Source organism: Calypte anna, chromosome 3 (genome assembly GCF_003957555.1).
Source record: "Calypte anna isolate BGI_N300 chromosome 3, bCalAnn1_v1.p, whole genome shotgun sequence".
Classification (NCBI taxonomy): Eukaryota; Metazoa; Chordata; class Aves; order Apodiformes; family Trochilidae; genus Calypte; species Calypte anna.
In genome coordinates this window covers 49,626,289-49,745,514 of record NC_044246.1, presented here as the reverse complement: position 1 = coordinate 49,745,514, position 119,226 = coordinate 49,626,289, and the positions used below count along the sequence as shown (strand labels likewise).

Genomic DNA, 119,226 nt, shown 5'->3' with positions numbered 1-119,226 from the left:
GTTCTCCAAAGAATTTCTTTATGGAGAGGGTGATCAGGCATTGGAATGGGCTGCCCAGGGAAGTAGTGGATTCTCCGTCCCTGGAGATATTTAAAAAGAGACTGGATGTGGCACTCAGTGCCATGGTCTGGTAACTGCAGCAGTAGTGGATCAAGGGTTGGACTTGATGATCTCTGAGGTCCCTTCCAACCCAGCCAATTCTATGATTCTATGATTCTGACCACCTAGCTGCTCACCATATAATGGGTGCTAGGAACACCGAAGAAAAGCTGTCAGTTCTGATTCTGACTGCTTTGCAGAACCCAGTGAAAGCTGATGTAAAGCTTCTTTAAAGGCATCTTTAAAGACTCATACAAAGTGGGCCAAGTTACCAGAGAGGAACAACCCAGAATGGCTAAACTTCCACTCACAAAAAGAGATATAGATCCAGAGCCTGTAAGGATCTTTGGGCCCTGCATTAAGGGTTTCACTACAACAGGATATTAGTGGACAGACAACTAACCTGCAGAAAAAAAAGTTAATGGGATCTCATCTAAGCAGCTATTGGCCATGTCATTAGGTTGACAAATATCCAGGCTATTCGGAGAACACTCAGAAATCCTTTTAACAGGACAGGCCCAAGCTGATTTTTGACCACGATAAAATACACATAACCATCCTTCTGTGTTCACACAGCTAAGTACAAAGCAAAAGCTGCTCAGGAAATGTTTCCCTCGGTCCTCGTTCTCCAAGCAACCACCGAGGCTCACATAAGCTACCCCTTGAGGGGTTTTGCCATGTGTTCACTCATCTTCTTTCAGAGGGTTATTTCTTCAGGATAGGAGGAATGTCTCATCTGACTATGAAGATTTATGGTGTTCCATCAACATATAATAATACAGGGATGACGAACTGCAACAGGTCAGGTAGAATTCACTGGACAGGTAGCTTGGTCTTACGAGCTAACTTCTAGGTATTTCAAAATTTTGACAGGTTTGAATGGCACTGTTTGTACTGTATGTTATTTACAGCTTTATAGCCACAAATGAGAACAGCCTTGTAAATAAATGAGATCTCTCTGAGTTGGTGATAGGTGCATGTTCAGTATCAACACAGGATTCAAATGATGAGCTATTTTTGTAATGCTTAGGACTATTCTGATTACTGAACTGTGTATTTTCATCCCAAAGCACTTGGGCATTTTTTTCCTGCATTTAGTCACTCTACAGAGCCTTTTAGGAAGGGCCAGAATAGTTATCTGGAATAGTTTGCACGGAGTTGTTCTCAACAGGAAGTTAGGTTGAAGTCAGAGATTATGAGAGAAACAGGGCTATTTCTGAACACTTTACTGAAACTATGAGTTAACATTAGTCATCATAGGTTGTTCTGCATGCTGCCAAACTCAGCCATGCTCCTAGCTTTTGGTATGGCATTGCCATGTGTCATGTATTTGGAGAGCAGTGAGCTGCTTTACTTCAGACTAGAATCATCCCCAAGTGAGCAAGTTTTCTTTCACTGCCCTGAGAGACAATCCTAGTTCTGGCTTCCTGGCATCTCATTGTTCCAACATGCATCAAGGTGCAGGAAGGAGAGAGAAAGCTGCAGGGTTTTTTTGAGTGCTTATGTGGCAAACAGACAATCTCATAAGCTCCACTCACTTGCCTGAAAGTGATTTGCAGATAGTCTTTAACAATTTACATCTAGCAGTCAGTCTATGAAGAAAGCAGAATCACTGCTACCTCTGGATGCAGACTGACCCTTTTTCTGTTTTCCCATGGCTATCCAATACCTGAGGTGAGTCAAGGACTGCATAACCAGACCTCTAGTATCTACATATGTGCCTGCATACCTGGTGGCAGACCACCCTGACTGACACAGACCTGACTGAAGTTAAAAGGGAGACACCAGCAGTTAAGACAAGCCGCTGGAACGCTTATCAGATGGTCCAGAAATCCAGGCTAAGACCTTCATTTGATCCCAAGGAAATTATTAAACTCCTATCTGTAAAACAGGGCTAATGGCATTATTCTGCTCTGTTGTGTTCTTGAAGACCAGTACCTAAAGAAGTGCTTGAAAAGCCTCAATGGAAGGACAGCAGAGTAGCTTTGTAGCTGTGAACAGAGAAAAGAGCTTCCCTTAAGAACAGTGGTCCCAAAAAACAGCAGTGCAGGTTCACTCTTCCATCAGCTCTCACCTACTTCCAAGACTTCTAGCCTAGAGGAACCTACAATGAGACCACAAAGATGTCCCTTTCTTACACTGATCCCACTACACACAGTGTCTAACCCTGGACAGCAACCATGTATTGCACCATCCACTCTGTGGACTTCAACAGCTGGTGCTTCAGTTTAACTGGTGGCCTGTTTTCAAAGCATAGGAAACACAGTTCCTTTCCTGGAAGATGTGTATTCTCACTGTTCTTCTCTGTAGCAGCACTTCTGAGAGCAATAAAAAACATGCACACACACACAATGGTAGCAAAAAAGGTGCCCCAACCCTTTACATGCTAAATGCCTTTGGTATTGCTCTATGTCCCCTGCTAGTCCTCTTTTTCCCATCCTGTTTAGTCTTTGAAGTTACAGCTGCACTGTTGTAACAAGCCTAGTTAGAAAAGCCAGCACCCCATTCCTCTATCCTCAGGCTAACTCATGGCTCAAGGATCTTTTCTTTTTTCTAGCCTTGTGTTCTTCCCTACACTGACCACCCAGAGTTCAGAACCTCAACAGACAAATGCATTGGTACTGTTCCTATTTCCTGGTAGTTTTCTGCACAAAAGAATTTGTGTTGGCAGCATGATGAGTTGTCTGAAATCATTAGCATGTTTGCCATTTCAGTTCTTATCTTGCCCACCCAAATCACATAGGGACAGAAAACAGGTAATTTTTTCCCTTATTAAAGAAATTCAAACAGTTTTCATGCCTTTTGAAAAACACACATAATCTGTGAGACTTAGCTTTTAGCACAAAACTTGAAGAACAAAAAAAGCACAAATTTTATTTCTTCCTGGAATATCACAAAGGCCATATTTGGTAGGGCCTTACAGAAAGGGCACACATCTTTTCTGGCATGATGAAAGGATAATACATTCCTGTTGGAGTAATTCTGTTAATGCTACTGTGGCATTTTATTGCTAAAAACTATCTGTTGGTACATCAAAGCTGTGCGCAAGCAGCTTTAAAAATAATCTGAATACCTACTTTGAGCTCCAATGATCCTGCTTGCCTTACACCAGTTTTGAAGGAAGACTTGGTTTCTTTCATAAGAAGATGCAGCTCTGCCAAGTCAAGAAGAATTCTAGTTGCTTACATTTAGCTTTGTAAAGATTGAAGATCATAGAATCATAGAATCATAGAATTAGCCGGGTTGGAAGGGACCTCAGAGATCATCTAGTCCAACCCTTGGCATGGTGTAAGTTAAAAGGTTCTATCAGTTTCCACACTTGCTGTTATACCCCTTACATTGTTCCTAATCTGCTTAAATCCAAGTTAGTGGTGAAGTTACATTTTATAATGGAGTGAGCAAGGTCTTCTTGAAAACATATAAAGGAGAAAAGAGGTCTAGTACTTTTCCTGCTCTGCCCCCTTCTGCTTCTACAGGTCCTGCCAGGCTTTCCACCATCTATTTCTGCACAGACCTAAACCTGGCCTTGGGAGCTATCACTTAGTTCAGGCTGCATTTGACTGGACTCCAACAGTTCCCAATTTAGGCAAACTTCCATTCCAATTACTTGGCCTTGTACCTGAGACAGGTTTCTGTATCAAGGAGTTTAGATGACCCCACTTCAAAGTGTCTATTTATTTATATCTTTTTAATACTGAGCCATAAGTAACACTGAGCACTGACACCTCCCCATTTGGGCTCCTGGGCACCTGTCAGAGATGTTGCATAAAGAATAGTTCACATGCAGTTAACTCCTTGAGTGCTCAGGGCAAATAGCAAATCTCTTTCACTTTGGAGTAAAGCTGCAGCAAAGGGAAGATTTAAAAGATGATAGTGATCTGTGTGATCATGCTTAATGCCCTGATCTGACGTGGACAGGTCTTATTAACCAAACTTAATCCCAGCATTTGTTCTGGATGCAACACTGTGTTAGGTGGCACAACAATAGCATGATAGGAGAACTTCTGATAGATAACATATTTGTCTTGAAACCTAGCCAGCCCCTGATCCTTCTGAGGACACAGACAACATGATCTAACTAGACTCCAGATTACGCAGTGCCAAGAACTGGAATGACAGCAACATGCTTTTCTCTTCTCTCCCTGCCCCGCTTTCCTCCCCCCTGATTAGCAAGACCTACTGGGTAAGAACAAACAGGAGACTGCAGATGAAAGGAACAACAAAGCAGCAAGTATAATTGCTCCTTTGCTTCTTGAAGATGCTCAGAAGAAACTCTGCAATGTCTGTAGAAGGCCCTGACATGCTTGGGATCTGTATGACTGAAACTAGGGCTGAATGTTTAAAAAAAAAAAAAAAAAAAAAAGTGTGACCCAAACAAAAGGTTTTGCAATGGAACAGCAGCACCTCACTCAGAGCTGCAGTGCTGAACATGGTATTACATTGAAACAACTGGTACTTCTCCACATAAACTTAATGCCCTGCCATGGCTACCACAGAGCATCTCTAATGCAGAGGGAGACCAGGGACTTAGGGAAACAGTAAAGAAAAATTAGCATCTATTCCGTTTAAACTAAAATGCAGTTTGAGTTACAAGGAAGAGGAAGGAAAACACTCTCTGATTAACTGGCAGAATCTTGGAAGACAAGTACAATGCAGAGAAATTTACTGCTTTGGGAGTAGAAGGGAGACCTTTAAATCCTTATTTTTTTTTTGCAAAGACAGTTGGCTATGAACTATTCTTCACAGAGTCCTGTCAGCAAATGCCATTAATTCAATAAGAGATAGTCCATCTAACTTAATCCAATTATTCCATGAAGGAGACTTCACTAGCAAGTGGTGCAAACAAGGCATGCGAGAGAAGACCAGTGCTTCTTTTCCTGGCTTTGGTATATGTGTGCTTTGACCTTGCTGTATCTGCTAGCCCACCCTGGCCCAGCTTCAGCAGTGTTTATCAAGTTGATGGTGAGACATCTCATAATGTAAATATGTGCTTTTCCCTCTAAGAACTAGAATTAGACAAGATGCCCATGACAGACCTTTATGAGGGACTTCCCTTAAAAGCCTGAAGCTAGGTTTTATGAACAAGATCCAGTACGAGCTGCTGTGGAAGCACTGCATGGTTCTTCAAGGAGCCTTGCATTTCTTCAACTTTCTTTAAGGCTGTGCTGTCTTGTGCACTCTCAGTGGGCAGAATGCATCCCTAGCTTTTAATACACAGTCAACAGTTGAAAAAAAACCTCAAAGCAATCAAAACCAAAAGCAACAAAAAAGTGGCAAGAGGAAACACAGTAATAAACACTGAAGCAATTGTGAGGTCAGAAGGTGACAATGCCTAATTGGTTCAATTGCACATGCTCCTAAAAAAGGCACTAAATGCTATAATGGAGCTGCGTATCTCCCACCAATTAAAAGCTTGGATTTGCATTATTCAGGCTTACCCATATGCTTGTTTGTAGACTTCAGTCTTACATGTTAAGAAGTCCAAACCCTTAAAAGTTATGTATATCCAAGCCACATTTGAGACTAGATGCAACAAGACAATCATTTTGGAATGGACAGGACTGGGTGTGACACAGATCATGTATGAAAATGCCAACACATGGCACCTCCTGTGGGACTTCGGGCTGTTGAATGACACCTGGATCAAGGCAGGCATCAGCCCAGCCTACACGACAGCTCTGCTTTCTCATGGATGCACATCAGTGGGAGTATTAGGATTTCTTCCAGTGAAAGAGACTGCAGTTCAGCAGAGCATGCAGCAAGCTGAAAACAGTGAATGAACATAGTAGACAAATGGTTTGCTTATTCAAGTTGCCAGGTCACAGAGTCATCTCATTTGGAAGCCAATGAGGAGTAACGTACCACCACTCTCCATTTTCACATCTTAGGCCACATTGCACAACGTGAACAAAACTTTATGCACAAGCAAAAGTGTCCAGTAAGATGAGAAATCACTAAATATTATTTTAAAACTTGTGCGTATATACACACAAACACACACAGTGATTATATATATATATACATATGAACTTTTACACAACTAAAACCACTCCAGTATATACATTATATGCTCATCACTCACCAGGATAATACATTTTGTTGAACTGACAGAATCTATTGCTTTGTTACCTTTTAAATTACAGTTTTTGTAAGTTATGCAGAATTGCTCAGTAGAAGGTCAGTCTTTGGCAAGCACAACTCTGCAGAAAACCACCAATGCCAGTGGTGGTCCTTCAATATTTGAAGGTACCCACCTCCGTTTCCTTCAAATAGAAACTCTGCTTTCATAGAAATTAGTTGTTCCTAAGAACATGCTGCAACCCCCATAAGCCAAGCAGAATTTTTGTTCTCGTACATTAAAATATTTCATATCCTGTCAACTCCATGCAATGCAAAACATAGTACCATGTTTGTAAGTGATTGTGTTCTGACTTGGCCCCGTAACTGTTTTACTTGAAAAAAACCCAAACAAATGCAAAGTAATAAAGAAAAAGAAAAAACAACTCTTGCATAAACATCAGAAATCAGCAGAGATCTAGTGATTCATGTTTCCAAAGGAAATACCTTTTAATAATAACTGTCTGCATCTAAGTCCCAACATTGCAAATGTTAGAAATGAGGACAGAAACCTAAACAAAGAGCAAGAAGTACTTATTTGCTAAAATTGAGACATACACAACTTGTGAAAACCATTATCTGCTTTTTTAAATTTTGTTTGAATCACCTGTGTGATGTCCTTCTTCAATATCAGATTAGCTTGCAAGTCTATTGGAAAAAGCACTACCTTAAAAGTATATAGTTCAAAGCTTTAGCTGTAAAGTATTTTCAGAGATTTTCTGCATCTCTAGATGACATCACATTATTCACAAAGCCTTGCATAATGTTACATTTTGATCAGCTGCCAAAAAACAACAGCCTTTTTGCATAATAGACAAGTGAAGAGAAAAAAAAACATAGAACTTGGCTATTTCTAAAAAACTGACTCTTGGAGTAAAAATAAAATTATTTTGAAAGGTGTAGAAAACAGTAAGGTTCAATCAGACCTGTACTTTTTACTGGCAAAAAGCACTGTGATTTGTTTTATTAATGGACTCACTTGAGGCTGTATTAATACTCCTAGCATTAATGATGCCTTATGTAGAGTAATGTATCAGCAGACTGAAGTTTGCGCTCTCATATTTTGATACAGATGATGACAGAATATTCCTAAAAAACAGTCCTTTTGACAGTAAATAGCTATTTTAAAATTTGTAATAAAAATTAATCTTTAAACAGTACCAAAAACTAGGTAAACCAAGTCTCAATCAGTATAAGAGGACCTCTTCATAAAAGGAAGGTAAATCCTCCTTCGGAGTTGTTACAACAATGCACAGAAAGGAGACCAGAAATACACCTAGGAAGTTATAGGTCAACTGATTTACTGGAGCCGTGCAGTAATTTCCACCTTATGGTACTTTGAAGATTGTGGTACAGACTCCAAAAAAGATTTCCAAAAGGATAAAATACTGGAAGGACACAGGGAAAAGTATCTGTTTTCCCATGCTGAGGATCTCACGTGCCTAAACAGGCAGCTCTGCCTTCATCAGCTGTCAGCTGCAGTGGTGGATGCGGCTCAGAACCAGAACCCTGAAGTTTGTATGTCTCATCACTGACATCCTCTGAGGTCCATTATGGCTCACTAACTAAGGTCAGAATAAATCAGCATTTGTGGCAACTTCAACAGGAGTTTTCCGCACAGAGGCCTCACTCCTCTAATGGTCACAAGCAGGTGTAATGCACTGCTCTGTTCTGTGCATGCTGACTGCAATGCTTTTCTAAGCAAGTATGACTTCCTCGCACCTCGTGTTTGCACAACACTTCAGAAACGTGAAGTGTCAGCAGTTCTAGAATACAGTTAAACCTGTCTGACATTCCAAAGCTAAAACACCTGAGCTTTTGGACCCTTCACCTCTACAGTGTCACATGCTAATAAAGGTTGCTGTGCTCAAAATAGCCAGTGTGCACAACAAATAACAATCCTGACGTTGGCAACGAGCCAGGCATCTCACCAGAGTCCTGAGAGTCCCAAGAAAAATCTCAGTTCAATATGTTACTATTAGATTTACACTAAAAAGTAATATCAGAGAGTTAGTGTTTTCCTTACAAATATATGGCACTAAGTGTAGAACTTTATGAATTATTCCAAACAGTGCACCATACTTCACAGCAAAGTTTTGAAACAAATCTCTAACACCCACTTCTAAATATACAGCTGGTGGGACGCCAGCGTGTCCATGAACGGTCGCACAATGTTGTCTGTTGAAAAGTAGAAGATCAAACCAAAGGTGATGGAGATGGGAAGGGCAGGCAGTGCTTTCTTAAAAACAGCCAGTAATAAAAGAGTTAAGCATAAACCCTGTCAGAGACAAGAGAATAAAGAACACAAGAATATACAGTAAGAAGCCCAGAAACTTAACTGCCATTAATGAACTAGTATAGAAATAATAAGCAGTATATGCAATTGAAGCCCACCTAAGCTACCAAGGGCATAAAAGGTAAGTTTTGCCCACACTTAAGTCTTTCACTTAAGTTGCCCAGGTACCTTCTTAAGGAAACCTGAGCACAGCCCTTTGCTGAGAAAGTGCTATAAACAGCTAGTGCTGACATACAGCTCATCCTGAGAGGTTAATTTATTTACATATTATTTTACATTTTGTTCTACGCCATTATATATGAAGTACTGATCCAGCAGATAAAAGCAGTTAAATCCTGGTGATCAGCACAGATAAGGAGTTTAACTGAAGGACTAGTAGTGGCATGTACTTCTAATATCTTCCCAGTTTTCAAGGTCTTTTCAGTTAAAAAAACAAAACAAAAACCAATATCCACTGCTATTCTTTCAACTGAAGTGCTTACTATGACAGGTGAATTTTGGTTTTCTCAAGATAGCAGGCCAAGATCTGATTTTTTGGGGCACATGTGAAAGCTTTTGCAAATTTTGAGTAGACAGTATGGCTAAGTGTATTTAGGTATAGATTTCTTCTCTCATCTGAGCCCTTAGTAATTCCTCCGGAATTACAAAAGGCTCCAAAACATTTAACAGCACCATAAAATAAACAGAATCGGGCATTTAGCTTCACAGAGAGACAAGATAGGACATTCCCCCCAGCAAAGAAATCCTGTGCTGGACCCCATATCCTGGGGGTGTGGGGCTAGATTATCCTATGGGTTTCTCTGACCTGTGAGGTAGGAAACCTACACCCAACACACTCTATTTAAATTATCTAATTTTTAGTTCTCATGCTTTTTGACTATGATCTTCACAAGTGAGAGTAACTGTCTTTCACTATTCTTGGGATTTATTTGTGGAAATCGAGGCCCAAGATGGATGGGATAGTTTTCTTCTCCCTTCTAAAAATTTCTTCTAAAACTGCCATTTTAGTTTCCATGATGCTGGTGTGAACAGCAAGTTCCTAGTAATTATTATCTACCTAGGTGAAAATTCTACAGTGTGTGGTCACTAGACCTGTCAGGACCAAGTCCTTTAGCAGGTGCAGTACGATTATCATCTGTTTTTACTGATAATTTCAACTGATTTTTAATCTCCTTCCTTCCTGTTTTTTTCCCGGGTGAATACAAGAACAACACTCATCCTCTTATCTAGCCATTTTTGTTAGCAAAAGGGAGATAACCTTTTAAAAGACACTTGCAAATCAATGTGGAGTTCATAATACTGACTCTTGTGGCTGACAGAAGTCCCCGGTCTTTAACACTAAAGCAAACACACTAACAGTTCATCTGTTTTCCCTAGGGCTGTTTCACCCCCACCATCCCTACTCCCATTTGCCTTTGCTCTAAAGAATCCTCCCATATAATTTATCTTCTCCCAGCTGCTATTTAAAGCCTGTCTTTACAGACAGAGCACTTGGGCTGGGAAATCCACTGGTGGTTTTTCCTAAACACCCAGAATGTTACTTGCAGAGAATAAGCAGTGCTCAGCTGCTGAAGTTCTGGCAACACCGCTGTGCTCAATGGGGTAACAGAGGTTTTAAAACCTTGCTCACTTACTATGAGAATGGCTACAAAGCAGGCCAGTGTAGTATTCCAGTCCCCACTAGCTGTGGCCGCTGCTTTTCCAACAAGCACACTGTAAAATATGAAGTCTCCAAGGCCCAATTTCACACCCCCTGAAAGAAGAAAACAAGTGTTACTTCCACTCCTTCTGTTCTGCTTCTCCTGAACACATTCTTGTCCCCTGGGGACCAGGTGAAGGTTCCTGCTTAAATTGTCCACATAGAGAAGAAATGTCACTGGAATCCCAATTCCAGAACAGATACTGCAGCATAAAGAAGTTACAGAGTCAGAGTCAAGATCTTTAATGCTAAACAAGTCACAGCTCTTCAAATTAACTGCAATCAGGCCAAACTAGGTAACAAAGCATTAATCACAATAAGCAAAAACATCAGGCATTGACTACACTGAATACAAGGTATGAAACCTCCCTTACTTTCCTCCTCCTTGAGCTCCTCAAAAGAAGTGATGGGGCCGGTTGGAACAGGATTCCTCATCTCTGATACATGAGAGTCTGCATGCGAAGGGCTCCAGTGGTTCTCTCTCCCATCCTCAGCTTAGTTCCACAAAAATAGGCCATAAAGTGAACAAAAAAAAGAGAAACACAGGAGGTAGCTACATGTATAACTTGTTTGAATGTCTGAAATCCACACTTCCGTGAAGCTTCTCTGGAATGGGTAAGCCCTTTGATTCTTGGGAGGTGTAACATCAGGACTAATTCAAGCAGACATTTAGTGGCTTTGATGAAAATACATGTGTTATTATTTGAAATAGTCAGAAGTGTGCATGTTTGCAGAATCTTTGGGAGAACCCAGGAGTTCAATGGCTTTAACAAGTGAGTACATACACAAAACTAAACATTGCTCTGCATAGGCTACAATGAGAAGTAAACCCACATAAACTTAATATGCAAGCCCACATTGTATCTTTGGGGTGCAGGTGCCTAGGTATTCATTAACTGGTAGTGTAACAAAAATTAATAACTAAGAAAACTGACATTATGAGAAAAATTGTGCCCTGAATCACACATCATGGGTGAGTGTTCACATGTATTAAGTGCACACATACCACTGCTCACAGATCTAGATTTTATTTTCTCCTGTTCAACACATCTAACAGAGCACTTTTTGGTAGCACTTTTGGAAGAAGTTCTCTGTGATATATTACTGTATATGACAGCTTCTGTTTTCCAGAAGAGCTCATACATACTTTCCAGTTCACATAAGTCTGACAGGATGCTGCTGGAGCAGTTGCAAGCAGAGTGTGACACACAGAGCTTCCACAGAGGCATTGAGTGTGTCTCACCACATACTTTTCTCCTGTGTTCTGTGCCCAGTTTCAAAGAAAGATTGTGTCCCAGTGGTTTGTTAGTATGTCAGCTGTTTTATCCTGAAATAAGCAGCCTGTTCAGTTATCAAGCCTTAGCATTCATTTATCAGCTATTGTTTTGTAACTGCCTAAACATAAGCCTTTACTCAAGGATAAATGTAAAGACATTGATTTTTTTTGACAGGGTAAGCCACTTTGCACTTACAGTTAGGTAAAAGCATGTCTGCTTCATGTCACTATAATGAACTGAAGTTCACTAGCTCCTTGGCATTACATTTATGAGCCAATGTTGTAATTTACCATCCCTATTTAGTAAAAATAAAACCTCCCATATGTCCACTTTCAGCTTTGACTTTGGATTGTACATTCAAACAGCAGGTTTCAGATCATCACTAATTTCTGCAGGCAGTATAACACCACTGAAAAACCTGCATCCATCAGGACACAGGGCTTTGTATATACTTGTAGTCTCAAAAATGCACATTATTTCCATGGGACAGTGTTCTGTATAGAAGAGTGATATGCAAGCAAACCTGCATCCTGAATCTGCTGACTTGGTCCTCTTGCTGCTGTGTCTGGCTTTACCATTCCAACTGTCCACATCATAGCAGCTAAGAGACAGAAAGGTATAAAGTCCTTAAAACATTAGTCACTGTAGCTCAGAAGAGCTAAGATTTATCTGTTCCTAAAAATAAAACCCCTTACCTCTGTAAATGCTTTTAAACCATTCACTCTGGTTGGTTTCCCTAGGTACTTAGAAGGTAAGATGGGAGAAAATAAAGACAGTGCATCCATTCAGCTTTTTTAAAAGTCTCAGAACACAAATAGCAAAGAGTCAGTACAGTCTTCTCTACAGGCTGGAAAAAGCAAAAAAACCTAAAAATAGGGTCCTCATCTAATTTGTTTTCTTCCTATCTTCTGACTCTTCTTTTCAAATAAAACAACTGCTTAGGGAATGATGGTAGTACGGATGGTAACCAGAGGTTAACTTACACAGCTTTACTCCTCCTGTTCTGCTAAAGGTAAAGCACACAAGGGAGGGATATAGCAAGAGTCCTCAGAGTGCTAGTTTTCTCTCTTGCCTGTTTGGTTTGGTTCTTACCAGTCAAAATACTGGCTATTTCTATTTTGGTTCCAAGAATGACTAGAGGATGTTTGGGGATTTATCTTGAGATGGACTGCTAAATTAAAAAGGAATACAAACCATTCTGACATCAGTGGAAGGGAACTCAAATCAGCTGTTTGCTTAACTCTTTATCAGTCTTGTTTTTAAAGAAGCTAAACTAAAAATCAGCCAAGACAAACACAGTGCCTGCTTTTCCACTACAAGCTCAGCCAGAGTAATGTTTTTGCATCTAGAAGGGTCCAAAGAATGTGGTCTTGCAGTGAAGAAACTGATGTTCCGCACAACAACTTTTTGTTCAGCATTCTCCTTCAGAGAAATTCTTGTTTGTTAACTAAAACATCCAATATTCTTCATCTAGATTGTCTCAGGTCAGCATTACAGAGTTGCCAATAAAATGGAGGTCAGCTGACAAAAACAGAATCTCTCCTTGTAAATTATAAATAAATTTTTATAACAATAAATGCTTAAAAAAAAGATCAATCAGACTGAAGGCATCCTCAGCTTGGCACCTAACATTTGGAAATCTGACAAACAATGTAATGAAAACGTCACTGAGGTTCATGAAACACTCGAGTCCAGGTCCCATATATGTTAAATTGACTGGCTTCCAACCATCTTAAGGGCACTGGACACCACCATAGTTAAACAGCCCAAGAAAGCCAGGGAAGAGACAACTGATTTTGCTTGCAGCACCGTACTTAAATAGAGCCCTTTACAAAGCCAGCAGCTGCACAATGCATAGTGATGCAAATACTTTCTAAGCACTGTCATCAATAAAGTTCACAGAACAAGAGGGGGCTACAAGAATGGAACCTCATTACACATTTAAGGTTTGTTTATAAAGCATATGCACAAGGAGTAAGTATATTGAGTGAGCATCATCTAGTCACAGAACTTTTCAAAAACTACAATCCATCTAAAACAGGTTTTTGTGTGCAGAACAAAGAGGGACATTCTTCACTGTAGTCATGAAATAATAAATCTACTTTTGAACATTTAATTTTCACAAGGCAAATATAATGAGAGTTAACAGCCTTTTAACTGATAACAAGGTCTTCTGGAAATGGCCTGCTAAAGAGTACAAATGCACACCAATCTGGAGGCAAAGAAGTAACTACATTAGTGCTCTTTGGTTTGATACATAAACATGTCATGTAGTTTTAATGTGGTTAAAAATAATAACATTCTAATCTTACTCACAGGAATATATTAATGCAGGAAAAATGGGTTCATTTCTCTCCTGTGCAGTTTCTACCAGCAATCTCAGTGGCCCCTTGGGACAAAGAACAGCCATCAGATCTGCAAAGAGAAAAGGCCAATCTCATCTCAAACTACCATGCACACTTCACATTCTGTATTTTCAAAAAGCTATTTTCCCCTCAAAATTACATGTATTAATATTAACTGGACGATTTCCTAAACAAGACATTCTGCTACTTTGCATAACTCTAGCTGTTCACTTAAAATACCAACCCCTTAATTTAACAATAGGCTTAATGTAATAATAGGAGTTTTCATCAGACTAATTCTGTAAAAAGCCTCCTGAGAATACGACATCCTTTCTTTTGAAGTACATGACAGCACATGCAGGTGTTAAATTTAATCAGAGGATGGCTGGGGGTACTTTGTTCATGTTCCACAATCCATTGCTATCTATGCTGATTCTTTGTTTCACATTAGGGCAAACCCCTGATCCAGTTCTGCTTTGTCTACCCTGCCTTACCCTCATCAACCTGAATGTTACCTCCCAGCTACCTCTTGTTCTGCAGGTTCTTTTGAAACTTTTAAATCATAGAAAAATCTATGATTTCTCAATAACCCTACAAAAAACACGCAAGACTATCAGGTTGCTACTACTACTTGGATAAAAATCCAACCACCGTGTCACAGTTAGATCTGTTTCAGTCCTTTCCTGACTTGGTATTCCACTTCAAAAGACACGGTAACAAGTACATAAAGTACAAGAAGTATAAAACCTACATAAAGAAGTTAGCAAGAGACAAACCAGGGAGTCAAGGTAATTGCTGCTCTGCCTCTTTCTACAGCTGTTAGCACCATAAAATTGTTTTCTGAGTAACATACACAGTCCTGAGATTGCATCAGAGCAACCCCTCCGTAAGCCACACTTTAAGAGTCACAAGCTAGACTTACCATAGATGGAGACTGCACCTAGAATCACCCATGCTGACCACTCAGGTAGATATTTAATAAAAACCAGTGCCATTAGAGCACTGATCATAATGAGATATGCTTGTTGGAGCTTCAAGGGACCTTTCCAGTGTATGCAAATCATTCCAACAGCTCCAAAATTCCAGATGATTAAGAACAGAGTTGGGTAATCCATGGCCACGTTGTATGTCTTCAGTACTTCACTGGAATATAACAAGAACATTTAGCTAAGCACTAAAAGCAACCAGTATGCAAAGCATCCTACTAGCTGTAGTTAAACTAATAAGGAAGCAGGACTGAAGCAGCTCTCATCATGAAAAGGGAACCTGCTTTCAGCCAAATCCTACATTTAGCTCTCTGTTCCTCCTGCAGATGGACATACTCTGTGTGCAGGCGAACACCACACTGCCTTAGTGCCGAGGTCAACAGTGATTTCAAAGGTTTGATCAGTCAAGATTTCAAGTCTTAACATAAGCCTGCAGCTAGATAATCATCTGAGCCAAAAAGATCATGTAGAAATCATCCCACTAGATGCCAAATACTCGCAGTTAAAGATTAAAAGTTTTAAGTGTCACCTGCAAGTTAAAAACTTGGTTCTACCTGAACCAGGAGCTAAGGGAATAAGCTTGGAATAGTATTGTCTGAGAAAAAGACAAGACAAATCAGAGAACCAACTCAGCACAAAAAATTCCTTTCAACTGGCTTCTCAACATGTAATTTGGGGCCTCTGTACTACAAGGTTCAGCCTGTTCATTTCACGCTCACGGTGTCACTTCCCAGTGATTTTTGTTCAGTAGGCACTGTAAAATAAGGCATTACCTATTAACGACCTCATTTCACATTTTTTAAAAAAGAAAGCTATCTCATTCTAACAATTCTGAAACCTCCATTCGAAGAATGGGAGACATTCCTCTCCTTGTTCAAGTTGGGGATGTTCTGCAAAGAGATGAAGGAGCCCTGAACTGCTACATTACCTGCACCATTCCCACTTACCCAAGATATATGTAGGTAAAGAGGAAGAGCAGCATCAAAGAGGACAGGATCAGCCAGCCATGGATGAACTAAAGGCAAGAAGAGATGGTGACTGAAGGCACCATTACCTTGCACAGGTTGCTGTGCTCTACATGCACTAACTGATCTAGTTTCCTACTGTCCTCCTGCACTCCTCCTACAGTTTCCAAAGCCCCTGCCTTCCCTACCACCGGTGAGGAAGGACAGGCAATTGCTTCCAGTTTTCTCAAACTCCTTCATATTATAGTCTACCCCTTGGTGTTTTTTGTTTGCTTGTTCTTTTGCTTCAGCCTCCTTCCTATCCATTTCCATTGGTATGCATACTGGCTTCTAGCTTAGACAGATAAGCACATTCTCTCTGCTTAGTGGAGAGGAAGGGTTTGCTCAAAGCTGTAAATGAATCCATCTCAGGGCCAAGTTTAAAAAGCAGCAATGGCCAGTGCCCAAATTCTAGGCTGGTACCAGAGAGCTCCCTGGGCACCACAAAACCAGAATGGGCCTTTCCCTTCAAGACTTGCCACCGTCCACCAGAGCATCCACAGACAGGAAGAATATCATTTGCCACAAAGCTTGTCTGAAACTTCGTAAGGCATTCACAGTAAATGCTACAACTTAGTCCTTAAGTACAAACTGCAAAACTTTTTGATCAGATGAAGATTCAGACCTGACTAAGACAAAGTAGCAGGCCCCATTTTTAATACCCTACAACTAATGACTGTCCTGCTTTCAGCTGGGAGAGTTAATTTTCTTCCAGGCAGCTAGTAGTGCTGCATTTTAGATTTAGTATGAGAATAAAATCGATAAAATACTGATGTTTTAGTTGTTGCTAAGTAGTGCTTATGCTAAGTCAAGGACTTTTCAGCTTCCCATGCTCTGCCACTGAGATACACAAGGACCAGTGCAGAAGCATAGGCAGGACAGCTGACACCAACTGATTAAAGGGATATTCTATACTAAAGGGAATGGTCTTATTCTCAGCATATATAGCTGGGGGAAGAAGGAAGAGTGGGATGTTTGGAGCTCTGACATTTTGAAAGTAATAATTTCATTTGATGAGCCCTCATGTCCTAGGGATGGCTGAACACCTGCCTACTGATGCAAAGTAGGAAATTAATTCCTTGTTTTGCTTTGCTTGTGTGCATAGCTTCTACTTTAGTTATTAAACTGTCTATCTTAATCCAGAAGTTTGCTCACTTTACCCTTGTGATTCTCTCACCAATACCAAGGGGGGAAACGAGCAAGCAGCTGTACAGTGCTTAGCAGCCCCCTGGACTTAAATCACGACAGTCCTTAAGTAAAAGCAAAGCCTGTCTGGGGACACAGCTCTACCATTGCTGGCAAAGGCTTCTGTATAACACGTGTCTTGTTCTGACTAAGATGCTGACTTGCCAGTACAGTACCTTTATTTCTCACTGACAAGAAGCCCCATTTGAACTCAAGTCCACAGCATATAGGTACAAAAGGCTCTGGCATAAACACTTTACCTTGTAGCAGCGATATTTATAGAGCACCACTAGAAACAAAGTCATTACAATGATGACGCTGATCATTATGATGGTGTTCAACACTGAGTTCAAGAGACGCTGGCCCACAGATGGGGTATCCTCACTGAAAGGGGTGTAGATCCTGTAGTATAAAGCAAAAGCCATACAAAGTAAATATATTGTCTTCTAACAGCCCCATGACAAAACCAGACCTCTGTGTTTTTAGGAAAGAAAGGAAGACAAGTACAGCAAAACATGAGACGTAGTCACTAAAGGAGCTGGGCTCCAAAATATAATCAAGTATTAGTGGTCTTTATCAAAAGCATATTCCTACAGAGAAGTTAGCTGGCAGAGCTCTAAACAAGAAGACCTAGAGTATAAATGACTAAGTTTCTATGTTTCTTCTCTGCAGGCCACACATTTTTATTGTATGCTCCAGAACCTCTCCATTTAAGTATAAAGCTAGACCCCAGATGGTGTCTTGAAAGGGAGGAACCCTTTCTTTGCACATTAGGAAAGAGGAGAGGTAGGAGACTCTTGGACTCTTTTATCCCTTCACATCACCTTCACACCCCCAATTTTTTTATTTTGGCTCAGTTTAAGGGATCAGAGTTCCCATTTCTCCAACCTCCAGTGAAGTGAAGTCTTAGGAACAGTAAGCAAAAGTTGGACAGAATTACATATGAACATCACGAGTCTTCAGGAAGCATAAATGTAACCACGAAATGAGACATTAATACAAATGAACATCCCTGATGGCTACCAGCTAGTGAGTGAGCAGATACAGGAGTTCACTCTGGGCCTTTTATGCTGCAGCATGAAGCAACTTCATTATTATGCAGCTCATAGGCTTTGAGTAGGGTGCCCTAGTGACAGTGTTACTGAATCAGTAGAATGCAGGTATGGATAAATTTAACACAGGTGAATGTAGTATACTTTAAGACCTTTATAAGATCTTTCTGTGTTTACACAGCCACCTTTAGCTTTAGTTTCCCCAACCTGCCAGGGAAGCACTGTGTACACAGATGTGTATCCATGGAAAGTAAATGTAAAGCTAAGGATCCCACGTACTCAGAGGCTGGTTTGAAGACCCCACTTACAGCTGCCCGTTTTTCTCCGTATAGAAGTGCACTGACTTTATGGTGGCGACGACAACAATCATACAAAGGGTGACAGGCACAAAAAGCATGATTACATGCTTTGCTCCATATTTCAGAGTCAATTCCTCTTCTTCATCATCCAAAGTGCTTTGTCCTACTGGAAAACGCGCTTCAGACACATCCTCATCAGCAACATTGTTAGGACTGCGGCTGCCACCTGTTCGCCTCTTCTGAAAATAAATATTAGCAGATTTGTAAGATCTTCTTTTACTTGTGTTCATAGCTGTATTCCATTATATTTCAACTTGTTTCTAGTAGGAAGGTACCAACTGAACAATAAAATTAGAAAATTCATTACAAATAGGCTGCAACAGTCTTTAAACAAAAAACATAAGTACTTGATATTTACAGCCCTCTCCAAGTTCAAATGTACACATGGACACATGTGCAGGAAGGGCAAGATGCACAGAAGTGAGGCAGACAAAATGTCATATAAGGTGACATTAGCTGTATCAGTTCCTCCTCCCATAGTAATGCAGTGTTTGCTTTATCCCACTGCTTTGCTGGCAGCAGGACCAAATTCTGTTCCAAGATTTGCTGCATTTGACCAGAGTAGATAAAGGGCTTCTGGCAAAACAAGAGGTCTGAAAAGGATATCCTGCAAAAGTCATATGTGCATCAGGTCCTGATTACAAGTCTGTATCTTTACCAAAAGGAAGGAAAAAGTTTAAATAGATAATATAAATAATACAATAACATAAAGTCACAGTGGAGGAAATAGGAACAAGTACTGCTGGTGCTGGCTGTGAGAATAATACCAGAGGAACAACAGTGGCCAAAGCCAATCCCAGAAGCCAGTCTGTGAGGAAGGGATGGAGGAGTAGCAGGACTACATCTATCATTGTACCCCAGTTCTTCATTCCCCAGGAAGGATGCATACATACCCTATGTGCCTGAAATTTCCCTGCTTCTGAGGCTTGCAGGCGATCCTGGTAGGAGGGCACCGGAGGGCTCTCTGCAGACATCAGGGATGTTCTTTCATTGCAGGGCTCCTCCTCGCTGTCCGAGTTGTTCATGATTGTAATCATTATCACTTTCCTAGGCAGCACTCAGGAGAAGCAGGGCTGGGCACTGCTCAAGGCTGAGGGAATAAGCAAAGCAGAAAGGATGAGAAACTGTGAACACTGCAGTGCAAGCAACTGGAAGTCCAAAGAGAAGACACAATTTCAGCTGGGAAGCTACAGCCTGCTGTTACCTCAGGCACATTAATTCATTCAGCTAAATTCACAGTGACTTTTGCTGTCAGGGAAAACAGCAAAATGCAGCACGGAAGCAAATTAATACTTTTTTGCCACAGCTTTCATAGTTGCTACCTCTGCTTTGCCTCTGCCATTAGAGCAGAGTGACTTTCACAGAGGAAGTTTCTTGGTGCTTACTGCTTGCTTTACACAGGCAAAACAAAGCTTCACCTCAAATCCCTGATAGAAGACTGGGAGCTCAGCCCTTACACAATACTCCAGCAAGCACCAGGTAGCAGAAGTTTCTTAGTAACCCAGAGCCTTGGCTTTATGGAAACCACTAACCAGGATTTACATTCTTTCTCCCCTGTTATGACTGTTTACTAACCAGATGAATTTCATAAGCAGTTCTTCTCTTTGCCCATGAAAAAGGAGAGGTTTGTGTAGAAAGGGAAGGACCTGTCCCATTAGGCACTTTTTTATGGATAACAACCAGCTAAAAAAGTATAAACTATAAAAGAGGAGGCTAGAAGTATTTGGCAAAAAAGTGGCACAGTGCAGAGAAGAAAGGAACATTTCTTTCTAGACACAACAGAGCAGAGGTGCACTGCCCTGGATACTGCAAAACAGCCTTTAAGCCCAGGTTTCAGGAAGCTGCAAAGGAAAGTGGAAGGAAAATTCATTTTAGCCTTTATTAAGTCATCTTAACAAAGCAAATGGAGGAAAATAACGATAATTCAGTCATCTTTTGATGCACAGCCACCTGTCAAAAAACAAAATTAGACCTTTAATGCACTACAAAGCTGTAAAGTCTACAGGAATACCTCCTCTCCTCTACAATGTTTTATCCAAGTATCTGTGAGAAAAAGCCTGTGTGTCTCAGGGAATATATCCAACTTTGAAGAGGAAGTTGAAGAAGTCCTGTGACTTCAGCATCACTGAAATGTCAGTCATGCATTCACAGTCCAACCAGTATGTGATGCTGTCTACCAGACACCTTGGGTTAAGAGTGGATACTCTGAAGATCTGCAAGACATTCTTCCTTCTCACTAATGAAACTGAAACTCACTTTGGAGGAAGAAAAGAGGGAGGGGTGAAATAATCCCCTTTCTTTCACAACCTCTTCAACTCATCTAGTAACTTCAAGAAATTTTATAATGTCAACTCAGCCTGCCTAACTGAAATGTTTTTTCAGATATCTGCTCCTCCTCTGCCTTCTCTTCAAGGCTTTTATTATTTTTTTCCTCTTTTAAAGGAGTATAAATAAATGAATAGCGCTCCAGCCAGGCTTGTCAGCTTCACAGTAATACTGTGTTCTTATTGAGATGCCTAACACTTGCGTTTGTATTCTAATTTCTTAGAGATCCTGAAATCTCCACTCCAGGTACTTAACATGTTCTTCTGACTGAATACATGGGGGCTCATGATTTACAGTTGAGAACCTAGATCCTGGCTCAAGTTACAGGATTTAGGCCTTCTTTAAAGAAACTAGGTACCAAAAATCCTTGAATCATGATGTATTTCTGGATTTGTGAACAAGTTACGTTATGCATGCTATGGGATTAATGACCCATGGAATTTAAATAACTTAAAACCTTCTACCCATGTCAGAGACCAAGGAAGAAAGTAAGAACTACTCTCTGATAGTTTGAAACAAATATCGTCTTAAAAACAAACAAAATTCGAGAACTTTTTCTCCTAATATTTAAGAAACTGCAACATAATTTTTGCTATATGAACAGCACAATTCTGCAGAGGACTTAAAAAGGACAGCAAATTGGCTTTCAGCTTCCTAGTTGTGCCCACTGAAGGAGCTAAACCACTGTACTAATTACTTACTAACCTCCATGATTACATGGAAAAATAATATTATGTTATAATACAGCTGCTTTTAAGCTGGACATTTTCTGTTATTTTCCATCAAGGTTATAGACAAATGTAAGGATGCAACAATACTTCTGGTCAGCAGGCCTGAACACAGCTGCACTGTTCCTTGTGTTCAAGGCTCTGATTTAAGTGAAAGATGACAAAAACTGGGCCCAACACATTCAGGATTTTACCAGAATTCCCTTGACAATTGCTCTCAACAAATCCTCAGACACTATACTCACAGTTGCCTTAAACTGACCTTGAGTACGTGGTCCTGACAAAGAAGCTGTCCCATCACCCTCAGGTGTCAACACCAGACACTCATCAGCTGTCTGGCTTTTTTGAAAAGACAATGGGCACTTGTTTTCCTGGACTTTCACAGAGCCAGGTTACAGCAGGACTGGCTTCCAGGCTTGCTATCAGAGCAGCCTCAGTGCCAAATGTCCGCAAGAGGAAAAGGGAGTGCTGGGCCATTCCCCTTAAGTATGGCTGAGCCTTATGGTGTCAAGCCCTCCATTCTCACCCAGACAAGCAGCCCAACCTCACCTCAGGTTTGGCACACCTATGGCAGTGTGGCTTTTAGGCAAGAAGATCATTGACACAAAGTTTGCAGATCCAGGAACACCGGCTCTCCTGCTCTGCCCCACCATGGGCATTTGTCTAATGCTGCACTTTGAAATGGCACCAAGGCTGTGCCGGCTGCTGGAGAGAGCCTTGGTTTAAGCAGTCTGTCCTTCAGGGGAGGAAGGACCAGCCTGATCACCCTCACATCCACCAAACACTTTGGAGGCTTTGGATTAAGCAGAGTCAAAGAGGAGCAGAGCTATGGCCTGGAGGCTTGCTTGCCAAACAGAACTCACAGAGCACCAGGCAATCAAGAAAGGGGTGGTATAAAGCCATACGGTTTTCTGGTATCATTTCACCACTTAAACCAAGGTGAAGGACCTTGCAGAGAGGATTTCTGCCTCCAAAGGACACTGGATACCCCATAACAGAAAGCACAGGGATCTTCTTTCCTATTCATGCACATAACACCAAATACACCAGAACATACTGACTGTGTTTTCCTGGGCTGAGATGAAAAGGGGGAAGAGCAGTTACAGTAAAAAAAGCATGGAGGGCTGAGACAAGCATGCTTCCTTTCTGGCTATAGCAACAAAAGGAGCTTTTGACGTGGGGGATGCAAACTGCATCTATATTCATAGAAAAGCATAGAACATATTCTACCAAATACAGTAAACAAAGGATATGAATAACACATGCCAGACCATCATCAAACTGACCAAGGAAGTTGCAGGGTATTGGGCAAGGCTTTCCTCTCTGGATGGATTTAATTAAGTCCTGTTCACAAATCATACTATGTTTAAAAGTCAAAAGACCAAACTCTAAAAACCATACAATAAAAATGAAAGGGACCAAAAACTAGGTCAGTAGTAAGTACTTCTTACAGTGGAGTATATAAGGTGGGAAATGAACTATGCCTGCTTTATACAAATCTTAGGAAACTCACAGAACAGCAGGAACCACGGTTTCTCTTTTTCCATTTGATAAATCAGCTATATGGAATTTGAGGAAACTGTGCCAATTCACATGAACATCATCATCTAGCCTCTGTTTGCCTTTTAATTTCATCCTGCAACATCACTATGCTGCAAACAAACCTAAACCCTTTGCTTTGCATTTCATCTATCACAAATACCAGTACAAAGTACAGCACAGAACAGCTACTACAGGCTAGCAAAATACTTAATTATCAACTTGAGAACCGAAATTCTTGCTTATACATATTGTTCTCTTTGACGATAATAAGACAAAAAGAATCAATCAGTCTTCTTTTGCTATGTTTAGACAAAGAAAAAGCTTCGGGCTGACACTGGCAGTGTTATATTTTCCTAAATTTCAGCTGTAACAACCACTGCTCTTGGTAAACATGAAGAGAAGGAAAAGAAATTTTCAGTGATGGGGACAAAACAATTTCTAGGTTCTTGCCAAGAAAGTCAAAATGTGCATGCTCCTAAAATGATAGGAGACTTGGAACACACCTTCTAAACAATAAAAAAAAATTTGCAAATGCCATTCACTTTCAGCCCCAGATAGCAAAAAATAACAAAGCACAAGCTGCTAGGGGAAGCTGAATAAATCTGTAGCCCCTTCCACACTTTAGGGCACACCATCTCCACTGAATTAACACTGCTTTCTTTTTCCCCAAAAGAAAGGCACCTCACCTAGCCCCAAAGGGTTGTTTTGCTGGCAGAGCTGGAATTAGACCCTCCCCAAGATGGGTTACTTTGCCCAAATACCCAGCCAGTCAACTTTCTTGTCACAGCATCAAGGTGCTACAGCCCTTCTAGACCCACTTACACCACTAAACCTCAAAGCTTTGGTGAGACTTCACGCGTTGGCCCTAACACAACTGGGGGGAGAAAAAGAAAGCAAACAAAAAACCAGAAAAACACCCAAAACCAAACAACCACACAACAAAACAAAACAAAAAAAAAACCCAACCCCACCAGTAAGAGGTTTCGTAGGACGCTACAAGACCTTGCGCCCTAGCGGGCATTCTCCCCAGCTGCCCTTTCTAATGCTCAAAAATTGAGTTTCCATTGAAGGTGCCCCGGCAGCGTCTTCCAGCGAAATCCTGGACTGCAGAAAGGAATGCCACTACCCAAAAGAAACGCATATATACGTGTATTTTACATACCTTTATATATGTGTTTGTATATATTTATGCGTATTTAATATGTACATATATAAAGTCTATTATTACAACATACACACAGATATATATATCTATATATAATTTTCATAAAAAGGAGCCAGCAGCACTACCTCTATCCCCCGCTGAACCGCAGCACTGACCCCCCTCCCGCCCCTCAGCCACTGCTCTTTACCTGCTCCGGGTACCGCACGCGTCCTCCCCCTCCCTCATTGGTTCCGGCCCATTCTGGCTCCAGCGCCAGCCGCGGGAAGAGCGCGCCCACCCATTCGCCACTGCTGCTGTCGCTCGGAGCACCGACACCGCTGCCCTCCAATGGAAGGCAGGGGAGGAAAGGCACTTCCCGCTCCCTCCTTCCGATGGCGAACCAGCCCGTCAGGAGATGGAGCGGCCGCCATTGTGGGGCGGTTGAGGGCGGTTCCGGAGCTGTCGGGTTACTGTCGGTAGCAGTGACCCGGGGAGCCCGAGGAGCAGGCGGGCTCCCATCGCGGGGAAAGCGGCAGCGCATAGCGAGAAGTCGTATGTGGGCTTCTCCTTGCCGTGGTAGCGAGAAAACCCGACAGCTCTGCTCAGCTCGCCCGGGTAGCCTGCCGTGAAATGGCTGGGCGCTGCTATGGGAGGCGCCTGCTAAAGCGCTGTAAGCTTCCCCTCGGCTCACTGACAGCACCCTCAGAGCTGGACACGGCAGGTTAATTATGAAAGACAGTTGAAAAGCAGTTTTGAACTCATTGCTTGGAAATGTCTGGCTTTTTCACCCATAAGTTAACGTTTTTACATCCCCTCTAACTACTGGAACCACCAGTGTTTATTTAAATGGTTGTCAATAGCTTTCAGTAAATGAGAAAGCTGTTCAAGTGTGCAGATCCTGAATGAAATAAAACCATAAGGGGGAAGTACAGAGAGGGAGGAGTAGAGAAACCAAAAGAATGGCCAAATAATTGTGCTCTGCTCAGTTTATAGATCAGAGAGATGAATAAAGGAAAATCAGAAACATTTTCATGTTACTTGTTTTGAGTGTGAGAAGTTTGATTTTTCAGAATGTAAGCCTTTTTGTTGAAAGTTAAAAAAAAATATTTGTCATGACAGTAAGCAAGATAATCCTATAGGCAGATGAAACATCAGCACACAAACTGCTCCCATGCCTCTGCTGTTCCCATTTATTTTCCAAGAAAGAGTTAAGTGAAATCAAGATTCTGACAGCTCTGGAGCACTTGCTCATCATCTATGGGGCAGAGACACAAATGGGAGTCATGGTAAATTCCCTGTGCTATTACAGTTGCTTAGGAGGAACCTCAGGTGCAGACACCAGGACTATTTCACAGAATCACATAATGTTAGGGGTTGGAAGGGACCTCAAAAGATCATCACAGAGCTTCATGTTCCTCTTTACTTCGTGCCATCCTTGTATACAAAAGTAATGAAGGGTAAGAGGACAATGAAGGAGACACAAGGTAAAATAAGTGAACTGTTCCTCTATATATTATTGGACAAAATGGAATTTTTTACAGATTCCAAATCTACATTGCTCATCGCATTCCTTTCCTCAAATTTCCTGCATAATATTGGTGACAAATGATACATCTTCCTTATACCCGTTACCCTGATTTTGAACCACTTTAAACAGAAATGTTACATGCAAAATTCTTCAGAGATGCAGAGAGCTGACTATCCAAGTATGACCATCTGTCCTTTGCAAAAGTAAAGTCAGTCTCAGAAAACAGATAAACTCTGTGCATGGGTGCATGCTTCATCAGCAAGGTACCAGAACAGGTTTCTCTCAAAGGCTCTTTCTATCCTTGATCTTTGTGCTGAGGTGCTGAGTTCCTTTTTTGACTAGACACTTGATCCAACTGGAGGGTTTTTTTAATGGGAATGTATCTGATAAGCTTAATCCTTTGCATACTTGGTACACTCAACTGCCTGTCAGGTTTTTTAAGGAGCACTTTTGGTGGCACTCACATTTTCCACAACTGACAGTAAACTAGAATTGTTTAGGATGGAAAAGACCTAGAAAAAAGTAGTTTTACACCCTTTTATTTTTCAGTGGACCTTAGAGATGTGACCCAATGCATTGACAGTCTGATCTGTGCTGCTTTTCACCTCACTAGCAACTGGCCAGTCCACCTGAGCCTGCCCTGAGTTGGCACTTGGCCAGCAACAGAGATATCCAATGAAACCCCCAGCCTGCCATGAATCTGTGCAGGCAATATGTAAGTTGTTCTCAGGCCCATGAAAGTCATTGGAGCTGTGTGCATATTTCACCCATATCAAGTCATTTGCTGAGTTAGGAGTGTGTTTTGTTATGAGTGAATGTAATTTTTTCACTAACATCCATCGGTGTCTTCCTTATTCTTTTCTCCCTCAGGTCACTCGATTTCTATCAAAGAATGGATGCAACAATCTTTGATAATTAATGCTTTTTCTTACCCACTTTTCCCTCTTCATGCCATTTTTCTGAACTCTAGGTTCATTTCATTGCCCTTCCTCTAGCCAATTCCAGTCAACAGTGTATCTGCATTTACCTTTATCTCAGTAGATGCCCAGGACTGGCAAATAATTTGGTTGCAATATCAAGGCCACATGTCCCAGAATTCTGATGGAGATTCCCCTTTTCCTCCAAATCCTGGCAGTTAAAATAGTAAAATAATAATGATGAGTATTTTTCATCTGCCTTCTGCTTTTTATATCTTTCAGGAAATGGTCATTGCTAAAACCTGTTTTGCTATTTTCCCCCTCAAATATCACAGAGAGAGAAGCATATTGGGGTGGTGGTTTCCACTTCCTTTTTCAAATAGAAGCTGTGGCTTTCATGCAATCCCAGTCATCCTGAACCCAAGGCATGTGGATGTTCAACTGAAATGGGCAGCTTGACAGCAAGTAACAGATAACCCATTCAGCATGGCTGTGTGAATTTCTGAGGGTGTAAATACCTAAAAGTTCACTAAAAGCCAGATTCATAATCAGACTGCAAGACAGCAGAGATGAGTCGCAGGCCTTCTTGCACCCTTACTAACAGCCTTCTTCCTTAACTGCTGGTTGGGCTTTGTTGCATTCTTCTAGGAGCTGAAGAGATTGGAAGTGATTTTACAAGGCCAGTTGGCCTTTCTCAGCAGCTTTAGAAGCTAAAATTGCAATTATTCTTTTTAACATTGCAACTTTTGAGTGAAGGGCTTTGGAAGAAAATTAACATTAATTATGCAGGCATGTAGTCAGGTCTCTGGCCTGGAGTTTAGAGACAAATTCCTTGCTTCTTTCTACATTATCACTGGATTTTTGCATTCTCACAAAGGGTTTTTGGAAAAATTACATGTGCTGCAACCTTCATGGAAGCATAAGAACTGATGGCACTAGGGTCATGGCTGCATGAAACCCAGCTGTCATTCTGAGAATGTATATTCTGCCTGCCTTTGCTTTTTGGAGGCAAAAATCTAGCTTAAATGAGTTTTCCTCTTCTCTACCCTGAAGTGGGTAATATGAACACAAAGAGTTGTTTGAGTCTCTGCTTCGAGACCTACTGCCACATAGCTTTCAGTCAGTGTCTCTTCTCATGCTTTTTTTCCTAGCTGTGTCACATGAGAAACATCTGACCTGAGATCAACTTAAAAGACTGAGCAAAGCCCTGCCCTGTATTAATTTGACCACTTAATCTATTTCTGTTTTTTTCCTCTTCTTAAACAGCTCTGTGAAGTTGAAGGATCTCTCACAGATAATGTAAAGTATTCCTGTTCCTAGAAAAATCATGTGACAAGCTGCACTGCAGCTTTTTGACTTGGGAGATTAGTGTCTCTTGCCAGAAGCAATTGTCACCAGGCTGGTTGTTGTTCTGAAGTTCATATAGGCATTCTGTGGGATTGCCCTAATATGCTCCATTTTAGTACTTAGACATTTACAGTAGGAGTTCTTAGGGATTTTTTGGTTATGAACTGTTACAATCCTCCAAATATACACAAGGAATTGCAACTGGTTTATTTCAGGAGGTATAAATAATACCCAGGAATAGGACTACTGACACAAATTCAAACACTCAGATGCTCCTTTGTTTTTTGAATGGTAACAGTCACAATACCATCTGTCAAAATAACATTAAAACCTCTTATGCTTACATAGAATATAAGAATAGGGTCAGGCCCACCATAGCTGAGGTTTTATGCTAGAATAGATAGTACGTTCCGTGAGTCTTGCTCAGTTTATTTCACTCTGTAAATCTGCAGTTCTTCAAGAAATGGTCATAACTGAATACCAAGGTAAACATTTTTTCATAACTGAAGGAGATCTGCTTATTCATAAGGTTACTTAACATGGAGCCAGGGCTCACAAAAAAGTGCCACCTGTGGATGGGTATCATATATTGGTGTCACATTTCTGTGTGGATTTTCAAAGAGTGATGGGTGTATCCATGAAGATCCAACCAGACAGTTCAGACTTAGGCTCTGGTACTGAAGAGCACAGTACATGAAGAGCATATCCTTCTGCCTAAAAGAGAGAGAAAATACGGATTCAAAGTCAGCCAGACTGTGGATTATTGATCTGACTCTTGGAAGCACATCTCCATCATAAGGGGATCCTAGCCAGCTATGCCATGAATGTCTCCATTCAGTACATGTCTCCCATGGTATTTTGTAGGCCTGGTATAATCTGGTAGTCTATTCACTACAGAATCTATAGCATCATAGAAGCTATGTAGATATCTGCTCTCTAATGTGTGTAGAAATTAGCTAAATATGAGACAAAACAGACAATACCAAGGTTGTGAGAGAACAGAAATAATAACTTGTTAGGTGTGCAGCCACAAAACAATTGGTGATGCAGCCAAATCATTGCAATGCCACCAAAGTCTTGCTTTTAACCACAGGTCTTTTGCAGGCCCATCAAGCAGGAACAGGACTGCTCCAACAGGAGAACCCCTTGCCTGCCTGGGAGATGAAGCAGAGCTCCTGCTGCCTTGGTGCCCTCTGGAACACCATCTCATTCAGACAGTTTCTCCTGTCTCCTTATATACATGTATACATGGTTTTGTACAGTTTTGCTGAAGAATCAAATAAATATTTAGGAGACAAATGCACCAGCCTGAAAAGCAACATTTATGTCTTTAAGGTTGTTGGTATCTTTTTGGCTTTTCAGACCTTGGGGCAAATCCTTCAGACAACCCAGGATCCAATAAATCAGCAGACCTGTTCATGTGATTCAGAAAACTGTGACTTAACACTGCTCGGCTCTTCCTGAAGTCAATGATAAATCAATAATGACTTTATCTGAAATTAGGTCAGCCCTGGGAAAAAGGAAAATATGTGCCTAACACCTTTTAAAAATGCACATGACAAACAGCACAAGACATTCCCCATAACTATGCAGATGAACCTTGGGGTTCATATCTTTATATGTATAATTTATATGTATGTAGTCATATGTATAGTTCTATGTATTATATATGTATACTTTACTTGGGCCCTCTGCCAATAAATCATCATGGGCCGATGTGGGCAAGATATGTGTTATACATTAATGTTAAAACAAATCCTTCCCTGGCTGTATTTCAAGATTCCCTCCTCCATAACCTCTCAGAGTCTCGCTGTGTACAGTAGGGAGCAGAGACGCTCTATGCATGGATATCTGGTAGCTCGATTTTGACACAGGCACACCTGCAGTCTCAGCGGTTAACACTATGTGATAATCCTTGGGGGGGCTTTATTGTACTTGGTGCTCCTATAGCCCTCAGTGGAGAATTTATCTGTAAAGTACCTCGTGTTGCAAAAATCCTGACACCAAAGAATAGATGGTCCAAAGCCACGTTGGAATAGATGGTCCAAAGCCACGTTGTTGGCCAGATTCCACTGCACATAAAGCACTGATTCAGCTCAGCTTATCTCTGCTAAAACAGTTGCAACAAATCCAGTGTTCCCAGTGCTACAACTGTAGCAGCAATGGCAAGAAACCTGAGAGAATGTAGACTTGAATTAGGTTTTCAACCAGCGTAGTTACATTGGTTCAAGACAATTTGATTTTCAGTTATGCAGTAACTAAGCAGTTTATTACATTTTAAGATAAATAAGAGAGTTCATACAGGGATTATCTACTACTGTTCTGGGTCGATGCGATGCCATTTCTGCTAGCAGGAAAGGGATCCTCAAGGTGTGTCTCAGGTAAATAGCTTCTGAAGAGCTCTCCCTGATCCAAAACGCCTGCCTTTGCCTCAGGCCATCAGGTACACAAAAGACATCCGCCTCTGCAATTAACATAATTGTGAGGTTCCAGTCAAGCTTTGCCTCAAACGACAATTGGCAACTGGAAGCACGACACGCCCCATCCCGCCCCTTCCCCCAACACACGACATATAATAGGGAGGGGGGACGGAGAAAGAAATGTTGCCTGGAGTTCTGTTTAGGACTGGCCTACCGCCCCAGGCCGAGGAATCCTGCAGGTGGATGCTACTAATTAGGTATCACGTTTCCAGCCTTTGGAAAGTGACACATATTCAAGAAAGGGAAACACCCGGTGATTACTGCTAATTAAGTATCAGGTTTCCAGCCTTTGGGAAGTGACACATATTCAAGAAGGGGAAAAACACAGCGATTAAGAGCAGGGCAGTGGAGTGGTGTATGTGAGAGAAAGCAACACGTGGAGAGAGAGAACACCAGATTAACACCAGTGGAAGAGAGCAATGCTGAAGCAGAAGGACCAAGGACAGTGAGGAAGGAGAGGGAGAAGGTGCCTGAACAGAGATTTTTCTCTAAATCCTGTGGTGAGATGGCAGCCTGACCCCGCAACCAACAGGGGACAGATTGCTCCTGAAAGATGGTGGAGCAGATATTGCAGACTTGCCACCCATGAAGGATTTTCCTGTTGGAGCAGTTGTGGACCTGCAGCCTGTGGAAGATCACAGAGCAGATGTTTGTGGACCTTCAGCCATGGAGACAACTGTTCCTGAAGTACTCTGTGGCTCTGTGGGCCACCCGTGATGGAGCAGTTTGTGCCTGAAGATTGTCCCTGTGGGAAGGGACTCGCGTTGGAGGGGTTCGTGAAGGACTTTCTCCCACAGGAGGAATGCCATGTTGAAGTAGGGAAAGACTCTGCAAATTGCTTCTCCCTGAAGAAGAAGGAGTGGCAAAAAATAAACTTGAGACATCCAGACTGTAAACCCCACACTCCCATGCCAATAATGGGGTAGGAGGTAGAGATATTGAGAACATAGCGATTTGTGCTTGGGAAGAAGGGAAAGCTGGGTGAAGAGTATTTAAGTTCTGGTGTGGGTCTTTTCTTTGCCCTGTTTTGATTTGATTAATGATAAATTAAATTTATTTTTTCCCCAGGCTGAGTCTGTTTTGTCCATGACAGTCATTAGTAAATGAAAACGTCATAGCCTTTGTCTTGACCCACAAAGTTCTAGGTGGATTTCCTTCTTGCCATCCATAGTGGAGGAGGGGAGTGAGCAGCCACATGGTCCTTTTTTATCAGGCAGGCTCAAACCATGACAAATATCACACAACTGTAAGTTGAAGAAAAAACGAAAATATTTTTTTTATGTATCAGGGAGGTCCAAGCACAGATCTCAGACTAAGGAAGTAACAGTAACTAGTACCTGCTCTTCTTTATAACTCCCCTCCTCTCTCTCTGACAAGCATCTATTGCTTCAGGAGGAACTTCAGCATTTAGTTATTTGTAAATTCTGCAAGGTCCAGCACTTTGCTAATGAAGCATACTGCTCAACTGTAATTTTTCATAAGCGCAGTTAAGCTGGGCTTTTTCCATTCCAATGAAATATTTCACCCAAATCACCTTGGTGTTCCCATACATCTCATATATGCTTTTGTATGTGTTTCCAGAGCAGCAAAACTTTGCAGGCATTATGGGTGACACTCGTTCTTGGTAAAAAATTATCTTGATGAAGTCATACCACAGTTCTCACAGACAGGAGTTTACTGGTAGTGGTGGATAAGCTCTAGCCATTTAAGCTTGTTTGTATTTGTCTCCTAAAGCCTGAGGATGATTTCAGCCAGGGCTGGGTTGAAGTACAGCTGCTATTTAACAGCTCACATAACAATGTATCAGTAGTCAAGGACAGAGAAATGAAAAATAATGGCACATAGATCTGACATTAAGAAGGTGAAGTTAGACTGGCAGAAAGTCATTACCTAGTGGAGAATTACAGAGGAGAGGACATTCCAAATAAATAAAAGTTACACGCATTAAATTTAATACAATCATTTAGGCAATCAGAATGGGAGAACATAGTTTTGTCAGAAAAAAAGAGTAATTAATCATGTTTTTAACAGAAAATAAAGTACAATATTGATTCCAGGCATTCCCCATTTCTGGTAAAGCTGGGAGATATCTATTAACAACTGCCAGGCAAATCTCACCAGATGTGAAGGGTCCTGTGCCCTTCCTGCAGAGGTTGTTATCCTTCTTTTTACAAAGCAGCCAGAAACCAAGACAGATTTTTTTTCCTTCATGCAAATGAAATTGTGTCATGGTTAGAGTGGAAAAGGCTAATTTTTGGCACCACTATGAAGATTTATAGAGGGTCTTTAGGACCCTGAGAAATCTGAGGGTGGAACACAGAGAGGTTGATATTCCTTCCCATTTGCTGCCTAGTCAGCACTCTTACTCCTAGTCAGGAGGGCTGGAAGCCCAAGCGCCTTTTGCTGGTGGGAAGGTTCTTACCTTCCCATTGCTTTGCTGTACTCCCGAGACCTTAGAGACTCCCCCTGTCTTTACCATCAGCTCGACACCTGCTCTTCAGAATCCACATCCACCAGGTGCTGGGGAAAGCAATGGACTCCTGAGTCAAGGGGCCCTCAGGCACTATCCCTGTGATCACTGAGACCAGGTTTTGTATGTGTTTGTATATATTCATTCCTTATTCCATGTGTTACTGCTCTTCCTTTGTTCTAGTAAACCTGTTTCAGTTTTAATTTCCCTACTCCTTGTCCCCCTGTGCTGCTGCAGAGATACCGGGAACAAAGTGATTTGGGCCTGAGAGAGGTGGTGTAAGGCATTTAAGCTCTGTTTTTTGTTTTTTCTTTGGCCTGTTTTTACTTGGTTAATGATAAATTAAACCAAATTGACTTTTCCCCCAAGTCCTTGTCTTCACCCACGAGGTTTTAGGTGGATTTCCTCCGTGCCTGTCTGAAATGGGGGAGGGTGCATGTGGGGAGTGGGGTGGGGGTGTGAGAAGCCATGTGATACTCTGTTATCAGCTGGGCCTAAACCATTACGTGAAGGACGCAGGAGAACCTCTGCTCAGGCACCTTTTCCCCCTCCTTCCCCATGGCTCTAACATTGCTCCCACCCCTTTGTATCGCTCTCTCCCAGTCTCTCCCCTGCACTGAGGTCTTACAGCCACTGCATTCCCCTTCTTGAATACGTTAATTGAGTTAATTGCAGAAGCACATCCTTTGTCACTGATGGCCTCAACCAGGCAGAGGTAGGGCTGGACTTACTGGAGCCAGGGGATCTTTCAGTAGCTTCTTACTGGAGCCACCCTTGGGCCCCCTCCCTTGCTACCAAAAAGCAGCACAGCATCAACCCAGAAAACATTGTAATGTTTGTTCATATTGACAGCTTGCACTCAAGGAATTCTAACCTCCTTCCATCCATCCTCCGTCTGAAGCAAAAATCTTTCTGTCCAAGCACCTTGGGACACTGAAGCTGACTCAGCACAGGTTTCCCTCTGAGGGAAAAGGGATGAACCCCTGGCTTGCCAGAGCTGTGAGGACTCCCCTGGTCTTTACAGTATGTTTTTGTTGGATACACTCCAACCGCAGGCATACTGAGAGTCTTGCTGTGGAAGTTAGTTTTTCCATCAGCAAACAAGCTGGGTAATAAGAGAAAACAAAGGCAAGGAGTGCTACGTTTCTGTGCATAATCAAATCAGATGGCTACCAGGCAACATAGCCATCACTGCACTTGGAAAAAAAGAAGCAAAGAAATATTTTATGACAATCTAATGTAAGAATCCATGAAATCACCTGCTTCCATTGCTGATTAGTCATGTGATTAATCAATTTGTACATGGAACAGTGTGACTCTCACTACTGGGACAAGTAACCACGTTGAGAAAAAGGTAGGAAGGAAGAATTTATCAAGTGATTGGTCAAATTAAAGAATTTATACTAGAATAGCCCCAGCTCTCTCTGTCCCTGTCATATTCATTACTGAATGATTACAGCCTGATTACACTCCTATATGATTAAATCTTTTGGCTTCCACAGAATTACTGCAGGTTTCCCCATGAGCAGAACTGGCCAGCAGCTTGATGAAGAGAAGGTGAGAAAATAGTGTGTAAAGAAAATAAAAACACAGACAATTTAGGAATTTCAGTGAGGCTGAGCAGTGAAAGAGTGCCTGGCATGAGCCTCAAGAACTTTCAGGGTTCTTACCACTACCAGTGACAGGGGCATTTTGGCTCTCCCATTCTCCTTATCCCGATGTCCAGAAGTTCTCTAACTCTTGTAAGAGTTCACAAAACCTGTTGCTATCTGGGTTGATTTTCATGGGAAAGGAAAGAGGATGGGATTGTGACAGTGAGGTACACTTCAGGGGTTTTAAGTTAGGGGTTGACTTAAAAAACTGCCCAGGAAATCACTAGGCAGTAAATGTAATGACTGGCATTTTGTTGGTTTTTAGAGTTCATCTCCTAGTAGCAAGTGGTCTCAAGTATGCGAAGGAAACTGCTGCAGCAAAATGGAAGTGGATTTGTACAAGACTGTGTACAAGATTTTCACCTTTTACTCCAAAGTCCCTTCCAGTGTCTCTCCAGCAACTATATTGTGATGACATCCACAGGAGAATGGGGACCAGCTTGCTGAGCAGGACAGCTCTGATGGTTCATCTCCATTCTTTGGTTCATCTCAAACACACCACATTTTTTGATTGCTAAGGCAACCTAAAACAGTCTTTCATGGACATTTCAAATCTGAGTATGCTCATGTGATGTTGCCGCTAAAAACAAAGCACTGCCTAACTTGGCAGCGTAACATAGGGTCTGCTTCTGCAAAGAATCTGAATTTCCATTTGCCTAACTTTAAATTCTATTCCATTAACTGTAATAAATCTCACCCTTCTCCATTCGTACTCTACATGCCTTTTTGAAACAATAAAAATGCTGTCTGGTTCCCTGATGACCACTGTTGCTGATAACGCAAATGGCACCTCACTGGATCCCGTAAATCTTGTTCAGCCCCATCCATCTACCTTACCAGGAAGAAGAGATGTTAGGCAAACTGCCTCTTAATGATAGATAGGGCTGTAGAAATGAAAAATACTTAATTGTTTCAACATTTTTTTCCTCCTACGAGATGTCAGAAATGTAAACCACGAATCAAAATGGTTGTGTTTTTTCCTGTTGGTTGTTTTTTGGTATTGGGTTGGGGTTTTTTTTGTTTGTTTTTTTGGTTGGGTTGTTTTGTTTTGTTTTTAACATAAAACACACTTGTAATACAGTCCAAAAACCACTCTGAGGTTTTTGGAGGAGTGTTAAAGAAATTTGGTTGTGGAGCTAGGGAATGAAGCATATATCTCTGCTGACAAGTGACGGATGTTTCCACGATGCTGTCTCTCCTATGAGAAAGGGTCATTATGAGGCAAATCTCTGGCAGCTGTTTTTAATCTCCCTCTCTCTGAGCCAAAGTACAGGAGGCTGTCAGATAACAATTCTTGCGCCATTTCCATTCTCCTATTCAGGACAAGACTGCCCTTTGCCAGTGAAAGAGAACATAAGGGAACTGAAAAACCTCAAATATTTTGTCAAAGGGAGACAAACTTGGAAATTTAATCCTTAGTGCCCTGCCTGAATGCCTTCTTAAAACAGCTCTGCAGAAAAGCAGTTTCAGCCTGGTCTCACTAGAGAGAAGACCACAACAGCCACCAGCATTTCCAGTAACTCCAACAAGGCGTGCAGGCTGTGTTCACAAGGCAACATCTCTGCTAGTCTCAAGAAGCCACAGTCTCTGAGGGCCAAGCAGCCCAGCTGGCAATGGGGCCAGCAGAACCTCAACAACTCTCCTGGTTCTACTTTCTTTGTGTTCCTCAGGAGGGAGGCCTGGGAACTCCCCACCAGAGAGAAGCTGAGCCTCTTTCACATGCCCATCAGTGGCATCATTTGCCAGTTCTGCCTGACTCAGGCCCACCTGGAGTCCTCCTAAACACAGTCCTGAATGCTGTTGTCATAAGGGTGATGGGAGAATCTGGTTCAGATAATGAGAGCTACAGATCTCTATAGGTGTGTGTCCAGGGAGATTCATACTGAACTCCTTCATAGAGAGGAGCCTAGGTACAGCTAGACCAGTCCTCCCCTCTTCTGTCCCTCTCAGTGAGCATCACAATGGCATGGGTAGAGTTAACCTTTCCTAACTACCACTGGGGCAGGGTTAACAGTCTCTTAGTTATTGTAACAACCCATTTGGTGAGATAAAGTTCTTGAATTCTCTGCATGGTATTCTAAGATTAATACCATTACCCAGGAGACTTATGGAAAATACAACTTTACCTAAATTTGAGGTAAGATTAAAAAGCTTGTCAAGAAGCACAAAACAATATTCTCAAGGCAATGGGCTACAAATAGCAGAATTTAGCAAAGCAATACTCTACAAAACAACAGGTTACAACCAGCAAAAACAGCAAATCACGTTACTCTTATGTGCTGAGAATACGGTTAGAAACAGAAAGAGAGAGAAGGAGATTAAGAAAGAAGGGATAGAAAAGATGGCATCACCCTTGGATCCAGTGACAATCTTGGCATGACATGGTCCTTGGGTGGGTGGGGGTGCAAGCACCCAGTGTTTTGAATGTGCCTCTTTTATGCTCCCTGGCCCCACGTTTCCTGGATGAGTCTTGTCCTACTTTGTGCAGAGCCAGTGTTGGGTTCAAGAATGTTCTGGAAACGAGTGTGTGGGGCATGAGGGCTTAGGTGGTCACTTGACCTCCTCCCATTATGTTGACTGAGCCATGACCCTTATTTCTGCACATGCACCCTGACTTACATGGGATTTTCACAAAAAGGTGCTCTGCCTCCATAGGACTCCGCTTGCTGATTAAGTAAGGTCAGTGGATACCAAATGAGGGACTCCCTTTACAAGAGCAGTGCCTGGGTGGCTTATCAAATGAGGACCCTACCCAAGCACAATGTCCAGTTTGTCAGGATGGCTGTTTTGAGTCAATTATTAATTTCAGGACTGTAGAGTGTGTCCAGAAAGGAGGAGAGAAAAGGATTGAAAAGGATTGAAAGTGAGCAGGAAGTAAACTGGTGTTCTGCTGAGGACCTGCAGTCCCCAAACCTCTTGTCTTCGGCCCTCACTTTTGCATCTCATTAAGTTACTCGGGCAGTTAAGTTAATCCCCTGGGAAGAGAGCAGCTTTCTTGAACTCTGTGCTATATGTCCCAATCCAACTGGAAGCAGGGAGCATTTAGGAAGCCTTTCAAGGTTCAGTCTAGCTCATCAGCTCTCGTTCAGCAAGATTGGAAATGGAAGGTTAATGTCTCATCTCTGGGCCAGATCTTCCCTTTCCCATCTGTAATGGCTTTTAAGATACCTAATTTCAAGTGTCTGTTAGTACCTGCCAAACCATGAAATATCTTTGAACTTTTTCAAAGGAGAAGAAGAATTGAGGAACCCATTCTCTAGAGCAGAGACTTGTGAATAGCAGCAAACTTCATGCTGAGGTGAGGGACTGTCCCAGCTCTTCAAATCTGCCTTCTTAGGCACCTAAATGCGGGCTTAAGTGCTTCAAATCAGTTACACAAAGGTGGAAACTCCAGTTGTATGAACTTGCACAGGGTTAGAGAGCTCATGGGAGTAGAGTGGGACATGTCAGTGATCTGAACCTCTGTAGTCTGCAGTAGTGGCTTAAAAATTCTTTTTAGACATGTACCCTCTCAGAGATAAATAACTGCTGATCCAGAAGCAACCTAGAAACACCTGAGAGAGGAGGAAGGGCAACACAACAGAGAGCTTTGTCCTGGGCATACCTGCTAGATGAGGTGGAAGCACAGCAAGGAAAGCTTTTCTGTGTTGCTGAAATGACTGCTCAAGCCCAGAACTGTGGAGGCTGCTCAGAGAGCACTTCACAGCTCGAGAATGGAGTTCTCCAGAGTAGGGACAGGGGGCAGTAGGGAGATAAGGCCCTGACCAGAACTGGTTTGGAACGGAGAAGCTGCTCTTGGTACCATTAAATGCACGCTTATTGTGCATGGAAACCTGTTACAGGGCTAGAAATTTTCCTAGGTGGACATTTATGGTGTTATTACCATAAGGGCTTTACTTAACTCTAGCTGTTCAGTAGAAAAGCCTGATCCAATATGTGGATCTCAGTCTGGGAAAGATGTTCTTGATTTTATGTGCCAGGATTGGTGTTTTCCAATGACTGCTATAATACAGCTGCTTTGCACGGTCGGGGTCTGCATACCTTTGCAATTTGTTGCATGACAGTAAACAGCACAGGTAAATACAGTGCTGTCTGGAAACATTACTTAGGAATATTTTCAGAGCTTTACTGCATTAGCTATTTAAAATTATGAAGAATCAACCTAGCCTGTTTATTAAACTGTGCTGTAGTCATTCAAAGATCAGGGTTTTTTGCTTCCACAGGCATAGGAGCAGACAAAGGTAAACATCTGTCCATTATAGGAACAGTATGGTAAATCCTTGAAACATACTATTATACCACAGGCAAAAGAGACCCTTGGAGAGAATGAACATGGTGTATTTCAAATTAAATGCCCGCAATCCTGTATGGACGTCAAAATAGTTAATCATGTCCTTTTCAGTGATTACATCTTTTCAAAACAGAGATCACTCATTGCAGAGTGGAAGCTTGAACAGCATTTCATATGATACCATGTTCAACTCATCCCTAAAAGGTGCAGTGGGTTCTCACAGCTCTGGAGGCTGAATATCCCTGTTGTTTATTACCAATCCCAAAACAGTCTATGTGATACACTGCACACTTAAAAAAATAGATCATCTTTTTTCTGTCATGATCATAGCTATCTCAAACCAACACAAAGCTGCCCAATTATAGTTATGTAGTCACAGTCCAGTGGAATAACTGTGACACATGAACAAAAAAAAAACCTCTTCAGATAATAAAGCAGTATTTAAATTCTCATCCCCTCAACCTCAGACCTAGGTGAAGGATTTCCTTTTATCACTTTAATTTTACTGAACCTCAGTAAAACTCAAGAATACATGTTTCTTGTGCTCTGACTGCCTCCAGTTTGGCCCATGAAAAAAAAAAGGAAACATTAATGCTGAATCATAGTTACTTCCCAAACAAGAACATGTGTTTATATTCTTATTATCAACAAATAGCAACCATGAGGCACTGTGCTGCTGTAAAGCCTTGCTGCAGCACAGAGGACCACAGCTGTGTCACACACCAACTGCCAGACAGGGCTCTTCTTTGGCATAAAAGGGCATAGTAAGGTAAAATAAGGGTACCACTGCATTATGCATGGCATCAAGAGGAAAAGGTTTGTGCTAGCCTTTATTGCACATCATGTGTGTATATAATTCCTTGTCATAGTACTTTGCTATGTATAATATTTTCCATACATACATTTTAAATCTCTGGAGCCTGTGAGCTGACCTAATGTTCTTAGCCCAGCACCAATGCTCTGCAATGTACAGCATGTATGCATCCGTTCCTCCAAGAACCCCAAGTGTATATAAAACCTCAGTCAGGTCACAGCCATAAATACCCTGGGAGAGACAAAACATTTTAGTACTTGCTGTCTGTTTCGCAGGCAAGCAAACTAAGGTGGAGAGGCATTAAGCCACCTGGCTAACACCCCAGAGCACAGCAGGGGCAGAGCCAGGAACAGACTGCTGAGATCTTTCACTGGCTTTTTGGGCTGCCCCGGGCCATGTGAATTGGTGCAGCATCATAGCGTGAGGTGCAGGCAGGAACGTATGGAGGAGGCTTCCAAAGAACAAAACTGGTTCCTTTGTGGTCCAGATGGATGTAAGAGCTCAGGCACACATGGGTGCTGTACACAGGCAGACCTTAATTACACCAACTTGCTATGAGTGTCTTTGCACAATGCCATGTTCATGCTCCCTAAACAGGAGCTGCACAAAAAAGATGTTTACAAGTCACTGCTTAATTCTGCCATTATATGTATTCTTTTGGGATAGCAGGAAGGGAGCAAATGACCAGTTAACCCAGATCAGAGGCTGCTGAGAGCTGGGAAAACCAGCATCCTTCTGTCCTGTGTTACTACTGAAGCAATGCAAAATGGCTGGTGCAAGATAAATGTCCAAAGCCCTTTTCTCAGGCCTCCATTCTTCCTGACAGCCCAGACAGACTAGGAGCATACCATGACTGTGACAGTCACCTGAATGTAGATAATTCTCAGCATGTAATTCAGTATTGAGTTTCTTCTTGAGTCCTCTGTGGTTCTTTTTCTTGTAAAACATTAGCTGGATTTATCCTTTGTCACACTGGCATAAACACTAAGTCTGCTGACTATAGAATTACTCTGTTTATCCACTTATTTCTGTATTTCACACGACTGAGAGATTCAACTCACTGGTGAGGAAATGTAGTAAAATACTGACTTCTCCTGCAAGGATGCTGACAGTCTTTTTGATCTGAATTGAATGAACAGTGACAGTATGGAAAACTCTCCTTCAAAACACAGTGAAGGCTGTCTTGCCTAGTCAGTCCAAAACATGACAGAGTAATATTTTTTTTTTAAATTAATCTTACAAGAAAGTAAGAATTAAAGGAGGAGCGTTTTTTAGAATTGCAGTTGTTTTATGATTAAATTGTTATGATTTTTCCTGTTTTGTTTTTACAATTTGATCAATATTGAGTAGACTGTGGTCCATTCTGTCCTGTTCTAGCTTTATAATGCAGTCCATGCCATACTGATTGAGTGCCTCTAAGAATTTAAGGGAATAGGATGACGAATATCTAGAATGCAACCATTCTCCCTTCTCCATGGAGGGAGTTATTTCTGTGGTACAGGATCTTTTTTTGGTAAGATGTCTTAAATGTCCTCCAAAAAATCTTATGTGTAGATATGGTGCTTACGGACATTTCTTAGGGTCACTGTCATCACTTTCAAGCTCTGGAAACCTTTTAGGTACTTTCCCAGAGCTTAGCATGACAACCCTTGAGATAGGGACCAGGACCTTAAGTCCAGGAGAAGAGAATGTATGAAGCAGCAAAGGATAGTTCTGCCTGTGTTTGAGAGGGTCACCAGTACAGCCTTGGTCTGCCAGGGGTCCCCTAGCCCTGGAGGACTGTGCCTGGGAGCAGGTTTTGGCATCAGTCAAAGCAAAACATTAGCTAGGGCCATGGCAGAGGCTGAAAGCAGTTAGTTAAACAGCCTTGGCTGTTCTGTCTGCTTTTCCTATCCAGCATCTGCTTCCTGCACAGCTGTCTCCTCCTGCCCAAACATTCCACTTGTCCAGCTCCAGTGAGGTGGAGGAACTCCTGCTGCAAGAGCCACAGGTCCCACCGGCAGCCAAACTTCCTCTTCTCCCCAATTCCCAATTCCCAATTGGCAGGGCCTGTCCTGCTGCTCCTACAGGCAGCCACCACCCCACAGCACTCAGCAGCCCCAGGCCCAGGGGAGCAGAAGTTGTAAGCTCAACTGAGCCACACACACTTGCTTCCTGGGCACTGCAAGCACATTTGGGACAACTGTTTTCAAGTAAGACATGATAATTTAAAGGTTTCGCTTCAAATACATAGAGGTCCTGAGGGGTGATTAAGTGTTGTCTTTCTCCAACATTTATAGCCAGTGTGTCAGTTGCAGAAGTTACATAGGTAAGACAGCTCCATTACCTTTTTTAAGTGTCTGTCATTGCTTCATTTCCGGACTAAATACATCCTGCAGTGGATATGTGCCCTTCCTAAGTTGAGGATCTTGTTCATTTTAATGGTCGTCACTCTTCAGCTAGGATAAGTTGCGCACACAAAAGTTGACAGTGGAATGATCTTCCTTGGAAGAAGGAAGTATAAATCCAAATTAACATGGCTGAAGCATTAACATGGCTGAAGCAGAAGCAAGATATTTTAAGACCCAGCATTGGACTTTTACTTGAAAAATGTAGGCTGAGATCACAAGGGAGTCAGAGTGTTTATCTTGTTCTCTTTGTATAACACCTGATGCCACAGTGCTGAAGCCACGGAGAGGGTTTCTTGGCAACATCAAGCAGCTACAGTAGTGCTGGTGCCTGTGGACATCTATGAAAGAAACTTGTCTTCCATCGTGCCTCCATCCTTGTTCCTGGATAGGACTAACAACCTGTCTCATTTTGTGCTTTTCCACTTAGGCTACTGTCAAGATGCTTCGTTTCCACTTGATTGGAAACAAGTGTGCTAAAAGCTGTCTGCTCTTTCTTCACTATACCATGTGCCCTGCTACCTGGCTCCAATCTGGAAACAATTATCTCCCTCCTGTACCTACTCATTCAGAAAAGGGATTTATCCCTCAACTTTTCTTCCTCTTTACAGTTTTATTATCCGCTTCCTTCATGTCACGGTTTAACACTGGCCTGGCAATTAAACTGAATGACAGATGCTCTCTATTAATCCCCATCCTCTCCCAGGGAGAGAGAATAAGGGAGAGAGACTTATGAGTTGGAAACTAAACTACACAACTTTAATGAAACAGTAATGATGAATAGGAAAAATTACTAAGTATATACAAATATACAGGAAAATTGATCCCATGTTTCTCCCCCCTTTCTCCCAATAACTCTCACATCACCACCGAGGCTGCAGGGCAGCCCTGGGAAAGTCCAGGCTGGACTCCTGGAGTCAGCAGCAGTCGGGAGCTGGAAGCAGGAACACACAGATATGGGCTGGCATGGATCAGGACCACAGGCAGACAAACGGACAGAATCCTCCCAGGATGCTGAAGCAAACAGGGACAGGTGAAGAAGGGGAAGCAGGAAGGGGCTTAACTCTTGTGATCCCTCAAATTTATACTGTGTATGACGTGTATGGGATGGAATACTCTGTTCGGTCAATTTTAGCCATCTATCGTGTCTGTTCCTCCCCAAAGGAGGGCTGCAGGTGGGACTTCTTTACTCCTTTTCTCCTTCCGGAAGGCAAAATGTTCCTCAGAACTGAGCAGTGTCCTTGGTTCTGCATACCAGTCTCTACCTGTAACTATAAGCATTGAGTGTTATCAGTCCTAGAAGCAGACACTGTCTGAGAAACCTGCTGTTAATTTCAGCAAGTGCAGCTACTTACAAGAGACTTAGCTGAAAGCAAAAGTACAAGACAGAAAATTACCTTTATCCTGGCCCAAACCAGGACACTTCATAAATAAATGCTTGTCATTGTATATATAATACTCACAGAACAGCTCTGGCTCTGGATGCTGCATTTCTCTATTACATGACCGAAGTGCTTTTAAACGTAAGCTTTTAAAGCCACATCTGCCTTTGGGAGTTTTGTATCAGTAAACATGCTGCAGTGGATTCAGTGTTCCTTTGTCCTGTTCTGACAGGATGAATATCTGATGGTGCTTGAATCTGTGTGCCTCTAAGCTTTATGCACCTGTTGTGGTTATGCTGCTGTAAATATTCTTAAAACAACCCCAAAAAACAGTCAATACAAGCACAAATATTCAGTCGTGCTTACAAGTGCATGCAGATGCTGTTAGCATAGCATAGTTCAACTGTTTTAAAAAAGGAACATACCTGTTTATCTCCATGTATTTCTGGATTTATTATTTCTCTCAAAATTTCCTACTTTTTGATGTGCATATGCAGGCATGAGGGCCTGGGAGCACCAAATGACCAGAATCTGCAGATACTTGCAGAAAGGAGGAAGCTCATACCCACGAATAGTGCCATTATGCTCACCAGGGTCACTTTTCTCAGAAAGGCTGATCACATCATGTCATGAAACACCAGTTCCTGACCAAGCACAGATGCAGAGGAAATACACTGGAGTGCAGAGTCTAAAAATCTCTTTTCCTGCAGTGAATTCAAAATAGCATTTCTTTTATTGGAAAAACATAAGCTTATTGTGTGTGTGTGTCTGTCTGTCTGTCCATCTACATCTGCAGATTCAGAGAACTCTCTTCCTCTGTTTATGCTTTTAAGGTTATGCCTTAAGTACAAAAAGCTGATCCACTGTGACAGCAGTTCCTACCTGTGAAATTCTAGCAGAGACAAATTTAAGTTCTATTAAGTTCTATTTTTTTTATGTTTGGGTTTTGGGTTTTTTGTTGTTTTGTTTTGGGTGGTTTTTTGTTTGCTTTTTGTTTTGTTTTGTTTTGTTTTGTTTTGTTTTTCCTCTTGGCCAGTCCAAACCAACCTCAACACTGCCATCTGGGCTCGACCTTGAATACTAATTAGCCAGTTGTGGAGCCTGCTCTTCTGAAATGCTGACAGACAACAATTTCCAGTAAGTTATCTTGATACAGAAATCATGCTGTATCACAGCCACCTCTGCCACCTTGGCTCCCTCTGCCAAGACTGACCTGTGCTGGGGGCCACAGGAGCTGAGAAAGTGCTGTTTGTGGCCCACTCTGGATCAGAAAGGATGGAGTGCTGTGGATAGGTTAGCTACAGCCCTTCCTAAAGCTGGGACGATGCTGCAGTGACTGGATGCTCTTACAATTATGATGTTTCGCCTCTAGGGCTGTTGTGGTCATCTCCCCTCCACAGGACGTGCTCATCCAAGCTTTGCAGTTCCTCAGGAAGCATTTTGCACCAACTTTGGCGTGGTGGAAATTACCAGTGTGCCGAAAAGAAGCAGGACCGAGCCGCTGAGAGGAAAGGGGTTTCTGTACGAAATGGCTGGACTTCTCCGTGCCTTTGAGCTGGGTGTGTGGGGACGAGCGGCCATTCAGCATCACGTTTTCCGGCAGGCACCGCCCTTTGCCTTGATGGCCGTACCTAAGGAAGGCACACAAAGGCCATAAGAAGGCGGAGGGTGGCTGGGTTGTGGATGTCCCTTGCGGTGGTGGTTTGTTTTGTGTTTTTTTATTTTTTAAATTTTCTTTGTTAACAATGGAAACTTTTTTTTTTAGTGTTTCCGTCCAGCCGAGCAGCGCCGCCAAAAAGAAAAAAAAAAAAGAAAAAAAAAAAAAAAAAAAAAAAAAAAAAAAGAAAGTTGTTCCGCCGAGTTCAACCCCAGATAGGCTCTCAACTTCCTTCCTGCTCTTCTACCCCCTCCCTCCGCTCTCCTTCTCCTCCTCGCCTCTCCTCTCCCTCTCCTCCTCCTACCACTCCGCCTTTCCAGCCTCACCAGAAGCTGGCGTCGGGGCCGCTGGGCAGACCTGGCCTCAGTGCGGAGCCACCCGCGCAGCCTCCGCCGCCGCCGCTGAAGCCTGGAGGGGGAGAGCTCGGCACGACCCGCGCGGGGCGAGGGCAGCCTTTTTGGATCCGCGGAGATAGCGGGGCAGCCCGCCGCGCACAGCGCCCGCAGAGATGGTTTCTGAAGAGCCCCGCAGCCGCCGGCGCGCCACGGCCTTGCCAGGCTGCGCGCACTGAGGGTGAGCGTCCGTCCGTCCTGCTTCCAGGTAAGCGGAGGGGACGGGGGTCGCGGACCCTCCCTCCGCCGGGTTTAACCCCGAACAGCCTGGCGGGGGGCCGCGGTGATCCGGTGCGCGTTGCCAGCCGGGCCCTGGGGAGAGAAGAGGCGAAGTGGGGGCGGGCAGATCTGTCCTACGCCCCAAATCTGGCTAAGCACCTTGAGCCGGTACTCACTTTCACTACCTAGCCAGAGTACTGGGAGCGTTGCGGTGCAGGGGAGGCCTGCGGGACTCGTTGCCCACACCACTAGGGCTCTGCTGGAGAGATGGGGTGCCTTTTGGGTACCCTGTAACTGAGGACTGCGCTTAGACCTGTGAGCATTTACCTCACAGGGATAGCATTGACGGCATTGCACACAAGTGCTTCCAAAGAACTTTTTTTAAATTATTATTATTTTTTTAATCAGACGGGTTGGAAAGGACCTCTGAGATCATCAAGACCAACCCTTGATCCACTTCCTCCGTGGTTACTAGACCATGGCACTGAGTACCACATCAGTCTCTTAAAAACCTCCAGGGACGGAGAATCCACCACCTCCCTGGGCAGCTCATTCCAGTGCCGGATTACCCTCTCAGTAAAGAATTTCTTCCTAATATCTAACCTAAACCTCCCCTGGCAGAGCTTAAGTCCATGCCCTCTTGTCTTACTGGTATCTGCCTGGGAGAAGAGACCAACCTCCCCCCTGGCTACACCCTCCTTTCAGGTAGCTGTAGAGAGATGAGGTCTCCCCTGAGCCTCCTCCAGATTAAACAACCCCAGCCCTCTCAGCCTTTCCTCACAGGCCTTGTGCTCAAGTCCCTTCACCAGCCTCATTGCTTTTCTCTGAACTTGCTCCAGCACCTCAATATCTTTCCTGAACTGAGGGGCTCAGAACTGAACACAGTACTCAAGGTGTGGCCTCACCAGCACTGAGCTCAGGGGAAGAATCACTTCCCTGGACCTGTTCCTGATACAGGCCAGGATGCCATTGGCCTTCTTGGCCACCTGGGCACACTGCTGGCTCATGTTCAGCTTCCCCAAACTCCCAGGTCATTTTTTGCCTGGCTACTCTCCAGCCACTCTGTGTACTCATAGCCAGAGTCAGTACATACGTGCATAAACAAGGGTTAACACTCATATAGGCAGCATGTTTGTATAGATCTCATGGGCTCCTAAGCCTCAGCATGCGATGGGGATTGTAACTCCAGTGGCACAGAGCAAACTGACATGAAGGCACACTGAAGTACAGCACAGAGACACCCGCAGAAGCAGTCTTTTTCATGCTCACTCACACTGCAGGACAAACCACACGTGTCTGTATGTGGGATCTGGACAGTGAATTGGAGGCAGTTGCAGTGATTGATGCCCCAGGAGGCAGAGGTGCACAGGGGAGGTGCATTTAGATAGGGCTTGCATGAAGGTGAGTAAACTCACATTGTTGCACATGGCAGGTTTAGGATGTAGTGGAGATCTGGTCTCATGCCATACAAAACAATGCAACCAAAGAGCCTTCACCTGTATCACTGAACAGAAGTCCATGCTTGAGGCTTGGTCTTGGTCTTAGGGGACAAAAAAACTGCAGGGTGGCAAATTTGAGCTTTTTTTCCTTCTTCAGAGAATGTCAGCTTTAGGGACAAAAATTTGAAAGCTGACAACTTTCAGCTCACACCAGTGAGCTGTAGGTCTCTAATTTGTTTGCTGAAGCAGCTGATGTCTGTGTGTCTTTTTGGACACCCTTGCTGCACCCGCATCAACCAGCAATCTGGAGAGGGAAGGTAGGAAAGAGGAGAGGCAGCCCCAAACCTCATTTCCTCTTAGGTCAGACCCTTCTGACAACCAGGCTGGCCATGTCCCCAGGAGTAGCACACTGGGGATATATACAAGTGTGTGTAGGGACTGGGGGAGACACACAGGAAAGGAAGAGTCTGGCCAGTTGTGCACAGCTGGAAGGTGACCTTAGGGGATGCACAGAGTTACTCTCACCACTTGTCTCTCCTTCTCTCCCCAGCCCTTCTGTTTTATGGAGCTGTGTGCTGGGACCAGCCCATCTCCCCTGCTGCCTCCTGGTGATGCTGCTGGTCCAGGCAAAGAGAGGTCCTTGCCAGCCTTGTGGAGCCTGAGGGCTGAGGGTGCAGCGGCAGTGGCCCCCCTGTGCACCCTGGCTGACTACTATGGCCGTGTACTGCTATGCGCTCAATAGCTTGGTGATGATGAATACCAACAGTGAGGTGACAAGTAGCAGGAGCGAGACGCCACCTACTCCCACACAAGTGCTGCCCAGAGGCCCAGAAACACCCAGCAGCTGCCACCCGCTTCCCATCTTCAGCTCAGCCCCTGTACCACCCCACTCTCCATGCTGTGGCCCCACTTTCCTCTTTCCACCACTCCAGGAGCCCCCACGGCAGCTGGGCAGCCCTGGGGGGCAGCAGGGCAGCTGGGGTGAAGAGGGGCAGCCAGGACCCCCCGCAGCACGGCAACTTCAGCAGGAGCTGCACAATGACCAGGTGAATCAGAAAGGGGGTCTCTTTGAGGCACACATCCAGGCACACAGCTCTGATGCCCAGCTGCCACAAAGCCCCCAGTCATCCCAGCTCTGGCTTACCAGCCCCACCTTGCCAGTGGCAGCACTTCGAACTGGAGCCCGACCACGAGCCTACGGGGAGAGTGAGGTGCCCAGTGTTGGTGGGGTGCAAGTCCTGCCAAGCACTGCAGAGACACCAGGGAGGCCTGCGGTGGTGGTCCCTGCAGTAGGGCTGGTGGAGGGCAGCAGCCCCTCGGAGCCATCAGGGACTGCACCACAGCGAAGCAAGGTGGTAGTCACCCCCACAGGACTTGAAGGCCAGTGCCCAACTGTTGGTGGGAGCATCCCTGCTGTCATCATCACGGACCTGGGTGGCCCAGAGGAGGAGGTGGGTGCTGTGCCCCCCAGCAGCCTGCCTGTCCGGAAGCTGTCATCATCCTCAGCCTCTTCCACTGGCTTCTCTTCATCCTGGGAGGAGTCTGAGGAGGACATCTCCAGTGATCCTGAGCGCACGCTGGACCAGACACCAGCCTTCCTACAGACCCTGGACCATCAGAAGCCCCGAGTGGTAAGTCTTGCACCAACCCTGGGGAGGTGGGGTGAGGGCTGGCAGCATCTTTGCTGTCAGACACAGCTGCAGTGAGAGGGCAGAGGTCTGTCACAGCAGCCTTCTGCTGATACGTGATTATGAGCCTCAGCATTCCCTCAGCACAGCTTCCCTGTGTGCTGGAGCTTTCCAATCATTTACATGATCCCAGGGGAGAATTTATTCCCTCCTTGGAGTAAAAACTATGTGGGCCAACTATCTGTTAAAATTTATACTAATGCCCATCACCATAGTGTCCGTGTGCCTTTCACATGGGAACCAAAATCTCTAGAATTTCTTGTGATTCTCTTTTTGAATAAAACTTTTTTGTTGTGGGTTATCTTATATTGAGGATAGGCATATTTTTATTAGTTATTTATGTTAAGCTCATTTGTTTCTGGAGTTTATTGTGTGGCTGGTTGGGAGGCTTCAGGCCAGAGAAAACATCAGTGCTGTATTACCCTTAGAGCAGGAAGGTTTCCCTGGAGAGAAGGGCTTTGAGGTGCTCTCCAAAAGCAGACACTTAGGGGATTTCTTGCATCACTTGGGGAATTCTTTCCATGTCTGAATACTCCACACAGTGTGCTTTGCTGTGAGCTGTCACACCATTTATACAGAGGGCTGTGAACCACTTTACCTCAGTACAGGGTGGCCATGGCAAACACAGTTCGCTATGGCGAACCTTGCATTAGGGCTCTCCTGTCCTCTGGCTGTAAGACTTTACATTGATTTGAGCTCACCACTGCAGCATCATACTGACAAACCCTGAGAAATAAAGGACTCCTTAATTTTAAAAAGTTTGGTAAAGACCCATCAACTTTCAGTGATGTGGTTCACTGTGTTTAACTTTCTGTAGACATGTGATACTGAAACTCTTGCTGAGCTTAGTGACTTGAGGAAGACCTGTGCTGGGAAACATCTACGTTAAGCTGTTGAACTCATGAAGAAATTACAGACTGTGGTTTGCAAAATACTCAGCAGTCTGAAGTAAATATCATAGCTTTTCTAGTTGTTCTGTCCTGTTCTAAGAACTCAGGTTCAGTTCCACTCTGGATGGAGAAGCAGTTGAGTAAAAGCACAGTGACGTTAGAAGTCGGTGGTTCATAGTGTTTGCAGCCAGTTTTGTATTTTGGGGCTCTAATGATATGGGGGCTGCTATGATCCTTCTGCTGATTAAATTCTGTTGGTTTTGTGTGTGTGAGCTATAGTAATCTCTGCTCTATTCTCCATAACTACTGATTGTTCCATGTCCCACTCATTTGCTGCTGAAAATAGTTTGCTGATGGGCAAAAGTATGCCTGATGCTCTTGTGAAAAGCTTCCTGGAGCTTCAGGCTGACCCTGGGCAGCCTCCTATGTCCTCCTGCAAGCTCAGCCAGGCTGGTGTCTAGGCAGTAAACAGGCAAGGCTTGTTTATATTGCTGAAATGCCTGGATCAGAACAAGCTCAGATCAGGTCTAAGATTAGAGTAACTCTGCTGGGCTCAGTGGGACTACTTCAAGCTAAACAAGATGAAGATCTGGTCAAAAATGTACCAGGCAGCTTGAGGACATGCAGTTGATATGTGTGTCAGTGCTGGAGTCATCTCAGCAGGAGCAGTGGGCTAATTAATGATACTTTTGTCTAGGCTCCATAGGTCCCACACAGGGATGATCACTGACTTTGGCAGTTTATAGTCAACTTCTCAGCGGAATCATGCGCAAATGCCGAGTAATTCAAAGCTGATTCACATAAATAACACTCAACTTTGTGTACCAGTTGGCAATGTCTTTTAAATCCATGACAGCAGAAGGCAGCTACTGAAGCAGTCTCAAGTTGCATACTCATTTGTTTTCATGAACTCACAGTTTCCTGTTAGCAGTGTGCACGGTCTGGAAGTGAGTTGTATAATGAGGGAGGGTGTATGAGAAGCTTTCTCCACAACCTGTGCTTTTCCATCAAAATAAATTCTGTGAGACCTTGGTTGACAGAAACCTGTATCATGCCTCTGTGTTCAGCAGGTAAATGCTGGGCAGGCAGAGAGCCCTGCCTATTTGCATCTGGTGCTGATGGTGGAGGAGAGGGCTGTTGTACCTGGACAAGAGGTAACAATAAGCAATAGGAAAGACATTTGTGCTCCATGTGTGGTCTGCACCACACATCTCTCATATCACGTTTAAAAATTTGATTATCATAGAATCATAGAATCATAGAATAGGCTGGGTTGGAAGGGACCTCAGAGATCATCGAGTCCAACCCTTGATCAGCTACCGCCACAGTCACTAGACCATGGCACTGAGTGCCATATCGAGTCGCTTTTTAAATGTCTCCAGGGACGAAGAGTCCACCACCTCCCCAGGCAGCCCGTTCCAATGTCTGAAGCAAAAAATTAAATTATTAAATTAAAAGCAGGCTTGCTTCTGCCCTTCCTTTCTGGAGGTTGTCTGTCTTAGCAAGTCTATCTGTCTGTCTGTCTGTTGTTGTTCGTCATGATGTACCCAGAAAATGGGCAGATCCCTTTGCCTGGCACAGACTTATCTTCCATTGGTACTTCAGGTAGGAAATGTAATTTGCAGGACTGCAAACTAACCAGCAAGAAAATAACATTGCCTAACAAAAGGCGAGGAGGGGAATATGGCCACTTTTTTGGACACTGTGACCTGTAGAAACTTGGTGGCTGATGCGGACTCTGCCTTTGTTTATTGAAACAGTTTATTCAGTATGTTGGCTCTCCTTGGAGTACAAGTGGTGCCCCGTGGGCTGTGCAGCACTGGGATATGTTGACCCTGCCCTAGCAGATTTCTGAAGTGTAGTGACAGTAAGAGCAATTGTATATTCTGCAAGTCCACTTTATAGTCTGAATAAACCTCCATGTAAGGACTTTTGCAGCTGTGACTTTCACTGGGCAGTGGGCTGCTGCTGGAACACTTGTTTATTGATGCTTGCAAAGTTTTAAAGAAACTTGAGCAATTGCAATTCTTGGGCTGTGTGGGAAGAACTGCCTGTCTGGGCAGCAGGTTGGGATGGGGACAGTGCTGTGTGACAAAGTTGTGAGGCAGCGATGCAGGCAGTTTGAAGAAGGAGGGGATACCTTTTTACACCCACTTCATAGGCCAGGGGCATGCAGTTGCTTTGGAAGGTGCCTGTCTCTAACATGTCTCATGCTTCAGGAGGATTTCTTCTCTCTTGGCTGATCATACAGGCTGTGTGTTTGGAGGAGTGAGACCCACAGAATCATTGAGGCTGGAAAGGACCAAGAAGGTGCTACCTGTCCCTAGTGGCACAGGTAGCCTGAGATGGCAGCTTGGCTACTAAAAGGGATTTCACAACCAAAATAAGCCTCATTCTGGCTGTGATTCATGTTGACTTCAATGGGAACATTGGAGTCTTTGAGTTTTGCTGTTCCTGGGGAATCCTGTTTACTCTTCTCAAGGGAAAGCTGGTAGACCAAGATGTACTCAGAAGAAGGAGGCTTGGTCCCAGTCTTGATAGGTGGCTATTTCCCTTAGGTAAAAGATATTCCAGTTCTGGTCATTACAGTGAGTTGTTGTCATTGATGGGAAACGAAGAGATTGTCAGTTCTTTGAAACTAGAGACAAAGTAGCAGATAAGTGGAGGTAAAGGCAGAAATTGTGCAAGTGTGTACCATAGAAAAGTAACAGGCAGGGGAAAAAAACCGACTCTCCTGGAAAAACAGTTCAAGACTGCAGTGTTCCTCTTTCTGGCTTTCCCACAGCTACTGAGGAAGCACGAAGACTTAATCAGAGAATCACTTAGGGTTGGGAGGGACCTTAAAGATCATCTGCTTTCACACCCCCTGCCATGGGCAGGGACTATATATATATATATATATATATACACATGTATAATCAGGATATATATATATATATCCTGATTTGTTCCTGTAAAAAGCAATCAAACTAAATATGCTTTCATTCCCATTCCTAGCTGTCACTATGATCAGGAAATCTCTGTGTAACAGAAACCATGAGCCCAGGGCTATAGTGAAGCATGATGAATGTTTTGTTTGCTTTCTAGGCTGACTGTATGTATTTTTACTCTTTCCTCCCAACCTGTTTGTCTTAGAAGCTCCAAAGCTTATTAGCTTGTGAGTGATATCACCAATTTAGTATCAACATAATGTCTAGCATATCAGGGGCCTGGCCTGCTTACTTGTTCTGACGAGTGAATGTAATTCCAGTAATGCATATCACTGCCCTGGGAAGGTACTTAGCACACTGGGTAAGCTGCCAAGGGATGAAGCCTCCTGCAGCCCTGCTGTGGGAAGATTAGAAGGGGGAGAAGGAGGTGGATGTCTCTGTTTTTCCACTCTCAGAGCACCATGTTCAGCAGAGCTGACAATGTGTTTTATCTGCTGGGATAAGATCAGGACCCCTGGTTTTCGTGCTCTTCGTGGATGGAGGTTGTAGCCTATGGGGAGTTCACAAAGCACTGCTCTCTATTTGGTAGCTTTTTGTCTACCTGTTCATGTGGCCTTCTTGAGTAATAGGCAGTTTTTTTATGGACTCCTAGCCATGGAGGCTTAGTGAAGATGCTGTCATAACCCAAATGATGCTAGTTCAAGCCCTTTTTCATCAACATTTTTAAGCTCATTGGGAAGGTTTTCTTCTTTGTTCATATTCTCCATGACTGACAGTGTAGAAACTGAACAGCACATAGCAGATCCTTTTCACAGAGGGACTTGCTTGCTACTACAGCTGCTGTGTCTTACATATTTTGTTTCATAATTGCACACTGAAAACACTCATAAAAAAGTGAAAAACCCAAATTTCTCAGGTGCAGGAAGAACAAATGTAAGGTCCCTTGTTTTGGGGGCTTGTAGATCTGGATGCAGGCAGGTTACCAATGGGAATCACAAATGTTAGGAGCTTGGCTAATTGGACCCCTCAGGTGTTAAACTGAGTGTCCACAGCATGAAGTTCCCAGAACAGTGGAAACTTTACCGTTTTGTCTTTACCTCTTTTAGAGCCTTGTAATGACAAAACCCAACCAAACTGTAGTTAGCATGTCTCATGTTTTTGATGTTATTTCCATAATGCATTAGGACAGATTTGCATGTGAAGAAAATATTAGTGCAGTATTGAGCTCTTGCATGTCATGCAATGACTGAAAGCCAGTGCTGAGTTAGTTTTTTCTTTTTAGCAAGTCTGAGCTAACTGACTGGAGAAATAATGGTAGCTATGTATGATGTTGAATGTCACTTCAGGTAAGATTAGTCTCTGTAATTGTTAGAGATTATTTTGTTTATACCAGTATGTAAATTTGCGTGGTAAATTTGACCTGATTTCTTCCAATGAAGCCCAGCCAAACTTTGCAAGTTAGATATGTTAATATTTATCAGACAGGAAAAACTATGTATTTACATTTTCAAATCACTGAGTAACTTTGCAGCCTAATTTCTATTCTCAAATGTGGCCTTTTAGGGACTGTGGGCTTCTACACTGGCTGGATCTTTTGAAATGACCTTTTTATGAAGTTCATCTTGCTTAGCCTTGTTGGATGTCTCCTCCTAAGGGTACCTTTTTTCTGAGTTGACTCTGTTGGTATTTTGAAGACTAGCTCAGAAATGTGCTGAGGGCTCTGTTTCTAAAGTACTTATTAATATCTTCTGTAAAATTTATTGGAATTTCATTTGTCTTTATACTCTTAAAAAGCCAGGTTGTGTAGCCTGCAAAAGGGATGTAGGTAGTTCAGGAAGCTGCTCCAGTGTGAGGTATACCAGCTTCAAAAACAGTGCCTCTGATTTGAGTTTAAAATGTGTGAATTTTCTTTAACAGGGATGATCACCCAGCAGTGTGTTTCAGCTTGAGTTGGCGTGGAAGCTCAACAGATGCTCAGGGTCTCCACCTGCAAGTTTCAATCTTGGTGTATGTGCCACGAATGCTTTCGAAATTGGTGGAAGTTTTTGGAAAATATAGATTGCAGTTTCTTCTTTCTCAGCCATGGTGGGAGTTCACCACCACAGAGATGCTGTCACAGCTGCCCTCCCAGGGAGGTCCTCACTGCCACAGTCAGCCACAGGTTGCGTGGACTGAGTGCTGGTGTTTTTGGACCCTGGTTTCTCATATAGGCAATACTGGAGTCTGAAGCTGCTGCAGGCATTTCAGACCCATATTAGTCTTTTGCATCTTATGATGCTTATTTTAATATTATCATACATTTCAGCTATAAGAAGAAGTGACTTTTTTACAATAAAGAACATTACTTTAATTGACACGTAGAAAAAGAGACAGCCTAGTAGAAGAAATTTAATTCTTCCTCTCAGATCTGAGATGTATTGCAAGCCAGAACACAACGACTGCTTTTGGAAGCAGAACGATAGTGTTGAACAGCAAGTGCTTAGCACTTAAAACTGTAAGTGGTACAGTGTGTTATCTGATCAGGGCTGCATAACAGGAACTGCATTAGCTGTCAGCACTGTTGCAGTTTTGAGTAATAGTAAATAAAGCATTCCTCATCTCCCTGAAGGACATGTATGGGCTCTGGAGTGACATACTGAAAGACATTTTAATGATACTAATTCAAAGGACAGAATCAGATTGTCTGTTCACTTTTTCCTTCACGCATTTGCCTTGCAGAGGTCAGCACCTGCAGTTGCCATGATGTGGACCTTGCTGGATTGGTCTGAATTTTGCCCTTGGCTTCTGGGCTCTTATCCTTGACTTTAAATCTTGTACTTGGGGGGTTGGAAAATAGAGCTCTTGGACTGTGTGAAGCAGAGGGAGGTCTAAGTCTGCAGATTTCACTGTCACAAATCTCCCTTCAGCCTGAATGCTGTTGGCTTTACCTAAGTGAAGACCAATATATAAACACCAGGAATAACCACACAATGTCTTGGTAGGATGGCTATGCCAGAGAGAAGGCCCAGACTTCTCTCCTACATTAGTGTTAGCAGAAGGAGGCATCATAAGTGTGGCACCGAGTGCAAGTCAGCAGAGGACTAAATCATGGCAGCACCTACCTACAGGAACTCTTCCTCCCCCTTTGCTTCCTGTCCCTTTGCCTTTGCTTGGGCAATTCATCTGCAGCAAGATAGAATCGAAGAACCCTCTTCCTTTGCTAAACAGTTTGCTTCTTTTGTTAGGGTTATATGAAATGCTGATAAAAGATCTATCTCTGCTGAATCCAGAAGGAGCATGTTGCAGTTTTGGTCCTTGAAATTTTTTCATTGGTTGCCTTGCCTCCCCTGCATGTATCCAGGTACTTCTCATGGAAAATCCTATTTAAGCTGAACTAACAAACCAGAGACATGGTCTCCACAGGGGTTTGGCCTTTTATAGGTAGAGCACTTGAGGGCCTCTGGGAACTTGTGCTTTATAAGCAGAAAGACAGGCAAGGTGGCTTTTTGGAAAGTGCATTTTAGGGCTGGGTGTTTTTTTCTCATTCTTTGCTAAACAATCCCTGGTCCCTGCTGCTCAGGAAAAAGACAGGAGTGGAACCTGGCCTCCAGCTCAATGCTGAGTCTTGTTCATTGCACCTATACTTTGAGAAGGCATTCTGGGGAGCTGTAGTAACAGCAGAAGCTGTTCCCATTGAGTTAAGTGCGTTCAAAACATTTTTGTTAAATGGATGGTTGCGGGAGCCTGTGGTACCCTCAAAAGAGAGAAGACAAGGGTGCCGAGGAGAGGCCACTGCAAGTGAGGTACAGAGCAACCGAGGGAGAATTAGCAGCATGTCCAAATGTAATATAGTTGCTACTATGGGTAATAGTTAATGAACACTCTGCAGGGACCACTCAAGCCTGCATCTGTAGGAAGGGTAAAAAAAGTCAGCTTTGCTTTTTGTCAGACTGCAGATCAGAGTCCAATCTGCAATCTCTCTTGGTAAGTTTTATGTGGGTGGGTTTTGTTAACTTACAGGCAAAGTTATTACATCCCTAGGCTACACATTGAAAGTTTCTCCAATTTTAGCAGGCTCAGCTACATTTGTTTTTAGCTTCTCTATAGCAATTGATGATGTAAGTCTAAAATGTATAACTCTGCAGGATCTCCTGTGACATATTTCTTCCACAGCTGTAGCTGAACAGGGACAGTTGTCACGGTTTAACACTGGCTCGGCAATTAAGCCGAGTAACAGTAGAATCCAATGACATGTTGTAATGCATAATGTTTTCTTTGCTGACTTTTTTTATCTGGAATGTATTTAAGTTTACATATCCAGAACAATAAGGGAAAAGAGGTGAATGCAGTTTCTCAGCTGTTCTCCTTTAAACAATAATATCGACAAATCCTGAGCCATGATTGTACTTGAAAATGTTTTGTTTTTTTTTTTCCTCCTACCTTCTCTGGTGTGGCTAAAGTGTGTTTGTAGGAAACTGAATAGGACAGATAAAAGATTATGAGAAAAACAATAATATCAAGTGGAAAATCCAACAGCAAACTGGCAGGGAACTCGAATAACAATGGTAAAGTGGCCCTAACTGAAGACTACAGACCTACTTTAAAAGGTTGAACTTGGCATATAATTGGAGATGAGGCTGAATCAGTGTTCACAGCTTCAAACATTTATTTGAATTTGGAAATGTAGCCCAGTTCCATTTTTTTAAATCCATGCCTTCACAGAATCATCTTAGCTGCATTTAAAGCAGTTCAGCGTCAGCTTGTACATCATGCTGCCTTTGGTACCTAAACAAAATGACCATGAAAGACCCCAGGGTGTATTTACACCTCTGGGTTCTGTTGCACATGGTTACATGGGATGATAGTGAGTGTGTGTTGCCCAGGTGCCTGTTGTGGCAGCATAGGGAGAAGGAGAACTCTGCTGGCACCACACTGGCCTCTGAGTCCCACCGTGTCATCCTGCTCTTGCTGGGAACTCGTGCACACCTGCACCCCCATGCAGTTGCCCCGCTCCTGCTGCTCAGGGCTGTCTTGGGCTGTCATCAATAGATGCACCTTGAAAGCAAAGTATGGGGTCACAGAAGTAGGAGGCACTTGGAAATGCAATTGCTGAGCAGGAATATCTTACTGTGGTGAAGATTAGGGTGTTCAGAAAGAAAAAAAAGGAAAGAAATTTTATAACTGTGTTTCAACTCAATCCACCTGAATTACTATTGTATTTTAAGAGAATATGTTGAACCCGTTGTTTGAAATAACCATGATAAGTGTGCTCTCTTAGCTCCATTGTTTTAATATTCTCCTAGGAATCTGTATATAAAATGTTCCTAATCCAATTAATCTCTCTCTGCTTGACAGATCTTAATTTCCCTTCCATACTTTTAGCAGAGAAAGAACTAACCTTGATGTTTTCATAAGAGAACAGAGTTGCCTCGTCAGATGTCACATTCCCACCTTCACACAAAAAGTGCATGTCACAGTTTTTGAGCAAGATGTACCACCACTGAAAAAAAAATCTGCGCAAAACTCCTACATTCAAGACAAACTTTTGGAAAAACAGGTCTGAACTGAACCAGACTGTCTCAGAGGAGGGAGCAACTCATGCCATCTGGCTCTCATGGAAGCCCCCTTCCATAGCAGGTTGAAATAAGTGGTCTGAAGGCAGGACTGTAGGTCCTCCACCACTAGCAGTGCCCCATCTGTGTCTCATCTTGGGGAGAAAGGACTTGGCCTCACTCTTCGGGTCTCTGTTTTGTCATGTAACTCTTTCTTGCTAGAATGTTTTGGTTTTTTTTTTGTGACAAGAAAAGCAGTGTGGGAGTCCAGGTGGCTGCAAGTGAACGTAATGTTGACCAGGTGCTGGGATGGTAATGAGAAAGAAATCCACAAGTAGCATGATGCCACCTTGTCTGTTCTTGTCTGTCCTTGTAGTATAGAGCCCAAACTGCCCTTACATTTGGTCTTTGAGCTTTTGATCAGCTTAAAGGCAATTCCACGTCCCAGGTTTGTTCTTGTGGATGGGAGCCTTTCCCAGAAAGGAGAAAGCTCAGAGGAGCTTGTTTAATATAGGCTGATCTCATGCTTGAGTATATGCAGGAGTTGACCTTTAAGCAGTGAAATAAGAAATGATGGGAATAGAACAAATCACAGCCTTGGAAGAAAAGCCAAGTAGCTTAGACTTGTGCCTCAAAAGAAGGAGTCAAGGTGGGAAGGCTCAGAGAGCAGCCAGGAAACAGATTTGAAAAGCAATCTTTCATCTGTGGGTTTGGTGTACCTTTGCAGTTCAAGCCTGCAGAAAATAGGCTGTGGAGACATGAAATTGAGGTGTGAGGCGATGAGCTCTGGAGGTGAATTTTAGTGGGGTGGGTAGGTTGGAAAGACTCTGTTAGCAATGTTACCCTGAAAAAGTCTTCAAGACTTGAAAATAAGTAGAATGTGGGGACCAAGAGAAAGACAAGCAAGGTTTTTCCACTTTCTAAATGTTTCAGGGTAGGAGCAAAACACTCACAAATGAGAGTGGTAACATTTACACTCACATTGCAAAGGCATAAATTGTTCTACAGATTTCCAGGCTGTGAAGAATCAAGCTTCTGTATTTCATTGCAAGCCTTGAAACTGTCATGTTTCTACTGAAATCAAAGCCAAAATCTTCATAAACTGGATAGGAGGCAGCTCTGAGCCCCCATGATACACCCCCTTAACCTTCAGGGGCCTGATGTTGAATACAGGATTTTTCCAAGAGAACCGAAACTCAAAGCACTCCCCTAAAATCCAGAAATCACAGCCTGATGACAGACTCCGTATGCCTGGTGGCTGCTGTCAGAGCCTGACTCCATTTTTGGCTTCAGGAGAGGGCGGCTCATCATTTTTTAAGGCAGCCATGGTGGAGGGTTGGGCTGCTCTGTGCCACACTGTCACTACCCAGAGAGAGAGGTTTGCCCTCCTGGTCTGCTGTTTCTCTGGACCATCTTGCTGTCCATCCAGGACAGCCAGACCTCCAGAGAAACCCTGGCAGGACTGAAGATTGTAGGAGGTGGTTGGAAGCACAGATTTTCCAACAGCATCCTTGGAGCTAAACTGAAAAAGTATGGCCTGCATGATCAGGTAGTGAGATGGATCAGGAGCTGGTTGAAGGATAGAAGCCAGAGAGTTGTAGTCAATAGGATGGAGTCCAGTTGGAAGTCTCTTTTTAGTGGAGGCCCTCAAGGGTCAGTACTGGGACCAGTACTATCCAGTATATTTATTGATGACCTGGATTAGGGAATAGAGTGTCCTATCAGCAAGTTTGCTGATGACACAAAACTGGGAGGAGTGGCTGACACCCCAGAAGGCTGTGCTGCCATTCAGAGGGACCTGGACAGACTGGAGAGTTGGGCAGAGAGAAATTTAATGTATTATAACAAGGGCAAGTGTGAAGTCTTGCATCTGGGAAAGAACAACCTCAAGTACCAGTATAGGTTGGGGACTGAGCTGTTGGAGAGCAGCACAGAGGAAAGGGACCTGGGGATGCTGGTGGATGGAAGGATGGCCATGAGCCAACAATGTGCCCTTGTGGCCAAGAAGGCCAATGGCATCCTGGGGTGCATTAGAAGGGGGGTGGCTAGTAGGTCCAGAGAGGTTCTCTTCCCCCTGGTGAGGCCACATCTGGAATATTGTGTCCAGTTCTGGGCCCTTCAGTTCCAAAAAGACCAGAAACTGCTTGAGAGAGTCCAGTACAGAGTGACCAAGATGGTTAAGGGAGTGGAATATCGCCCTTGTGAGGAAAGGCTGAGGGAGCTGGGGCTCTTCAGGTTGGAGAAGAAGAGAATGAGGGGTGACCTTGTTAACATTTATAAATATGTAAGGGGTGAGTGCCAGGAGGATGGAGTCAAGCTTTTCTCAGAGGTGAATAATAATAGGGCAAGGGGCAGTGGTTATAAACTGGAGCATAGATGGTTCTGTATAAACATTAGGAAGAATTTTTTCACTGTGAGGGTGACAGAGCACTGGAACAGGCTGCCCAGAGAGGTTATGGAGTCTCCTTCCCTGGACATGTTCAAAGCCCACCTGGATGCCTTCCTGTGTGGCCTCCAGTGGGTGACCCTGATCTGGCAAGGGGGGTTGGACTAGATGATCTTTCGAGGTCCCTTCCAATCCCTAACTTTCTATGCTTCTATGATTTTTGGCAGAGAGTAAATTTTCCAGCAAATGTCTGGGGGGAGATGGAGTCAAAATGATTCACTAATTCAAATACATTTTACGAATAGTTCTAAACTAGAAAAAACACAGAGGTGGGGAAAAGAGGGAAGGATGTTAAAAATAGCGAGGCATGTCATTCTGACACTTTCAGAATGAACTGTTATATTTTGGGAATGGTTTGTTTACATTTTGCAAGCATTTGAAATGTAAATTTGATTCAAAATGGCATTTTTCACTTACAACTTGACCTCATTGATAAAATACGTTGAAAGAAGAAAAATGTTTTTTTAGAACTTACATAACCCCAAAAAACACCTTTTACTGTGGCTCTAGAGGAGACATTTCATAGTTCTGCTTCCACAGCCTCCTCATTTCAGCTGTGTTCAGCCTGACCTGCACATCTGCCTTCCCCCAGTTATTTTGCTTGAGATGTGATGTAAAAAAAATCTGGGCTCCATCCAGCTCCCATGCTGGCCAGCTTTCAAGTCTAATGCCACAGAGCAAGTACTTTAGTTTAATCTGAGGTCAACCACACTTTGCCGTGATTCAATCTGAAACCTGTGGTATCAAGTGAATAAGAACTGTACGCTTTTTTTGATAGCTGGAAGCTTCTCTGGAAGGTGCAATGTTGAACCTCATTTAGAAAAACAACTCAAACTCCTGAGGCCCTGAAATCAAATATAGAAATCTTCAGAGAAGCTGGAGTTTGCAGACAGCTGAATGGCAGACTTTCACTCCCTTGATATTTACACTGGGCTCATTGAACTGATTCATTAAAGGGAAACCAGCAAACAGCTGGTAATGACTTTGCTGTAGCCAAAGCTTGCCACAGTTTCCTTGAACAGAGGGAAAGGAATGTGAGTGGTCACTATACAGTGATCCACCATTGAGTTTACTGTCCCCTGCTGTCTTTTATGCCTTGTTGGGGCATGTTGTGCCATTTCCAGAGGTGAGGTCCAACCCTTGGCATCTGTCAGCAAAGCCTCCTTTGCTGAAATTTACTTTGGCCATGTTCTGAGCCCCTTCCTTCTGTGCCTTGGGAGGCTTCAAGCACAAAAGAGGGAGAAAAAAGATGATGTGGTGTGGGACAGGAAAATTTTTAGCAGCAGCCCCTCTTGTGCAGGGGCTGCAGAAAAGACCTTTCCCATTTGTGGGAGAATACTCAAGTTTACCTGGAATAGGAAAGTTTGTAAGCATTTTCTGGCCTGTTGTGATTCTAGTATTCCTGAAATGTGGATCTGATGTTGTGGACAGGATACAGATACTTTTATCATAAAGGCATGGATATGCTAGGGACTGACAGGGGTCTACAGAGAAGGGTGCTTTGAACTCTGCTGGCCCTGGCAGTGGCGGCAGCTGCATTGGCTGTGGCCAAACAATAAGGATTGCCTTAAAAACCACCCCATTTTGGTATTTTTTTTTAAAGTGTTGGTTTTGTCCAATTGTTTTCTTAGTTTATATGTCTTTAACTTGCACTCAGTATAAGGATAATTTTTCATTCTTCCTTGCAAGCCAGAAGGCTAGAGATGTACTTTAAAAAAAAAAGAAAGAGAGCTCAGAGTCTCAGGCACCTGACTCCAGGAGCTCGGGGCTGTGAGCACAAGGCAGGGCAAACACTCTATTGAAATAGCTGCTTCTCTCAGTCAAGAAAATGGGCTGAATGGAAAGAAAGGGTAGACCATGCAAGCCAATTCATCTTTCCTGTTTAAAAGAGAGAACACAAGCTCTCCCTCCTGCCCTAGCTGAAACAAAAAGCCCAGACACAACTAGAGCAAAAGCTGCCTTCCTGTTTGTATGTGTGTTGTGTTGCCTCGGATAGCAGGTGGCATTCAACTCTCAGGAGAAATCTGGAGGTAGGGCCACAGAGAGAGATGTAAGCAGTCACCGAAGAATGAGGAACATAGAGTCTGAATACAAAGGCTCACACTGCTTCCCTGTGCTTTTTTTAAAATATAAAACACAATTTGAAATTTCATCACTTAATTTGGAATTAAATAACTTTTTCCACATACAAAGGATGATTGAGAGAGGTTTGACCCAAGAAGCTGCCAGGAGATGGGAAAACAGCTTGTGTTAAAGCAGGGAGGCAGTACAGAGCCTGCTGGCCAGGACTTTAGTAGGTGTAAGATTTTACAGTAAGACTGTAAGAGTTTAGTAAAAATTTTGACTTTGCAACTAAACAATTTCATTTGGACAATGATCTATGGAAGTTTGTGCATGTCTTTTGTCAAGGAATCTTAAAACTCTTAACAGTGCTGGGAAGACAGCTAGCATGGCTGTTGAACTGTCCTAAACTACCTTGTGTTTAGGACACTGTGTGCTGTGTGAAGTGATGCCAAGAGTTTTTTAGCAGCTCTAAGGCTGTTTGGATTTCAATTTACTCACATTGAATACTCTTCAGTTTGCCTATTGAATTAAGATGCTGCAGTGTTCACTTTTCTCCTTTCCAGGTGATCCGTGTTTGTCTTTGCTCTCCCAGGGAGAAGGAGGCAAAGATATTCTTCCTTTTAGTGTGTCCTTACGGCTATTAGATGTTAAAAGTGAATATTCCCAAAATACTAGCATGCACGTACTTCTATCCAGTGCTCTACCTATAAGGTTAACTTCAGTGAAATCACACCTTCTGGACAGTTTTAAAGAATGGTCTTCTGGAGAGCAGCTTCCTTTGGAAAACTAGCTAAAACCATTGCTGGCTTAACAAATAGAATAAGAATATTTCCAGGATATAAAATCAAGGGAGGAAAGTAGCTTTACTGGCTACTGTCAGAAAACAGAAGTTTGCATAACTGCAATATTTTCCATATACTGTGCAATTAAGTTACTTGGTTGGGAATTAAATTGCAGGTCAGTTTAGAGAGCTTGGCCAACTAATATATCACACCTTATAACACACATATTGAGTGTTACTACTTGGTGTCAGTCTTTATTGTCTGGAGTGGGGATTTGAAAAACAAGCTATGGCCCTAGAACCATTAGCAGTGTGGCAGCATTTAATGTCTCTAAAGCAGCACAGATAGTGCTCCAAAGATAAAATACTTCAGAAAATACCTGCTAATCCCTTTAAACCCCTAAGACATTATTTTCATATTGGGTAACAAAAAGCCACAGGCTTCACCAGTAATCTTGAACCCATCAGATTTTGGAAAAACAAGGGAGACTCCAAGTGTAGGTTCAGTGGCTGATTTTGCAGTGGCAGTTCCAGCTGATCTCACTGGGAAGTGTTTATTTGCTGCTGTCTGCCATTCCCTTCCTGTCTTCTTTTGCTACTGCAGTAACCAGGGCCAGAAAACAGCGCTCTCTGACTCCTTGAACTATGCATCCCTCTCATTGCTGCAGAGAAGCATCGATGCTCTAGAGCATCGCTTCATGTGAGTTTCAAGACTGGAGTGAGATCAAGCCAAATCAACTCTGTCATAACTCTTTTGAGTCTAGTGGGCTCGCATGAGGGATAAATGTGATCCAGGGTAAAAATAACACAAAACACGAATGGGCTGGGTTAGTGCATTGTTTATATAAATGACTAGCCCATGGAGAGCTGCCCGCATTGCAAAATCCCCCTCCAGGCTGGCTTCATTGAGGATTTTCTAGAAAACACAGCACAGGCAGACCAGCAGCAAAATGTGGCACAAAGAGTCAATTTCCCCTCTCTTCCTACAGCAGGTCTCTGGTACTCAGAGCTGGGGACCATCTTGGCAGTGGTCTGTGAGCACAGCTCACCAACTGTGCTGAATTGGCATCTTGGGGATCAGAAGAGGATCATATTGCTGTGCCCTTCTATGGGACTAAAGTTATAAATAAATGTTTGGAACAAAAAAAGGAACCATCCACTGTTTCTGATGACCTCAAAATAAAGTTAGAATTTGTTGTTTTTTTTTTTTAATCTGTTTCTTAGCAGGGCTTCTGAGACTGCCAGCAGAACAGGAAGTAGGCTGAGGAGCTATTTGAGTAATTGGAGTTGTCTGATCAATGGAAAAAATAGTTTGAGTGTATTTTGTGAAAGTGTAGCCAACAATTTTGAAATTGCTGCAGTTTCTCCTCCTAGATCAGGGCTGTTGTTTGTACCAAGGGGACTTATGTCTACCACTGTGTCTGTAGGCAAACAGTGGATTTCTTTCTGATGAAGTACATGATGTGCACCTGTGGATGAAGCTGAAATCTTTCTTTTAGTGTCCTTGGATCAGATTCCAGATGGGTTATTCCTTCGGTGTGATCAGGATCCTATGTAATTTTGAAATGCCTACCATGCCATTTAGAAGAAAAATAAACTTGCTTTTACTGGGAGTTGGGCATGGGGAGGTTAGGGTAGGTGAAGAGGGAGAGGGTAAGAGATGCCATTTTGTTGTTAAGGAGGAAGATGCACAGCCCTTAATTTTAGAATTGTATATATTTTAGTGACACTTGCAGCTTTTTTCATGTTTTGCAAGCTCATGTGAGAGTTGAATGCATGAATTGAAAATATCTCCAGCACATATACTTCAGAGGAAATGTAGCTTTTAAAAAAGCATGTGAACTGCCTCTAAGAATCTGCCTGCTTTTTTCCTGTTCTCTTTTTTTTCCCTTTTTCTCTCTCCTTCCTCCAATCCCACATTTTGCCTCCTTGCTCTCTCATCATGTCACCATTTCGGGTTTCTTTGCATTAGTTGTTCTCATGCAGGCATACAAAGGATTTTTGATCCTGTCACATGTACCAGCTGGAACTAGGATATGGACTTTTTTCTGACCATTATTTTTCACTGGGATTTTGTCAAGTTTAGATGCAGACACTCCCCAGCTTTTTCCTGACTGTCTTTTCAGCTGTCCTCTGCTCACAACACTAATGTGTTCAGTAGGGCAGAGTGGAGGCAATGCCATGAGTGTGGGTCAGGCAAGGGGCTGCAGGGATGCAGGATGGGCTGGATGTGGGGACATAGCAGTGCAACGTGAGAGAGCAGGGACAGGAAGGGAGCAAAGGGGAAAGGCAGGTGGAAAAGGGAAATGACCACAGAGGCCAGGAAGACTAAACAGAATGCAAGGGAAGCTGTGAAGCCATCTGGGAATCTGCTTTAGCCACATGTAAATAACAGGCATCTTTGTGGCTTCCCCATCTGTGCAAGGCAAAGCAGAGCAGCACCTGGAGAAGGCCTGGCAGAGCCAGGATGGCGACGCACAGCTGTGTGGGGTGAGACTGATGGATGCAGGGCTGAGACAACACATGGGGGGGACATGGGGACAGCCCCGTTCAGGTGTGGGGGCAATGGCAAGCACAGGGGCGATGGGATGTGAGTTGGTGCCTGGAGATGGGGTGCAGGAAGAGTTATGACACTGGGAGGATGGGAGTGGAGGCTGATAGAGACACTGCCATGTCAATTTGTGGGTGACAGCAGAGACAGAGTGGGAAGTGGTGTGGGATGGAAGTGGAATGGGAAGCTGGGGAGAAACTGAGTGCAAAAACTGATCAGAGGGAAAAAAGGGAAGTGAAGGGGAAAATCATGTGAAAAGTTGCAGGTCGCAGAAAAATGCATCATGGAAGGCTGACATGGAAAGGCTGGGGAAAGTAAGGAGAGCTCGGGTAAGATTTTAAAAGCACATAATGATGCCTGGGCCTGGATTCGTGGCAAATAGCTAGATTTGAGCTACCCTTCATTTGCAGAGAGAAACATCCCCTCAGAGCGCAGCATATGTGATCTGCTTGCACAGCCTGTGAGAAGCTGTGGCTGAGCAGTGCCATGATTACAAAAGGAGTTATTTACCATACATGCAGTCATCTGCACTGAATATGTCTAATAAAAGGTGAGATGAATTGCCATCCCAAGGACAAAATACTAGAGTAAATAAATGTGAACAAACTTGTGCTATCTAGCAGGATGCATTCGCGACTCCTTTATGCGTGTGCCTGCTGGAGGTGTGTGCCCAGGTGCAGGGCTTGTGCACATCAGGTGCACATGTGAACACTGGCACATACTTGGTTAGAATGTTTGTAACTCATATTTTCTGTGCAAAAGTACCCTGCCCCTTGAGCCCTGAAAAACTGGGCCATGGTGCTTGGAGTCAACTGTAGTTCCTTCAGGTCGGCAGTATGTATGGTAAATTGTTCCTAGGAGTCCCAGGGAAGAGTAGGGAGATGTGTGCTGCAGTTTCAGAGAGGGCTGCTGCTGAGCCTATCACTTTCCACTTTGCTACAGAAGGGGCTGCAGGACTTACCCATACCCTCACCTGGTTTTAACTCAGCTCTGCAGGCTGTCTTCACCAGCATGGGACTCCTGGCTGCCTGTGCCAGAGGCATGGGGGTTCTTTGCTTTGACTCCTGGCAGGAGACATCAGCATGATAGGGGACAAAAGGGTCCAGTCCCCAGTGGTGCTGCTTGCCCTGTGCCACCTTGCTTGCTGTCCTGAAGGAGAGACAGTTTCTCTCCCCCAGTGACAGAACTTGTTAAGAAAAAATTGCATCTCTGGATACCCTTGGCATGTGCCAAGAGAAGCCCAGATGCACACAGTTATTTCATGGGATCCCTCACACATGGTGTTGGCTGGCATGAATCGTCTGAGCAGGGCACAGAGGTGGAGCTCATCTGTGTTGGAGGTTTTCTCTGGCCACCTCAATCCAGCTCCTTGCAGCCCTGCTGTCCTTTCCAGCCACAGCCCTTGATCTTGTCCTCCAAAATTAAGTGTGCAGGTCACTTGCCTTATCTTTAAAACTCTGTGCAATTAACAAGCACAGGCATGTCCTTGGTTGAAAATGCCCCCAAAGGATGAGTGACAAGAGAATGCATGCAATTTGAGTGCATCAACTAGGGATCAGTTATTTATAGGAAAAGCTGTAAATGTGTCTCTCTGCACCAAGAAAGGCAGCTTACTCATGGATGTTGTGAGTCCTTGGTGCTACCTGAGCTTGTTTAACAGTCCACAGTTTGGAAGAGAACAGAATTTGAATCTAGTCAGGGTGACACTTGGCAAACACTTTCGGTGCTTGGGTCGGATCGACCGTAGTTGTCCTTTACTACAGGCTGAACGTTCTCATTCTGCTCATTGCCTCTGCCTGCAAAAGCACTTAGAAGAGCTTGGATCACCAAGTCCTGTATTCTCAATATTTATGCCCCCTGGATGATTTTTCAGGGAAGCTCTTAATCTTCCAAGTCAAGAAAAGATATGTATTTGTCAGAATTAGCAAGGTTCTGAGGGGATTAGTAGAAACCCAATAGACCAGTTTCTGGCTACTGTAAGAGCTTCTAGATTATTTGCTTTAGTAGCCTGTGTGAAACATTAGTTTGTGCATTCCTATGTCAGGCTTCAGGCTGAAAGTGGAAAGGTCCTTGTAAAAAAGAGGTCAGGAGATAGATGAAGTTTATATATGGGATTATTTAGACTGCAAACTAATGGGCTTCAAGTGATATGTTTAAGATAATTGTGAAATTTTTTTCATTCCTTCCTCTCTTCTTAGTCTATTCAGTAATAATACAATTTGCTTGATGAAACTGCAAGGCTATGCACATAAACTTGAAGAAGAAATTACTTGTCAGCTCTGCACAGAGCCACTCTGGGGAACTCCCTGCTGCAGGAGTCTTCGAGGCTGCACCAAGGGCAGAAGGGTCTGGAGGAGTGCTCAAGCCACCCACTCCCAGCTTTGCAGGCTGAGGCATGCAGCCACTTGTGGGATTTCAGCAATGGCAGTATGCTGATCATGTGGAAGGAACCGAGCAGGATTTCTGCACTGTGTGGATGGTATTTTATAATAGCCTCCGTGGCTGATGGGCTGGGGTTGTCTTCACACCGAGGCTCCTCTCTATGCTTTGGAGATGGGCAGAGGCACCATGTGGCCTGTGGCAAAGCTTTCTGCAGTGATGGGCAGCTCTAGCTCAAATGAGAAGGCAGTATGCTGTTTTATCTTCCTGTGAAACAAGGACATGGTTGAGAGCAAGCACACTGAATAGCTTTTGCTCCAGTCTGGGCCACTTAGGCTGTACCACTGTCATGGCTGAAACTCTGAATAAGAGCATTTGCCCATTTCCATATTAAATATAGCACCTGAGAAAGTGAAAGATGTAGGTTTTGTAACTCATTAGACCTAACATCACAAATGAAGAGCCCCTGGTACATCACATAGACCATCAGTATCCGCACGGCAGTTCCAGGCACCACAGGAGCAGTTCTAGGCACCACTTTTTTTTTTTCCAAAAGTTGGTGTGAACTGTGAAAACTTGCAGTGGTTCCAGGTAGCTGCTCCCAGTAGGGTGCTATCAATGGTGTGACTGAGCACCCTGCACTGGTAAGACTGGGGGGGCAAAATATTCCCCTGGTGTGAAGTGCCTGAGCTGCATTAGCTTCAGCTCAGCTCCTACATTTACACTGTCTGAGAATTTGGCTGCCATCTCAAGAGGTTACACAACACGCAGCTTCAGCAATGTTGGAAAGCCCCACCCTTTTCCTGCAGTTCTAGTTGAGGCAGTTGCTGCTTGTGATGCTTTATTGTAACAGAAAATTAAGAGAAACATGGAAAAACAGTGTAATAGGATATTTAAGGTATGCAGCTGGGCTTTCTGTCTAGGGAGGTTGAGAAGGTACACTTTGTCCAGTAGGTGTTTTTAGATTATATTTGTTTAAGCAAGGAGGAGTGAAGTAGACCTTGTAATTATTAAATATAATCTTAATTGTGATTTTATCTAAGCAAGAATTTAATTGGAAGAGATCATGTGTGCGCTGTTCGAATATTGCCTCACTCCTGGATGGCATAGTCAAATCAGAATAGTTTTGTATGCATACAGCAGCTGACTAACTGGTAGGCTCATGTTTTGGCAGGGCTGATATTCACACACTCCTCTGCCCTGGGTGCGTTTTCAGGTTCCAGAGACTGTCGATGAATAGTTCAGCTTCCAAAGAGTGATCTGGCTGACATGGTGAGGCTGAGTGGTGGGTCATAAGGGTGAATGAGAAGATTGCCCTGTGTGGGTAATCACATAGCAGCCATGCACGGTACCTTCTCAGGATGAGAGATTTCAAGACCCCTGTCAAAAGTGGTGCTGTGTGATAGCTAAGATAACCATGCCCTTTGGAAGTTCATGTTGGCTGTCTGTCTATATACTCCTCTTAGATGTGTTTGAATTTTTTAATCCATCTATTTATGCTCTTGAGCTTCTGTAGGTGCTTCAATTACATCATACACTGCTATGACAAAGCCTTTGAAGTTGTGTTTAGGACCATAGGCTTCCCAGTGTTCTTCATACTGCATGGGCATTGCTCAGAGTCTGAGCAGCACTGGGCCTGGGCCCTCAGGTAGTTTGTGTATGGCTACATGTCGCCCTCTCAGCAAAGAGACTTCCATCCTGCTCTGTGTAAGAAGAAAGTGATGTATTGGCATCGGAACAGGGAGCTGATGGGCTGGAGATAACAAGTGGTACAGCCAGCTTGCAGCTCCAGGGAGCCTTGGGTATGAATGAGCATGTGTTTTTATTTATCAGGTTTTTTTTAAAATTTATTTATTTACAGTGCTGTGGGCTTCCTGAGACCTGTGCACTCACTTTTGTTCTTCACCATTTTTCTCTTTGATTTGGGTAGTCTCTTCAGCCCTGTTGGATGCTGCTGTATGTTGTGTGACATTGCGCTGCCCAGCCCTGTGGGAAGGGATGTGGCTCCCCACTCTCTGCCTCTCCTCTGCTGGAGTTCAGGCAATCAGTCATCTTTTGCTTGCAGCAAATTGTGTTCCTCCTAGGTGGGCTCTCTTACACTACTAGCTGACAGTCCTGGTGTTTTCAGTTGGTGCCAGAATTTCCACACAAGTTCCTCTCTCCTCCTGCACTTGGATTTTTTCCTCCAGCTGGTGGGACTGGCTCTTTTCAGCATCCCATCAGACTGGGAGCTGTGACAACTTCCAGCTAGGCTACACTGCCCACACACAGCCTGTGCAGGACAATAAAGGTTGTCTCTGATGCCTGTTTGCTGCTGGGATAAGCAGCTCCAGTCTCTACTCTGCAGACAAGCAGCATTCTTTCAATCAAGGGTCTATAAAGCTTATGACAATGATTTGTTGTATGACTGACAATAATCTATAATTTGGCTAGTAGTGCTTGGTATTCTCTTTTATGGATCACTTCCCAGAGTAACTGTTGCAGGAGCTGACAGGTGAAGCTCGACATAAAAGCATATGTTACAGGGCTGCCTGACTGCAGAGATGTTAGCTGGACTTGTGCTGAGGGAAGTCCTTATCCTTTCATGCAAAAAAAGAGAAGCAGTATATGTCTCTTCTGATGACAGCTTGCCAAGGTGAGCAGGTTAGCACCAATAAAAACATCTCGCTCTGCAACCCTCACACTGGGTATACAGGTTTCCTCTTCAAACTGGCATTTCTCTTGCAGACCCTTTCAGCTGCCTTTAGGTGCAGTAACGTGCAGGTGCAAGAGTCCTTGCAAGGTTAACTGTAAACGTCTTGATGATGGGGAGCAGGAACATGAGCACACACACACAGGTACATGTACTCAAAACCCAGGAAGACCACCTTCTGTTACAGAAGATGAGTGGAGTTTCCTAGCATAGTGTTGCTCTTGCAACACAGATGCTCAGTATGCTGCAGCCACTGGGGGTGGCAGGAATAGCTCCCCAACATGTATGGCATACATGTGCCATAGCATACATGCACATGTGGGCAGCACATCTGCAAATACAGCAGCAACTGTCATTGACAGTGCTTGGACCTTCAGAGGCAAAAATGTGAGTTTTTTGGGATGAAGAGCATGATTTGGGAAGGGGATTACATATCCTTTGTTCTGTAGCGCAGGTTGTGGATGGGCACAGGAGCTTTTGCATCCGAGTGACAAGAAGTGACACCCTCCTGTCAGCTTCTGCTCTGTGGTGTGAGTGCTTCCACCCACACACTGACAGTGCCTGTATAATATTTACACCATATGGATCCAGTTTCAAAAGTTTTTTCAGTTTTCCCTCCATCCTTAGTGGAAAGTAAGGCTCTCAATTGAAATATAAGCAAAGTTTTTGCCACAAAAGGACTTTTAAAAAAACCCAACTCAACCCAAAAAACATCAGGATTTGGTCCAGTACAAAGGTTGCTTTTGCTTTTAGTTTCACAGAAATGACAAACATCCTTAATTGGTCTCGTAGTTGAGTTTAGAATAGAAACTAACTGTTTATGATGTTGGGGGAACTGAGAAAGAGCTGGTGAATCTTTAAACTCTCAGCACCTCTGTGGTTCTCACTAACAAAACCCAACACAAAAAGCCTTCTCATTAGGATGAATAGTCATGGACCAGCCTTGCAGAAGCATGGGTGGCATTCATTAAAAACCCCAGACCTAGAACAATGTGTCCTGCATCAGCACTTGATTTCACACTGATACCCATTTCTACTTAATATCTGTCCCACTGTGGCCTGGGGAAGGCTGTGTGCACAGAGATGCTCCATTGAAGCACCAATCTGGGGAAGCTCAGGCTGGGACCTATGGTACCTCTATTAGTAGGTGACATCCCACACCATGAGCACCTGCCCTCAGGTTTCTCTGTTACCAAAGAGGAGTTTTATTTTCAGGCTGGTAGTAGTCGTGTCTACAAATGTGCTGTAGCACTAAAGCCTGGGATGGGAACAAAGGAAGCTCAGTGCCAACAGGTCTGCATCTCCATAGCCCTCTCCCTTTGCTTTCTTCCCATTCCTAGGGCAGCTTTGGTGTTGTGGCAGCCTGGCTGTGATTCTTAAGCCCCTGTGCCCACCCTTGTGTGCATCAGACAGAGCCCTGTGGCTGGCTGGGCATGGGAGTGGTCAGGTGCCGGGGTCCCACAGCAGCTGCACTGGAGATGGGGCACTGCTAAGAAAGTCACAGCATGAAGCTGATTTAGACCAGCTTCACATCCTGTATTGTCACTAGAAGGGACAGGCCCACTCTCCCAGCACCCATCCAGGATGCTAAAGAGAAGGAAACTGCCCCAGGGTCAGATATGTCAGGATTTGGCTTTTGAGTGTGGTTGCTGCTGACAGGGACCTAGTATTGCTTCCCTGCGTTTGCATTTTTTTGTGATCATTGTGCTAGTCTTTATTGCCCTATTGATTTCCCATTATTTTCCTGTATTGCTCTCCTTGCCCTCTCTTCCTGGCACATCAGTGTCATTTAATATAGGCACCAAATTAAGACACTCATTAGCAGGATCCTGAAGGTTTGGCAACCTCCTTATCAAACTCCTGTCCTTCAGTGGAAGTGATTTGGCTGCTTTTGTCATTTGTTTCTGCTGCTTGTATCCTTAGAGATAAGGATCCTTATCTAGATCTAGATCTAGATCGCTGTCTAGAGATAGAGATCCTTAGATCTCTAGGGATTCAGACAGTCTCTTTGCCTCTAAAACGCAGAACGTTTTATTGATGTTGAACATTGATACCGTTAGGTTTTGGTAGCAATAGATCATCTTTTCATCATTTTTATTATAAAGGTCCCTATTCCCTTTTACTTTAAATGCCATCACAGCATTACTATCCAGGCTTTCCTGATTATTTCTCCTCCTCTGCCACAGGCCTTCCGGGTTTTCAGTGTTTATTATTTATATATCACACAAATCAAAGATTAGATTATAAAATTTGTAAGGACAACTATAATACAAACCCTTCCAATAGAAAAGAACTTAATGTACTTCTTGTGTCCAGATAAGTGAGGATGTGGGTATGGCTCCACCATGACTGCAAGCCCTGGAGAAGCTGCCCTACTTTTTGGGAGCCCCTGGGGAGGAGCAGAGCATAGGATGTGAAGGTAGAGTTTTCTGGCATCTTCTCCTGGATGACTTGGGCCTCTCTGTACTCTTCTTTAAATGAGAGCTACTAGGCTCTCAGACTAGTTTTTGTGAACACATTTGCATCTGTGCTGAGTGTCTGGGACAGTTGCGGGAGCCCTTTACTGGGAGTTGTGGGGCACAGTGAACACCATCTCACTGCCAGGGCTCACAGCTCTATGGGGATAATCATGTCTCAGGCATCTTTGAGATCATCCCTGTTGCGCAGTGGAAGTGCTCTCCATTTTAAAAATGAGGAAGGCTTGGCAGGGAGGTCAGTGCTTCCTTAGGTACACATTTACTTCTGTTTTGTAGCCCATTTTAAGATGAGTGGGGCTGAAGAGCAGCTATTGAGTTGGACAGTCCTTCGTGCCCATAAACACTGTCTCAGGAGTCTCAGCCCCTCACACGGCCAGCAGAGTGACCTTGAGGGAAAAGCTCTAGTTTCAGTGAGCATATCCAGTGCCTGTGATCTAGGATGTGTTCAGTGCTTCCCTTTCTCATTCCTCATCCATTAAGAGTCACCCCACAGTCTCCAGGCACCCATGGTCCTCCATCAAGCACCCTTTAACGTGACTCCTTAAGTCACTTTTGTTCTTTGTCTTATTTATGACTGTAAAGTGTGTTTCTTCCAGTCCAGCAGAAAACAAGTCAATGTAGAAAACAATATGTGATTCATTTTGCAGTGGTGCATCTAATTTACTGCCTCCTTTGTACAGTACGTTCTGTGAAATAGCAGGTCAGGCTTTGGCAATGGCTGGACAAACAGAGGTGACTAAGCAATCATTTATGATTTATGGCAACAGCCTGAAGCAGGAGATCTGGGAAACCTCTGGGAAATTTGCCTGTAGCTTAAGGAATTGCCACCTGCGAATTATAAAGCCTCCTGGGCACAGCAGAGACCTGTTGTTAGAGCCTAGGGAGTGAAATATGAGGCAGGAGAGCACCTAAGTTTTTTGAGTACTGCTTCTCCTAAAGCTCACCATATCTTGGGCCGCCAGTGGGTGAGGGAAGAGCCTTTCCTGGCAGGACTGTGATGCCGGGGAGCCTGAGGCAAGCCAGTGATGATGGGCTGCTGCAGCTGCTGTGGGAATTCCTGTTGCAGGTAGGGTTGTCAGGGCATATGGGGAGGAGTGAGAGGGGCTCAGACAGGTTGAGGCATGACTGATTCTCTGTGGCAGAGAGATTGGAGAAAGGGGGAGGTTTGGGTGGGTGAAACACTGGAGTGCTGCAAAGCAGAGTGATGAAGGAGATCAGAGGTTTCAGGGAAGCCAAGTACTTGTGCTCCCAGAGAAGGAGTGGGATTTGAAGATGTTCATTCCCATGGCAATGCAGCCATTTGCTTTGGGCAAATTGAGGGCTACTGGCAGGTGCAGAGAATGTTCTCATGAACATAGGGGCAAATTCACTGACTTGATTTGACTAATTCTCATGATAGAAAGGCCACTGATCATATGAAGGAGTATTTGTGCAGTCTCTGAACATGAGCTGCAGTATCTCACTGGGCTGCTGTTATACTTTAGCATTGAATTTGTTTTTTGCCTAGCACACTTGGCATCCTCAGAAGGGTGTCCCACAGCTCCATCACCCTGCAATTTATGTTTTCCTGGCTTGAACTGCAGACAGATTTTGGTTCTCAATAGCAGCTGAGATTTACTGAACCAATGTTGCAAGAAGTTGTTTTGCCAGTGCAAGTCTTTTGGCATTAAGTGGGTGGGGAAGAAACTCAGTACAAAAGAAGCAGCCTCCCCAGTGCTTTTCACGAGCTAATGCCTTTGCTTGCTGCAAAGGACTGTGTTCTCCCTGCACTCCCCTCTGCTTCAGTAGTGAAGGAGCCCACAGACCTGTAGCCCTCATTGGTGGTGTGTTACTGTCCTGTGTGAATGGAGAAAGGGAAGTTCCATATCATCAGGGAGATCCAGGGTTGACTAACACTGAGTGCAGACATTTCTTCAGACATAATAGGAAAACAAAGAGACTAATGCTTGCCATCTTTTCTAGGAAAACAGGAGTGACTTGCTGGGAGGGACAGCATGCCTCCCAGCTGCCACAGCCTACAAAATGGGAAGGCTCTTTTTGGAGATGCAGTTCTGTGTCCTTAAAAAAGGAGCCTCAACTTTATGGATGTGTTTGGGGAAAAATTATGCAAGAAGTTCAAAAAACCTAAAAATCAAAAATTTGATGCCCAGACTTCCAAGTCTGATTGTGTGGGGTGTGAAATACAGGTTTCATGGTTGAGGACTGCGGAGGCCAGAAGGCATAATGCTCTCTCTGCCTGTTGATCTAGGCACAGGTGCTGTGGTATATAAAGCTGGATGGCTTGCAGGGTGGAGGAGGAAGGAATTTGGCAGCATACCATGGAAATGACTGCCTCTCTCTCAGAGGGATTGATTAATGAGACTGGATAGAGATGAGGCTTACTGGGTTAGAACAACTTTACAACTTTACCAGTTTCTTGTGGGGCACCATGCAGAAATGCTGATGGAAAGTCTGTTTCAGGGTTGTGTTGGATGTGTGGCCCTTTTACACTTCTTCATCCCATAGGTCCAGGGTCTCTGACATGAAGGATTCCTGCGTGTGGGCTGCTCTGCCAGAGCAGAATGGGTCAGAGGGAGGAGGGAAGGATCAAGAGTCACCTGTCAAATGAGGATTGTCTCCATCAGTGTGGGCTGCAGCACTCATGGCTGGCCCACAGTCACCTCCACATACCCTCCCCTACATCCAGGGACTATGGTGGAGGCTTGGGTTCCTGTAGGTACTCATTTGCTTATGTCCTGCAGCCCAGAGAGGATCAGTGGACACTTCATGTTAAATGTAGCAGCATGAAGACACTGAATAGATTCATAAACTTCTAAAGCCACTAACTGTAATGAACTGTAGAGAGAAGAACTTCTGTGCCTTCAAAAAACCTGATGCAGAGGTTTTAATGCTAGTGTAGTCACTCGTCTCTCACATACAACAGTTCCTCACTATGTAAATGCATCAGGGGAAGCTCCCTCGGGGGAATGGTGTTTAAGAGCTGCTTCTCTGGGAAACTGTGACTTTCTTCTCTGTGCATCTGTCTCCTGGTAGCTGTCAAACAAACCACTCTCCTTGAGAACATTGTTTGTCACCAGATCCTGGGTACTGCAGGACTTTGTTCAATAACTGGCTGAAGGGCACTGAAGCACTAGGAGTGAAATGATGAGGGCTTACCAAAGCAAGCCAGTGACTTTCTTCTTGCTCACGATTAATTTTAGAGTGGGTGGTTGTACATTGCTTTTTAAAAGCAATATGTCATGTTTTAGGCCTAGCCAGTAACAAAGGACTGTACTGCTGCTCACACCCCCTCCCCCATTTTGGGATGGCAAGGAGGAGATCCACCTAAAACCTCATGAGTCCAGACCAAGACTAGAAGGGTTCCACTCGCCAATTATGGTTACAGGCAAAACAGACTCAATTTGGGGAAAAAAAATCAATATAATTTATTATTAATCAAATCTAAACAGGGCAAAAAGGAAGCACAAACCAGATCTTAAATATTTTACCCTACCCATCCCTTCTTCCTGGGCCCAAATCACTTTGTTCCCAGTATCTCTACCTTCTCCTCCCAGTAGCACAGAGGGACAGGGGGTGGGGTTTATGGTCCATTCGTCACAGATCCACTCCTTTCTCCTCAGGGAGAAGGATTCCTCAGAGTCTGCTCCTTCTCCACTGTGGAGTCCCTCCCACAGGAAGGAGTCCCTCACAAACCCCTCCAATGTGAGTCCCTCCTGTGAGCTACAGTCCCTTAGGAGCCAACTGCTCTATCATGGGCTTCCCACACAATCACACCTTGCTTTGGGCACAACAACCTGTCCTCCATGTCTGCAGGTCCATATCTTCTCCACAGCTTTCCTTCACAGGCTGCAAATCCACATCTGCTCCACTGTGATCTTTCATGGGCCACTCCACCATTCTTCTTCAAGGTCTGTAGAGGAAAGCCTGCTGTCTCACCATGGAATGTAGGGGAACCTCTGCTCAAGCACCTTCTCTCTCTCCTTCCTCTATGACCTTGGTGTCTCTGCTCCAGCACTGCTCTCATCGCTTTCCTCTTCTCTGCCCTGAGGTCTTACAGCTGCTTGTTTCCCCTTCTTGAATCTCCTAATCACAGAGGCATGTCCATTGTCATTAGCAAGAGGTGGGGCAGGACTTCTGGAGCTGGGGGCTTCTTACAGGAGCCATCCTTGGGTGCCTCCCCTGCTGCCCAAAAATGGCACAACATCAGAACACAGTTATTCCGTTGAATGAATCTAGTAGCTAGGCTTTCTACGTACTGCTTATTTTTTTAAAAAACACCACTCCAAGGAAACACTACACTCAAACCAGAGCCGTTGAAGTATCAGGGCCTTTGCTTTTCCTGTTCTTCTGTGTGTGAGGAACTTAAATTAATATGGGTGCACTGTAGTTTAGAAATGTGGTTGTGCTAAATGGCTAGATTGCTCTTGCAAAGTTTCCTCTGGGTCCCATAGAAATAGCAGATTATAACTCTAAGCAGTGAAAAAGAAAGCTTAAAGTTCAGCTTTGCATCAGGCTGTAAGGATGAAGCCAAATCTTGACATTTTCATGTCAGAGCTTTGTGTTTGGTAGTAAATCTTGATGATGCATGCAGCGTGGATATGCACTTCATCACACCTGACTTTTCCTGCAGCTGTAGCAAAAAAAGTGCATGTTCTCAAGTCTTCCCAGTTACCATCTGGAACTGGAGCAACTGTGACCCAGGAAAAAAACAAAACAAAACAAAACAAAAAGTAAAGTAAAACACCCAACTTGTTTTTTAGGCTCAGGAACTTAAAATACGTGCTTTAGGTCATGGCAGTCCCGGGATATGAAAGATGAGGGGTCATTTTCCTCTACTGCAGTGTTTTGGTTCCTAGGAAGCTCTTTATAAATTAATCAGGGCCAGTGACTTCATTTTCAGTGGAGGTACTTGCTGATTTTCTGCAGAGATGTTTGATTAAACCACAGGATAAATAAAAGGTACAAATAATTCCAGTAGGACCTTTCCCCTGGGGTTTGTTTCCACTGAGACAGTCCCTGTTACATCAACAAACAAAGTAACTGGAGGAGTTAACAGGACTGAATGGAAGTCATGACACATTGGGCTGATTCCTCCTTTCCCCTCAGCTGGGTTGTCACCTTGGATTTTAGTTGACAGCCCACCGTGGCATGAATGTGAGCACATACCACAGCCTGGCCTTGAATTCAGAAAGTGGTGATGGATTGTGGTGGCCTGACCTAGTCCTGGGTCAAAAAACTTTTCCTGGATATATCCTGTGCAAGCTTTTGCTTTTATGTCATCTTCCAAATGCCTCCATGTCTATGCTTTTACCATGAATAATATAGGGTGCATGTGCATGTACTGCAAAACACCCTGTTTCTCAGTAAGAAGTTCACAAGATGTTGGATCCTGTCTGCTGTCAGCAGCCCATGCTAGAGGCACCTTCACCAACATCAGGCAGAAGCCGAGCCACTGCAGATCTGACCAGTTTACATTGCATTTTCCCCAAAGGTAGGGCCAAGGTTACTGGGACAATGTCCTCTGTAGTAAAGAATCCAGCAGAGCCTAGCAAAGATAGGAGAGAGGTAAGAGAAGGACTGCACAAGAAAGGATGCAGCAATACTGACATCAATGGAAATTATTTTCAATGAGCAAAATGCAGACTAGGGGCAGTGCCAGCCCTGCAGACAGCCAAGTCAGTGCCTTGTGTTTTCTTGCCACCCTTGAAACCTCATCCACTGCCTCCTCCCTGGAAAGGGCATTGTCTGCATTTGCTACCTTCTTGAAATGCTTCAGATGAATTTCCCAGTGTTGTGGAGCTAGCAAAACTGTGCAGAGTGAGGAAGCTTTGGGGGGGGGGGGGTTGAACACAATAGCTGCAGGGGTAGAGTGGCACAAGTTCCAAAGTAGGATTTTTGACTGATCTGTGCTGGGCTTGCAGCTGTCTCTAAACATCACTGGAAAACACTTCGGTCTAATAACACTGTTCTTCCTGTTTTTCCTAAGCTCACATTCTTTTTCTATGGCATTTTGTCTGACTGATGAATGGATTTATTGCTGTAATAGCAGAAAATGACCATCAGTAAATCCCTATACTTTTGTTGCCTCAAACACAAGCTGCTCCATACTCCAGGGCACAGATATTTTGCAGGGTGAGTTTTCCAGCCTGTCTCCAGAGTGTCTGTGAGGATGTTTCTCCAGCAGTGCTATGTTTGTATGTGAATTTCACTGCTCTGCTGAGGGTGTCTTTTGTGCACCGGGTGAATGCATGGTAGCAATTCATTTGGATTGAATTTGGAGGCATTTGGAGGGTGTAGGAAGTGGTGGGGAAAGCCAGAGTATGCAGTCAGCTCTGACAGTCTTCAGACATCGTGTCCTCCCTGGCACATGGTGTGTTGGAAAGTTTGTGCCAGCCAGGGGTCAGATTTTGCCTTTATGCAGCAGGATGAGATGTTTCTGGTGGAAGTGCATTCCCAAGGCAGAGCTTTGTCCTAAATCAGGTTTTGTACATCCATACACCACGAATAGCTCAAGCCATTTTCGGCTGTGCTCATGTGACTTCCTGAGCTAAACTTTGTTACAGGGGAAAAGGCAAAGTCATTGTTCATCAAAGTCCATCTCGATGGAAAAGTTTAGTTCTGGCTTGTCTTGCCAAGGAAGTAAGAAGTGTGCCAAAGTAATGGTACAGAGAATTCTGGTTGCTGGCAGACCAGGATCAGAGCTGGCTGCCACACACATCACTAGCATCACATCCTATCTGGATGGGATTGCTACAGGGCATGTAGCTCCAAGTGAGGGATGCAGCAAGTGCCTAGCTCTTCCTTGACTCTCTCAGTTGTGAGAGACGGCTTCAGCGAGTCTCTGGCATCCCTGCAGCAGAAAATGGGGGGAGGAGAAGCAAGTGATGTGTGTGCAGGATAGGAATGGGTCAGGGTGGGAAATACATTTGCCCACATATACTCAGAGGGCATAGCACACTGCATCATGGGCCCCTGCTTGGTTTTGAAATGCCATTTTAATTTGAGTAATCACAGCTCTGGTATCAAATCGTACAAACACTCGTGTGCAGCTGAGATTGCTGCATGTATTTGCTGCATACTACTGTTGTCTGCAGCTACCCAAAGGGCAAAGTGGTCTCTCAAACCCTAAGCTTTAGGACATGCTTCCAGTTCAGGCTTTTTATTCCGTTTTTTTCTGTCCTTCTTCCTCCTGTTTGGGTGTTAACAGCATAATTACTGTGGCTGCTCTCTCAGAGGGCTCAAAGGCACAAGTTGCATTATCACTTTCAACATGGGTTGAAGCTATTGCAAGGTTAAAATAAAGCCATGCAATGTACCTCAATGTTTAAAAGTTGCAAACATGTTATGTGACTCCCGAAAACAGGAGGAATTCTTGTTCATATAGGGCTCAGCAAAGGGAAACATATTCAGGGAAAATTCACCCTGTGGTTTCAGTGCTGCTCTCCTGTGTCTGGCAGTGACAGTGTAGTTCCCCAGGTTCACAGCCCTGCCCTCATGGCCCAAGCGCGGGAGTTGCAAAAAGCTGAACAGGATCTCCAGCATATGAAGAGCAAGCTTTTCTGAAAAGAGGGGCTTTTTCTTCATATTTTCCAGTGGGAGATTTGACAAGACCTGGGACTCACTCACTAAATCCAGCTTTTAAGACCAATCCCTTTGAGTTTTATATTGTCCTCTTCTCAATATGAGGGAGCAATGGTGCTGTGGAGTGAAGGAGCATGCGCCACATATGCATTACCTATCCTCCTGCATCTAAAACTTTTTTTTTGTTAGTACTTCTAACATCCTCGCTATTAAAAATACCTTAGTTCATTAGCAAGACACTGTTTCTGGCATATAAAATTTTGCATTCCAAAATGACTGATTGTAACACCCTAAAAAGCTCACAGTTGTTTATAAGCTAAATAAAATAGGACACTGGCACCAGCTTTACTCAGCCATCTCAGAGATGCTGTCTCAGCAGAAATGAATCCTTCTTGGTGGTGGCCTGGGCATGTGTCTCTAATTATCCATGCATCCTAACCATGTAGTGCCAGCATTCAGGAGGTGTGAGTTTCCTCCACTGATGATGCTGTTGCTGGGACTCAGACATCTTGTGGTGGCCATGATTTGAAGACCTTTGCCTGCTCTAAGACAAAGGACATGGAGACTTCTTAGTAATTCTTGGAGCATTGGGAATACCATTTATTCCTTGCTTATTTTTCATACAGAGTCTTGGTGTTTGTGCAGGTGAAGGAACAGTGAATTTAAAACGGTCTTATGCAAACAATGCAAGTATGCATTTATTAGTAGACTGCCACGTGACAAGGACAGTACATTTGCAAAGCAGCATGGCTTATTTTCTGCAAATCTCTCCTTCTCATTGCTTATATGGCCAGGGTGTCTCTACATCCCTGAGAGGTCCTGGCAGCCATATGCTATTGCACATAGTTGTGACTTTGCAGTAAAAGATTAGGTCTTATCCTCCACAGGCCAGACAGTGGCTCCAAACAGTGCTGGCCAGCCAGTCTAGCAGCGGAGCTCGACAAAGCCATCAAGAAGCAACTTGCTTCAAGCTGAAGGGAACTTATGATTTATAGTTGATCTTGGTACTATTTGTTCTGAGATTATGATGGTCTCAGCATTTTTCTGTAGAGAGAAATCTCCAAAGGACATATGGGTGACTTTTACAGATCATCCTGTAGGTGAAACTGCCTTTCTGTAGCTTCCTTACATTCCTAATCATCAACAGTTTCCAACTCAAGAGCTTGGAAATACAAGGGGGTTTTTTTCTTTTCTTTTTTTCCTCCAGGATGGGGAGGTTTCCTAAGCCCTGATTCAGTACCCCTCAAGTAATGCTTTACTTCTATGCCTGTCTGTCTGTTTCTGACTCAGAGAACAGGACTGTCACACTGCAAGCCAGCACAGTACTAACTGGGATGGCTTTGTGATAGCAGCTGTAGCCTCTTGGTACTTCAACAGCATCCTGAAGTGGTGGGGAAGTAAAACAGCAGGGAGTCCCTGCATTGGAACAAAATGCTGGGATTTCCAACCCTGCCTGTCCATTTGTGCCCTCTCTGTTGGGAGACACAAATAGGATTGTGAACACAGATAGCTGAACTGAACTGGCAAACACCCTAAAATGTTAATCCTGAATTATCATGATAAAATTACACAGTGAGGGGATACATAGAGGGAGCATCCTCCAGAATGTTTGAGTTGCACTTGGAATGGGCATGCTCAAAAATGGCTTGATGATCCCCTATCTCCCAGTTTAAAAGTTGAGAAGTTTAAAAACTGCTTAAGTTGCTGTGTCTGGTGGCTTTTAATAGTTCACAAGTCTGGGCTGCACCTTTGAGCTGCTGTGGGAGATACATAGGCCATGACCTAGGGAGTCACACAGCACTGGCTTTCTGCAGAAGCTGAGCAGGTTGTTGCGTAGGGACCATTCCCATAGTTACCAGCATCTGGCAGTGGGAGAGGAACCCTGGTGCTGGGGCTAGGTTAAAATCAGTTTGTGAGCTAAGATCAACATTTAGAGAGATCTGACCCCTAGAATCACCGAAGTGTGGAGCTGGGAGAGCATGTGGCAAGTGGCTGCCCTTGGGTGGGGTCATTTTTTTGTTCAAACTGTGACTGGTTGGGCTCTGTTTGTTCCTTTCCATTCATACTGTGAGGTCTCCCCCAAGCATGTGCAGGACTGGCTAAGCCCCATTCAACTACACTGCCGATATGGCACAGGAGTGGGGTGGGATCCTAGTAAAGAGACTGGCAGCAGTGCCTGTGCTTGTGCATCTATGTTGCCCTAGTCCCAACACATCCATGTACCACAGTAGCACTTTGGAGTAAGGAATGCACCAGTCCATCCTTTGCCAGGAGTCACTGCTCTGCTCTCCAAGGAAAGATACGGAGTACTTTCTGCTTTCTGCCCACACCTTGCTCTGCTTGGGACCTTGGCTTTTCAATACTTGCACTCTGAGAGGCATGGTAGTGGGTGTATCCCTTTTTTCAAGGAAGATCTGAAAATGTGCACGTTTGTTCTGACCAGGGCAGATTTTTGGGACACCATGCACTGCTTCATTTAAACATTCTCTAAGTTGTGCACAGCATACCCTGCAGGATCCTCTCACTGATCTCTTCATAGCTTGCTCAAGAAGGCTACCTCCTGCTCTGCAAGCTTCAACACTACATAATGGGAAAATACTGAAGCAAGGCCTGTCTGTGCATCAGCAGGTGTCTTAGCAACTTCTGCCTGCACTCGGCTTAGTGATAGGTGTGTAGGACTGTGCCTCTTTGAGCAGCAATGACACACAGCATTAAACATCCTCCCTTCCATTAGAAGGGAGGAGGAAATATCAGGGTTTTCTGGTGTTGCTGGCATCTGCTTAGTGCTTAGCAAAGCAGTAATTTATGAGCATTGAAAAGAATTTAATTGGTCTTTAAGGCAGGACCAAGGCATCTGGCACTTAGCCACCGTGTTTTATCAGTACAGAAAAAATGCTGAATTTCTTCAAAGCTGCCGTAGCATTTCTTATTTAACAGGTTAACAGTGCATATTTTGCTGTAGGGCAACGAAGGTCAACAAAGAATGAACACCTATTTATGTTACTTTGTAGTAAAGCTTAAGCAACAGGAAGCTCGGAGCCATCTGGGTACCTTCTGAGTCTTCCAAAACCCCACCCCATCCCAAGTCAGCTGTAAAATCCACTGGGTTACTGCCATACTAGCAGGTTTGCTTTCTGATGTGGGGAGAAGATGGGGCTTGGGGATTGCCTTCCTCTACTCAGACCCTTCGACATGCTGTACAGAAGACAGGAACCAAATGACTGGCTTTTAACTGAGCTTCCCTTCAGAGACTTTTCCCTTTTTGCAGTTGTTTTTGCTCTCCCTTTTGAGGCAGTGTCTCAGCACTATAGCATGTGTCTCAGTGCAGGTGCCAGTGCTGGTGCCAGCATTTCACTTGCTGGAGAAAGGGCTGGTGCCAAGGGCCTTCTGTGCTTCCAAAGACAAGAGTAGGTTGAGAATGGAGGACATTCAAGCTGGACCTGTAGTTTAGGTGGCAACGTTCTACTTGGCTGCTGGAAAAAACTTGGAGCATGTTATAGCACATTTGGTGTTGTAACACTGCAAATTATTTTACTTCAAGGGCAGGTACCAACTGTGTGTAGCAGATCTCTGTTCTGGAAGCAGTGGAGGATGGTTTGCACCTTGGCTTGCTACAGTGGCTCATTGAGCTGTCACTGAGTGAGAGCAAGAGGAAACAGTAGCGCCTGCCCACTGCTCCAGTGTCTTGATGAGCTGTGGGGTGACGTTCTGGCTGCTCGCTGCTCACTTGCCCCAGCCTCCTCCAACTAGTTGCTTATTTGGGAAGAAAATTCCTTTCTCTCTTTAATTTTGACTTGGAGAAACAAAATTAGAAAAATCCAGTGAAGAGAGCAAGTCAAGAGACTAAATGCTTCATATGTTGCTGAAGTAAATGAACAGCAAAATGTCTGAGGGGAGAAGATGACTTAAGTTTTTCTACCTCTGCTTCTTCTTCCCTTACCCTTGACAGAGCTAAACATAGTTTTAGTGGCAGGAGGACTTAAGCAATAGACTGCTGCCCAGAGACACAGCTTCAGGGACCATGGGCTCACCCCTTGCTGAAAACCTCAGTTGTTCAGAGAGCTAAACATCTTCTCTATGTCCATTTCTCTTTTCCCTTGCTCTTCCTCCAAGACAAGATGTATTTGGAAATGCTAAGACACAACAAGCTAAACACTGGCTTTTCTACACCCATGTTTATAATGGGTTCATTGTATTGCTTCTACCAGTGCTCTTGCAATTATATGGCTAGATACAACTACCCTTCATCTTCTTGTCTGTTTTTGGACCAGGAAGTAGATTGTGCATCCTCTTCAACCATAACAGCACGGTTCTGAGAAAAAGGAAATGGAATATATGAGATCTCACTTGATAGAAGATAAACCTGAATTGTCTGGGCCACCCTTGGATCTTACTGTGTGCTTGTAGTGTGTTGCCAGCATCACTGTGGTACTCAGACTCACTCTTCCTGTATCCAGAGAGTGGGTTGCCAGGGCTTTGGGGGTGGAATTCGCTCAGGAGGGGCAATTGCAGAGTCACTGACCAGAAACCCCCCCCCCCTCAAAACCTCAGCATCTTCTTCCTTGTGTATGTGCAAGTATAAAGATATTTGGGGTCTCAAGCAAGCCAGCAGCAGGGCAGTGTTTCTCATCAAGCATCCTCACTGTACACCCTGGAATTCAACTGAGAACCACTGCAGAGGCAATTCTCCATTATTCATGCTCAAAAGAAAGTTCCATTTTCTTTTTTCACATGAGTGTTTCCCCTTTGGGTTAGAGAAACCGCTTCCTCCTCAGCACCTAGTGGAAGGTTGTAAGCATGCTTCAAAGCAGAAAATTGCTTTTCTGGCCTTTTCATTCCTTTTTCCATCGAAAACCCAGCATCCCTGCAGCTGGCATATCTGCAGCGTCAAAGGCACCAACTCAAGGGAGACTGCCCTGTTGATCTGGGTTGTGTGTACAGAAGCAGCATCTATTCCTTAGGAGTTAACTGCTGAAATGCTCTATTTCTTCCCTTGTCACAGCCCTGCGTCACAACCCAACTTGCACATGGTTGGGTTGGAAAATCCAACTGTGTGTGCCATAGTGGGATGTAGGGTTGGTTAACCCTCTCGGCGTCTCTGAGGTTCTCATCCCTTTTCCTGAGCAAACCTTCTTGCTTGATGCCACAATGGCTTCTTTTGCCACTGCCCCAGAGGCCTTTCCCAAGTGCAGGGCTGCTGAGCCAGCAGAAGCACATTGGTTGGATGCTTTGCACCAGGCAGGCATGGAAGAACGTTGGCTTTGGTGGTGGAGGTATGTGCCCAGCCCTGCAGAAATTAAGATGCTTTGCTAAAGGTGGTGTTTTTTGATGACTCATAACTAAAATGGCTCAGAAGCATGTGTAGGGCTTTAACTCTGAAAATTAATCTGAGGATAAAATTTCTTCTGCTGCTGTGCTGAGGTCTTCTCTCTGTCAGACCTTCTGCTTCAGTGGGCTGAGGGGCAGCTGAAGTGCACTGTAACATGAATTCCTCCCTCTGTCCTATTCTGCAAAGCCGCTTGTACCCCACACAGCCAGTGCTCTTGCTGACCTTCCCTGACTGAACTTGCCTGACCTCACCAGGCTGGGTGATTCTGCTCCTGGGTCCAGTGGTGACAAGCACCCTGCCTGAAGGAAGAGTGAGTGCAACAGGGTCTGGGCCTGCAGCGATAGGAAAAGGGGAAATCTGACTGGAAACAATGGGTATACACTCCCTCTTCACAGCCCAACACTGTCCTGTAAGGAATCAGGAAACATGAATGTGAGCATGAGATGCTCTGGGTTTGATGGTGTTTGGAACCCTGTAATTAGCTTGGCCTTTCTGTGCTCCTGGGAGCCTCTGGCTCTGATTGAGGTATCCAGCAAGGAAGGAGGCATTGTGAGCAGTTTCTCCTGAAGTGCAGGGTTTGTGCTTCCTGTACCTGTTTGGTACAATGCATCTGGAAATCTGGTGGAGAAGAAACCTCTTCTCTCCAGAGTGCCCATGAGGTGGGCTCAGAAGCTATCCATGGCAAATAAATCCATGGTCTGTCTCGTTCTGCTGGAGAGAAGCCCTGTATGTGTTCACAAGCCCCGGTGCTAGGAGTGACAGATGCTGAGAGCTGTAAAAGATGACCTGCACTTCCTTTGCCTGCCCATAACCTTGCAGCACAAGGAGGTGACTGGTGTGTGGGTGCATGGTGCTTTCAACAAGCCTCTCTTTGCCTTCAGGTCTACACCACTGTTTTTTAATGGCACTTTGGGTCAGTGCTGTTTTAAGACCAGAGCCTGTGGTATGCACAGCCAGGCCTCCTGCTCAAGAGAGGCTCCTTGGCCACTGTGTGTAAGCACCTGCATGCACATCAGATCTGTGGCTGCAGAGAGGATGCAGCACAGTGCAAGAGGTATGTGCAGCGATGACATGTCTGTGGCAGCTTGGCTGCTTGCAATGCTCCTTTCTGGGCAAGAGGGTTTCCTAAAGCCACTGTCTTTCTCTAGGATGCTCCATCTTTAAGGATATGAAACCAAGGAGTATCAAACTGCATTTCCACTCCTGGAGGAGTCACTCCTGGTTGTTGATTGTAAATACAGGAATGCTGCGCAGGAAAAGGGGCTCATCCCCTGGTGTTGTGTTTGGGGTATCAGGGAGCCACAGCTGAGGTAGGCTTGTGTTTCCAGCAGCTCCTATGCAAGCAGAAACTCCTCCAGCCACTTAGCAAAGGTTTTGCAGTCCCAGCTCCAAATAGGAGAGACAATAGGACTCTAAAGAGTACTTTAAGTAATCAAAGTTCTATCCAGACATTCAGGACTCCAAAGACTAAATGCTAAAATGCTAACTGATTTAAAGGGGAATTAACAGGTCACACCTGTTGAATATTCAGCTTTAGGGTTTAGTCATGTTTATGAAACTTGTAACTGCTCTTCTAAATCAGCTTTTTATGCTTCATATACCCAGTAAATGTAGGCATGCTCAAGGATTATGACTAATTTCAAGAAGTTTCTATTCTAAACAAGTTACTGGAGCCATTGCCTGGCCCTTTTTTCCTTCCCTTCCATCACTCCAGCTGAAGGCACTTAAAATGCATCTGAACATTTCACTTGCTCATGGAAGAGAAATCCATTTCTTACTCACATATTCCACAAAGTGGAGTTTAGTTGCTAGAGCAGTGAGTGGGCAGAGTGAGGGAAGAGCACTGGAAATGTTTTCTGTATTCAAGACCAGTGTGAGCTGCTGGGGCTTCTGCAACAGGAAAACTCAAGTCAAAAAAACAGGCCTTTCTCATCCAACTTCTTCTGCAGATTGCTTCACTAATGTTGCATGGCTTGGTTTTATGCAATCTTGCTTGCTTATTGTTAGTGCTTATGGACATTGTGCTCCAATGGTGTTCTATTGACAGTATCCGTATCAATGCCCACCATGCTGATGCCAGAGGAAATACTTCAGATAGCTGTAACAGGACTGGAAGTCAGTGGCCCACGTCCACCCTGCGTGGTAGTATGTGAAACCAAATAGATGAATGATGTAGCCTCACACCATAGTGTGTGTCTACTGTGGCCAATGAGATAGGAGGAAATCCACCCATAGCCTCCTTATTTTGGGGCTATGAGCTCTGTGTACTGTGGCTTATGTTGTGGCCCATGTCAGCAGCAGACCAGTCCAGTCCGAAGCCCTGCTGAGTCACCTTCAGAAGCATACAGAAAGAAAGCAGACTCAAAACCCAAGTGTGAGCAGCTGCTCTGTTCAACTCACTGACATTACTTCTACTTCTGTGTACACTGTAAATGTATCTTCCTAGTTTAAGTCCCTAAAAACTTGCCTTCATATTTTGAGAGGGTGTTTGGCAGCCCATGTCCTGTGACTGGCCTCTATTTACCAGTCTCATTAGGCCAGGTTGGAAATAATCGGGACTTTACCATCTTCTTCCAGTCTGAGCACCTTGTGTTGTCCACCAGGCTTCTTCTCAATATGCCCTCTGCTAGGAAACCCCCTTCCCAAAGGACCCTGGCATCTTGGTAGAGCTGTCAAAGCCCACAACTACCTTCCTACCTCCCCAGCATGTAAAAGCAAAGCTCCTGTGTGAAAGTCAGTTCTTACAGGAAGGCTGTGCTCTACAAAATCACTGCCCACCAGGACACTCTGCTGAGTCTTTTAGGAGCTAAATTTCTTCCATATCCTAAACTGCAGCACTGGCTTTTAGGCTGCTGAGGTGTACTTTAAATCAATCAACCAGACACTGATACTGTTGTTTGGGCTTGAGGAGGGCACATCTACTGCTACTGGAGGACATGTGGGAGCGAGCAGCAGTTCATGATTTACAGTGACAGGGCTGGGAATGCTGGGGCATCCCTCCCCATCAGCAGCATGAGATCAGGAAGTGCCAGAGCCAGCACAGACTTAGGAGCCCTGGAACTTGTGCTGCACTTCCAGAGGAGCCAATGAGCAGAAATGACATTTTGAACCATGAAGACAGTGGTGTATACTCTGGAACTGGGAAAGGGATCAAACACAAGTCTCCAGATGGAAACAGAGCAATTTCCATCAAATCCAATGGCAAGTTCCCTTCATACAATGTCAGATCTTTGGCTAGCACATTACATTTCTCAGCTAGACACCTGATCTGTTGGCTGCAGCACTACTCGACTCTTTTCATAAATCAGGTCACTGAAGCCCACTTTGGGCTACCAGCAAGTATTTTTATGATCTGCTGGCTTTTAAAAACGAGCTGCTTGCTGACAAAGAAGCACTGTACAGCTTAAGTAGCAGTCCACCAAAAGTGATTAGCTATTTCTGAATTACTCACATACTTTCTCCAAGCTCAACATTGCTTTAAAAACCTCATTTGCATGTATGGATTCTTTCTCTCCCTAGATGTGGAGACCTTCCAAAGTATCAGAAGCTACTGTGCTCCAGCAGAATCTTCTATGCCCCAGACATCAAACTAATTTGTTCAGTGGGGCTCATGGGTTTGAACTAGAATTGCTAGGCACCCAGAAGTAAATTTCAGTCATCAAACCACATTCCCTTTTATTAAGTTAGGGGAAGTTGGGTGTTGCTTTATTTTGCTTAACAACCACCACAGGGGAGCCTTACTGGCATTGCATCAGCCAGATTTTGAGGAGCTGCCGAAGTTTTTATTAAATGCTTTGTGTGATTAAACAAAAAAATGCTTGTTGATCCAAAGTACTCCCATTGCAAGCTGCCTCTCTGGCCGAAACAAGACTATTTTGCCTTTGTGCAGTACAGAAGCAAATGCGTTTGTGAGGATGATGGGAGTTGGCATAGGAGGAAGAGGGTGTAAAGTATGGGCTGTCACTTTCTGCCAGCGTCAGGGTGAGGGGCCATAGCTTGGTGCGCACTGAAGCAGTCACTCAACTATTTTTGCTGCTGCCTGAATGGAAAGAGAAGTTCGAGGGACTCAGATGGCAAAGCCTAGCAGAGCATAACCCCAGCTCTACAGAGCATGTCACAGGAGGAGGCATCCTGCAGTACCTGCCAGCTCAGCCCTGCTGCCCTCCACACCCAGTGCCTAGTACAATGAACAAAGCTGGCCTTCCTGACATGGCTGGGTTGACAAGGTTTTTCCCAGTCAAGGGAAACAATCATCACTAGGGAAACCTTAACTACTTTTTAAAGACCAAAATAAAACACATTCATTCACTTATACACGGAAAACTAAATGGCCTCTTTTTCCTTGGATGGCTTTGCGTGGCCATGGAGCATGCTGACACAAAATGAACTCTGGGCAAACACTCTCCCCATTTATTTAATTCTTAAAGAAGAGGGCTCCTTGGCACAAAGTCTGCGCTTTTCACTGCTCACTATGTTGTTTTTAAACCAGCAAGGCTCTGGACGCAAGAAGCAACTTGCCAACCCCCCTATGGGTGAGTGAAACATCCCAAAGCCCTTCCAAGCTGTGCTGAAAGCCTCTTCCACAGGAGCCCCTGGCACCTGCACTTCTCCATTTGGAAGAGCGAGAAGTGAAAACAAAGAGTGGAGAGGGCCTGCTGTGCCTTCTACCCATGCTGGCCCCACAGGAGGTTATTTGGGGAGTCACCCTGGAACCAAAGGAATGAACAAGGGTGCCAGCACAGGGCAAGACTGACATGGTGCTTATTCTGAGCAGCTGCACTTGGCAAGGGGTGGGCAGCCAGCGATGTGGTGGTAGGGCTGCCTGGCCCTCAGGTGTTTCAGTTCTGCAAGGAGTGCCAGGGGTGGATGTCTGTCAGCGTGCTGTTGGAGTGAGCCTTTTTCCAAAGTGGAGGAAAAGTCAGTGTCCCAAGTGCAAGCCCCTGGGCTGCAGCAGCTTCACTGAAGCCAGGGGAGGTGGTGGCCACTGGTGACACTACTGCCTTCTCATTGTTTTACTCCATCTCATCTTATACTATTTTTGGACTTTCCTGAGAGAAAGGGGCTGAAGTTTTTTTGAGAAGTGGGAAAAATCATTAAATTAATGCTGCTCCCGTTCTTGCCTATCTCCTGCTCCAGCTACAGAACCTTCCCTCAAACAGTGCATGCTCTAGTTAATAAAAAGCACTGAAATAGCTACAGCTCTTGCCATTTTTTGTCCTGCAAAACCATAGAAACCATACTTTCAGCAAATTAAATCAGAGTTCCTGCTTATCTCTCTGGCCCAACACATGGAAAGGGAAGAGCACCCTGCTGGCTCCATGCACAGAGGGTAACACCAGTCAAATGCTACCAGCAGGGAAAGGGAGGCAACAGGCAGTCCCAGAAAGGCACATCTTTTTCAAGCAGATATTAAAGGAATGCTGTTTCCTATAAGGAAAAATGTGCAGTGGGAACTGAGCTCATCGGTCAGCTTTTGTTCAATCTAATTAAATACAATATATCCTCTGACCTTCTGGATTGGCACTAAATTGTCCTATGTTGTTTTTTCCATAATGAAGCAGATGGGGAAAGCCCAGAGTTTGCTTTAAGCTTAAGATAAGTAAAGTTAAATAGGCAGCAGATAAAATTGTTTTCCCAGCACTCCTCTCCGATTGACCAGTTGTGGGTGCTTGCTAGGAGGGCTTAACTCCTCTGGCCTATATCCCACCCCTAACTCAGAGTGCTCCATGGCAAGAAAAAGCAAGCTAGTAAGCAGCTGTAAGGAAGAAAATTGTTCACTTTTAGAGTTGATTCTGACAGTTGCTCAGTTTAATTTGCATGTGGCATGTAATTAGGAAAAAGGCACCATTCCTCACTAAATAGGTTTCCAGATTCACTGAATAATTTGCTACCTAACAGCTAATCAGTTGGCATTTGCTGATGCTGGAACAGGTATTAAGTAAGACGTGTTGAATTGTATCAGACACTTGGTGCATGTTCCCTGTTTGTAAAGGCTCTATGTTACTGTGTGTGCAAGAGTGCAGTCAGTCAACACAACTTCATGGGTTTCTGAAAGGGAAAGCAAAAGGGAGCTGGATCTGGGGGAGAGCAGGGTGCCACAAGCAGGTGCAGGCTTTGATCATGCAATGGAGTTGGAAGTGTGCTCAGCTTTCAGCATGAAAACTTGCATGCACGCTTCCTTGGAGGGAAACAAGAAAAGCATATCTGCCCTTCATCAGCCTCACTTGGTGATGCCACCTGACAACCTATTTTTTCCAGTACAGTGGAAAATCCTTTAGTCTGAGTTGGGGTGGTTTTTGCAGGCAATTCCTCTGTGGACGTACAGTTGTGCCTGTTCTCTTGGACCCATGCACAAGTAACACCTTGAAATATAAACCGAAATTTACAGAAAAGCTTGGAGGTGATGTACTTATGGTCCCCAACAGGCCAGGTTAAAGAAGATTTCCTCACTGTTAATTTCTTTAATACCCCATTTGTATATTAGTAGGGCCAGGCAGGGCAGGAGGTATTAGCCCACCGAGCACAGAGGGGCTGTTTTCTGCATGTGGCCATGGAGTAAACCTCTAGTGGTGTGAGCCTCATGGCTCTCAATTTCCATGGCTAGCTGCAGGACCCAAATATGGGATTTGGCATGACTAGGATGCCAAGCCATTAGCTTTGCAGTGTTCACCTCTGTTTGAACCCATTTTAGCAGTCATAGACCTCTTGCTGAAAGCTCTTGGCCATCCCTAATGGCTGTGGAGGACCCTGCTGCTGGTTTGCAGCCACTTAACATCTCTCTTGAAGCTGCAGTGAAACTTTTAGAGCAATGCCTTACCTGGAGAGAAATTATTCAGACAAAGGAGGGTGCAGGATGGCTGGGTCATTGACTAGTGTTGCTCCTCCATGCTCCAGCCTCTGGCTGTCCTCTGCAGCACCTTAATAGCCCTGGCGAGTGGACAGATGAAGGCATGCAGTTACTGGTTTAGTACGGGAGGTGCTCCTTGCAAATTTCACCACCTTTTGAGCTCTCCCACAACAGAGTGACAGACATTTTGTATAAATACATAACCCCCCCCCCAAAAAAAAAAAAATGTGAACCAGCGGGCTGCTCTGCAAAATGATCTGTGCATTCTGAGCAGTAATGTGTGATGGGTTGAGGACACAGAGAGCTTCTTTGTGGTGAAGCAAACTTTCTCTTATAACACTGAGAGGTATAAACCAAAAATCCAATGACTCCTGATGGAACTGCAGAAGGCACAGTCTCTCCTCTGTCCTTCAAGTACCATCATGAAGTGCCCTCATGAAGCCAAGGCAGAAGAGGCTGTGTGAAGCAGAATTTCTGTAACCCCAAGGCAGCAATGACTTGCCTTGAAACGTATTTCCATCAGGTTGTGAGTGACTTAAGATGGACAAAGCAGCCTCAAGCCTCTCCATAAAACATGTTCTTAAAGATGTCCTTAAAACTTGGGTTGGAAATACCTGGCCAAAAGTATGTCTGAAACCAGGTGGTACCTGGATGAAAGCGTTTCCCTGCACTGTAAAGGAATGAGGATGTGCTACCTGTTCCTCATGTGTGTGTGCTGAGTGACTGGGTGCCTTCTGTCTTGTTCAGCTTGGCAGATAGGTTTTTTTGTGGTGTTTTTTGTCAGGGACCATTACCCTGTGCTGGGAACAGTGCCAGAGAGCAAAGTGCATGGCTCGTGGGAAAGCCCCGGCAAGTGGAAGCCAGAATGGTCTTGCAGTGCTTCAGACACCACTTGCCTTCATTCTCCCTGCACTTTGAAGCACCTCAAGGTTTTAGCCTTAAAGCCTTAAACCACTGAAAAAACCAAAATCTTGGCTTGGGAAGGCACATTACCTTGGCATGTTTCCCAGGACTGAGTTATGATGCCTGTGCTTTAGGAGGGAGGACTCCTTCTCCTTGTTTTAGAATCCAAATTCCCTCAGAGACTTCTTCCCCCTTTTTTTCATTCTATCAAACAGAACTTCATGTTACTATTTTAAAAACAAAAGGAGGGTACACCCCCCCACTTCCCTCCTGCTCTTTGCCAAAAGGAGAACAAAGAACAGCTAAAGTGCATAAGTTCTGGCACTCTGTTTGGAAATACAAGCATTCATCCTCATGTCAGGGACTGCCCAACCCTTCTGCCAAAACAAGCAAACCAGGCAGCAGAGCAAACCTGCAATGCAGGGGAGCTGGGGTGTAGGGGATGCCTGGTGTCACCCTGCGCTTTGGCAGCTTCTTGCCAAACTCCTCCCCTACTGTACTGGTGCCAGGGCACACCAAGATGCTCCCAGCTACAAGCAGTCATCCTGGGAAGGGCTACCCTACTCCTCCTGAGCGGGGAGGACTTTTCCTCTTTCCCTTTCTCACCCCTGGTAACTACTACTCCAGCAGTCCCTGCATCTCCATGCGATGTGTCCCTGCTCCCCGGCAAAGCTGGTGCATAGCAGAGGGGTAACCCGATGTAGTTTCCATGCTTTAGACACTAATGTCTTTGGCTTCTTTCTTGTAATTTAAATATGTCAGAAGTTCCCAACACAGATTCCTGTTCTGTAAGTTCACCCCTAACAAGCATCTAAACAGCAGCTCGGGGCTGCTAGGTCTCCCATGTCTGGAAGGCTTTCTTCCAGGCCTTCACAGTAAAGCAAATGAGGATAATTTATCTGTGGTCTTCCGTTGGATCACAGTAGCTCAGAGCAGCCAAGGCTGTGCCGTCTGTTTATCCCAGTTACTGCAGGAATGCATTTTTCCATTGTTGCTGTTGTATATTGTTCGTCTGATTTGTTTGTGCCGTTGCCTTCTGGGGCCAAGATAAGAGGTCGTCCCCCTGCCTTTTACTGGCGTCATGTTTCCCAAAACAATCCAGGGAAAAACTCTCACAGGAAAGAGCCTTTGAAGGAGGCTTTTGTATGTCCAATGCAGCCCTTGTTACAGTCATGTAAATCATTTTGTGCAGTCTATCTGGTGAGAAACACAACTTCAGAAGGAAAATTGTTCTCTAAAATGTAGTTAGAGAGATGGGCCAAATCAGGTGAATCAACCATGCTTGGATGCCAGCCTAATGGACAAAGCGGCTGCCTTTCAGTGGGTAACAAAAGCCAGGCAGTGAGCCTATGCATACTTGTGCAAGCACCTCTTGTATCCCACAGGAGCTGGAATTAAGTTTTGTGGCTTGGTAGAAATCCCGGGCTCCCTTCCCACTATGTCTGCTGTGATCTAATTCAATACCTAAGGATGAGTTACTATCCCTGCTGCTTTTGTGGCAGGATGTGGGGAGAGGAGACAAGGTAATGAGAATGGTTGGATGCTCTGTAGCAGAAGCAGTCAACTGGAGCAACACTGTAATGCCATCGACTTTAGTGAAGTTACTCATTGTTTTTGAGGTAGAGGCAAGGCTCAGCAGCTCCAGCTTGGCACAGAGCAATAGGAGAAGAGCAGATTCTCTGATTGCTTCCATCCTGCACTGGCTTCTGTACCTCCTCCCCTGTCCAAAACAGCTGCATGCTGTCTGAAGTGACTTTACTGACAATAAGAGCTTAAAACATTGCATTCACCCTCAGGACTTTTTTTTTCCCCTAAGAGCAAATCATGGCGGAAGATCAAGAATATGGTACAGTGGTCCCCATTTGTGATGTCTTTCAAGAAGAAGTACCCTTGGATCCAGCTAGCAGGGCATGCAGGTATGGAGCATGGGGAGGGGCAGAGCAGTAGAAAGGCTCTTCATTATCTGAGAGCTAATGGACTTTGTTGGCCAGAACTGCTTCTGATTGCTGCATGAATGCCACAGATTTCGGCTCCCACGTCTGTAACTCAGGAGAGTGACTTACCTAAATGCTAGGGAGGGTGACATGAAGGTGCAGTGCTCTGTGCTTTCAAGTCTTCCACAGACAGCAGGTATTCCTGCTCTTTTTTTCTCAAGCAGCAGAAAGCAGAGTACTTTGAGTGAGACCCAAGCCCTCTTGCTGATCCACAGCAAAGGAAATTATGCTGCCCATCATGAAGATGCCCCAAGGAGGAACCTTCACAGAGTTGTGAACTTACCATGAGGCATGCAGAAGCTGTGAAACAAATGTGTTTGACACCATGGGGCTGGTCTTTGTAAACCTCTGGCACTACATGTGAATCTGACAGCCTGAGCTTGTAAATCGCAGCCTGTGGGAGCTCTTTTGGGTGCAGGTGTAAACAGGGATGCTTCCAAGATGTTGGGCTGCCCTTCAAGTTTGGAAAAGGCATTGTTCTCCTATGCAAATCAAGTGCCATGTTGTCCCATGTCACCCTCAGGTAGTTTCAAGGCTGCGGCCAATGGCCGGATACTGAAGAAGCACTGTGAGTCAGAGCAGCGCTGCCTCAACCGTCTCATGAATGATGTCCTAAAGCCCTATGTTCCTGCCTACCACGGGGATGTTGTGAAGGATGGTGAGCGATACAACCAGATGGAAGACCTGCTGGCTGAGTTTGACTCCCCCTGTGTTATGGACTGCAAAATGGGAGTCAGGTGAGTGGATCTGGGGACATTGAGTTTTAAGATGGGATATTTAAACCAAATGCATCTCCTGGGTAAAACCCTCCAAAACACACAAGTGGCTGTGAGGAAGCCTGGGTATGGGAAAGACACACCAGGCTCATTCCTTCTTTGCTTGTTGACTGTCCTTTATGCTGGAAAAGTGGCTTTGTGCAGCAGAGGGAACAGATGACTGGATTCTAGGTACACTAGAGTGGCACAGTAGCTTTTAGGAGGATGGAAACTTATCTCTCTCTGCCTCAAGAGGTGTCATAGTTTGAGTGGAAGAACTAAAGGAGGGATGTGAGAGGGGTGGAATACAGAGGGATCAATATTCCTTCCCCTTTCCTGCCCATACTCTTTAAAGTCAGGCAGACCAGAAGCCTCGCAGTCTTTTCCCCACTGCTTGCTTTGCTACTGCTCCCCTGCACTCTTTTACCATAAGCCCTCCATGTGCTTTTCATATATCCATCAGGTGCTGGGAAGAGCCATAGACCCCCTCCTGAGTCAACCCTGCTTCAAGGGGCCCTCAGGCACCTATCTCTCCCTGCAATCATCGAGACTGGGTTGTCAATATATTTGTATACATTTGTATTCCATATGTTATTGCCTTTCCCCTAATCTAGTAAATCTGTTCTGGTTTTGATTTCCAACTTTTAAGTCTCTCGTCCTTATTTCCTTTTTATCTTCCTTGGGGAGGATGGAGGGGCATAATAGAGAGCAATTCTGTGCTCTGTTTTTTTTTTTTGTCCACCCAAACTGCTCAACTGTGACAAGAGGATACAGCCAGAGGGTGAAATAAAGACATTTGAATGGCATGGATTTCAACCCTTTTCTCCCATGCACACTTGAGGGATAAAACATGTGCAAGTAGTTAAGTGCCTTTCATGCAAAGTTCTTGGACTGTTTCCTAACAAATGAGCAACATTACCTGTATTCTTCTTTAGAACCATCTACAGATATGCCAATAGCCCGAGCTGCAGCCACTTGGCCAGCAGCAGTTTTTGAGCATCAAGGCCACATTTGACAAGGGAGTACCAGAGCAAGTATGAGCAGGGCTGGTGATGCCAGGGAACTGCCAGATTTGGAACAGCCTTAGGCCTCAGCTCAGCCTTGAGTGAGCTGGTGGCAGGGTGGACTGGGACCTGCCTTGCTGGCTAAGACACAGCTCAGACATGGTGGAGATACTTGCCATTGATGGAAAAGCTGATAATTTCTGTGGGAGAAATCTTCTTGATTTCCCTTCCTGAACTTATGATGTGAAACTTGAACTTGTAATTTGAAACTTGAACTGGTGTGTTGGGCTATCAGCAGGGAAGAGGTGAGGAATGCTTTCTATGAGAGGGGTGGAGAGGAGGGCATACATCTCCAGTGCGGTCACATGGCCCCAGCTGGCGTGCGCCATGCTGCCATGGAAAGGAGATGGAGCCCACTCTAGATACAGAGATGATAGCCACCATAAGAAGACTTGCTGATCATGCTGCCTGGGTTCTCCTGAGGCAGCTGCTGGGAGGAGGAACCCTCCTGTGCTCAAATCACAGGTTGGGTGATTTGTTGTGAGGGATCAGCACTCAGGACCTATTGTGGGAAGTGGTGTCTGTTATGGGTTGATGCGGTACCATTTTTGGTAGCAGGGAAGGGGTCCCCTTCCCCAAGGATGGCTCATGTAAGTAGCTGGAATAGCTCTCCATGCCCCAGGAAGCCTGGCCCTGCTTTAAGGCCATCAGTGAACGTGAAGATTTTTGCTTCTGTGATTAACATATTCCAGAAGGGGAGATACATGGTAGTTAAGAGCAGGGCAGAGGAGAAGGGGGAGGTGAGAGAAAGGAACACATGGAGAGAGAGAACAACACCAGAAGAGAGCAGTGCTGGAGCAGAGAGACCAAGGCTGGTGAGGAAGGAGAGGGAGAAGGTGCCTCAAGAGATTTTTCTCCACATCCCATGGTGAGACAGCTGCCTGTTCCCTGCACTTATGGAGGAGCATGGTGGAGCAGCCCCTGAAGGACCATGGTGGTGCAGGCATTGTGGACCTGCCGCCTGTGTGGAATCCTGGTGGAGCAGCTGTGGACCTGCATCCTAGGGAAGATCATGGAGCAGGTGTTGTAGACCTGCAGTCATGGAATGGACTGTTCTTGAAATAGTCCATGGCTCTGGGGCCACCTGCACTGGAACAGTTTGCTCCTAAGAAACTGTGCCTGGTGGGAGGGACTCACGTTGGAGGAGTTCATGAAGAACTTTTCTCTGTGGGATGGACCCAGTGTTGAAGTAAGGAAAGACTGTGAGGAATCCTTCTCCCTAAAGAGGAAGGAGTGGCAGAGAATGACTTGCTGTGTTTGGACTGTAAACCCCACTCCCTGTTCCCCTGTACCAATGGGGAACAAGGTAATTTGGGCTCGGGAAGAAGGGAAGGGAGGGAGAAAGGATTTATGCTCTGGTTTGTGTTTTCTCTTTGCCCTGTTTTGATTTGATTAATGATAAATTGATGTTTTTTTCCAAAGTTGAGTCTGTTTTGCCCATGAGCATAGCTGGTGAGTGAAAACCTCATATCCCTTGTCTTGACTCACTATGTGCTGAGTGAATTTCCTCCTCGCCATCCGGTAATGGGGGGGGGAGTGAGCGGCTGTGTGGCCCTTTGTCATCGGCCAGGCTCAAACCATGACAGTGTCAAAACACTATTTTTAAGCCCACAAACAAAACAAAATTTGGACTGCCTGACATCTTGAGAGTATTTATAATAATGAAAGTATCAGCTTTTATGAGTTATTCCTTCTATAGTTCTATTTAAAGCTAATGTTCACATATAGACTTTGAGTGTCGTTTCACCTTAATCTGATCAAGGGATATCTGATAGTTGAGCATTTCTCAGATTGTAGCATTTTAATCACCCTCCCCAGGAGTGCCAGGTCAGAGAATAAGATTGGACCCAGTCACACCTAGGCTTTTCTCTGGGAAGGAGTTTAGAAAGAAAGGGGGTCCAATCTGAATCTCCCTGGGTTCCCCAGTCTATTTTGTGACATTCATACACCTGGGTTTTTGGAGCTAAGACAGGGCAAGGAAGCACAAATGTCAGTCTACATCATTGTTAAATACGATGTTGCTGTGGGAGGAGCTGGTGAAAAAGGTGGGGAGTTCTGCATCCTCACAGCCAGGCAGGAGAGGTTCTGGCAGATAAACTTAGGGGTATTAAACCTTTTCTCTGAGCCAGCTTCTCACTGCCAGGCAGATACAGGGTTTTTTTTTCCCTGCCAACTTTAGTGCTACAGCCTCTTACAGTAGCCTCTAAACACCATTTTGCTCTTTTAAGCCCTGGTGATGTTTCAAACCTGGAGCAATGTAGGGGCACCAAACTGTAGACATACACAATCTGTCATTCTTATCAAGAGGAAATTTAGCTCTCTGAGCAGGTGTGAGCAGCACTTCGAGCAAGCTGCTTTATTCTATTTTATTCAGTCTGCCCCAAAATCATGGGTTTGGTGTTCTCAGCTGAAGCCCTTCATCACTTTTATGTGCAGTATTTTTCCAAGGGGCTAATGCCCTGAGACTTTCTGCTCAGTGATCATGTTCTTGCCCTGAGATGAGAGGCCAATTTGCCAGAACTACCATTCCATGTAATCTGCTCAGCATCCTCCCTGTGCATTTTGCTTGGTCCCGAAGAAGAACTGCACACTCAGTGCAGATTTTGGCACAAGAAATGTGGGTAGAGTATACGGTTCCTTTGCAGAGCTGGGCATGGCCAGTGGGAGATGTAGAGCAATTCATGTTTGCAGAAAAGGAGGTGACTGATAGGGTCATCCTGTGTCATTTTGCTGGTACATCTCACATGACCTGGTGAGTTGTTCAGAGAGCCTGGGCAATCGCCAGGCTGTACTGGGGCAGGTTTGAGTGCCACAAGAGAGTGACCTAGTGGTTTATTAGTGTTGGAGGAAATACTATTTTGTGGGTGGTGGTGTTTTGCATGCCAGAGCAAAGACATTCTCTACTGGTGTGCTCTGACACGTGGTGGTATTCCTATAAAGGATGCATAAAGCCAAGGTCTTTGCACGCTCCCCTGCCATCCTTCTTCCCCCATGCCTTCATCCCAACTGCATCCTCTGGTGCCTGGAGGTGATGCTAAGCATCTGACCATGTCTGCATCCCTTCCTTTCCTCCATCCTGTACCAGAACCTTTTGCTAGACAATTCACTTAAAACAGACCCATACTGGGCAAAATCATCATCATCAAAACAGCTGTGCATGAAAACACTCTGTATTTCAGCTATGAGGCACAGATGGTGAGGAGATGGGAAAGCACCATAGAAGCACAGGAGCAGTTTTGGCAGCAACTTGGCAGCCCACCTTGGTTGGACCTCAGAAAGTGTAGCAGATGCTGCTAATGCCTAGGACTGGGACACGGCAAACTCCTTCCCACCTTCAACCCAGATGGTTCCTGGATTATGCATGTGGACAGTTTCCTAGGCATATCTTGAAAACCATGTTTAGTTTGTGAGACTTACTGTTCACGTTTTGTGAAGGACAGGCCACCCCAGGATGAAGAAGTGGCAGCAAACCCATGAGCATCTGTGAGAAATAACCTCCCTTGTTATTGACAGACTGGTTGTGGTTCCCTGGTGGACTGAGAAGATAGTATGTATTGATGGTGGAGTGCTCATTGAATTTGTATCAGTTCACCTTGCAGCCAGGATTGCTCCATTATTTCCCGTACTGCTATACTCCCTATGGATCAGCTATCCTGGATAGGCCTAATTTCCTGGGCAAGGGCTGACTGTGGGTGTGTGGCACCTCGTGCAGTGGCCCTATGGGCCTACTAATGCCCTTCCTTCTCTCCTTGCAGGACATACTTAGAGGAGGAGCTGATAAAGGCCCGGAAGAAGCCAAGCCTGAGGAAGGACATGTACCAGAAAATGATTGAGGTGGACCCTGATGCCCCCACCGAGGAGGAGAATGTACTTCGGGCAGTAACCAAGCCCCGCTACATGCAGTGGAGGGAGACCATCAGCTCGACCGCCACGCTGGGCTTCAGGATTGAGGGGATAAAGGTGAGGGTGCTCCCGGTGTGCAATATGGGGAAATGCTGAAGTGTTCAGTTAGCAAACTCACATACAGCAGGCTGGTGGAGAGACCATGTCACATCAGGATAACCCCTGCCTTGCAGGCATCTGGCTGTGGACAGTGCTGCTCTTCTGAGACCACAGCTTAGTTTAGGGCATCAATGCAAGAGCACAATTTTACCCATAATTTCATTAAATCTGCCACTCAGTTGATTTCCCTGACTGTGAAATGCAAAGTGCCGTGCTCCAACTTGAAGACTCAAATTAGAGGTTTGCTTTTTATGCTGCTTTGCTCCTAGGCTAAGCATTAATGCAAATCCCAGCTTGAACGTGTGCCCATATCTGGTTGGAGCTGTGTGTTTAGCCACAGTCATTGAGGAGGCTGTAGTTACATCACTGTCCAGGAATGTTCAGCGGCTGAGCCCGGTGAAATGGGCTCAACACTTTCTGCTGATACCTGCACATTACCTGCTGACTGCACTTGCTCACTTGCATTTCTGGAGAAACATGCTGGGATGTTTTTGTGTCCCTATTAGATGAGCCAGCCCAGGATTTTTAATACTGATGAGCAGATCAAGTGCCTTGACCCAATGTAGGCTCTGCAGAAAGATGTTGTGGGAAAGCAAAACCCAAACCATCCCAGGCAGGGGCATAAGGTGGGCAGGGGTGCCTTGCACTGCTTATGCCGGAAAACTCTTCATGGGATTCACCCCAAGGGCTGAACCTTAGGTCCTCTGCTGGCCATGAAACAGATTAATGGAGAAAGTGCCCTCCTCCCTGTATGCAACATGTTCCACTGGGCTTCCCATAGCCTGAGCAATTTGTCCTGCACAGCTGGACAAAGAGAATTCTTCCTGCAAGCAGTTCGGTATGTGGGAAACCAGAAACAGCAGCTCTTAGTGACCCACTGATCCCCTTTTAAACACACAGTATAGTATCTGCTTGCTGTTTGACTGCTGAGGTCAACAAAAATGCTACCAGATGCTACATCTGCAAAGTCCAGTGTAAAGGCTTTTTCAGGGACCAGCTTAATTTGTTTTAATCCTATCGTTCTGACACCTGCCCCATTAGGCCAGTGCAAACTGGAATCACTGGTGGGGTGGAGGTTGTAATAGCCCTTATCAGTCCCCCTCACATTTCTGTTGGGAGGAAGCCAGCCCCACGGGGATTGGACACCCGTAAAAGTTTTGGCAGGTGTTAGCCCCATGGCAGCAGCATCTGGCTGGGCCAGGAAAAGGCAGGAGGTGGGTAATGATGGGAGCAGCACTACGAATAGGCTGTTAGGCTTTCTTGAAGCCTAGATTGCCTTACCTGAAAGGCCATCCGTGGTGTTCATTTATTTTTAGGAGCACCTGGAAGTCCATCTCCTTTCTTGGATGCTTTATGGAAAGCAATGCTCTTTACATGAGAAATTAGTGCCGTGGCACTTCTCCAAATTGATATATATCATCCCCTGGGCAGAGGATAGCTTAATTTCTGAGCTGTCACATCAAGTTTCATGTGATAAATGTATAACTGCATAGTACACTTCCCCTATACATCATGAACATGGCACCAGAGCATCCTCAGCAAGGCCTCCTGCCTGCGCTGATGCAGCCTGCTGCCTTGGAAGACACAGCCAAAAGCAGAGAGCTGGGCTCATTGGCAGGATGGCTGCTAGAGTAGGGAAGTCTCCAGTGAGAATGGTGTCCCTGGCCCCTGCCAATGCATTCTTTGCCAGCCCTTAGCTTTATATTTATCACATAATCACAGAATGTTAGGGGTTGGAAGGGACCTTGAAAGATTGAGTCCAACCTTGTTGAGTCCAATGTCCCCCTGCCATGGGGGGATCACCTAAAGTAGGTTCCACTGAAACATGTCCAGGCAGGTTTTGAATGTCTCTGGAGAAGGACACTCCACAGATTCACTGGGCAGCTTGTTACAGTCTTCTGTCACAGTGAAAAAGTTTTTTCTTACGTTTACACATAACATCGTATGGTTCAACTTGCACCCATTACCCCTAGTCCTATCATTGGACATAATTGAAAAGAGATTGGCTCAGTCCTCCATATGCCCTTTACATATTTAAAAACATTAATCAGGTCACCCCTCATTCTCCTCCAAGCTGAAGAGCCCCAGCTCCCTCAGCCTTTCCTCATAAAGGAGATGTTCCACTCCCTTAATTATCTTGGAGGCTCTGCACTGGACTCTCTCAGGCAGTTCCCTGACAGTTTGAACTGAGGGGCCCAAACTGTACACAATATTCCAGATGCTGTCTCACCATGGCAGAGTAGAGGGAGAGAAGTACCTCTCTTGACCTACTAACCACACCCCTTCTAATGCACCCCAGGATGCCATTAGCTTTCTTGGTCACAAGGGCACATTGCTAGCTCATGGTCATCTTTCTGTCCACTAGGACCCCCAGGTTGCTTTCCTCTACACTGCATTTGGCTTTACTGAGACTCATCTGGCCACTATGCCCACAGCCAATCCTCTGTCCTTGAAGATGCACATGGGCCTAGCCCAGGGCACATAGATCTCTGGGGGAAGTGATTTCATTGGGCTCTCTTCCTTCCCAACCTCTGCTCTTCTTCTTCATCCTTACTTCATCTTTCCTGGCTCACAGGATGTCTTTTTGGCCTCTGTCCTGTCACTCTGATGTGTGCAAATGAGCTGTCCAGAGCAGTGGAATGGAGTTATGCAAGTGGGGCTGTGAGCACCAGCACATGTGGTTAAAAATAGCCACTGCATCCAGGAAGCAAGCTCTGTCTGCCCTACCCGATGCCACTTCTGACAATGGAACTTGTTGATTTGAAAAGCAGAGCCCCAGCAGGATGAGGGAAATTGGGACTGACCTAGAGGTTTGACCAGGAACCTCTGGGTCAGGGCTGCATGCTGTCCTGACAGCAGACCAAGCCATGCCAGCCCTGCAGTGGGCCACACATGGGCGTGCCTCTGGGGAAGAGGCAGAGGAGAGCACAAGGTTCTCACTGCAACCAACTGCCCACTGGTGTGGCCTTTGAGGGTGAGCATGGGGTGGCCATGAGGGTGAGCATTGCTCCTTGCCTGCATGTGCTTGCTGCAGTGATTCATGGAGGAGGACTTCGTGTGGAGGGATTTTTTTACCTGCTCCTGAGATGTCTCCATCCGCACTCCATTTTGTCCTGTCATGGTTGTGCTCTGCATTCCTCCCCAAGCAGGGGTCCTGCTGAAGGCTGGTGTCAGTGCCTGTATCAGCCACAGCAGCAATGGGAAACCATTTCGGCACCGTGTGGCCAGAAATGAGTGGTCTCCAACCTGTGTTGGCAGCTTCCATGAGAGGTAGCTTGCCCACATTGCTGGTGACCTTGGCAAGCATGTGATGGCAGAGATTTGCCATTTGTATTAGGGGGCAATACAGCAGAGCTGTGGGATGATTTGGGATGTGCAAGGCAGAGAACTGCAGCCTCTGCTTAACCCTCCTCCATAGACAGGTTCTTCAGCTGCCAAAAAGTCTGCTGAAACCCTTGTCCTGCCCTGGCTCCCTCCCTCCCCCGTTCTACTCACTGCTGTCTCTTTTTTTCAAGAAAGAGGATGGCACTGTGAACCGTGACTTTAAGAAGACACGGACAAAGGAACAAGTCACTGAAGCCTTCAGGGAGTTCACCAGAGGAAACTGCAATATTTTGGTAAGTGTGGGGGTGCTGGGGGGGATGCTGGGCAGCTGTCTGGAGAGAGTTCCTTCTGCAGACCCTGCAGCTTATCAGCCCTGAGGTGCTGCAGCCAGAGCAGTCTCTTAAAAAAGCATGAAAAATAGCAAAGAGGAACACCATCCAGGAGTTAGGGGAGGGCAACAGAGGACTGGGAGAGGACACTTTTGCTGCAGCAGCACTGCTCAGGCCAGGTCTGAGTCTGCTAAGGATGCTCAAGGGTTTTTCCCCAAATCTGTATCAAACTGGTGTGTTCACTTGGACAAGAGGGATTATTCCTAGATCTGAAAATGAAGTTGCTTGGGTGCATTTTTATCCCCAGAGAGTCTGGAGCTCACTTAAGCCATCGTGCCCTGGCTCTGGATGGGGCTTCTTTGCCAAACCATTGCAAACACATCCCCACGTAGTCAAAGTGTGAAAATTTAGGTATATTATAATGCCCAGATGATAAAACTATAGAATGGTTTGGATTCAAAGGTACCTTAAAGATCATCTATCTCCAACCCCCCAGCATTGGACAAGGACACTTTCCACTAGACTCCACTAGACCAGGTTGCTCAAGACCTATCCAATCTGTCCTGAAATGCTTCCAGGGATAGGACATCCACAACTTCCCTGGGCAACCTGCTCCAGTGTCCTACCCCCTCACACTGAAGAATTATTTCCTAATGTCTAATCTAAATCTACTCAACAGCAGATACCTGCTGTGCATGTTCCTTAGTACTTCTATCTTAACCTTAAAATCAAATTATCAAATCCCTCCTCTAAGAACTTGTAGTGCCTTCCAGCAGTTTGCAAGGATACTTGAACAAGCACATGGGTCTTGATTTACATGCTGACTAGTGTGAAAACCCTTCCACCCATGCTACTGACTTTGCAGAAATGCTGATACACAGTTATTACAGAAGTGTTTCACCATGCTTTGCTGACTGAATGATAAAACAGATGAAGTGAAAAGCTGAAAATGAGTGCAGGTGAGAGAAAAAAGCAGCCTGGCTGTGCATGCACAGCAACAACTGTTGAATTAGCTTGTTCCTCTGAATAAACAGAGGTGGAGCAGGGGAAGTCTTCCCTAAGCACCAGCTGAGCAAAAGCAAGTGGTCTCACTAAGATCTGGAAGTCTCAGGAGCTCACAGGATGCCACAGAGGCCAAAAGGATAAGTGGATCCCAAAAAAAGAGGTGACACCCTCTCAGAGGACAGATCTGTGGGAGGATGCTGAGTACAGGGTGGCTGAAGTACACCCCTGGCATCTCTCCATGCAAACGTGGTATCATGGAGAGGATGCTGGGAGGGGTGACTTTCCTGTCTGCGCCATGCAGTAGTTTTTGTGTAGGGTTCCTGCAGCACTGACAGCTTGGGTTTAGTTTTTTTGTTCTTTTTTTTTTTTTGTAATTCCAGAACAGTTACCTTAAGCGGTTGAAGGGTATCCGTGCTACCCTGGAGACATCCCCATTCTTCAAGTGCCATGAGGTAATACTTGTGTTTAGATAGATCTTCCTGGAAATGAAAATGGTTTAGTCTTGGCTTGTCCAAGGAGAGAAGAGAAGTCAAAGTCAGAGGCTGTAAATTTCTACAATTTTTAATTTATTCTTATATCGTTTTTTTCATTTAGAGGTCACAGTGCAAACTGTTGCCATTCACAATAAGTCTCCCTCCAACCAGCAGCACAGAGGAAAGGGACCTGGGGGTCCTAGTGGACAGAAAGATGACCATGATCCAGCAATGTGACCATGAAGGCCAATGGCATTCTGGGGTGCATTAGAAGGGGTGTGGTTAGTAGGTCAAGAGAAGTATTCTTCCCCCTTTAATCTGCCCTGGTGAGACAGCATCTGGAATGCTGTGTACAGTTCGGGCCCCTCAGTTCAAAACATCAGGGAACTGCTTGAAAGAGTCTGGTACAGAGCCTCCAGGATGATGAAGGGAGTGGAACATCTCCCTTATGAGAAAAGACTGGGGAAGCTGGGGCTCTTCAGCTTGGAGAAGAGGAGACCAAGGGGTGACTTCATCAGTGTTTTAAATATGTAAAGAGTGAATTCCAGGAGGATGGAGCCAGTCTCTTTTCAGCTATGTCCAACAATAAGACAAGGGTCAAGGGGTAAAAGCTTGAGCATGGGAGGTTCCACATAAATATAAGGAAAAGCCTTTGCACTGTGAGGGTGACAGAGCACTGGAACAGGCTTCCCAGCGGGGTTGTGGAGTCTCCTCTGGGAGACATTCAAAACCTGCCTGGATGTGTTCCTACGTGACCTCCTGTAGGTGACCCTGCTCTGGCAGAGGGGTTGGACTTGATGATCTTTTGAGGTCCCTTCCAACCCATAACTTTCTGTGATTTCTGTGACACCAACTGTGTTCCTCCATTTATCTGCACAGCCTGTGGGGCATGTCATGCTGCTGACAGCCATTGCGATCTGGTCAAGTGAGACAAGGGCAGCCAAGTAAGCAAGTTTGTAATCCACCAGTTCATACACATGGGACATAATTTAAAAAAATAATTTTCATTTGGGACGGCTCTCAAGCATGCCCTCCTCTGTGCTTTTTGTGGTACCGCAGGAAATTAAAATCTTCTGATTCTGTTAAAATCTTCTAACTGGAGGAGCAAATCTAGCAGAAGGTCTCATCCTGCTTCAACAGGCCTTGAGACTTTTGCTGTCAGAGGCAATGTGTTTCACCTTCCCAAGTGCACCTGTTGGCTTGCTGCAGGATTTTCCCAAAGGCCAGTCAGGATATTAAAGAGCCCTTCAAAGCAGATGCAGCCAAGTGAACTTGTGGAAAAAGAAATTAAGGTATATGCATCTCTATAACTTGCATCCCCATAGTGAGAGCCAGGGGAATTTTCTAGGAGAAATCTAAGGGTGCAATTGGACAGTGTTTCAGGCAGGAGACAGCATATTTCAAGTAGCTTTTATTCGGAATATACGCATCCCTGTGGCAATGTCTGCAGGGATGGTGGGTGTGAGTAACACTAGCTGCTCACAAAGACCCAGCTTTAGAAAAAAATCCCCATCTGAAGGCTGAGAGAATTCGTCTCATTTCTTCATCAACAACCTTGAGTTTCCAAAATGGCATCTCTATCTTTCATGCCCATGTTTTCCTGATCTTCTCCTGCCAAGAGCTGGGATTTGTATGAGTAAATCAGCTTATCTGAATACCTGATTAGAATGTGCAAGTGCACCTAGCTTTAGCTCATGCAAAATCTTACCATCATCTCTTGCAATTGCAGCCTGAGATAAGGTGTCTGAAAAACCTGAATCTAGCTGAGAATGAGCAGTAAAAGCACCATTAACTAGTCTCTCCTCTTTGCAGGTAATTGGAAGCTCCCTCCTCTTCATTCATGACAAGATGGAACAGGCCAAAGTCTGGATGATTGACTTTGGCAAAACCACCCCACTGCCGGAGGGACAAGTTCTCCAGCACAATGTGCCATGGGTGGAAGGGAACAGAGAGGATGGCTACCTCTGGGGTCTGGACAACCTCATTCAAATCCTGACAGAGTTGTCCCAGAGAGAAGACTTGCATTGAAACCACACATCTGGCTCTGCCACTATCCTCAGTCTGCCCTGGCTGACTCTTCTGAACTGCACTACAAGACACTTTCCAGCCCTTGCCCTTCCCATTTAAAAGCTATACTCTCCCTATTTAATGTGGTTTTGTTGTGTTTTTTTAGATTGTCTTGGTTTTTGGTTTTTTTTTCCTCGCCCTGTAGAGAGCTTACCTGCCAGAACAAAAGCTGAACTTGAAACCTTGGCTTTGCAGAGCTGGTGAGTGCACGTGGCCGTGCCATCCAGGAGCAGCCCAGCAAGGGTTGCTTAGGCAAGGACATGCTTCACCTAGTGCACTTTTGTGTCTTGCACAGCCCAATTTAGAGAGCCTTCAAGAAGGCTACAGAGAAAGGAACCTCTCCCTGTGCTGGGATCAGTAGCTGCATCCCAAAAATGCTCAGTGGCCAAGCCCAGGACTCTATGGTAGCCAGAGTGTGTGAGCAAGGCCTGAAGAAAGCAAATGATATTGGAGTGGGAGTCCTTTAATTGTGTTTACCAGAACATTCCAGCTTAGAGAATTGGCTGTGTCAAGTCCTTAAGAGATGCTAGAAGGGCAGATTTTGTGGGTTTTTTGTGTTCAAGGCATCCCATCCCAAGGAGGTTCCTTGGTTATTTTCAGGTGACACTGGAGGGTGAGGATTTCCAGCCTGCTGCAGGGGGCAGCATGTGGTTAGGTACAGGTATTTACCATAGCCAAGTGCTTCCCCACAGTGGGTGCACTAGTGTGGTGGATAGCACTCAAGCTCCTCTCTAGAGACCCAGTTTCCCTGCTAGGAGCTGCTTCCAGCCCTCCTCAGCTGGGGTCTACAACCCTTCAAAGGGAATACTTTGGGCAGGGCTGGGAGAGAGAAAAACAGCTTATAAGGGACCACTATGACACCTAAAGTAGCCATCCAGGTTGAGCAGTCTTTTTTTGGCAGCAGCCAAGCACAAGTACCTGCACCTGGCCCAGAGCGACCCTTCCATCTGGAGTATCTCCCTAGCTTTTATTAACAGGGAGTGAAGTATTACAGCAACAAAGCAGGTCTCAGTGTGGCCAGGTTAGTAGTCTTTGGCAAAGTACATTTGGGGTCTGGCTTCCCCATACCTTCCCTTTCCTGAGACCTCTGCTGCAGAGCTGGCTGGCTCTGCCACTACTCAGCACCAGCTTCCCAGCCTGCTTGGTCTGCATGTACAGCTTCTGTGCTCCCACTCCTGCCAAAACACCCAGTTCCCTATTTAGGGCGGAGGCTATTTTTTAACTTCCTGGAACATTTGAACTAAGCAGTTTGCATGCAGCAGAGCTGGGGTGCTAAAGGTCAGCTCTTGAGAGGCCAGAGGGGAAGAGAGACCTCAGGACAAGCCAGGGAGTCCCTCATGTTGAAGACAGAAGGAGCATGCAAGTACTGGAGGTGGTGTAGGAGCTCAGCAGCTATGAATCCCTCATCTGCTCCATCCCCAAAGTCACCATCTCATCTTGCCTGCCAGGAGCAGTGCCCCAGAAGCCCCTCTGCCATCATTCCATGGGTCCTGCATCCTCAGTGGGGAATGCCTTCTCCTGGCAGCAGTAAGGAGGAGTTGGATACTAAACCATCTGCAGCCATACCCCAGCCTCTTTTCCAAGGACTGAAGTCTCCCAAGGTTTTGTTAGTTCATATCTCACCAGACTCAGCTTATATCTCACCAGTCTTAAGCTCATCTGATGCCATTGTACATGGTTGCACTGTTTTAGTTAATTGCCAGGCTTTCTAGAATAGCCCATGTGCAAGTTGCAAGTGCCTTATAGTTTTGACTGTGTCACAGGAAAGGTTGGGGGTTTTTTTAAGTTATATTTATTTTCATCCGATTTGCATTGAACAGAACACTAAAACTTAATGCATGGAATCCCCCCTAATTTTTTTAAACTGTTTTTAGTTTTTAAACCATCCCTTTTCTAGCTTTGGAGAAAGGGTATGAACAGTTATGCATAGGTATGTACCAGTTATTGCTGTACGTTAGCTTTGAGCTGCTCTTATATATGTATGTTATTTTTAAAGCCTGTTTATAAACGAGATTTCTCACTTTGTGGTTTCAGAAGAAGCAGACCGTGCTTCTCAAATGTCTTATACCTTTGCTGTGACGGATTTTTCCCTGCTCCCACCTCACCTCTTGATTATTGGGTAATACAGAGAAAAATCCAAAGTGGTCTGAAACACCAATGCACAGTGCCTGTAAAAAAACCTTGTAACTTTGCAAATAAAGGCATATGGGAAGCATTTGCCTAGTATGGGGTCCATGTCTGCCCTGCATGGCTTGCAGCAGCCTCGAAACAACCCAGGAGCCGGCTTCCATGTCTGTAATGATTTCTCAGGGTTAAGGCTCCAGCTTTGCTTACCCTGGCACACAGCAGGAGCAGTGCTGCATGAAAGAAGCAAGCTAGCCCTTCCATAAAAAAAAAAAAGAAACAAACAGAGCAAGTGTGTTCCTTTACGAAGCATACCACCTATAGTGCCAATGCAGAACAGGTATGAGATTCTACATGAGGAACTGCCTGTGAACAAGGATGAGGACTTAAAAAGGCCAGAAGTGTGACCAAGGCAAACCCGCCTTAAGCCTGCCATTAAAATTGACCCTGAAAAGAAAAATCAAAAGGTCAATGTTGTAGGTGGCTCCCTGCTGAGGGGAGCAGAAGGCCCAATATGCAGACTGAACCTGCTTCATAGAGAGGTCTGCCCTCTCCCTGGTGCCCAGGTAAAGGATGTCATAGGTAAGCTGCCCACCCTTGTGAGTCCTTCTTATAATTACCCACTTCTGGTCTTTCAGGTGGGTAGTGATGATGTAACAATGAGAGGCTCACAATCAATTAAAGGATATTTCAGGGCCTTGGGGCAACCGGTAAAGGGATCAGGAGCGGAAGTTGTTTTCTCCATGCCTCTAATATCAGCGATGGATGAGGAAATGTGTAAGAAGAGCTAACAAGTCAATTAATGGCTCCGGGACTGGTGTCATCAGCAAGGCTTTGGATTTTATGACCACGGATCAATAAACAAGGCACTAGAACTGCAAGCAGCTAATGGAGATGCATTTGTCTCAGAGGGGGAAAAGAATTCTAGGGCAGGAGCTGGCAGGGCTCACTGATAGGGCTTTAAACTGGGTTTGATGGGGGAAGGAGTTAATAAAAACACAAAAGCACAGGGCCCACTAGTAGGTTAGTAACCAAGGAAGTGGCTGGGGATGGTCAGATACCAAAAGTGAAAACTAACTGCTTGACTCCCTGTCTGAAATGCTTATATACCAGTGCACAAAGTATGAGGAATAAGGATATTAATTGGTACTGTAGGTAAGGTTCAATGGGAGGCTGAGGGCCAGTAGGAGTTTTCATTAGTCACTCTTCGTTTTGGGGTGAGTCCATCCTTTGGAACTTTGGAGCCAAAATTGGCAAAAATGGGAGGGTCGCCAAGGGGACTAATGTTAGAGGATTTAGGTAAAAAAGAAAATCCAGAGCCCAATTGTTGGTGCCGTTGTGGGCAGGGTTCCATGAGGGCCAGCAGGAGTTTTCAGTGGTCACAATTTATGTTTGGGTGCCACATCCATTTGTTCAGAATTTTGGAGCTGAAATCAGCCAAAATTTGCAAAAGTGGAAGCGGGGTTGGTGGGACGAATGTTTGAGGTTTTAGTTACTAATGAAAACCCAGAGCCTGATAGTTGGTGGTGCTGTGGGTAGGGTTTAATGGGAGGGTGAAAGCCAGGAGTTTTCAGTGATCAGGAGCAGTTGCAGCAGTTTTCAGCCAGGTTTGACCATTTGGAAATTTGGAGCTGAAATTGGCCAAAATTGGCAAAACTAGGAAAGCAATTGAGGGGCCGAACATTGGAAGTTTCAGGTACTAAAACTTCGAGTTTTTACGTACTAAAGAAAACTAGGAGCCTAATTTTTAGTAGTGCTGTGGGTAGGGTTCCATGGGAGAGTGAGAGCCATCAGGAGGTTTCAGTGGTCACTCTGTGGTTTTGAACCAGTCCGTCCATTTGAAACTTTGGAGACTAAATTGGGAAAAATGTGAGAGCTGCCAAGAGACAAATATTTGAGGTTTTAGGTACTAAAGAAATCCCAGAACCTGAATGTCAGTGATGCCCTGGGTAGGGTTCCATGGGAGGGTTAGGTCCAGCAGGAGTTTTCAGTGGTCACTGTGTTTTGGAGACAGATCTGTCTGGTTGGAAGTTTGGAACTTTAGAGCCGAAATTGGCAAAATGGGAGAGCAGCTGAGGGGACAAACTTTTGAGGATTTAGGTACTAATAAAAACCAGGACCCTGAATGTTAGTGGTGCTGTGGGCAGGGTTCAATGGGAGCGTGAGGGCTAGCAGGAATTTTCAGTGGTTGCTCTTTGCATTTGGGAGCCAGGTTTGTCTGTTTGTAACCTAGGAATTTTAGAGCCAAAATTGGCGAAAATGGGAGAGTGGCCAAGGGGAAGAAGGTTTGACATTTTACTTTCTAAAAAGAAATGCTGGAGCCTGGTGTTTAGTGGTGCTGTGGGTAGGGCTCAATGGGAGGGTGAGGGCCAGCAGGAGTTTTCAGTGGTCACTCTTTGCGTTTGGGAGCCAGGCCCATCTGTTTGGAAGTTTGGAACTTTAGAGCCGAAATTGGGAAAAATGGGAGAGCGGGCAAAGGGATGAACTTCTGAGGGTTTAGGTACTAACAAAAACCAGGAGCCTGAATCCAATGAATGTGGATAGGATTCAATGGGAGGGTGAGGGCCAGCAGGAATTTTCAGTGATCTCTCTTCGCATTTGGGAGCCAGGTTCGTCTGTTTGTAATGCTGGAATTTGGATCCAAAAGTGGCAAAAATGGGAGAGCATTCAAGGGGGTGAATATTTGAGGTTTTAGGTACTAAAGAAAACCTGGACCTCAATTTTGGTGGTTCTGTGGGTACATCTCCATGCGAGGGTGAGGACCAGCAGGAGTTTTCATTGGTCACTCTTTGCGTTTGGGAGCCAGGTCTGACCATTCTGAAATTTGGAACTGAATTGCTGAAATTGGTAAAAATGGTAGAGTGGATGAGTGTTTGAGCTTTTAGGTACTAAGAACACCTGGAGCCCAATTGTGTGTGGTGCTTTGGGTAGGGTTCCAGGGGAGGGCAAGTCCCAGCAGGAGTTTTCAGTGGACACTCTTTGTGTCCAGATCCATCCATTTGGAACTTTGCAGATGAACTTTGCTAAAAGTGACAAAAATGGGAGAGCTGCTGAGAGGGATGAACTTTTGAGGATTTTGATTCTAATCCTCAAAAACCAAGAGCCTGAATGGTAGTGCTGCTGTTTGTGGGATTCAATGGCAAGGTGAGGGCCAACAGGAGTTTGTCATTAAACATAGGTCGTGTTTCCTAAAACAGCAGATCTAAAGTGCATAGCTGGCAGAAACAGCTTCCACACCATATTCCTTTGTTCCCAGAGTTTTTTTTTTGTTTTTTTTTTATTGTACTGTTATTATTGTTACTGTTATTTTTTTATTACTATTTTTTCGCCTTTTAGTTTCACCACAAATGCTGAATAAGGCATGTTGTCCTGAAATAGATACTGGAAGGATATCAAACTATTATGCAACTGATTTAAATATTGTTCAGGCATTCTCTTTCACGTGGGATGATTTTACATGAGTCAAGCAGTGTCTTTTCAATACAGGCTTCCCTTTCCTTCTCAATATACCTTAGGCGTGTGGATAGTTTTTTTAAGCACTAAGATATTTTATTGTTTTTTCAACTCTCAGCTTCACCACCAAAGTTGAAAAAAGTGTGTTGTCCTGAAATAGCTACTGGAGGAAGGATATCAAGCTGTGTCACTTTGAAACTATAAAGCAACTGATGCGAATATTGTTCTGACGTTCTCCTTTACATGGGAGGATGTTACAAGAGTTAAGCAGTGTAATTGAGATACCACCTTCTCTTCACTTCTCAATATACCTAAGGCATGTTTCCTAATGAAGCAGATCTAAACTGCATAACTGGCAGAAACAGCTGCCATATCAGAACCCAGTTGATAGGAATGATATGCCCATATTCCTTTGTCCCTGGAGCGATTTTTTAAAGCATTATTTTATTGTTTTATACCTCTCAGCTTCACCACAAATGACGGATAAAGAATGATGTCCTGAAAGAGATGCATGAAGAAGAATATCAAGCTGTGACACTTTCAAACTATAAAGGAACTGATGTTAATATCGTTCTCTTTTTTGTGGGATGATTCTAGATCAGTCAAGTGGTGTCTTTGTAATACAGGCTTCCCTTCGCTTCTCTATATACATAAGGCATGTTTTGTAATGGAGCAGATCTAAAGATAAACACGCTTTGGTTGATGGTGCTGTGTGTAGGATTCCATGGGAGGGTGAAAGCCAACAGGAGTTTTCAGTGGCCACTCCTTGTGTTTGGGAGCCAGGTCTGTCTGTTTGGAAGTTTGGATCTGAAATTGGCAAAATTGGGAGAGTGGCCAAGGGGAAGAATAGTTGAGGTTTTAGTTATGGGAATAACATTCCTGTCAGCCACTTTCTGATGTGGGAGCTGCTTCTGCCAGCTATGCAGCTATCTGCTGCCTTAGGTATATTGAGAAGTAAAGTGAAGACGGTATCTCAAAGACACTGCTTGACACTTTTAACATCCTCCCCCGTAAAATAGAAGGCCTGAGCAATTTTCACATCAGTTGCTTTATAGTTTGAAAGTGTCACTGCTTGATATCTTTCTTCCACTAGCTATTTAAAGATAACACGCTTTATTAAGACTTTGTGGTGAAGCTGAGAGGTAAAAAGCAATTAAATGTCTTAATTTTTTGATGTGAATATTGTTCTGGCATTCTCTTTTACCTGAGAAGGTGTTACAAGAGTTAAACAGTGTCTTTGAGATAACTTTCCTTCGCTTTTCAGTATTCTAAAGGTATGCTTCCAAAAGCAACAGACCTAAACTACATAGCTGGCAGAAATAGCGCCTATATTAGAAATACAGGAATGATAATCCCATATTGCTTTGTCTCTGGAGTGGTTTTTAAAGCACTAAGATTTTTTATTTTTTTTTCACCTCTCAGCTTCACGACAAATGCTGAACAATGGGTGTTATCCTGAAAGGATGTATGAAGAAGGGTATCAAGCTGTGATACTTTCAAACTATAAATCCAGGAGATGGAAATATTGTTCTGATGTTTTCTTAGACATGGGAGGATGTTACAAGAGTGGTTACTCTTTGCATTTGTGAGGCAGGTCTGCATATATAGATATTTGTGGCTGAAATTGGCAAAAAATGTGCGAGCAACCAAGGGGAAGAGCGGTTGAGGTTTTAGGTATGGGAATAGCATTTCTGTCAGCTGCTTTCTGATGTGGAAGCTGTTTCTTCCAGATATGCAGTTGGATCTGCTGCTTTAGGAAACATGCTTGAGGTATATTGAGAAGCGAAGGGAAGCCGGTATCCCAAAGACACTGCTTGACTCATGTAAAATCATCCCACATAAAAGAGAACACCACACCAATATTCACATGAATTGCTTTATACTTTGAAGGTGTCACAACTTCATAGCCCTCTTCCATCATTTATGTCAGGAAATTGGATGTTGGATTAGGATTTAGGATTGTTCTGGCATGTTTTCTAAAGCAGCACGTCTAAACCACATAGCTGGCAGAATCAGCTCCCACATGTCTAACCAGTTAACAGGAATGAAAGGAACCTCAACCATTTGTCTTCTCGGCCGCTCTCCCATTTTTGCCAATTTCAGCCGATTTCAGCTCCAAAGTTCCAAACAATAAAATATCTTAGTGGTTGTCAGGCGCCACAAGGTGGGTGCGGCACTGTCATGTCTCACAAGGTGAGCACGGCTCCCCAGATGCAGGGACCAAACAAAATATCACATCCCACAGAGTGGGCACGTCTCTACGTCCCACAGAGTGGACACAGGTAGCTTTCCCCAGAGTGGGGGTCGACCCAGGGAGATTTGGACTGGACTTCCTTGCTTTCTAACTCCCTCAGTGAAGAGCCTAGGGGCCAAATCCTTCACCTCCTCTAATTAAGCTCTTTTAACAACCCATTTGGCAAGAATAAGTTTGGGAGTTCTCTGTGTGGTACTCAGGAGTAAGGTTATCATCCAGGAGGTGTGTATAAAACCACAACTTTACTTAAAGGTGAGTAAGATGCTTTAGCATGTGATATTACAACTAGCAGAATTATAAAGGAAGGTACTTTAAAAGCAAAACTGAAAAAAGTTGTACAGGTTATAACTAAGGTTATAACTAAACAGGTTATAACTAACAAAACCTAACAAAGCAATGGGTAGTAAAATGTAAAAAAGCTGAAAACTATGTTACCCTCATGTGCCAAGATAAGATTAGAAAAAGGAACTCAGAAAGAGAGAGAGAGGTAATGATAATGATAAAGAAGAGATAGAGAAGATATCACAACCCTTGGATCCAGCGATGATCTTGGTAGGAAGTTCAGGTCCTTGGATGGTGGGAGTGACCACTGAAAACTTATGCAGCCCCTAGCCCTCACATGGAAACCTACACACAGCGCCACAAATGATTGGGCTATATGTTTGCTTTAACACCAAAAACCTTGAATATACCACCCCTCAGTGGCCACTCTCCCACTGTTGCTCAACAGGGCTTCAAAACTCCATATGAAGGGTCTGGGAAAAAAAAGCAAACCGTAACCACTGAAAACTTTTGCTGGCTGTAACCCCCATGTTAAACTGGACCCACAGCACCACGAACGATTGGGCTACAGGTTTGCTTTAGTACCAAAACCTCGAATATACCACCCCTCAGCGGCCACTCTCCCACTGTTGCTCAATATGGTGCCAAAACTCCACACGAAAAGGCCTGGAAAAAAAAATAACAGGAGACACCACTAGAAACGTTTGCTGGCCCTAATCCTCACATAAAATCCTACACAGAGCAAAACAAACAATCAGGCTACAACTTTGCTTTAGTACCAAAAACCTCAAATATACCACCCCTTGGTGGCCACTCTCCCACTCTTGCTCAATATGGCTTCCAAAACTCTATACGAATTCGACTGGCAAAAAAGTGCAAAGAGTTACCACTGAAAACTTTTGCTGGCTCTAACCCTCACATGGAACCCTACCCACAGCACCACCACCAATTGGGCTACGGGTTTTAATGTTACCGAAAACCTTGAATATACCGCCCCTCAGTGGCCACACTCCCACTCTTGCTCAATAGGGCTGCCAAAGCACAGAACGAAGGGGACTAACAAAAAAATGCCATGAGTGACCACTGAAAATTTTTGCTGGCCCTAACCCTCACATGGAACCCTACCCACACCGCCACCAACAGTCTGCCTATGGGTTTGCATTTTACCAAAAACCTCGACTATACCACCCCTCGGTGGCCACTCTCCCACTCTTGCTTAATGTGACTCCCAATTCTCTATACTAATTCAACTGGCAAGAAAAGGCAAAGAGTGACTCTTGAAAACTTTTGCTGGCCCTAACCCTCACATGGAACCCTACCCACAGCACCACCAACAATCAGCCTACAGGTTTGTTTTAGTACCAATAACCTTGAATATACCAACTATAGCAGCCCTTGGTGGCCACTCTCCCACTGTTTCTCAATATGGCTCCAAAACTCCATATGAAAGGGACTGGCAAAAAAATGCAAAGAGTGACCACTGAAAACTTCTGCTGGCCCTAACCCTCACATGGATCACTACCAACCATCAGGCTACAGGTTTTCATTAGTACCTAAAAACACCCCCCCTCCCCTGGCCTCTCTACCACTGTAGAGAGGAGTTGGGCTCCAAGTTTAGAAACAAACTAGACTGGCTCCCAAACACAAAGAGTGACCACTGAAAACTTTTGCTGGCCCTCATCCTTTCATGGATCCCTACCCTCAGCACCACCAACAATCAGCCTATGGGTTTTCTTTTGTATCTCAAACCTCAAACTTCTAGCCACTCAGCAGTTCACTTACTGTTGTGGAATTCGGCTCTAAAATTCCAAGCAAACAGGCCTGGCTGCCAATTGCAAAGAATTACCACTGAACACTCCTTCTAGCCCTCACCATGCC

The 119,226-nt window shown here is 44.6% G+C and overlaps 2 protein-coding genes across 2 annotated transcripts; one reads left to right on the top strand and one right to left on the bottom strand.

The window, feature by feature from the left end:
• Nucleotides 1–7,636: 7,636 nt before the first annotated feature.
• On the bottom strand, nt 7,637–24,417 carry PSEN2 (presenilin 2). Its single transcript, XM_008493269.2, has 11 exons — nt 24,367–24,417; nt 19,313–19,509; nt 18,369–18,598; nt 17,269–17,410; nt 15,767–15,834; nt 14,756–14,976; nt 13,805–13,903; nt 12,012–12,089; nt 10,586–10,705; nt 10,147–10,265; nt 7,637–8,494 (listed from the first exon to the last, which is right to left on the bottom strand). Exons 2-11 carry the CDS (start codon nt 19,454–19,456, stop codon nt 8,339–8,341), a joined length of 1,377 nt encoding a protein of 458 aa, XP_008491491.1. The 5' UTR covers nt 19,457–19,509; nt 24,367–24,417; the 3' UTR covers nt 7,637–8,338.
• A 20,916-nt stretch (nt 24,418–45,333) lies between these two features.
• LOC103528018 (inositol-trisphosphate 3-kinase B) lies at nt 45,334–109,314 on the top strand. Its single transcript, XM_030447916.1, has 8 exons — nt 45,334–45,683; nt 47,684–48,764; nt 96,039–96,138; nt 96,740–96,953; nt 101,791–101,995; nt 105,553–105,654; nt 107,076–107,147; nt 108,981–109,314. Exons 2-8 carry the CDS (start codon nt 47,847–47,849, stop codon nt 109,194–109,196), a joined length of 1,827 nt encoding a protein of 608 aa, XP_030303776.1. The 5' UTR covers nt 45,334–45,683; nt 47,684–47,846; the 3' UTR covers nt 109,197–109,314.
• The last annotated feature ends 9,912 nt before the right edge of the window (nt 109,315–119,226 follow it).

What these genes read in the sequence shown, in the direction of transcription:
- LOC103528018 (XM_030447916.1), top strand. Translation starts at nt 47,847, where the DNA reads ATGGCCGTGTACTGCTATGCGCTCAATAGCTTGGTGATGATGAATACC. An exon ending in CCAGCTAGCAGGGCATGCAG is followed by an intron (nt 96,139 to 96,739) that starts GTATGGAGCATG and finishes TGTCACCCTCAG; the next exon opens with GTAGTTTCAAGGCTGCGGCC. An exon ending in GACTGCAAAATGGGAGTCAG is followed by an intron (nt 96,954 to 101,790) that starts GTGAGTGGATCT and finishes CTCTCCTTGCAG; the next exon opens with GACATACTTAGAGGAGGAGC.
- PSEN2 (XM_008493269.2), bottom strand. Translation starts at nt 19,456, where the DNA reads ATGATTACAATCATGAACAACTCGGACAGCGAGGAGGAGCCCTGCAAT. An exon ending in ATAAATATCGCTGCTACAAG is followed by an intron (nt 15,835 to 17,268) that starts GTAAAGTGTTTA and finishes TCTTGCCTTTAG; the next exon opens with TTCATCCATGGCTGGCTGAT. An exon ending in GCTTTGTAGCCATTCTCATA is followed by an intron (nt 8,495 to 10,146) that starts GTAAGTGAGCAA and finishes TGTCTCTGACAG; the next exon opens with GGTTTATGCTTAACTCTTTT.